We start from the raw sequence: 144,179 nt of genomic DNA, 5'->3' as shown, positions 1-144,179 counted from the left end.
TCTACTCAAAAAAGAGAAGAAGGGTATTGACGTGCAAGGGAGCGACGCTGGAATTTCAAAAAAGAGTGTAAAGCTACTTTCACATTCGAAGGACTACAATTGCGATGCCTCCTAAGAAAGTCCAAGGAGTAGCTGCAGGAGGGTCATCTCCCGATATCCATGTGGATATCTCACCCCAAACCCAGGTTTTTCCTTTTTAATTTTATATCGGTTTTAATTCAATCGTGCAAGATGAATTGTTAGGGATAAGATATATTTTATCCTAATTATTCATGACGAAGGAATTTAGTTTAATGGAACATGCAAAACAAATTAAGTATAAACATAGTTCTTCTTCAAATAGCATTATGCATTGAAACGAGTTATGAGCAAGATTATTTACCTACTAAAGTAGTATACTTCGGTTAAGCCTAGAAGGTATAAAACTGCATCTTGCACTATTAACCCCTATTCTTTTTACAACGAATCATCATGGAAGATGCGAATCATGAAAGGTTTCTTACGATGCTTAAACTCTAGGAAGTTATCATTGCTAACTGCATAACTTAGCAAGGGAAAGATTGCTTATTTGGCATGAGTTTTGTTCGCAAGGAAAAAGGAAGATTAATTGAATTTACCTTACCTCAAATCGATAAAGTTTAGGATTGAAAAATCAATTGACACATAGATAACAAATCATGCGGAGGTGATCTCGATATTACCTTCTAAAGTTAACCAAATTAATATAGACTTAGAAATACCTATGCTGCAAAATATTCACTAGGAATGAATTAAAATCCAAGAAACGTTTATACCTTAAATACTTTCCCACATTCCCTGAGTGTAGAGTCTCGAAATTGTAAACATAAAAGAAACTAGGGTTTGTCCCTGAGTTTCTTAAAAGAAAATAATAAAGCTAGGAAACCCTAGGTCTGACAAACGTCAGCTTAAAGAAACTGAAACGGATTGTTTCGTAACCCCATTATCGCATAGTACGATGCAGGACTTGCGCGGCAAGTACGAAGTCATATGGTCTTGTGATTGATTCACAAGAAGAAAGGCTAAATTCTCGCAACAAGGATGGCAGATCCTTACGCAAGTTATCTTGCAAAAAGTATGTATACTTTGATATCCTTCTAAGTAAGGGAGGTTAAAAACTGGAAACTGAAGTATCCAATGAACTATAGGGTTTGACCAAGTTGGGTTAATAGGGTACGCCCTAACCCAGAATATAAGGGAACTTGCCAAGTTGCAAGACACCCTGGAATGAGTGCTGGATGCATTCGAAAGGAAGGATTCCCTCCTTAGCAGTTTGCCAACAACAAAAATCGATCAATGGAAATGTTTGTGCTTGCTAGAGATTTTAGAGCATTGTTTGACCAATGAATTACAAAATAAATAAGTACCTATACTTTAGGTTGAAGGCCTGAAGGTGAGAGGCAGCTTCAATTACCCCCAACTGTCTGCCTGACCCTAACCAAGGGGTTTGTTGACCGCGCCGGGAACGTGGACCGAACCCGCCGTGAGAGGTCTCTCTGTTGAGCAATACTTGGAGCAGGAGGACGCTTGGGTGCTAGGGGGGGCTCTGGCCGTAAATCCCTCGTCTTTGATTTTTAACAATTAGATGTTCTTGGCCAAATTGGAGTATTTGATTCTAGGAATCTGACCATCTGATCCCATCTGCCCAAAATCATAGTGCAGCTCAAATTTGATTCATTTTGGGCTTGATTCCCAACCCCCAAGGTCCCACAAGCTGTAGATACAATCTATGACACATAAAAAACTAAGGTAGATCACCATCAGGAGTTATATGCACTCGAATCATGTGAATCGATGCGACTTCTACTCACTTGGTCTCCTACAACATCTTGTTAGCTCTCTCTCTCTCTCTCTCAAACCTATAAGTGAAAATGAGCTCTCTCTCTCTTCCTTAAGGTGTTAAATGCCCTTTCCAGCACTCCTTCAATGCCCCTTTCTCTTTATTTCTAAATTCCTACTAATTAGTGGACATAATGTGGAAAATAGAAGAAAATCCCTGAAAATGCATTGTCTTGTAGCAATATGCATGGTGGAGTAAGGCAGATGCAACAATATGGGGAAGAGACTCTAGAATTTATTCCTCGAAGTCATTACACAAGAAATCATTGGGCCAGGGCTACCACCAAAATGGTAGTGAAAGTAGAGGAATGTGAAACTCATTGTGTTGCTTTACTTGACCATGGGTCTGCGATAAATGACATTGAGCATGAATTGTATGAAAATGGTACATGGCCTATAGACACTGATCATGGTTGGCATATGAGGGCTGCAAATAATTCATCGGGAGAGCTTTATGCTGCATGTCCTAATGTAAAAGTGATGATTGGTGATGTACAAGAAGAGCAACACTTCTTTGGGCAAGATAATTTCTCATATGTAGTGATTTTGGGACAGCCCTATATTACAAGAGTGTGCATGGAAACAAAGGTGCTTGATGATGGTTCTGCTTATGCAAGAGTCAGAAGCAAGGATGGGAGAAAAGCACTCTAATTTCTTACTGTTTGTGTTAATCATCCTAGAAATCAAGATACGCTTCAAGAGTATCCTTTCACTCCAAATGCAAGGGAATCCAAAGACCTAGATATTCATTAAGCACTATTGTAATGCGGGGCTACAGTAGTGCTATTCAAAGGATGTACTCGCCTCTTGATGGAATGAAGCATATATTTACTATTGATTATTCTCAATTTAGAGCAAATAGTTCATGAAACGGGCTACTAAGGAACTAAGAACATTGGGGCTGTTAAACTGAAAATGAAGGCATTTCAGGCATCTTTTATGGGCTGAATATTAATGAAACTATGACTGAAATTTCAACAACTATACATGCAAAAAATGAGGCTAAAAACAGAGTGTTTTCAGTATGTTCTTTGGACATGTATGATGTTATAGCATTGTTTGCCAGCCAGCAGCAGGATGGATTACAATGGGATGAAGCACTTGTGGAGACAAGGTATAAGATAGTTGACAAAAATGTAAAACTAATTGCTTTGCCACATCCACCAGAAAGTGAGGGTTTGTATGAAAAAGTGTCAAGGCATCCAAGCTTACGAGATCCTAAAGATATAGGTTATCAGTTTACATTTGAAACATTAGAGAAATTGAAAGTTCGTGCAGAAGGGTTTCTTTTGCCAATTAAGAGAGACTGTTTTATGCAGATGTTGGCTAGGCATGGAAATGCATTTACATTTCAGCCAAGTGAAATAGGTTGTGTGGATCCAAATGTTGTCTCTCCTATGGTAATATCTACTATGCCACATGTACCATGGAACTTGAGGCCTATTCTAGTGCCTAAAGCTTACCTTCCAAATCTGATGGATTTACTAAATGAAAAGATTCGCATGAAGATCTTGGAGCCTTCTTCAGCCCCATACTCAAATCGTTGGTTTACTGTGCCAAAAAAGAATGGGGATTTGAGATTTATTCAAGACATGCAATGGGTCAATAAAGTGACCATAAGAAATGTGGGTGCAGGTCCTGTGGTTGATAAATTTACAGAGGCTTTTACAGGTAGAGCGATCTATTATTTGGCTAATATTTACTTGGGGTATGATCACTTTCAGCTTTCAATTGAAAGCAGGGATATCACAACCATGAAGACTTCCTTGGGGTTAATTCGGATGTGTTCTCTTCTGCATGGTGCAATGAACTCAGTGGCACACATGACAAATGCTATGTATAGCATACTCAAGGATTTTATACCACAATTGACAATGCCTTTCTTGGATGATGTTCCAATCAAAGGGTGCACAGTGGATAAAAAGAATGAAGAGATGGATGCTCATGGATGCATACGGTTTTTTGCATACCATATTGTGGATTGTGAGAGGATTTAGATGTGTCTAGAAGAGGTGCATTTAACTCTTTCTAGACAAAAGTTTGTCTTTGGAGTTGAAGAGGTTTTGATTGTTGGGCATATGTGTGGGCCGTATGGGCAAAGATCATCATGAGCAAAAATAGATGGGATTGATAGAATGTAAGATGTACTCACGAATGTATCAAAGTCGTGGAGATTCTTAAGTGCATGTGTGTTCTATTTGATATGGATTCCTCACTTTGCACATGTAGCCAATGCTCTATATCAACTTCTAAGGAAAGTTCAAAGATTTCATTGGAAAAGGAAGCATCAGAAAGCAATGAAGAAATTAAAGCATCTCTTCAAATCTACTCCTACATTGAGAAAGGTTGACTATTCACATGGAAAGCCTATCATTATTACTGTTGATACAAGCCCAATCAGGATTGGATGGGCAATTAGGAAAAATGATGAGGAAGGGAAAAGATATGCATTATGCTTTGGTGCTAAAGTATTGATTGAACAACAAAGAAGGAATCCACAAGTAAAAAGAGAATTATGGGGAATTGTGACAGCCCTTAAATGTGATAAGGAGTATTTTATGCATGCTTGTGTAGTCATTGAGACTAACTGTTTTCTCGTATGGGGTATGATTACTAGTTGTGCAATCCCATACATTGCTATGCTCCGCTAGATTGCATACATCAAATATTTGAACCCTGAATTTTAGCATATTGGAGGAAGAGATAACCCAGTGCAAACATGTTATCTCGAGCACGCTATGAGAATGAAGATGGGATGATGTATGAGAAGGAAGAAGATGACTTTCTTGCAACTAAAAATGATGTTGCAAGAGTGAATTTAGCAATGCAAGGTGTTTCTACAGGATTAACAGAAGCTTGGAAAACAAAGAGAAGACACTTTAGATTTTTGCATCTTGTGTAGAAGTGTTTTTGGAAGACAAATATGTAGGAGAGTGGTTGAGAATTGGTCAATACCTCAGTACGTTAACAAAGAGAGATGAATGGTCAGATGAGAAGCTTAAGAAGATCAAGAGGAAAGCCTATGGATTTTTCTTAAAAGATGGATAGTTATGGAAATATGCTAAAAAGAAACAAGGTATGCCATTGTGAGTTTTTGGTGATAGAGCTTCATAAGTAAATGTTATGCAAGAATTTCATGAAAGGTTGTGGGCTGGTCATAGAGGTGTTTGGGGTACTTTTGCAAAGATCAAAGAAAGATATTGGTGGCAGGGTATACATAAGGATATTTCTCACTTTGTGGAAACATGTACAACATGTCAAGTGTATTCATTTGCTTTGACACATCAGGATGGATTGCAACCCACATACCCATTGTCTCTTCATTTTAAGTGGGTGGTGGACTTAGTCACGATGCCTACATGTCTGGAAAATGAGGTATCTTATACTTGCTCATGAAGACTTGACTAATTAAGTGGAAGGGAGAGCTCCACGTACTAAGACAACAAATGCTATGTGTACTTTTCTCTTAGAAGAAATATTTTGTCAGTATGGCCATGTGCGACCTTCAAGATGGAACTACATGCATACATCAATTGAGTGTGATTGCTAATTGGTTGAGATGGTTGATGATTTTTCTAGGTTTCATGGTAGTTAGACCGAGGATCCCCAACATTTTTAAGATAAAATGGAGCTATCTTGTTTGATTCAAAGAGTAATAGATCTTGAGGATAAGCATGAGATACTTAGGTATCAAGTGCAGAGACTAGCACGCAATTGGATTGTTGAATTAAAAGAAACCTGAGTTGTAGAAGACCCTCGTCAAAATTGTACTATGAGACCATTAGGACTTCCTTTTTGTTTACATTTCAAAAGAATGAGAGAAAAATTGAGCTTTTGAAAATGATTGAATCTTGTGTATAAAAAGAGGATTAGTGTGTTGAGGAGTTTGGTACAGAGTTTGAAAGGTTGTGGGAATGATGGAGTTTGACATTGAAAGAAGGTTTAAAAGCTCCAGGTATGTTGAAGATTTTCTATTTTTTAAATGGATTAAAATCAAAGAGCCAAAGAGTGAAACTAGAAATCACGAACCGTAAATCTTTTGAGGAAGCAATGAGTATAACAAAGTATCAGGAGAGGAAAATCAAGAGAAAATAAGAATTAGGTTTGACCTTTGCGTTTGAGGATCCACACGAGAGGTTGAGCTCAATGAGAGTTGAAAGAAAATTCTTTGAGGAGCAAATAGTTAGTTATGCCTATCCCGAGAGAGGTCCTATTATCTATATAAGAGGGATGAGTTTACTTGTGAGAAATCAATCAAAGTTTGTGAGAAGAAAATTTCTAGGGAGATTGAGGAGAAAAAGGCTTGTTTGACTAAGAATAATTGGAAAGAATAATCTAGGAATGTGAGCTCTTATCCATTGACCATAGATGATTCTAGTAGAGCAACTATCGAGTCATAGGATAAGGAGGGATTTACTGATACTGCTTTGGAGCATGAGGGCTATGAGGGTGAGTTTTTGATAGATAGAGATAAGTTGGAGATGGAGTTGAGTCCTAGGGGATATAGAAAGAGATAAGAAAGCTTGGAGAGTTGAGGCAGGATGAGAGCCATGATAGTTTTGATTGTTTTGAGGATGAAAGAAGTGACGATAGTCTTGATATCCTAGGGATTAGTGAAGAGAGGAGTGACAACTTTGAGTGTGAGATTGTTTTCCTTGATAGTAGTGAGAGCATTGATAGACCTAAGTGCTTGAGAGATTAAGATAGTGTTAAGGATGATTTTTTGAGAGTTTTAGCGGACCATGAGGAGGAGGGCTTGGAAATTTGAATATTTGATGATAAAATTAAGGATTTGGATTTGTTGCCTAATAAAGTTGATGCGATTGAGTGTGATAGTGAGCATATAACCTTTTCTTGACAAGTTTGAGGTGTTACATAGGTTGACAATGAGGAGCTGGATGTTGTAAGTCATGCAACATGAAGGGAAGGTACATCTTTTGAATCCTAAAACTCATATACTACACAAGGAAAATAGGGACACAAGCACACAGTAGACATTGCTTTAGGCACATTGCAAGGGTATCTACATGACGTTGGAAAAATGCCCTTAATTGCAACATCTATCCTACTACATGGCATGAGGCCCACTGTCATACCGCTATGCAGACACAATGTGAAAAATCTTGAAGTGCATCATCATGTGGCTTTTTTATTAATCTATAGAGTCAATGTCATATTAGTGATTAGTGTTAGTGTCCATAGCACGGATTGTTTAAAATACGAGACTTTTGGATAATTTTAGTGTATTTCTAATATTTTGGATACAATTTCTTATAAATATCTGAAAAATGTATAAAAGACTTCTAGAATAGGGTGACATGCAAGAAAGCAAGTTGCTTTTCGGCTAGTTTTGTATAGTGTCATAAAAAAAGAAGGGCTCTTGAATCCACATTCATTTGGGCGTGATCATAGTCTTTAAATAGCAAACAACAGTCTAGAGATGGGAGCTGAGAAGATGGAGCGGGAAAATTTTGGGCATTTGTCAAGTATCTTGAGGTTTTACCCCCCTTTCGGAGTCAACAACACCATTAGATTTTCTATCTACGCAGTAGAGAGAAAGCTAGCATTTGGTGTGCATTTTTTATATAGCAAGAAGCTCTAGAGATCTAATGCTTGGATATTGCTTTCGAGTAGTAGTAGGCATTGTCTAGATAACCTAAGAACCATTTTTCTTGGAGTCTATCCATTAAAAAAATAGCTTATGATTGCCATAATCATCAAGAATACATAGGACTGAAGTGTATTTGAAGGTCAATACAAGGATTTTGTTTAACTTCTTAGGTTCTATCAGTACTGTAGTGCTTTGAATCATTGAGCTTTGTCTTTATATTGTGTAAAAGCTAAATTGGCAAAAGATCTTATGATTCATTCATGATGTATGGACATATCTTGAAGAGAACTTGATTTCCAATATTCTTGGGATTCATTTGAATCTCTTACCTATTTCTTTTCTTTTCTTCTATCTCATACTCTCTACCTCCTTCTCTCTCTAATTCCCAAGGAATATCACATTTCGACTAAAACCCATTCGACATTGGTGAGCCCAACGTGAAAGGTTTTTGGAAGAAAAGGTAGGATGAAAGAACCTTCAAGAAAGCAGAAGTTCTTGTGTTGTTTTATAGCAATTAGTGTAGAATATGAGTATGCTTATGCAAGTATAACAACAATAATAGGTAATGCAGGCTTCTATTCAAACAAAAACTATTGTGATGAATGCTCTACAAGAAGTAGGGCGTGAGATGAATTTTTTTAATAGGAATGTATCTAAAATATTTGCATACCTATACTCAAAAGATAGATCTCTTTGGGGTGGCTCGACTTGCATATGGAGCTAGTATTTTGTATGGGTCACTGTACATGAATTAAAATCCTGAGTTACTAAACTGTACATGCAAAATGTTGACTGGGTAGCTTGCAAGAATACATTCGTGGAAGAATTTAACATTGAAGACACCAGTTTGATTACTTGCAAGACTTTCCAAGAATGGATTCTAAAACGAAATAAGGATCTTGTGGTTATTATAGAGTTATCATGAGAATTTGAAAGCTGGTTACATCTTGCAAAATATTAGGCTCTTGCAAGTCAAAAAATTGAATTATTTCTCCTACAAGGGGAAAATCTTGAGCTTCAAAATAAACTTGATGATTTATAAGAGAATTAGACTATAGAGAGAGGGCCTAAAATAGAGTGACGGTGTGTTAAGGATGCTATTAATTCACTGGTGAAAAAGCATAGAAGAAGAAAAAGATTGCATGTATCTATCTTGCCCACTGTTATGGGCAAAACATTTGATGTATCCAGTAAGACACCTACTTCTATGGCTAACCCTATGGTTTCACATTTTGTTCCCACTATTAGGAAAGATGTATAAGATAAATTAGTAAAAGGCATGCGAGACCATTAGTTGAAGGTTGAAAATTGGATGAGAAAGGACAAGAGGAAAGGGGACGGGTAGTAGTCCCTAAACTAGGGAAAAGATGTATGTAGTGTGATACTTTGCATCATGAAAGAAAGGATTGTGCTACCTATCAAGCAGCCTTGGTATGACAGCTCATCTTTTGGAAAGATAGCAAGTTCTATGCATAAGAAATAAAATTTCCTCTTGCTTTGAATTTTGGAAAGGGAGGTTTGCAAAAGTTATTGGAAGACTTGGTTGTTTGTAATGCTTATGTAGTTGTACATGCTACTACTTTTAGTCTACAATTGGATGGAATGTCTGGCTAAGTAATGGTCTGTCTAAAGGTTGCAATGGGCACATGCTTTGCATGTAGCTGAAAAGAGAAAAGCTACAGATAGTGAAATCTGTCATGTAGGGCAAGACATTCATGACATAACTGGCTAGAAATCACAGCTAGATGCATATTCAGTGTATGTATATTTAGCAAAAGTGCAAAACAAGGATGTACTTATGGAAGAGAAACAAAAGAGAGATAAAGATAATGTATGGATATCTAAGAGAGTGACAAGAAGAAGTATGGATATGCCTAAAGTTACAAATCAACTACCTCCGGAGTATGTTATGGAAGAGGTTGGGTAGGAGCAAAAATAGAATAGCAAACATGAGGGAAAAAAGAACGACAAACAGCTAGGTTACAAGCTACACTTTGATATTGAGGTAGCTATGGATGCCTTGGAAGATTATGTAGTGGAGGATTTAGCCATTGCATATGCAGATTTTCTTAATGCATCTGAAGAGGTTTATGAAGCTCATGTTTTACTTGATGCATGGACGCAGAGAGAGATAGGTAACTTGATCAATGCAAATGATTTATAGGATGTAGTTATCATTTTTGAGACAATTCATGAGCTCAAGCATATGCCTTTAGAGGATGTTAGATGTGATGCTTCACAAATGGAGAGTGTTTTGGATGCTTTTTAGAGGCCTTGATAGGCAATTCAAAGATGCTTCAAGATATGCACTGCTTCACTATTTTCGACGATGGTCAATATGTGTTGTATGCAAGTGAGGCTCACTTTATGTTTGATGTGGTACACAATTGTCAGTATAAGAAAATTTACATGTGCTAGACTTTGAAAGAGTAAGCATATTGCTACATATTTGTTGATGGGTGCATTGAAACCTGTATATGGAGATTCATTAGCCTCTAGTATATGATGCACACCCAAGGCCTGATGATCCTAGAGTGGATGCTTGGCATGGTGTTAGAGTTGTGCAAACGCTAATCATTTGGATCTATGATCAAGGGGGATGCCTTCTTATGTACATGATGAGTGACAAGTTGACATTATGGGTATTTGACCCAACTGGTGTATTGATGGCACATACTGGAGGATGTGCAGGTTTAGAGGGGGTGGATGCCGTTCCACTTCATAGACACAATGTCAAAAACCCTTGAGTGAACCATCATGTTTCTTTCTTGTTAATCTAGAAATTCAATGTTATATTAGTGATTAGTGTTGGTGCCCATAGTATGGACGGTTCAAAAATACAAGTTTTTTAAATAATTTTTGTATTTTTTATATTTGTATACTATTTCTTGTAAATATTCTAAAAATGTGTAGAAAACTTCTAGAATAGGGTGACATGCAAAAAATCAAGTTGCTTTTTAGCCAGTTTTGGACAATCTCATTAAAAAATAATGGTTCCTAAATTTACACCGGGCACCATCACTGTTTTTAAGAAGCAACAATGCTCCCAATGGGAGGAGTGATCCTGGAAAATTTTTATCCTTTTGGAGACAACGGAACCATTAGATTTTCCATTTGAGTAGTAGCAAAGAAGCTAGTATTTCGAGTGCATTTTTTATATAACATGTAGCTCTAGGAGATCTAATGATTGGACATTGCTTCCGAGTAGTAGTAGGCATTGTCTAGATAACCCAAGAACCATTTGTCTTGGAGCTTAGCTATGAAGCAATTAGCTTATGACTATTCTAATCATCAAGAATACATAGGGCTGAAGTGTATTTGAATTTTCATATACAAGGATTCCGTTTACTTCTCAAGTTCAATTAGTATAGAGTGCATCGAATCATTTACCTTTGACTTTATATTGTGCAAAGGATTTGGTAGACTTGACATAAGATTTTATGATTAATTCATGATGTATGGACATGTCCTAAAGAGAGCTTGATTTATAGCATTCTTTGAATTCATTTGAATCTCCTACCTATTATTTTTGTTCTCCTCTATCTTGTATCCTCTACTTCCTTCTCTCTCTCATCCCTGGTGGATACAACCTTTTGACTAAAACCTCTCCAACAGAACTAGAGCTATATCTAGTAACTCTAGTTGCACATGCATGAGATAACCACATTTTTCTATCCAATCATCTTCTTTGCACAACACTTTGGAAACTCTATCACATGTTAGAAACTTTGGGATTGAGAGGGAAGGGAGGTAAGGTGAGTTGAGGGTCATGTATGACTACCCCAACTATGAGATTGGTCTTAGTCCCTTACTCTCACTCTTTAGAAACTCTGAAATTATTCTCTATACCTTGAGATTGAAAGGTAGAAAGGGTGAGAAAGAATGAGATCACAAGTGGAAGGAATAAGGAAGAGCTATGGAGGTTGGAGTAAGAAGAGAGAGCACGACCATATGTGGAAACTCCAATAGTTAGAGTGTGTGACTTCCATTATTCTATTGGTATACTAAAGAATAGAGAATAGAGTGATAGTAATGGGCTACCATCATATTCATTGTATATGTGTGCGGGCAATAAGTATAAGATAAATATAAGCTAGTAGGTATATGTAGGCTTTAACCTACAACAACCTTAGAGCTTTTGACCAGACCAAACTTTATTGACAAGATGAGAAGCTTGTTTCTTGAATCTCATGGAAGAAAGGGGGAGGACCCTCAAAGGTTCTTAGAGAAGCTAGAACTAGGGTGTATCATTCAAAGTCTTGTATAACCAACTGTGAAGCTCCAAATTTTAAAGTTCCAACTTTTGAAAGAAGTTAGAAAGTGATTAGAAACCTATGAGAGGCAGTTAAGCTAAAGAAACCCTCTAGTCCAGCTAGAGTATGAAGCCACAAAGCAAGCTTTTCTAGACCATTTGCAAGAGATTGATACCCCACAAGAATTGTGGAAAAAGATAGAACTATGTTATAGGAAACAAGACCAGACCATGGAGTCATTTGCCCTAAATTTTGAGAGATTGTGGAACCATTAGAGAAATGCCTTGGGAGATGGGGAGAGAGCACAAACCATGCTTAAGGTAAAGCACTTTGTGGACAAGATTCAAGGGGATGTGAGGAAAAAATTGGAAGTTAAGGAACTAGACACTTTCAGAGAGGTAGTAAGAATAGTAATATAGAAGGAAAGGCAGATTAAGAAGTATAAAAAGAGAGATCATTATAGGCCTATAGAAGAGAGACCAATAGTAGAACCTAGAGAACCTATCGTAGAAGGAAATGGCCAACAATATCAAGTCATGACTAGGCAGGGAGTTCAACTAGTTGTTAAAGTTGAAGGTCAATTAGCTACTCAAATGCAAAACATGAGGCTAGCTACTTTGAAAGATAGAAAATGGAAAAGAGGAGTTGCAACACCTACTAGTCAAGAAATGCAAGGAGAAATCCTAAAGGGAAATGCTAGAGTGTTTGTGAGAAGACTTCCAACTTGTTTCAATTGCATTTAGTTGATGTATGCATGTAGTTCCATCCTGAAGGTCCACAAAAAAGCAGTCCTAATGGTCTCACAGTACAATTTTTATCAGGGTCTTCTACAACTCAGGTATCTTTTAATTCAACAATCCAATTATGTGTGAGTCTCTGCACTTGATACCTTAGTATCTGATGCTTATCCTCAAGATCTGTTACTCTTTGAATCAAACAACATAGCTCCATTTTATCTTAAAATATTTGGGGATCCTCGGTCTAACTACCATGAAGCCTAGAAAAATCATCAACCATCTCAACTAATTAGCAATCACAAGCAATCAACACTAGGTCTCACTCAAGTTGACAGCATACATCAATTGCGTGAGCATTTCATTGTCTTAGGAGCACAAGGGTCAAGAAGGTACCCATACAATGGGCAATAGTGTGAATAATGGGCTTCTTATATATCATCATGCCTAGATATAGTGAGAGGGTGTTGAGGTGACTGTAGACTTGTATCTTATCAACTAAGGGGTGAGGACAGAGATTCTATTTCATGTTTATGGCTCTCGTTCTTATGTGGTGGTACATATATAATGTAATGTTTTATGTTTTTTTAATGCATTTATGAGGTCAGATAGGCTATGCTTCAGGAGGGTCAAGAATTGGGTCCACAAAGAACATATTAAGCACTATAGGAGGCTGCCATAATTTGGCCTTTCTCATTGAGAGGTTTTACCATGTAATGCCATGATCATTGCTCATTGTTGCATATTATTACCATGTCAATCTGAGAAATCAAAGATCAGAAGTTGATCCACTACTAGGCCAAATATTTCCTGCTTACTTTTGAGTTGTTTAAGTACTAGTGAGCTGCATAACCTATGGCAATCATTTTATAAGCTTCTCCCTCTTAGCAATTGGCAAGAAGTCATCATTAAGAATGAGTGCAGACCTTAAGCTTTGCAGATCTATCATGCATGGCATGAAAATCTACAAGAAGCATTTGGATACCAAGCCAATTAGGAGAGTAGCATAGATCTTCAAGGGTAGATAGGGGCTCTGTTTATGACAGCTTATAGGATGCATCCTCTACAACTATAGGAGGCAACATAAGAAAAGAAAGATATCCAATGGAAGCAAAAATTGGGGGTTCTCAAAAGTCTTATTGCCTCGGAAAATTTTCACAAACATTAGGTTTAAAAATTCTAATTAACAACACCTAAGATCATGTGTATAGCAATGAATCTGTGTACTACAGCAAGTCTATGAGCATTCATATGAGAAAGGCTTTGTATACATCAACCAAAAACCTTGTGGGTAGCTGCAAAGGAATCACATGTCTAGATATCTTGTTTAAAGGTCACTAGGTATTGCCACTAGCAATGAGAGGTCAAAATGTGTAACGTGTTCACTAGTATAATCCACGACACGTCTTAGCAGTCCATCGGAAAGGATGTCTAGAAAGCTCTGCCGCGCACTCCCATGGAATGTTACGGGGTTTGCGATCTAGGGCTTTCCGCGTCTGCCATGTAACGGAAGTATTCTAGCCGTTCCCACTTAGGATCGACTGGAATTTGGGTTTTCCTGATTGGTCATTTCCTAACAGCAACTAGCGTCAGACCTAAGCAAACTACTTTACACAGAAACGCCAGGTCCGAACCGAATTCACGCTGCACTTGGTTCAAAGAGAATGGGAAATGAGAGGGATGCAAAGCTCAACCTCTCTACCATAAGGCATAGTCCCATTCCGTTCCCCTAAAACATCGTAAATCGATTAAGACATAACTCTAGGTCAAAGCTTTTGTTGTTCAATTAAACTAAATTCCTTCTTCGTAAATAACTAGGACAAAATATGTCTTATCCCTAACAATTCATCTTGCATGATTGAATTAAAAACCGATATAAAACCAAGAAGGAAAAACCTGGTTTTGGGGTGAGATATCCACATGGATACCGGGAGATGACCCTCCCGCAGCTACTCCTTGGACTTTCTTAGGCGGTATTGCACTTGTAATCCTTCGAACGTGAAGGAAACTTTTGCTCTCCTTTTTGGACGGCTGCTTCGAAGTAATCCTCCATGGATTTAATCCAAATTTCAGCATCAGCCTAGAGGAATCTGCCTCTCCCGTCAAACTCGATTGGCTTAATCTTCTTAAGAAGGAACTTCTTCTCCTGGATCACAACAGTACTTGATGTAGGAGGCGAATTTGGAACCTGTACCTGGGGTTGTGCCTGAATAAAGGTTTCATTAATGTTATTATATGATAATCGACGTTAGCTTATATTACATCTTTAATTTAGCTATATCGTAAACAATGTAGCTACTTAACTTTTTGTCAACTCTTATGCACAGCCATACATTGATAAAAAGAAGTCTTTATTTGTATTTACATGGGTATAGCCCTTTTGAATACAACGTTTCATGTGATGATAAGCCAATTATTACATTTATTTTGGGGAGAACAACATTGTATTGCATTTATCTACAAGAACTGGGTAATAGTAGGGTTTTGGGTCATGGATCTTCAGGAATCGATAGGTCATTGGAAGTTCAGGATATCCTTTCCATTGGAATCCATACTTCACATCGCAGCCCAACAGTTTACTCCTGTCGGCGGGGATAACACGAGTTACTTCCTCATATACATATGAGTTCATCTCAACCCTCCGACCTTGAATATGTAAAGTCGAATTTACGTGAGCTTCCACAAAAACGAATAGCTTCACGACTTTCAGGTCTTCCAACCACTTGATCCTCTTTAGGTTGGTGTGTAGATAAGTAAACCGATGGGCGGCTATATATTAGATTCCTGAAGCACCCATCCATCTTTGTTCCATGTATAAAGGTGATGGATTATAGATCTGCTCCAGGATGTTCATCATCCCAATTCTTTGTCTATAAAGCGGAGAATGCATTGCAGTCATAAACATGACCCGAAATACCAAAAACTTGTTCCACGCTTCGTAATTCTGCAAGACAACATTAAAGGTAAGGAAATGTTTAGACAGGAACAATTGCTTTACTTCATTTCTTTGAGATCTCATAAAAACAATTCCGTTGTTGGTCGACTCTGATACCAACTGTAACGTGTCCACTAGTATCATCTAGGACACGTCTTAGTAGTCCATCGGAAAGGATGTCTAGAAAGCTCTGCCCGGCACTCCCATGGAATGTTACGGGGTTTGCAATTTAGGGATTTCCGCATCTGCCACGTAGCGGAAGTATTTAAGCCGTTCCCACTTAGGATCGACCGGAATTTTGGTTTTCCTGATTGGTCATTTCCTAACATCAACTAGCATCAGACCTAACCAAACTACTTTACGCAAAAACGCCAAGTCCGAAGCGGATTCACGCTGCACTTGGTTCAAAGAGAATGGGAAACGAGAGGGATGCAAAGCTCAACCTCTCTGCCCCATAAGGCATAGTCCCATTCCATTCCCCTAAAACAGCGTAAATCGGTTAAGACATAACTCTAGGTCAACACTTTTGTTGTTCAATTAAGCTAAATTCCTTCTTCGTAAATAACTAGGACAAAATATATCTTATCCCTAACAATTCATCTTGCATGATTGAATTAAAAACCGATATAAAACCAAGAAGCAAAAACCTGGTTTGGGGTGAGATATCCACATGGATACCGGGAGATGACCCTCCCGCAGCTACTCCTTGGACTTTCTTAGGCGGCATCACAGTTGTAATACTTCGAACGTGAAGGCAACTTTTACTCTCCTTTTCGGAATTCCACCGTCTCTCTTTCGAGGCAAGGAGCCGTTTAAAGGATTGACCACGAGAAGGGGTAATAAGACCTTTAAGGTCTTAACTTCTTTGGAAGGGAAGGGTTTATAAAGCCTAAAAGGAAAAAGGCCTTATAGGGATTCATACGTGGTGAAAATGGTGTGTGTGAGTGGGGTTTCAAAAAATATATGAAGGCCTTGGGAGATCTTTGGGCTTGGGGTAAAAGGTATAGGAAGGGGGATTTTTGGAGAAGTTTTGGGACACGGAGTAGTAAAGGCTTTAAGGGATTTTAACCCGGGTGAAAGGGGAAAGGTGAAGGATAAAGGCTTATAGCACGGGGGAGGGAAAAGGGTGTGTAAGGAAAAAGGGGACACTGGGGTTAAAAAGGGGCTCAGGGGGGTGTGTTAAAAGGAATATGGGGGGGGTGAAACACGGGCTCACAAGAAGGGACTTATAACTTTAAGCATGGGGGGGGAATTTGTGGTTTATGAGGCCAAGGGGAGTGGGGGTTTAATGGCCCCACGGGAAGGGTTAAGGGTTTAAGATGGGGGGGGGTGAAAGGATACTAAGGGAATAAAATTAGGAGGGGGGGTGAAAGGATAAAAGGGATATGAGGGGGGGTGAAAGGGTAAAAGGGATATGAGGGGGGTGAAAGGTAATAAGGCTATAGGAGGGGGGGCTTAAGGAGCCCCCCCCTTAGAAGCTTCAAGAAGCTTCTGAGGGTTTGAAAGCCCACGTGGGGAGAGGGGGGTGGAGTCACTTCGAGAGGCGAATATATGATGGCGGCAGCGGCAGCAGAGCTGGCGGTTGGCGACAGTGCGGCTCCTCCTCAGCAGTGGTGGCGTTTCGTCACCCTCCTTCTTCTACACAAGGTACAGTCGGCGCAGCATGACGAACCTTCACTCCACCTCCCTCATGATACGGCAGCCTCCTCGGTCATTCTCCCCTCCCTCCTGTAGCTTGGGGCCCTCCCTAATTATATAGGGGAGGGGAGGGAATCCTCCCCCTCAACGTGTCGATGGGCATGCCACTGGAGCTGCCAGCGAGGAGCTTGCTGGCTCCTCTATCCCCTTCCAGCACGATGCACCGCTGCAAGGAAAAATAAATAATAAATTTTTGATATATATTACAAAATGTCTCTATTTTAGAAGGAAAGAAACAGCTACAAATATGTAGACAACATTAATAGTGAAGGAGTAGACTTCTAGAGCAGAAATTACAGGTTGGGATGTGGTAAGGTGTAGGAGAGATCATGCCATGCTGTCCTAGGGAAGATTGAAAGTTCAATGCGGCAATAATAGTAAAATTGCAGGTCTATATGCAACTCTAGACCTACTTAGGTGTTGTAGATCATGGTGAGGCAGAGAGAATGTAGTGTTCAAGACAAAACTTTTTTAGTGGATTCAATCACAATTCTATTGCTATCGATACAACATTGTGAAAAAATCATGATTAGTTTACTTAACATGATATATTAGTGTGGTAATGGTTAGTATTAATGGTTCCAACTAATTTTCTCGTATAGGAAATTTGTACTATATCTATGGTATCAACTAGTTTTCTTATCTAGGAATATTTTACTAGATCATCAACTAGGAATTTTAAAATTTTTCTATATAGAAATATTTTACTAGATCACTAACTTGTAAAGTGTTCCACTTTTACTAGTTGAGACATTTTCTAGATACTTTGTTAAGTATCTAGAAAATCTCACTTTTCTTACTATATGGAAAAGTGTTTAAAGTTCCTTGTGTTAGTTGCTGCTAACTTTTATATTGTAACGCATAGTCAACTCCATGAATAATTAAATGATCACTTGCCGGCCCTGAGCCCTTTATCCTTGTTCCTCACATTTTTTAAGTCACACATAGGTAAATATTTCCATGACCGTACCGGTATTTGTCATGCAACCACCACTACTTAGTTATACTATTGTTAAAAAACCTAGGCTGCATCAACGTGTCGACAAGCAATCTTCACCTACGCACAGATTGGTAGACCATGTTGAGATTGTGGCACTGATTACGTATGTGTGCCCTTTAGGATGGAACTCTATGTACTAATGTGTAATGCATAACTAGAGGCGTACATTCCCAAGCATAACATTTTGTACATTTACATCTAGCATTCTCACTATAATGAAATCCTTTTGCAATCTTATAAGAAGTAGTGTGATCTCCCTAAGAAAGACAAGAGTAAAGTTTTGAGATTTGACCTTTCAAAATTGATCTCCATTCATGACATTGTAACATAAGTGACCACGTCTTAGTTTAACTATCACTAATTTTGTTATCAATATGATGTGTTTTAGATGTCACTTTCATGATGTCCATGATGAAGTTATGGGAACAAGGGGAAGTAGTGACTCAACCTTCACAATAATTATCTACCATGAACACTAAGAATATCCACAACCAAACTTCAAATACATTTCATGAACTCAGACTTCCACTTTAGCACTTAATAGCACTTGGCAATGTGACTCCAGATACTTAGAATCTAGGCATGAAAAGCCAAAATCTCTAAATAACTATGTCAAGCAAAATTTCTAAATAACTATGACAATTTATAAGGCTCTCTTTATCCCATTGAGTTTACAACACAATTTGATAGGTCTTTTTATAGGATTTTGATATTCAGGTCATAAGATAAAAGCCTAAGAATCCAAAATAGAAAAAAGCATTTATTTCTTGTGTTTCATTTCCTCTACCTCAATGTGTGTTTAAAAAAAATGTATGATTGCAATATCTACTACCAAGTTGGCCTCAAGCTCCATATAGATTCTCCTTCAAGTCACATAGGTCCCCACATACGCTATCAAAGTTAATAGCTTATCCATAGAGCCACATAGAAAGCCTCACATGGTCCATCCTCCTATCATTTTCACTACAATATCCATGTAGAAGTCACTGGTATAGTTAACATTGGCTTGAGGATAGTCCCAAGTTGTTGGCATCATCATTTTCTACACATCAAATTTTCTATGGGCCTAAGTTAGGAAGTCATAACCCCCTTCCTAAGAATGATGCAAAAGAATAAAGATAGTGTCTTTTCAAAGCCAAGCAAAAATATAAATTGTCATTGACCAATTTGAATAGAAGTCACTATTGTCATCCCAATTAGTCTCCCCTGGCAATTTTTAACACTTTGTATGATACTTGTGTGCCTACAGGTTGAAGACTTGGCATAAGACTTAAGACCCTCCCTACTTCAATGAGTTTAGATCATAATGTGAGAAGTCCTTCTATGGATTCTAAGGCATTTTTATATAATTCTACCACTCTAAGGAATATAGAAAACCTAAAAACTCATATAGGTTTTAATATTAAGTTCCGAGGATAAAAACCTAAGAGAGCTCAAAAGAAAAAAATGTGTGTTTCCTTTCCTCTACCATGATGTGTGTTTCAAATAAATGTATGGTTGCAATAATCTCCTATCACATTAGCCTCATGGTTTGTGTAGATTCTACTTTGTCAAGCCATATGGACTCCAAGGTACATTATCAAAGTCAACATCTTATCAAAAAAGCAACATAAAAAACTTTACACTCCCGAGAGTGCATCTTGCCATCATTATCCCTATAATATCCATGTAGAATCCATTGCCACACTTGAGGTTGGGTTGAGGATAGATCCACGTACATAAATACAAAAACTTGTACACACATATCAATCTTCCTATCTCCATCTAGGATTTGGAATGGTTGAGTTGGCACACATTGGCTTTCATTCATAATCAAAAAATTGGTATAAATATGTTTGAATCTACACAAGTTTGACAAATCATAGGAGGTAAGAAAATTAACATTTTTGCATCTATAAAATAGATTTAAAGAACAAGAATATAAAATTACTAAGCGTGTAGTAAACAAGTATCAAGTTAGTGCCACTAAGTCCTCTATACTTGAAACATAGCAAGGAGATCTCATGTTCAATATGGCTAATATATATATGTATAATACTTCTAGTACAAAAGTACCATGTCAATAGTACCAAGTTCTTATTATCATGAATAAACACATAGCCTAAAGCCACTCCTTGGATTCGATTCTCTCACTATTCTGAATCCCCTCCTTGAGCTAGTTTCTATACATGTCCAAAGAAACATCCAACTATCCTTGTGTTGTGAAAGAGTGCACCTCTTGCCCTCGTGCTCCTCTAATGCCATTGCATCCATATCATGTGTACCATGTTTCTCTTGCAATATTTATAATTACATTGTCATGAATTTTTGTAAAAACTTAAAACCCCTAGTGTTGCATCCCATAGGTAGGAATTTGCATGCTTGATTGGTTGCATGATAGTTGATCTTGTTGTGTTCTTATCTTATTTTTTTGTGTTTTCTTAGATTAGGATTATTTTTTACATTCTTTTTTATTTGTTGAGATTTAGAACTTGATTGTCTTAGTTGAGATTGGTGTTTTTTTGGAGAGATCAAAGATGGATTTTGTCTCTAGCTACTAGACATATTTTTGAGTGAGGTATACTTTTTGCCGATATCTTTACATATGGACCTGATTTTCTTAATTACTTCCATATCTTGATTCACTTTACACTTTTTGGATGCATTGCACTCAAGGGTCATCTCCTTATTTTCTTTAATTACTTCCATGCCATGGGTTGGGTTAATGTAGTCTTTTGTACCATTGTTGAGCACTAGCGTGGTATGATACCTACTATAGCTATATGTCGTAAATCTTAGATGTGCAGGCACTTGAGAGAACGCCCTTTATTGTTCATGCACTATTCATTACACACAAGAGATTGGGATACTCATCATGAATTTAGGAACCTCAAGATGAGTGAGAAAGATGGTTGGGTGAGTTTGAGGGTCATGTAGGACTACTTCAATTGTGAGATGGGTTAATTTTTTATCAACATCATGAGGACCACTATTTTCCTAAGTGCTTGTGAGATTTGGGTAGATGGAGCAAAGTAAAACAATTCTTTTTTCCACTAAGTGATGAGAGGTGAGGATAAGGAATTTAATTTTATGATGGGACAATGTTTACATTTTACATGATACATTGGCACTTGTAGACAAGCTAGGCATAAATCCTTTCGGTGCATTCATCTTTTTGTGTATTGCATTGATTGTGTGATTGCATGACATGTATTTCAAATTTGCACTTTTTCTCAAATCATGAGTGTTTAACCATTGAGTCCATCTACAAGCATGTTTTGGGGTTAGGACACTTTGCATTGAACAAAGACTGGTACACAAACAAAATTTATTTTCTTTACAATACATGAGGGTGTTTAAGCTTTTCTTGAAGAAGGTACATCAAAAGACAATATTTCATGCATTGAGCCCTAGGATTTGTGCTTGGACTTTATTTAGAACTTTTTATACTTCCTCAATCTAGGGTTCCTTCAATAGATAGCATTTGTTTTGTTTCAGTTTTCCTTGCCTTTGAGAATAAGGGGAGCCATTGGTTACATGATCTCATAGATCTTACTAGCATGCTTTAATGGTATTGTTTAGATTTATCTTAAGAGAGGAGGATAAAGATCATTTGCATGGTCACAAGTTGGTTTTACAAGGAGAGAGTACATGTTAGTACACTTCAGTTTTTTGGGATTACCCACATTACCTATTTTGATTAGTTATTAGTGTGGCTTGTTTTGGAAATTAAATCAAGGGGTAGTGTATGGCAACAAGTAGAGAAAAGGCATTACTTCACATTAGAAACAGAGGTATGAATGAGGAGTGGTTGTTTTACCAGTGATTAGATGTTTGAGCTAGACTTATTTTTGTCTTGGATGGCCGTGTGATTGGTTATGGCACCAGCTTCTTTGCGATGTAAACAACAATTCTCATCAGTAAGAAATTTCCTCCTTCAATTATATGAATGAGACAAATAGCTTTATTTGGATTTGATATTGATTTCTTTAAAAATTAATGTATTGATTGGGTTTTTTTTGCTTTAAAATTTTGTTCAGAGCAGCTTGAAGTTTCAAAATAGATGAAAGATTGGCTGTTATAATGTATACTTTGGACCTTCAAAGAGAGCATGTGATTTTGATGATGACTAAGTTGTTTGCTTTGGTGTTTAACTTAAGCTATATGAGGCACTATTTTTTTGTTGTCCTAAGGATTTAGAATGCATTTGAGAAAAAATCAAATTCAAGATATGTATTTTCTAGTTGTTATTTCTCTACATTGTGCAGACTTGAAGCTGGAAGAGGCATTGTTATTGTTTGATAGATTGGGTTTGTTGGTGTTTGGTCATGTGTTGTTGGAGTTTCAAATCGAGTTTAGCACTTAGACAAAGTCATACATCCTGATTGGCACTCCTTGTCATCTTGTCTTCATGTTGTGTGAGAGGATTATCCTTGATCAATGCTCATGTAACATATTTTTTGGTGCCCCCTTTGGGGAGTCTCAAAATTCACTTTTTCATGGCTATTTGATTTGAGTTAGACCTAGTGTTCATTGCTCATGATTGCTAATTGGTTGAGATGGCTGATGATTTTTCTAAGTTTCATGGTAGTTAGACTAAGGAACCCCAAAGATTGTAAAATAAAATGGAGCTATTGTGTTTGATCCAAAGAGTGACAGACTGTGAGGATAAGCTTCAAATACTTAGGTATCAAGTGTAGAGACTAGTGTGTGATTGGATTGTTGAATTAGAGAGAAACTTGAATTGTAGAAAAACCTCACATAAATTGTACTATGAGACCACTAGGATTTCCTTTTTATTTAGATTTCAAAAGAATGAGAGAAAAACTCAAATTTTGAATATGATTGAAGCTTGTGTGCAAAAGGAGGATTAGTGTGTTGAGGAGTTTGCTAGGGAGTTAGAAAGGTTGTGGGAATGATGAAGTTTGACATTGAAATAAGGTTTTAAAGCCCCAGGTATGTTGAAGATTTTGTATTTTGTAAATGGATTAAAATTAAAGGATCAAAGAGTGAAACTAGAGATTAGGAATCCTAAAATTTTTGAGGAAGTGGTGAGTATAACAAAGTATCAGGAGAAGAAAAGAAAGAGGAGAAAAGAACTAGAATTGATATTGGGGTTTGAGGAACCATAGGAGAGATTGAGTTTAGTGAGAATTGAGATAAAAGTCTTTGAGGAGAAGAGTGTTAGTTATGCCTATCATGAGAGAGGTTTGTCCTATTATCAATAGACAAGGGATGGGTTTACTTGTGAGGAATCAATCAAAGTTTGCGAGAAGAAAACTTCTAAGGAGGTTGAGGAGAAAAATGCTTATTTGACTAAGATTAATTGGAGTGAATAATCTAGGAGTGTGAGCTCTTATCCATTGAACATAGATGATTCTAGTGGAGCAACTATTGAGTCACATGATAAGGAGGGATTTACTGATACCACTTTGGGGCATAAGGGCTATGAGGGTGAGTTTTTGATAGAAAAAGATGAGCTGGAGATGGAGTTGAATTCTAGGGGAGATAGGAAGAGATAAAAAATCTTGGAGAGTTGGGGCAAGATGAGAACCAATACAATTTTGATTATTTTGATGATCAAAGGAGTGACAACAGTCTTGATAGCCTTGGGAGTAGTGAAGAGAGTAGTGACAAGTTTGAGTGTGAGATGTTTTTCCTTCATACTAGTGAGAGCATTGATAGACCTAAGTATTTGAGAGATGAAGAGTGTTAAGGATTTTTTGAAATGTTTAGATGACCATGAGGAGGAGGGCTTGGAAATTGGAAGATTTGATGATAAAGTTAAGGATTTGGATTTTTTTCTTTAAGAAGTTGATGTGATTGAGTGTGATAGTGAGCTTATAACATTTTCTTGTCAAGTTTGAGGTATTGTATAGATTGATAATGAGTAGCTTGGATATTGTTAGTCAGGGCAACATGAAGGGAAGGTATATATTTTGAATCCCAAAACTCATGTACTAAACAAGGGATAAGTGGGACACAAGCACACACTACACATTACTTTAGGCACATCGCAAGCGTCTCTTATATCTCTTCATATTATTTACCTCCATGCCATTCAAAAAATGCACTTAATTGCATCATCTATCTCAATTCATAGCATGAGGCTTGTTTTCTTGGTGCTATGGAGACACAATGTGAAAAACCCTGGAATGCATCATCATGTGGCTTTCTTATTACTCTAGAGAGTCAATGTCATATTAGTGATTAGTATTAGTGTCCATAGTATCGATGGTTCAAAAATACGAGATTTTTGGACAATTTTAGTCTATTTTGGATATTATTTTTTGTAGATATCCTAAAAAGGTGTAAAAAACTTCTAGAATAAGGTGACATGCAATAAAGAAATTTACTTTTAAGCCAATTTTGGACAATCTCATAAGAAAAAAAGGGCTCCCAAATTTTTATTGGGCACGATTGTAGTTTTCAAGCACTAAACAACACTTCAGATAATGGGAGGAGAGGGGAAGGAGTGACACAGAAGGATTTTGACCACGTGTTAGGTATGCTAGGGTTTTACACCCCTTTTAGAGCCAACGAAACCATAATATTTGGCATTTGAGCAACAAAGAAGAAGCTAGCGTTTGGTGTGCATTTTTGCTATGACAAGGATCTACATGAGATTTAATGCTTGGAGTCCTAGTTGTTTTAGCTCGTAGAACTCATTCATTTTTTGCGTACGATATGCAGGTGGCAAATATCTTCCCTGCACGGCTTTCTTCAACTTCTCCTAGGTAACGGACCCCTCTGAAGTCCCTTGATCCCTGCACCATTGCTTCCACCAAAGTCTGGCTTCGCTAGTGAGTTTTAACTTGGCGAGCATGGCCTGATTGGTAGGTGCAGTACTAGCTGCTTCAAAGTAATCCTCCATGGATTCAATCCAAATTTCAGCATCAGCCTGGACGAATCTGCCTCTCCCGTCAAACTCGGGTGGCTTTATCTGCTTGAGGAGGAACTTCTTCTCCTGGGTCACAACAGTACTTGATGTAGGAGGTGAATTTGGAACCTGTACCTGGGGTTGTGCCTTGATAAAAGTTTTCTTAACGTTATTATATGATAATCGACGTTAGCTTATCTTTCATTTCTAGTTCAGCTATCTCGTAAACAATGTAGCTACTTAACTTTTTTAAAACATCTCTTATGCACAGCCAGACATTGATAAAAGAAGTCTTTATTTGTATTTACATGGGCATAGCCTTATCATTACATTCAGTTTGGGGAGAACAACGTTGTATTGCATTTGTCTACAGGAATTGTGTAATAGTAGGGTTTTGGGTCATGGATCTTTAGGAATCGATAATTCATTGGAAGTTCAGGATACCCTTTCCGTTGGAATCCATACTTCTCATGGCGGCCCAACACTTTAATTCTGTCGGCTGGGATTACATGGGTTACTTCCTCATATACATATGAGTTCATTTCAACCCTCCGACCTTGAATATGTAAAGTCGAATTTACGTGAGCTTCCACAAAAATGAACAGCTTCACGACTTTCAAGTCTTCCAACCACTTGATCCTCTTTAGATTGGTCTGTAGATAAGCAAACCGGTGGGTAGCTATATAGTAGATTCCTGAAGACCCCGTCCATCTTCGTTCTATGTATAAAGGTGATGGATTATAAATCTGCTCTAGGATGTTCATCATCCCAATTCTTTGTCTATAAAGCGGAGAATGCATTGCAGTCATAAACATGACCCGAAACACCAAAAACTTGTTCCACGCTTCATAGTTCTGCAAGACAGCATTGAAGATGAGAAAATGTTTGGACAGCAACAATTTCTTTACTTTATTTTATTGAGATCTCATAAAAACAATTCCGTTGTTGGTCGGCTTTGATAGCAACTATAACGTGTCCCCTAGTATCATCCAAGACACGTCTTAGCAGTCCATCGAAAAGGATGTCTAGAAAGCTCCGCCCGGCACTCCCGTGGAATGTTACGGGTTTTGCGATCTAGGTCTTTCTGCATCTACTACGTAGCGGAAGTATCCTGGCCGTTCCCACTTAGGATCGACCGGAATTAGGGTTTTCCTGATGGGTCATTAGCTAACAGCAACTAGTGTCAGACCCGAGCAAACTACTTTACGCAGAAACGCCAGGTCCGAAGCGGATTCACGCTGCACTTGGTTCAAGGAGAATGGGAAACGAGAGGGATGCAAAGCTCAACCTCTCTGCCATAAGGCATAGTCCCATTGCATTCCCCTAAAACAGCGTAAATCGGGTAAGATGTAACTTTAGGTCATCGTTCTCGTTATTTGTTTTGATGATGATGATCATTCCGCTGTTCTTCGAGATTTTTGAGAAAAGTTCACGGCTAACCAGGACCACCCAACCGTAGGATGGACCCATGGCCCATCCTTCGCACTTTCCTCGGTTTGTTTTAGTTATGTAATTACCTAACACGTTAATTTGACATATAACAATCAGCTTCTTTAATTAACCTTGTTAAGCACTGGTTCCTTCACATAATCTTATCACGCGACATAGAAAAACAATATCAAGCAAGTTCTTTTAACATTTCATCATTTTATCTTTGAAATACAAGGAGTTCGGCCCGTAGGCTTGTCCATAATCTGCCCGAAGGCTATCCAGTAATCTCCAGGGATCACTATTCCAAGCTTCCGCCCGTCAACTAGTATGCGGGCCTCGAGATCCAATCCCGAGTCACGTTAGCCTCTTGTGCAGGACCCGGAAGGCGAGGGATTTACAGCCAGAGCCCCCCCTGGCACCCAAGCGTCCTCTGCTCTAAGTAGAACTCAACAGAGAGACCTCTCGCGGCGGGTACGGTCCACATTCTCGGCGCGGTCAACAACCCCCTTGGTTAGGGTCAGGCAGGCAGTCGGGGGTAACTGAAGCTGCCTTTCCCTTCAGGCCTTTAACCTGAAGTATAGGTACTCATTTAATTTGTAATTCATAGTTCAAATAGAGCTCTAAAATCTCTAGCAAGCACAAACATTTCCGTTAATCAACCGAGTTGTTTGGCAAACTGCTAAGGAAGTGTTCTTTCCTTTTTGAGTGTATCGGCACTCGTTCCCAAGGTATCTTGTAACTTGGCAAGATCTCTTACATTCCAGTGTAGGGCATACCCAACTTGGTTAACCCTAAGGTGCCTTAGATATGCTAGTTTCTGGTTTACAACTTTCCTTATTTAGAAGGATATCCAAATATACGTCTTTTTGCAAGATAACCTGCGTACGGATCTGCCATCCTTGATGAGGGTTTTTTTACCCTTCTTTTACCCCTTTCTCCTTGTGAATCAATCACAAGACTAAATGACTTCATACTTGTTGCGCAAGTCCTGCGATGGAATAATCTGTTTAGATTCTTTAAGTTGACGTATGTCAGGCCTAGGGTTTCTTCTTTTAAGAACCTTAGGGACAAACCCTAGTTCCTTATCTTTACGATTTGATTGTCCCTACAGTAAGGAAAGTAGTCAAGTGTTTAGGGTATGAATGTTTCAATGTTTAGATTGGTTTAGTTATCTTTTGGAAGGTAATATTAATCGTCTCGTCACGGTTTTTCTATCCCTGTGACAATTTACTTCCCAGTCAATACAGTTTAATTTAACTTCCGTTTTCCTTAAAGATGAGCTCGTGCCAACTAACAACACTTGCCTTGCTAAGATGTGCAAATATTCAAGATAACTTCCTAGTAATTTGAGCATCAAAAGAAACCTTTCATGAATTTAACCATTTACAATGATTCGTTGCGAAAGGAATAAGACTAATGGTGCAAGATATAATTTCTACACCTTAGGATTTAACTAAAATATACTACTATAGTAAATGGTCAATCTTGCTCGTAATTTATAATGCTTGATGCAATTTGAAGAAAGCTAAGTTCTATACATTGTTATTCATAAGCTAAACTCCTTCGTTACAAATAACTCAAACAAATATATCCTATCCTTAACAATTTTTCTTTGCATGATCGACCTAAAACCGAATTAAAGCCAAGAAGAAAAACCTGGTTTTGGGGTGAGATATCCACATGGATACCGAGGGATGACCCTTCCGTAGCTACACCTTGGACTTTCTTCGGCGGCATCATAGTTCGAATGTGAGATAGCCTTTTTTTCTTTCGTCTGGAATTCCACCGTCTCTTTGGATCCAAAAAAAGTTTATGGGGGAGTGTGGTTTTTGCAACCACGGAACCCTTGTAGGATTTTGACTTGGGGTAGAAGGAATAGAAAGCACTTATTCATAGAAAGCACTTATTCTCCTTCCTTCCCTTTCTTTTATCTTTTTCCCACTCTTCCTCCTTCACTCCTTCTTTTCACTCCCTCTACCTTCCCTCCCTCTCCTTCACTCCCACTCTTTTCTCTCACGGCTACTTTTCCCCTACGGGATATCATATGAGGCCATGATGATGAATTGGATTTTTAGGACATGGGGGTGTGTGGACACCGGCTTGATTGATAAAACTAAGAACACAAAGCTCAACTAAGAGAGCACATGCACAAAAAGATCTAAAAAGTGAATGAAGGAATCAATGAAAGAGAATGAAAGTCTTCAAGGTAGCGTATGGACAAAGTAGCCTATGGGTGTGACTTGAATAGCCTAAAGAGCTAAGAGGGGGGAAAGAAACAAGGGCTTGGGGGGGAAACAAGGGGACTTAGGGGGGATTAAACCCGGGGGGTGGAAAACAAGGGGTTTTGAAGGTTAAACACGGGGGAGGGGGTATAGCATCCACTTAGAAGAGCTTATGGAAGCCCACAAGAAGGGGGGCTTCCTAAGGGGGCTTTAGAAGCTTCCCAAGAAGCTTCTAAAGTCTTCTGGGCTCGTGATTTTGACACGTGGAGAAAGAAGATGGTTTGGCGATGCTAGTTGGCGGCCAGTTTTTTTCCCTCTCGCTTCACGGCGGTCTTCGACCTGTCAAGTCGGCTTCGGATGTTGGCGGAGGTGCAGCAGATCCAGCCTTCGGCTCCTCACCTCCACGGCCTCTCGAAATCTAATCTTCATGACTCACCTTCAACCTTGTAGCTCCTCTCCTCCACACAGCACTACACGACTTTCTCCCTCCCTCTAAACAATGGCATCACCTAACGGCACAACGGCGGCAGCAGCCTTTTTTTTTCTTTTCTTCCTTCCTCAGGTCTGTTATTTAAATAGTGGAGGGGAGGGGGATCTTCCCTCCCCTGCGTGTCGACACGCATGTCCCCCTCCCTCCATAAGGCTCCAACAAGGAGCTTAGTAGCTCCTACTATTTCCCTCCCCCTCCAGCTCGTCAGTTGGCTGGAGGGATAAGGGGGGGAATAAAAAAAATTTCATTTATCCCATTTTTCATATTCATTTGAGACAGGTTCACGCGTGTGCTTTTATAAGCGAATCGAGATATTACATTCTCTCCCCCTTGGAGGAATCAAGATGTCATCATCTCGAGATAAACTGGGGATATTGATGGTTGAGAGAGCTTTCATCTATCCAAGTGGCATCCTCTTCGGGATAATCTTTCCACTGGACGAGGAATTCTCTCAGGGTTCTAGATCTTAACTCTCTTTCCCTAACATCTAAGATCCTATTTGGCCTTAGTTCAAGGACTCTTTGACTAGGCATTACAATTTGTTGGTCATCAAGTACATGATTAGGATTGGGTACATATTTTTTCAATAGGCTGATATGGAATACATTATGAACCTTTAGGTTCTTAGGGAGTTGCAATCTATAAGCATTGGGTCCTAGGCATTTGAGGATTTTATATGGCCCACAATGCCTTGGACTTAGCTTCTTTCATTCTCCTACAGATAGAGAACTCTTTTTAGGGTGTACTCGAATGAAGACCCTGTCTCCTTCTTCGAAGACTCTATCTTGACTTTTCAAATCTGCGTATGCCTTTTGCCTATCCTTGGCCGCTTGTATGTCTTGTCTTATTGACATTATTTGATCATCCATGTCCTCCAACATTTGTCTTGAAGCTTCAACTCTTAGGGTTGGATCAGAAAAGTTTAGGGGACTTCGACAATCATGACCATACAATGCCTGGAAAGGGGTCATTTGAATGCTCTGCTGGTAAGAAGCATTGTAGGCAAATTCAACTAATGGGAAGTATTGAATCCACCTCTTCGGCTCTCGACAGCAGTATGCCCTAAGCATATCCTCAATGATTTGATTTACTCGCTCTGTTTGGCCATCCGTTTGGGGATGGTAGGCGGTGCTAAAACAGAGTTGAGTCCCAATAGCTTCAAAGATAGCTCTCCAGAAGTGTGATGTGAAGAGAGAATCTCGATCGCTAATGATTCTTCGAGGTAACCCATGTAGCTTGAATATCTACTTGATAAAAAATCTTGCAATGTCGGAGGCTTTATAGTTTTTCTTTACTGGAATCAAGTGTGCAACCTTGGTAAGCATGTCAATCACAACCATAATGGAATTGTATCCTCCTTGGACTTGGGGTAAGCCCACAACAAAATCCATACTGATGAATTCCCATTTCATTTGGGGAATGTCAAGCGGTTGCAGTTTCCCTGGCAGCATGACATGTTCGGCTTTGATACGTTGTCAAGACAAACATTCAGTGACATACTTGAGAACGTCACCTTTAAGCCTCTCCCAATGGTAGCTCTTCCTAACTGCATTAAGAGTTTTAGCATAGCTAGGATGTCCTGCGAAAGGAGAATCATGAGCTTCCCATAATATCTTCTACTTAAGTGACTGGCATGTTGGTATACATAGCCTTGTTATGTAGTAGACAAGTCCATTATCAATGGAAAATTCCTGATACTTAGCTTGCAACTTCTCATTCTGCTCCTTGGTAGATATTTCCTTTATCATTGTTTGGTAGGCCAAATCATGGCATGATTCCTCTCTAGCTAGTTCAAGTATAGGGTTGTTTGGCATAGATACTTTTGTAGCCAGAGATCTGGCCGTTGATGGATTTTGCAAGATTAGAGAATTTAGGAAAGCCTTGCAACTGAGTGCATCGGCAACTACATTCTCTTTCCATGGTCGGTACTTGATTTCAAAATCATATTCCTCCAATACTTCAATCCACCGATGTTGTCTCATGTTGAGCTCGTTTTGGATAAAAATCCATCTGAGACTCTTATGATCGGTTACTAGAGTAAACTTGTTACCCAACATGTAGTGTCTCCAAAGCTTTAGAGCATGGATGACAGCTAGTAATTCCAGATCATGCGTGGCATAATTCTTTTCATGGCTTTTCAATTTCCTTGAAGAGTATGCTACTGGATGACCTTCCTGCATAAGTACACACCCCAAGGCAAGAATGCTAGCATCAGTTACTACCTCGAACTCCTTATTGAGGTCAGGAAGTTTTAGAATAGGTGCTAATACCAAACTTTGCTTCAATTTGTCGAAGCTATTTTGTTCGGAAGTTGACCATGTAATGGAAGTCTGCTTCTTTAGTAAGTCTGTAAGAGGTGCTGCAATCAAAGCATAGTTTTTGATGAAGACCCTATACCATCCTGTTAATCCAAGAAAGCTACGTATCTCTTTGACGGATACTGATATTGGCCATTCAAGCACATCTCTGACTTTGACTTGGTCTACTAATATTCCTTCTGATGATACTATGAATCCCAAATATTTAATCTGACGCTTGAAGAATGCACACTTCTTCATTTTTGCATACAGCTTATGAGACCTCATTGTCTCAAGGACAATCCGAAGTTGAGGTTCATGATCTTCTTCCTGTTTGGAATAGACTAAAGTGTCATCGAAGAAGACAAGCACGAAATCATCAAGATATGGTCTAAAAATATCCTGCATTAATCTATTGAAGGTGGCAGGTGCATTTGTAAGCCCGAATGACATAACCAAGAACTCAAAGTGCCCATATCTTGTATTGAAGGCCGTTTTTGGAATATCTTCTTCCTTGATCCTTATCTGATAGTAACCTGACCTGAGATCAATCTTGGAGAAGATCTTTGCACCTTAAAGACGATCAAGAAGCTCATCTATTCTAGGAATAGGATACTTGTTCTTGACTGTTGATTGATTCAACCCTCGATAATCAATACATAGTCGAAGTGTCCCATCTTTCTTTTTCTGGAATAGTACTGGAGCTCCCCATGGTGAGTTGCTAGGCCGGATGTAACCCTGATCCAACAGTTGCTTGAGCTGTTCCTTCAACTCAATTGCTTCTGGTATGGACATTCTATAAGGTCTCTTTGCAATTGGTGCAGCTCCAGGCACTAGCCTAATCTCATGATCTACTTCTCTTGGAGGCGAAAGTTCAATCAATTCCTCAGGGAATACGTCAGCATATTCCTTTAGCCAAGAAGGTCCTTCATGAGACTCTTGCTTTTGATCTAACTTGTTGAGTTTGATCAGGTAAACGGGTAATCCTTTTCTGACTCCTTTTATGATCCGAGATACTTTGGCTAATTGGATTCTTGGCACTCCTGCCTCACCTTGAGTTGTGACAAATTTCCTTTCAGAGTTTCGAAAGGAAACTTGACCCTTTTCACAATGAATGTGGGCGTCATTAGGCTTAAGCCAATCCATCCTGAGTAGACACTTATGGATACCTAAATTCATGACTCTGAATTTGACTAAAGTCTTCTTTCCTCCCAGAAAGAATTCCACCTTAGCAGTTTGCCTGGTACAAGTTACCTCACGACCGTTTCCCAATTCCACAAGTAGGGTAGGTGCTTCTACTGTGGCTATTCCTAATCTTTTTGGACATGCTGGTGAGATAAAGGAATGTGTACTGCCACAATCAATCAAGGTTTTGAAACCTTTACCTTGATAGTCCAACGGTGTCTGAATCACTGAGAACTGGCGATTCGGCCCTTTCTTGTGTAAAGTGGAATGAATTGTCGCTCTTTCGAATTCAGCTTCCATAGTCGGATCTTCCTCTTCTTCTTCTTCGCATCTTTGCCTATTGGCAATGCAAGCGGTTCTTTGTCTTCTACGGGTGGAAGCTCCTTGACCACGGCCTGCACCTTGGAAAGGCGTTTGACGATGTCCTCCGTTGAGCTTGGGACATTGCCTCTTGAAGTGACCGGCTTCATTACAGTGGAAACATCGGAGGTTTCGGCCATTACTTTAAGTAGGAACAAAGTTGTTGACATTATTTGTCCTTGCTTTCTTCCTTTGCCCCGGATTGTGACCTTGAACTCTCTTCACTTGAGGTCTGAATGCTCCTCTGTTCGAGTCACTATAGGACCAAGTTTTGTTACCCCTTGGTCTAGCTTGCACCTCCTGAATTATAGGCGCCGCTCGAATGAGTGCATCCTGTAGATCTGATGGACGCATAGATTCGAGACAGGTACTTACGGGTGGATTTAAGCCCGCACAAAATTTGGACACTTGCTGCGTCATGTCCATCTGTGGCGCATACTTTAAGAGAGACGAATTTAGAGTAGTATGCGTCAAGAGTGAGTCCTAGCTGTTTTAGCTCGTAGAACTCATTCATTTTTTGTGTACGATATGCAAGTGGCAAATATCTTCCCTACACGGCTTTCTTCAACTTCTCCCAGGTAACGGACCCCTCTGAAGTCCCTTGATCCCTGCACCATTGCTTCCACCAAAGTCTGGCTTCGCCGGTGAGTTTTAACTTGGCGAGCATGGCCTGATTGGTAGGTGCAGTACCAGCTGCTTCAAAGTAAACCTCCATGGCTTCAATCCAAATTTCAGCATAAGCCTGGACGAATCTGCCTCTCCCGTCAAACTCGGGTGGCTTTATCTGCTTGAGGAGGAACTTCTTCTCCTGGGTCACAACAGTACTTGATGTAGGAGGTGAATTTGGAACCTGTACCTGGGGTTGTGCCTCGATAAAAGTTTTCTTAACGTTATTATATGATAATCGACGTTAGCTTATCTTTCATTTCTAGTTCAGCTATCTCGTAAACAATGTAGCTACTTAACTTTTTTTAAACATCTCTTATGCACAGCCAAATATTGATAAAAGAAGTCTTTATTTGTATTTACATGGGCATAGCCTTATCATTACATTCAGTTTGGGGAGAACAACGTTGTATTGCATTTGTCTACAGGAACTGTGTAATAGTAGGGTTTTGGGTCATGGATCTTTAGGAATCGATAATTCATTGGAAGTTCAGGATACCCTTTCTGTTGGAATCCATACCTCTCATGGCGGCCCAACACTTTAATTCTGTCGGCTGGGATTACACGGGTTACTTCCTCATATACATATGAGTTCATTTCAACCCTCCGACCTTGAATATGTAAAGTCGAATTTACATGAGCTTCCACAAAAATGAACAGCTTCACGACTTTCAAGTCTTCCAACCACTTGATCCTCTTTAGGTTGGTTTGTAGATAAGAAAACCAGTGGGCAGCTATATAGTAGATTCCTGAAGACCCCGTCCATCTTCGTTCTATGTATAAAGGTGATGGATTATAAATATGCTCCAGGATGTTCATCATCCCAATTCTTTGTCTATAAAGCGGAGAATGCATTGCAGTCATAAACATGACCCGAAACACCAAAAACTTGTTCCACGCTTCATAGTTCTGCAAGACAGCATTGAAGATGAGAAAATGTTTGGACAACAACAATTTCTTTACTTCATTTTATTGAGATCTCATAAAAACAATTCAGTTGTTGTTCGGCTCTCATACCAACTGTAACGTGTCCCCTAGTATCATCCAAGACACGTCTTAGCAGTCCATCGGAAAGGATGTCTAGAAAGCTTCGCCCGGCACTCCCGTGGAATGTTACGGGTTTTGTGATCTAGGTCTTTCCGCGTCTGCCACATAGCGGAAGTATCCTGGCCGTTCCCACTTAGGATCGACTGGAATTAGGGTTTTCCTGATGGGTCATTAGCTAACAGCAACTAGCGTCAGACCCGAGCGAACTACTTTACGCAGAAACGCCAAGTCCGAAGCGGATTCACGTTGCACTTGGTTCAAGGAGAATGGGAAACGAGAGGGATGCAAAGCTCAACCTCTCTGCCATAAGGCATAGTCCCATTCCGTTCCCCTAAAACATCGTAAATCGGGTAAGGCGTAACTTTAGGTCATCGTTCTCGTTATTTATTTTGATGATGATGATCATTCCGCTGTTCTTCGAGATTTTTGAGAAAAGTTCTCGGCTAACCGGGACCACCCAACCGTAGGACGGACCCATGGCCCATCCTCCGCACTTTCCTCGGTTTGTTTTAGTTATGTAATTATCTAACACATTAATTTGACATATAACAATCAGCTTCTTTAATTAACCTTGTTAAGCACTGGTTCCTTCACGTAATCTTATCACGTGACATAGAAAAACAATATCAAGCAAGTTTTTTTAACATTTCATCATTTTATCTTTGAAATACAAGGAGTTCCGCCCGTAGGCTTGTCCATAATCTTCCCGAAGGCTATCCAGTAATCTCCAGGGATCACTATTCCAAGCTTCCGCCCGTCAACTAGTATGCGGGCCTCGAGATCCAATCCTGAGTCACATTAGCCTCTTGTGCAGGACCCGGAAGGTGAGGGATTTACGGCCAGAGCCCCCCCTGGCACCCAAGCGTCCTCCTGCTCCAAGTAGAACTCAACGGAGAGACCTCTCGCGGCGGGTTCGGTCCACGTTCCCGGCGCGGTCAACAACCCCCTTGGTTAGGGTCAGGCAAGCAGTCGGGGGTAACTGAAGCTGCCTTTCCCTTTAGGCCTTTAACCTGGAGTATAGGTACTCATTTAATTTATAATTCATAGTTCAAATAGAGCCCTAAAATCTCTAGCAAGCACAAACATTTCCGTTAATCAACCGAGTTGTTTGGCAAACTGCTAAGGAAGTGTTCTTTCCTTTTTGAGTGTATCGGCGCTCGTTCCCAAGGTATCTTGTAACTTGGCAAGATCTCTTACATTCCGGTGTAGGGCATACCCAACTTGGTTAACCCTAAGGTGCCTTAGATATGCTAGTTTCTGGTTTACAACTTTCCTTATTTAGAAGGATATCCAAAAATACGTCTTTTTGCAAGATAACCTGCGTACGGATCTGCCGTCCTTGATGAGGGTTTTTTTACCCTTCTTTTACCCCTTTCTCCTTGTGAATCAATCACAAGACTAAATGACTTCATACTTGTTGCGCAAGTCCTGCGATGGAATAATCTGTTTAGATTCTTTAAGTTGACGTATGTCAGGCCTAGGGTTTCTTCTTTTAAGAACCTTAGGGACAAACCCTAGTTCCTTATCTTTACGATTTGATTGTCCCTACAGTAAGGAAAGTAGTCAAGTGTTTAGGGTATGAATGTTTCAATGTTTAGATTGGTTCAGTTATCTTTTGGAAGGTAATATTAATCGTCTCGTCACGGTTTTTCTATCCTTGTGACAATTTACTTCCCAGTCAATACAGTTTAATTTAACTTCCGTTTTCCTTAAAGATGAGCTCATGCCAACTAACAACACTTGCCTTGCTAAGATGTGCAAATATTCAAGATAACTTCCTAGTAATTTGAGCATCAAAAGAAACCTTTCATGAATTTAACCATTTACAACAATTCGTTGCGAAAGGAATAAGACTAATGGTGCAAGATATAATTTCTACACCTTAGGATTTAACTAAAATATACTACTATAGTAAATGGTCAATCTTGCTCGTAATTTATAATGCTTGATGCAATTTGAAGAAAGCTAAGTTCTATACATTGTTATTCATAAGCTAAACTCCTCCGTTACAAATAACTCAAACAAATATATCCTATTCTTAACAATTTTTCTTTGCATGATCGACCTAAAACCGAATTAAAGCCAAGAAGAAAAACCTGGTTTTGGGGTGAGATATCCACATGGATACCGAGGGATGACCCTTCCGCAGCTACACCTTGGACTTTCTTCGGCGGCATCATAGTTCGAATGTGAGATAGCCTTTTTTTCTTTCATCTGGAATTCCACCGTCTCTTTGGATCCAAAAAAAGTTTATGGGGGAGTGTGGTTTTTGCAACCACGGAACCCTTGTAGGATTTTGACTTGGGGTAGAAGGAATAGAAAGCACTTATTCGTAGAAAGCACTTATTCTCCTTCCTTCCCTTTCTTTTATCTTTTTCCCACTCTTCCTCCTTCACTCCTTCTTGTCACTCCCTCTACCTTCCCTCCCTCTCCTTCACTCCCACTCTTTTCTCTTTTTTTTTCCCCTAAAGGATATCATACGAGGCCATGATGATGAATTGTATTTTTAGGACATGGGGGGGTGTGGACACCGGCTTGTTTGATAAAACTAAGAACACAAAGCTCAACTAAGAGAGCACATGCACAAAAGGATCTAAAAAGTGAATGAAGGAATCAATGAAAGAGAATGAAAGTCTTCAAGGTAGCCTAAGGACAAAGTAGCCTATGGGTGTGACTTGAATAGCCTAAAGAGCTAAGAGGGGGGAAAGAAACAAGGGCTTAGGGGGGGAATTAAAACCGGGGGGGGGGAACAAGGGGGCTTAGGGGGGATTAAACCCGGGGGGGGGAACAAGGGGTTTTGAAGGTTAAATACGGGGGAGGGGGTATAGCATCCACTTAGAAGAGCTTATGGAAGCCGACAAGAAGGGGGGCTTCCTAAGGGGGCTTTAGAAGCTTCCCAAGAAGCTTCTAAAGTCTTATGGGCTCGTGATTTTGACACGTGGAGGAAGAAGATGGTTTGGCGATGCTAGTTGGCGGTCAGTTTTTTTTTCCTCTCGCTTCACGGCAGTCTTCGACCTGTCAAGTCGGCTTCGGATGTTGGCAGATGCACAGCAGATCCAGCCTTCAGCTCCTCACCTCCACGGCCTCTCGAAATCTAATCTTCACGACTCACCTTCAACCTTGCAGCTCCTCTCCTCCACACAGCACTACACGACTTTCTCCCTCCCTCTAAACAATGGCATCACCTAACGGCACAGCGGTGGCAGCAGCCTTTTTTTTTTCTTTTCTTCCTTCCTCAGGTCCGTTATTTAAATAGTGGAGGGGAGGGGGATCTTCCCTCCCCTGCGTGTCGACACACATGTCCCCCCTCCCTCCATAAGGCTCCAACAAGGAGCTTAATAGCTCCTACTATTTCCCTCCCCCTCCAGCTCGTCAATCGGCTGGAGGGATAAGGGGGGGAATAAAAAAAATTTCATTTATCCCATTTTTCATATTCATTTGAGACAGGTTCACGCGTGTGCTTTTATAAGCGAATTGGGATATTACATCCCCTGCATAAACCATATGTTTCGCACGTCTAGCATGGCAAGCTTGACAACGTGGCATGTGCAAAATAGGTCCACGGATGGAGTTCAACGAATATCAGCGGATTCGCGCGCATGGAGCCACATTGACTCTACCTTCCCAGGCTTTGCACAAGAGCCAAGGAATCTTCAGCTCGGTCTCGCCATGGATGGTGTGAACCCATTCGGTCTGCACTCGACTTCTTACAATGTGTGGCCTATAGTGCTTGTCAACTACAACATCCCTCCATGGCTTTCTACGAAGAAAGGACATCTCATCCTTAGCTTGCTCGTCCCGGGCCGCTACAAAGTAAAAAATATGGACGTGCATCTTTGTCCATTAGTCGATGAGCTTAAGATTTTGTGGAAGGAGGGGGTAACTGTGCAAGATATGAGCAGGCGCGATGGTCGGCGGCGGTCAGTCAACATTCGAGCCATTCTCATGTGGACGATGCATGAATTTCCAGGATTGGGAGAGTGCTTAGGTGAGCAGACCTCCGTTCTCGTTGGTAACATCTGTATTTTATTTCATTCAATCAAGTATTCACTAGGTCGTGGCTCGCCTTACAGGTCTGGTTACCTCAGGTTATCATGCATGTCCATTATGTGGGCCACAGTTAGACTCCCGAAGGCCACGAACCATGAAGAAGATAGTATATCAAGGACACGCCGCTTTCTTGCCGGAGGATCATGAACTCAGGGAAGGTTTTCTTGGATGACCTCCAACATGTATGAATGCTGCAAGCTGGTACGAGCTGAAAATGGTAAACCCGGAATCACATCCAAATGGAATGCGACGGTTCTCAGTTTTCTACAAGTTGCCATATTGAACCCACTTACAGGTCAACCACTTGTTGGATCCCATGCATATTTTCAAGAATGTGGGCAGCTTGCTATGGTACCACATCACAGGAAAGAGAGACACTATAGGGTCACGAATGGATTTGAAGGAGGTAGGTAAGATGGAGGCGCTTTGGCCGCAGTCGAGTGCTGAAGGGGGAGTGCCGCTTCCTCACGCTCCTTGGGTTTTGTCCACCAAAGAAGAGCGCATTGTGAAGCAAGTAATCAAGTCTATCCGCACTCCGACGGGTATGATGCGTTTTCTCAGGTCCGCATTTTCTAAAGATGACCAATTGTCGAGGCTAAAATCCCATGATTGGCATAAGATATGTCAGGTTTGTGAACAGAATGGATTATAATTAGTGTGGGCAATTTGCAATTTAAAAAGTGGCCATCATTCATAATGCTTTCTCATTTGTGGCAGTTTGTCCTACCGATCGCGATCGTAGGATGCCTTACTCTAGAAATTCACCGAGCCATTTACAAGTTGTCGACTTTGGTGCAATGGATCTCACAGAAAGAGATTAAGACGTCTTCTATTGAATCCGCGAGGCGGGGAGCAATGGAGACGGTCTGTCTCTTTGAGAAATACCTTCCCACTAGCATGCTCACGATACAAGTTCACCTTCTTGTGCATCTTGTGGACGAAGTGGAGATTATTGGACCTATCCATACGCGATGGATGTTCTTCCTGGAGCACTTCATGAAAACCCTGAAAATCTTTGTGCAACAACGAGCTCGTCCAGAAGGTAGCATGGTGGAAGGTTGGTTGGTGTCAGAGGCATTAGTGCATATCTCACAATGGCTACCAACAATGGAACCAGACAATGAAATGCTATGGACGCTGAAGGATGATGATAGACTGACTGGAGATGTGGTGGTTGGAAATGGGGTAGAAAAAAGAATGGATGCCTCAATGGAAGAGAAGGTGAATCGCTTTTGTATGTTGCACCCTGCCTCCATGAAGACGTGGCTCGCCAAGTACCAAATTGCAAGGCAAGATCGAGAGGAAGCGCGTGCTGAATTCCGACGCAGTACACGTCATCGACCGATTCGATATCCCGAAGGCATGGAGGAGATGCCACGGTTTATGTCAACACGATGGTTGCATGGAGCCTTGACCGCAGCATCCAGCGAAGGGACAGAGGTCTCAATGGAGGAGTAGGAGTTCTCGAGGGGATGTAGTCCAAAGGTGATGAGGGGTTTAGAATATGTCGTATCTAAATTTTATAAGCGACATCTAATTTGAGTGTTTCAATGTACAATACAAAATATATAGTGCAGTGTGGTCGTGCAGACGGCATTTTCGCGTGGAGCGTATTGACAAAATGCGCTCCACAATGGACTGTGGTATCATGACAAGGTTTGAGCAAGAGATTCAACAACGAGCAACAGATCCGAATACGGTTGTGGATGAGATGGAGTATTTTGGGAACTTGCAAAGTATTATTACGGTGGATTACTGTAGCTTCTCCATGATACTATTCGATGTGCAGTGGTTCAAAGTGGTACTTGGAGGAGCTCACTAATACATAGAAAGGATATCACTAATACATAGCGACAGTAACAATCATGAAAGGATATCACTAATACATAGAAAATTTCTACATAGATCAGGCGACTAAAAACTAAAGGTGTGTGAGCTCCAAGGATCCAAGGGCGAGCTACAAATCCTCGTCTCTCGAAAGCTTGTCCCGCCGCAAAGGAGCATCGAACGGATTCTGTAGAAAAAGAAACAACATATCAATCCACCATACAATAATGCATTCAAATATCTCATGGTAACTACGGACAAGAAAGATGAGTGACTTACAGGGCCGCCGCGTCTATACAATCGATCGATCAATGCATTGAGACCGTGCCTCTCTGCATATCGAGTCTCAAGGCCTTGCGGATCGCGATTTGTAATGGAGTGCTGCAAAGAAAACAAAATGCTAACTGTTAGAAACATGATTGTCAGTACAAAGAATATTTAAAAAAAACAAATAAGCAAAACAAAAGAGAAACTTGCAAACTCCTCCAAATATGTCCTGTGGCTGCCACTCCCAAGATGATGCACCACTCCGGCCTTGAGTCGTGCCCTCGCCGCCTCCTGCTGCTGACTCCAACGTCCTCGAGAATCTGTAGCCTCCTTTCTCAGTCGGCACCAATCGTCTGCATCTAACCGCTCGGGCTTTACAGCCCCACTCTTGATTGCCTTGCGTGCGTCGGATTGTCTATGTGACATGTATGCACGCATGCAATCCATCATCCAGCCCGTAGAGAATCTATCTACTGCGGCTGGCACCGGAAACTCCTCGTGCAAGGATGCTACTATGTAGTCCTTACTCCCCTCCGGTATGTTCTTCCAATGATCGAGGATGTTATGCCGAAAAACTTGTTGGCACAACTCCCTCATGCGAGCCATCACCCTCCTCCCCTCATCATTCATGATAACCGCTCCTGACCTACTATCAACTAGGTATCCAAAACCCCTAGGAGCCTACCTAAGATGGGTCCTCTCCCATCTCCGTCCATGCTCCTGGGCATATCCAGGAGACCCCTGTACATCCGGTGTACTGACGGGGGTACCCTCTCTCGGACTGCCACTCAAAGGGGTGCCACCAAAAGAGGTGCCACCTGCTGATGGCTGCGCAAAAGCCAGAGTAACTGGAGTAGACGTCCCCATAGGTGTGACAAATCCTGGAGGTGACGCAGCTCTACCTGAACGACGAGATGGAGACACCACGTCCGTGTCTCCACAGCAGCACCCCCTGATCCCGATGCAGTCCTTCCCTCTAGCCCAAGTTGTGAGCGTCGAGATCGTCTGCTCGAAACTGAAGCATCTGATCGCGCTGAAGCAGATCTAGCAGAGTGCCGTGACAAAGAATGAGACAGCTCCTGGTCTGCCATCTCTCTGAATCTCGCGAGCTGATCTAGAGACATGCGTACCATCATGTCCTGAAACTCCTCATCGCTCATCCCTCGACTCATCCTGAAAATGTCACCTGCACAGATAAAAAATGGTGTTAGAATAATCAATTTAAACTATACGAAGCATAGTAATATAAATCATTTTTGAAAAATCCCTCTTAAAATGCATATCTTATATACCTTTATGGAAGATCTAAACAACGAATTGAGTAATACAATTCTCCAAGAATGAAATATTCTATGGTCCCATGTTAATCTCCTGACACAACTCTGCATACACTGGAAGGTCGATAGACATGTTACCACAAAAGAACGAGTCTGCCTCGTTCTCAAAAAATTCTTGGACTTCTGTATTTCCATCATTGTTAGCCGATACGGGCTCCAAACTTGCAGTGGCCTCCACCCCTTATAATATTGACCCCTCTATTTGCATATTTTCTTTATCTTTGCCTAGAACATCGCTTAGATCATATACTCTCGCACTTTGAGGAGTTGAAGGTATAACATACCACCATCGAGGTTGTCGGGGGTTTGGATAGAAGATTACCTGTTCACAAACACGTACAAAGCGAGTTCAAATTATTGTCACATAAACCATGTCGTATTACAATTAGCAAGCAAATGACTCTTTGCACCTGTTCACAATGGACCGGCAACACAGGTGTCGCGCAAATCCGTCCATTTTTTTTCGAAATCTATTTTGAGAAATCCAGATGGACCTCGTCGAACTGTTGCTCCAGCTCCTCCAAGTACCACTGCACATCGAATAGTATCATGGAGAAGCTACGGTAATCCATCGTAATAATACTTTGCAAGTTCCCAAAATACTCCATCTCATTCACAACCGTGTTCGGATCCGTTGCTCGTCGCCGGCTCTGTTGCTCAAACCTTGCCATGACACCACAGTCCATTGTGGAGCACATTTTGTCAATACGCTCCACGCAAAAATGCCGTCCGCGCGACCACGTTGCACTATATATTTTGTACTGCACATTTGAAACACTCAAATTAGATGTAGCAAGCAAATTTAGATACGACACATTCTAAACCCCTCACCTTTGGACTACATCCCCTCGAGAACTCCCACTCCTCCATTGAGACCTCTGTCCCTTCGTTGGATGCTGCGGTCAAGGCTCCATGCAACCATCGTGTTGACATAAACTGCGGCATCTCCTCCATGCCTTCGGGATATCGAATCGGTCAGTGATGTGTAGTGCGTCGGAATTCAGCACGCGCTTCCTCTCGATCTTGCCTTGCAATCTCGTACTTGGCGAGCCACGTCTCCATTGAGGCATGGTGCAACATACAAAAGCGATTCACCTTCTCTTCCATTGAGGCATCCATTCTTTTTTCTACCCCATTTCCAACCACCACATCTCCAGTCAGTTTATCATCGTTCTTCAGCGTCCATAGCATTTCATTGTCTAGTTCCACCATTGGTAGCCATTGTGAGATATGCACTAACGCCTCTGACACCAACCAACCTTCCGCCATGCTACATTTTGGACGAGCTCGTTTTCGCACAAAGCCTTTCAGGGTTTTCATGAAGCGCTCCAGGAAGAACATCCATCGCATATGGACAGGTCCAGCAATCTCCACTTCGTCCACAAGATGCACAAGAAGGTGAACTTGTATCGTGAGCATGCTAGTGGGCAGGCATTTCTCAAAGAGACAGACCGTCTCTACTACTCCCCGCCTTGCGGATTCAATAGAGGATGTCTTAATCTCTTTCTGTGAGATCCATTGCACCAAAGTTGACAACTTGTAAATGGCCCCGCGAATTTCTGGAGTAAGGCATCCTACGATCGCGATTGGTAGGACAAACTGCCACAAATGAGAAAGCATTATGAATAATGGCCACTTTTCAAATTGCAAAATGTCCACGCTAATTACAATCCATTCTGTTCACAAACCTGACATATCTTATGCCAATCATGGGATTTTAGCCCAGACAATTGGTCATCTTTAGAAAATGTGGATCTGAGAGAATGCATCATACCCATCGGAGTGCGGATAAACTTGATTACTTGCTTCACAATGCGCTCTTCTTTGGTAGACAAAACCCAGGGAGCGCGAGGAAGCTACACCCCCCTTCAGCACTCGACTGCGGCCAAAGCGCCTCCATCTTACCTACCTCCTTCAAATCCATTCGTGACCCTATAGTGTCTCTCTTTCCTATGATGTGATCCCATAGCAAGCTGCCCACATTCTTGAAAATATGCATGGGATCCAACAAGTGGTTGACCTGTAAGTGGGTCCAATATGGCAACTCGTAGAAAATTGAGAACCGTCGCATTCCATTTGGATGTGATTTCGGGTTTACCATTTTCAGCTCATACCAGCTTGCAGCGTTCATACGTGTTGGAGGTCGTCCAAGAAAACCTTCCCTCAGTTCATGATCCTCCGGCAAGAAAGCGGCGTGTCCTTGATATACCATCTTCTTCATGGTTCGTGACCTTCCGGAGTCTAATTGTGGCCCACACAATGGACATGCATGATAACCTGAGGTAACCAGATCTGTAAGGCGAGCCACGACCTGGTTAATACTTGATTGAATGAAATAAAATATAGATATTACCAGCGAGAACGGAGGTCTCCTCACCTGAGCACTCTCCCAATCCTGGAAAGTCATGCATCGTCCACATGAGAATGGCTCGAATGTTGGCTGACCGCCGACCATCGTGCCTGCTCATATCTTGCACAGTGACCCCCTCCTCCCACAAAATCTTAAGCTCATCGACTAATGGACGAAGATACACGTCCATATTTTTTACTTTGTAGCGGCCTGGGACGAGCAAGCTAAGGACGAAATGTCCTTTCTTCGTAGAAAGCCATGGAGGGATGTGTTAGTTGACAAGCACTATAGGCCACACACTGTAAGAAGTCGAGCGCAGACCGAATGGGTTCACACCATCCATGGCGAGACCGAGCCGAAGATTCCTTGGCTCTCGCGCAAAGCCTGGGAAGGTACAGTCAATGTGGCTCCATGCACGCGAATCCGCTGATATTCGTGGAACTCCATCCGTGGACCTATTCTGCACATGCCAGTTGTCAAGCTTGCCATGCCAGACGTGCAAAACATGTGGTTTATGCAGGGGATGAGCAAAAAGTGTCTGAGAATTTTTTGAGGGATGGTTTGCCGTTGCAAGTCCTGTCAATGCCTGTGAGCACCACACTTTGGACATGTCTCCATAGTCTCGTATTCATCTCAAAACAGTATGTAGTCGTTGATAAATGCTTGGATGTTATTGTAGTCCATGCCAAGCTTCCGTAAAACATGTCATACATCATCATGAGACTTAGGCATGGTATTTGCAGGTGGTAATATATGATATTTCAATAACTTGAAAAAAATCATAAAACACCTTGAAAAAGCACAAATGTTTGCAATAATACTGTAAAAAAAAAAATTCAATGAAGCCTATGTGCAAGGTACCTGAATAACTCAGTCAGACTCGTATCGCTCCAACCGTATTTTGCTTGCACACGTAAGAGTGCAAGCAATGTCTTCAACCGAGATACTCGACACCCATCATATAATGGTATGGATGCTTCCTCTCTAACCGGGTCAGATGTCTCAACATCCATGGGAATCAATGCATCGATCATTGCCTCCATCTCAGGCTCCAAGATTGTAGGTGGGTCGGGAAGGTTGTCTGTCTCCTCTGGCATTGATAGTATAGATGGGCCTTGCGAGTGGTGGATTGGCTCCTGCAATCCATCCATCGCACGTCCACGAACTCTTCTAATTGGTCGCAAAGGGTGCACTCCCCCTTGGGTCGAGACATCACCCCCCTGGATAGAAAATTTGCCAACAAGACCCAATCTTATTGTGTATGGTTTTCAATTAGCTTGCGAGTACAATGCATGATTAATATTAACTTCAAACAATTGGCGTTTTCGTCTAATTGCCAACTTGCATTGAGAGCAAGGACATGGGACACGCTGATTAAGATACGTCTCGCGGTCTTGAACAATAAGACCTTCTTCGTTTTCCATCTTATCTACATTACAACAAACGAGGCTTAAATGGATAGCTTTATGGAGATGTACGTCAAGTTGCAAGTTGTAAAATTCTGCGAGGAGAAAATAAATCGCACTTTTGGAAAAAAAAATATTAATTCCCCCCTTATCCCTCCAGTCGACTGACGAGCTGGAGGGGGAGGGGTATAGAAGGAGACACTAGGCTCCTTGGTGGAGCCTGTGGAGGGAGGGAGGACATGCGTGTCGACACACACAAAGTGAAGATTCCCCTCCCTCTACTATATAAAGCGTGAGGACACGGAGCCGTGAGGAAGATAAGGCTGCCGTGCTGCATGCCAGACTGAGGGAGGCTTCGTTGCTACCGGAGATCATCGTGGTGGGAGAATGGTGGTCACCGCTTGTCCAAACCGTCAGCCGCCGAGCTAGATTACGCTGCCAGCACCGCTTGTCACTACTCCACGACCAGTTGCTGTTGACGCCGGCCCTCGTAATCCATTAAGTGGTTTTTTTCCTCCACGTGGCTGCCCACAGAAGCTTCTTGAGAAGCTTCTAAGGGGGGGGGGGTCATCTAAGCCCCCCTTCCTATACCCTTCCCTTAAAATCTTATTACCCTTCCCCCTCCCGGGTTTTAAAATCCCCCCCTAAGCCCCCTTGTTCTCCCCCCTCCCGGGGTTTTAAATTCTCGCCCCCCTAAGCCCCTTGTTTTCCCCCCTCCCGGGTTTTTAAACCCCCCGTAAGGCCTTGTTCCCCCCCCCTCCCGGTATAATCCCCCCCCTAAGCCTTGTTCTTTTCCCCTCCGGATTTTTCTTTAGACTATTCAAGTCACACCCATCAGCCTATTTTGTCCTTAGGCTACCTTGCAGACTTCTATTTTCTTGCATAAATTCCTTCACTCACTTTTTAAATCTTTTTGTGCAAGTGCTCTCGTATAGCTGAGCTTTGTGTTCTTAGTCTTATCAAACAAGCCGGCGTCCACACACTCCCATGTCCTAAAAATCCAAGTCATCATTATGGCCTCATATGGTATCCCGTAAGGAAGAAATAGCCGTGAGATAAAAGATAGGGAGGGAAGTAGAGGGAGTGAAAAGAGGAAGTGAAGGAGGAAGAGTGGGAAAAAGGTAAAAGATAAGGAAGGAGAAGACGGTGGAATTCCAAGAAGAAAAAGGAAAAGGCGATCTCACATTCAAACTACGATGCCGCCGAAGAAATTCCAAGGTGTAGCTGCGGGAGGGTCATCTCCCGGTATCCATGTGGATATCTCACCTCAAAGCCGGGTTTTTCTTCTTGGTGTTAATTCGGTTTTAAGTCAATCATGCAAAGAAAAATTGTTAAGGAAAGATATATTTGTTCGAGTTATTTTTAACGAAGGAGTTAGCTTATGAATGACAATGTATACAAATTAGCTTTTTTCAAATTGCATCAAGCATTATAAAATTATAGGCAAGATTATCCATTTACTATAGTAATATATTCCTAAAATGAAGAAATTATATCTTGCACCATTAGTCTTATTCCTTTCGCAACGAATCATGGTAAAATGGCTAAATTCATGAAAGGTTTCTTTCGATGCTCAAATTACTAGGGAGTTATGTTTGCTAGTTGCACATCTTAGCAAGGCAACTATTGTTATTTGGCATGAGTTCATCTTTAAAGAAAAAGGAAGTTAAATGTTAGGAATTAACAAGTATAAAAATTAGATATACGAACTCATTTGGAAATAAAACGTAATGGGGAATTGCTGGATGACACTCTATTAATACTTTTCCCCTGCTATTTGAGGACTTGGGACTAATAAAGTGTGTATACACCAATTTCTCAGCTAGGCCTTTGTCCCAAGGAGTATCGTCTCTCTTTGTATCATCTTGGCATTATGCTATATGCCAAATTAAACTGTATTGATTGGGAAAGTTAATTGTCACAAAGATAGTAAAATCGTGACAAGATGAGTAAGATTACCTTCCAAAAGCTAACCGAACCAATCTTTCCAAAAGCTAACCGAACCAATCTAAACATAGAAACATTCATACCCTAAACACTTGACTACTTTCCTTACCGTAAGGACAATAATTTCATAAAGATAAGAAACTAGGGTTTGTCCCTAAATGAAGAAACCCTAGGCCTACTTAAGAAATCTAAACAGATTATTCCAACGCAGGACTTGCACAACATGTATGAAATCATTTTGTGATTGATTCACAAGGAGAAAAGGGAAAAACCCTCATCAAGGACGGCAGATCCTTACGCAAGTTATCTTGCAAAAAGACATATTTTTGGGTATCCTTCTAAATAAGGAAAGGTGTAAACCAGAAACTAGCATATCTAAGGTACCTTAGGGTTAACCAAGTTGGGTATACCCTACACCCGAATATAAGGGATCTTGCCAAGTTACAAGACATCTTGAGAACAACTGCTGATACACTAAAAAAGGAAAGAACACTTCCTTAGCAGTTTGCCATACAACTGGGTTGATTAATGAAAATGTTTGTGCTTGCTAGAGATTTTAGGGCTCTGTTTGAATTATGAATTACAAATTAAACAAGTACCTATACTTCAGGTTAAGGGCCTGAAGGGAGAGGCAGCTTCAGTTACCCTCGACTGCCTGCCTGACCCTAACCAAGGGGATTGTTGACCGCGCCGGGAACGTGGACTAAACCCGTAGAGAGATCTCTCCGTTGAGTTCTACTTGGAGCAGGAGGATGCTTGGGTGCCAGGGGGGCTCTGGCCGTAAATCCCTCGCCTTCCGGGTCTTGCACAAGAGGCTAACGTGACTCGGGATTGGATCTCGAGGCCCGCATACTAGTTGACGGGCGGAAGCTTGGAATAGTGATCCCTGGAGATTATTGGTTAGCCTTCGGGTGGATTATGGAAAAGCCTACGGGCGGAACTCCTTGTATTTCAAAGATAAAATGATGAAATGTTAAAAGAACTTGCTTGATGTTGTTTTTTTATGTCTCGTGATAAGATTACGTGAAGGAACCAGTGCTTAACAAGGTTAATTAAAGAAGCTGATTGTTATATGTCAAATTAATGTGTTAGATAATTACATAACTAAAACAAACCGAGGAAAGTGCGGAGGATGGGCCATGGGTCCTTCCTACGGTTGGGTGGTCCCGGTTAGCCGGGAACTTTTCTCAAAAATCTCGAAGAACAGCGGAATGATGATCATCATCAAAAAGGAATAACAAGAACGATGACCTAGAGTTACGTCTTACCCGATCTACGCTGTTTTAGGGGAACGGAATGAGACTATGCCTTATGGCAGAGAGGTTGAGCTTTGCATCCCTCTCGTTTCCCATTCTCCTTGAACCAAGTGCAGCGTGAATCCGCTTCGGACCTGGCGTTTCTGCGTAAAGTAGTTCGCTCGGGTCTGACGCTAGTTGTTGTTAGCCAATGACCCATTAGGAAAACCCTAATTCCTATCGATCCTAAGTGGGAATGGCCAGGATACTTCCGCTAGGTGGTACATGCGGGAAAAACTAGATCGTAAAACCCGTAACATTCCATGGGAGTGCCGGGCAGAGCTTTCTAGACATCCTTTCTGATGGACTGCTAAGACATGTCCTTGATGATACTAGGGGACACGTTACAGTTGGTATAAGAGCCGACCAACAAAGGAACTGTTTTTATGAGATCTCAATGAAATGAAATAAAGAAATTGTTGCTGTCCAAACATTTCCTCATCTTCAATGCTGTCTTGCAGAACTATGAAGCGTGGAACAAGTTTTTGGTGTTTCGGGTCATGTTCATGACTGCAATGCATTCTCCGCTTTATAGACAAAGAATTGGGATGATGAACACCTTGGAGCAGATTTATAATCCATCACCTTTATACATTGAACGAAGATGGACGGGGTCTTCAGGAATCTACTACATAGCTGCCCACTGGTTCGCTTATCTACAGACCAACCTAAAGAGGATCAAGTGGTTGGAAGACTTGAAAGTCGTAAAGCTGTTCATTTTTGTGGAAGCTCACGTAAATTCAACTTTACATATTCAAGGTCGGAGGGTTGAAATGAACTCATATGTATATGAGGAAGTAACCCGTGTAATCCCAGCCGACAGGATTAAAGTGTTGGGCCGCCATGAGAAGTATGGATTCCAACGAAAAGGGTATCCCGAACTTCCAATGAATTATCGATTCCTAAAGATCCATGACCCAAAACCCTACTATTACACAGTCCCTGTAGACAAATGCAATACAACATTGTTCTCCCCAAACTAAATGTAATGATTGGATTATCATCACACGAGACGTTGTATAAGGTTACGTCCATGTAAATATAAATAAAGATTTCTTTTATCAATATTTGGCTGTGCATCAGAGTTGTTAAAAAGTTAATTAGCTTCATTATTTACGAGATAGCTGAACTAAAGATAAGCTAACGTCAATTATCATATAATAACGTTAAGAAAACTTTTATCCAGGCACAACCCTAGGTACGGGTTCCAAATTCGCCCCCTACATCAAGTACTGCTGTGACCCAGGATAAAAAGTTCCTCCTCAAGCAGATAAAGCCACCCGAGTTTGACGGGAGAGGCAGACTCGTCCAGTCTGATGCTGAAATTTGGATTGAATCTATGGAGGATTACTTTGAAGCAGCTGGTGCTGCACCTACCAATCAGGCCATCCTCACCAAGTTAAAACTCACCGGCGAAGCCAGACTTTGGTGGAAACAATGGTGCAGGGATCAAGGGACTTCAGAGGGGTCCGTTACCTGGGAGAAGTTAAAGAAAGCCATGCAGGGGAGATATTTGCTACCTGCATATCGTACACAGAAAATGAATGAGTTTTACGAGCTAAAACAGCTAGGACTCACTCTGGACGCATACTACTCTAAATTCGTCTCACTTTTAAAGTATGCGCCACAGATGGATATAACGCATCAAGTGTCCAAATTTTGCACACGCTTAAATCCAACTGTAAATACCCGTCTTGAATCTACGCGTCCATCAGATCTGCAGGATGCACTAATTCGAGCGGTGCCTATAATTCAGGAGGTGCAAGCTAGACCAAGGGGTAACAAAACTTGGTCCTATAGTGACCCGAACAGAGGAGCATTTAGACCTCAAGTGAAGAGAGTTCAAGGTCACAATCAGGGACAAAGGAAGAAAGCAAGGACAAATAACGTCAACAACTTTGTTCCTAATCAAAATGGCCGAAACCTCCGATGTTTCCACTGCAACGAACTCCGTCACTTCAAGAGGCAATGTCCCAAGCTCAGCGGGGACATCGTCAAACACCTTTCCAAGGTGCAGGCCGCGGTCAAGGAGCCGCCACCCGTGGAAGAGGAAGAACTCCCTGCATTGCCAATAGGCAAAGATGCGAAGAAGAAGAAGAGGAAGATCCGACTATGGAAGCAGAATTCGAAAGAGCGACAGTCCATGCCGCTTTACACAAGAAAGGGCCGAATCGCCAGTTCTCGGTGATTCAAACACCGTCGAACTATCAAGGTAAAGGTTTCAAAACCATGATTGATTGTGGCAGTACACATTCCTTTATCTCACCAGCATGTGCAAAAAGATTAGGAATAGCCACAGTAGAAGCACCTACCCTGCTTGTGGAATTCGCAAACGGTCATGAGGTAGCTTGTACCAAGCAAACTGCTAAGGAGAAATTCTTTCTGGGAGGAAAGAAAACCTTAGTCAAATTCAAAGTCATGAATTTAGGTATCCATGAGTGTCTACTCGGGATGGATTGGCTTAAGCCTAATGACGCCCACATCCACTGTGGAAAGGGTCAAGTTTCCTTTCGAAACTCTGAAAGGGAGTTTGTCACAACTCAAGGTGAGGCACGAGTGCCAAGAATCCAATTAGCCAAAGTATCTCGGATCATAAAAGGAGTCAGAAAAGGATTACCCGTTTACCTGATCAAACTCAACAAGTTAGATCAAAAGCAAGAGTCTCATGAAGGACCTTCTTGGCTAAAGGAATACACTGACGTATTCCCTGAGGAATTGATTGAACTTCCACCTCCAAGAGAAGTAGATCATGAAATTAGGCTAGTGCCTGGAGCTGCACCAGTTGCAAAGAGACCTTATAGAATGTCCATACCTGAAGCAATTGAGTTGAAGGAACAGCTTAAGCAACTGTTGGATCACGGTTACATCCGGCCTAGCAACTAACCGTGGGGAGCTCCAGTACTATTCCAGAAAAAGAAAGATGGAACACTTCGACTATGTATTGATTACCGAGGGTTGAATCAATCAACAGTCAAGAACAAGTATCCTATTCCTAGAATTGATGAGCTTCTCGATCGTCTTCAAGGTGCAAATATCTTCTCCAAGATTGATCTCAGGTTAAGTTATTATCAAATAAGGATCAAGGAAGAAGATATTCCAAAAACGGCCTTCAATACAAGATATGGGTACTTTGAGTTCTTGGTTATGTCATTCGGGCTTACAAATGCACCTGCCACCTTCAATAGATTAATGCAGGATATTTTTAGACCATATCTTGATGATTTCGTGCTTGTCTTCTTCGATGACACTTTAGTCTATTCTAAACAGGAAGAAGATCATGAACCTCAACTTCGGATTGTCCTTGAGACAATGAGGTCCCATAAGCTGTATGCAAAAATGAAGAAGTGTGCATTCTTCAAACGTCAGATTGAATATCTGGGATTCATAGTATCATCAGAAGGAATATCAGTAGACCCAGCTAAAGTCAGAGATGTGCTTGAATGGCCAATACCAGTATCCGTCAAAGAAATACATAGCTTTAATCTTGGCTTGACAGGATGGTATAGGGTCTTTATCAAAAACTATGCTTTGATTGCAGCACCTCTTACAGACTTACTAAAAAAGTAGACTTCTATTACATGGTCAACTCCCGAACAAAATAGCTTCGATAAATTGAAGCAAAGTTTGGTATCAGCACCTATTCTAAAACTTCCTGACCTCAATAAGGAGTTCGAGGTAGTAACTGATGCTAGCATTCTTGCCTTGGGGTGTGTACTTATGCAGGAAGGTCATCCAGTAGCATACTCTTCAAGGAAATTGAAGAGTCATGAAAAGAATTATGCCACACATGATCTGGAATTACTAGCTGTCATCCATGCTCTAAAGCTTTGGAGACACTACCTGTTGGGTAACAAGTTTACTCTAGTAACCGATCATAAGAGTCTCAAATGGATTTTTACCCAGAACGAGCTCAACATGAGGCAACATCGGTGGATTGAAGTATTGGAGGAATATGATTTTGAAATCAAGTACCGACCAGGGAAAGAGAATGTAGTTGCCAATGCACTCAGTCGCAAGGCATTCCTAAATTCCCTAATCTTGCAGAATCCATCAATGGCTAGATCTTTGGCTACAAAGGTATCTATGCCAAACAACCCTATACTTAAACTAGCTAGAGAGGAAGCATACCATGATTTGGCCTACCAAATAATGATAAACGAAATATCTACCAAAGAGCAGAATCAGAAGTTGCAAGCTAAGTATCAGGAATTTTCCATTAATAATGGACTTGTCTACTACAGAACAGGGCTGTGTATACCAGCAAGCCAGTCACTTAAGCAGAAGATATTATGGGAAGCTCATGATTCCCCTTTCGTCGGACATCCTGGCTATGCAAAAACTCTTAATGCAGTTAGGAAGAGTTAACATTGGGAGAGGCTTAAAGGTGGCGTTCTCAAATATGTCACTGAATGTTTGTCTTGCCAATGTATCAAGGCCGAACATGTCATGATGCGAGGGAAACTGCAACCGCTTGACATTCCCCAAATGAAATGGGAATCCATCAGTAAGGATTTTGTTGTGGGCCTACCCCAAGTCCAAGGAGGATACAATTCCATTATGGTTGTGGTTGACATGCTTACCAAGGTTGCACACCTGATTCCAGTAAAGACAAACTATAAAGCCTCCGACATTGCAAGATTGTTTATCAAGGAGATATTCAAGCTACATGGGTTACCTAAAAGAATCATTAGCGATCGAGATTCTCTCTTCACATCACACTTTTGGAGAGCTATCTTTGAAGCCATTGGGACTCAACTCTGTTTTAGCACCGCCTACCATCCTCAAACGGATGGACAAACAGAGCGAGTGAATCAAATCATTGAGGATATGCTTAGGGCATACTGCTGTCGAGAGCCGAAGAGGTGGATTCAATACTTGCCATTAGTTGAATTTGCCTACAATGCTTCTTACCAGCAGAGCATTCAAATGACCCCTTTCCAGGCATTGTATGGTCATGATTGTCGAAGTCCCCTAAACTTTTCTGACCCAACCCTAAGAGTTGAAGTTTCAAGACAAATGTTGGAGGACATGGATAATCAAATAAGGTCAATAAGACAAGACATACAAGCAGCCAAGGATAGACAAAAGGCATATGCAGATTTGAAACGTCAAGAAAGAGACTTCGAAGAAGGAGACATGGTCTTCATTCGGGTACGCCCTAAAAAGAGTTCTCTATCCCTAGGAGAATGCAAGAAGATAAGTCCAAGGTATTGTGAGCCGTATAAAATCCTCAAATGCCTAGGACCCAATGCTTATAGATTGCAACTCCCTGAGAACCTAAAGGTTCACAATGTATTCCATATCAGCCTATTGAAAAAATATGTACCCAATCCTAATCATGTACTTGATGACAAAAAAATTGTAATGCCTAGTCAAGAAGTCCTTGAACTAAGGCCACAAAGGATCTTAGATGTTAGGGAAAGACAGTTAAGATCTAGAACCTTGAAAGAATGCCTTGTCCAGTGGAAAGATTATCCCGAAGAGAATGCCACTTGGGTAGATGAAGGCACTCTCAACCATCAATATCCCCAGTTTATCTCGAGATGAGGGCATCTCCATTCCTCCAAGGGGGAGAGAATGTAAAATTCTGCGTGGAGAAAATAAATCAGACTTTTGGAAAAAAAAATTAATTTATCCCCCCCTTATCCCTCCAGCCGACTGACGAGCTGGAGGGGGAGGGGAATAGAAGGAGACACTAGGCTCCTTGGTGGAGCCTGTGGAGGGAGGGAGGACATGCGTGTCGACACGCACGAAGTGAAGATCCCCCTCCCTCTACTATATAAAGCATGAGGAGGTGGAGCCGTGAGGAAGGTAAGGCTGCCGTGCTGCATGCCAGACTGAGGGAGGCTTCGTTGCTACCGCAGATCGTCGTGGTGGGAGAATGGTGGTCACCGCCTATCCAAACCGTCAGCCACCGAGCTAGATTACGCCGCCAGCGCCACTTGTCACTATGCCACGACCAGTTGCTGTTGACGCCGGCCCTCGTAATCCATTAAGTGGTTTTTTTTTCTCCACGTGGCTGCCCACAGAAGCTTCTTGAGAAGCTTCTAAGGGGAGGGGGGTCATCTAAGCCCCCCTTCCTATACCCTTCCCTTAAAATCTTATTACCCTTCCCCCTCCCGGGTTTTAAAATCCCCCCCCTAAGCCCCCTTGTTCTCCCCCCTCCCGGGATTTTTAATTCCCCCCCCCTAAGCCCCTTGTTTTCCCCCCTCCCGGGTTTTTAAACCCCCCGTAAGGCCTTGTTTTCCCCCCCCTCCCGGTATAATCCCCCCCCTAAGCCTTGTTCTTTTCCCCTCCGGATTTTTCTTTAGACTATTCAAGTCACACCCATCAGCCTATTTTGTCCTTAGGCTACCTTGTAGACTTCCATTTTCTTGCATAAATTCCTTCACTCACTTTTTAAATCTTTTTGTGCAAGTGCTCTCGTATAGCTGAGCTTTGTGTTCTTAGTCTTATCAAACAAGCCGATGTCCACACACTCCCATGTCCTAAAAATCCAAGTCATCATCATGGCCTCGTATGGTATCCCGAAAGGAAGAAATAGCCGTGAGATAAAAGATAGGGAGGGAAGTAGAGGGAGTGAAAAGAGGGAGTGAAGGAGGAAGAGTGGGAAAAAGGTAAAAGATAAGGAAGGAGAAGACGGTGGAATTCCAAGAAGAAAAAGGAAAAGGCGATCTCACATTCGAACTACGATGCCGCCAAAGAAAGTCCAAGGTGTAGTTGCGGGAGGGTCATCTCCTGGTATCCATGTGGATATCTCACCTCAAAGCCAGGTTTTTCTTCTTGGTGTTAATTCGGTTTTAAGTCAATCATGCAAAGAAAAATTGTTAAGGAAAGATATATTTGTTCGAGTTATTTTTAACGAAGGAGTTAGCTTATGAATGTCAATGTATACAAATTAGCTTTCTTCAAATTGCATCAAGCATTATAAAATTATAGGCAAAATTATCCATTTACTATAGTAATATATTCCTTAAATGAAGAAATTATATCTTGCACCATTAGTCTTATTCCTTTCGCAACGAATCATGGTAAAATGGCTAAATTCATGAAAGGTTTCTTTCGATGCTCAAATTACTAGGGAGTAATCTTTGCTAGTTGCACATCTTAGCAAGGCAACTGTTGTTATTTGGTATGAGTTCATCTTTAAAGAAAAAGGAAGTTAAATATTAGGAATTAACAAGTATAAAAATTAGATATACGAACTCATTTGGAAAGAAAATGTAATGGGGAATTGCTGGATGACACTCTATTAATACTTTTCCCCTGCTATTTGAGGACTTGGGACTAATAAAGTGTGTATACACCAATTTCTCAACTAGGCCTTTGTCCCAAGGAGTATCGTCGCTCTTTGTATCATCTTGGCATTATGCTATATGCCAAATTAAACTGTATTGATTGGGAAAGTTAATTGTCACAAAGATAGTAAAATCGTGACAAGACGAGTAAGATTACCTTCCAAAAGCTAACCGAACCAATCTAAACATAGAAACATTCATACCCTAAACACTTGACTACTTTCCTTACCGTAAGGACAATAATTTCATAAAGATAAGAAACTAGGGTTTGTCCCTAAATAAAGAAACCCTAGGCCTGACATAGGTCAGCTTAAGGAATCTAAACAGATTATTCCAACGCAGGACTTGCGCAACATGTATGAAATCATTTTGTGATTGATTCACAAGGAGAAAAGGGAAAAACCCTCATCAGGGACGGCAGATCCTTACGCAAGTTATCTTGCAAAAAGACGTATTTTTGGGTATCCTTCTAAATAAGGAAAGATGTAAACCAGAAACTAGCATATCTAAGGTACCTTAGGGTTAACCAAGTTGGGTATACCCTACACCCGAATATAAGGGATCTTGCCAAGTTACAAGACATCTTGAGAACGACTGCTGATACACTCAAAAAAGGAAAGAACACTTCCTTAGCAATTTGCCATACAACTGGGTTGATTAATGGAAATGTTTGTGCTTGCTAGAGATTTTAGGGCTCTGTTTGAATTATGAATTACAAATTAAACAAGTACCTATACTTCAGGTTAAAGGCCTGAAGGGAGAGGCAGCTTCAGTTACCCCCGACTGCCTGCCTGACCCTAACCAAGGGGGTTGTTGACTGCACCGGGAGCGTGGACCAAACACACCGCGAGAGGTCTCTCCGTTGAGTCCTACTTGGAGCAGGAGGACGCTTGGGTTCCAGGGGGGGCTCTGGCCATAAATCCCTCGCCTTCCGGGTCCTGCACAAGAGGCTAACGTGACTCGGGATTGGATCTCGAGGTCCGCATACTAGTTGACGGGCGGAAGCTTGGAATAGTGATCCCTGGAGATTACTGGTTAGCCTTCGGGCGGATTATGGAAAAGCCTACGGGCGGAACTCCTTGTATTTCAAAGATAAAATGATGAAATGTTAAAAGAACTTGCTTGATGTTGTTTTTTTATGTCTCGTGATAAGATTACGTAAAGGAACCAGTGCTTAACAAGGTTAATTAAAGAAGCTGATTGTTATATGTCAAATTAATGTGTTAGATAATTACATAACTAAAACAAACCGAGGAAAGTGCGGAGGATGGGCCATGGGTCCGTCCTACAGTTGGGTGGTTCCGGCTAGCCGAGAACTTTTCTCAAAAATCTCGAAGAACAGCGGAATGATGATCATCATCAAAAATAAATAACGAGAACGATGACCTAGAGTTACGTCTTACCCGATCTACGCTGTTTTAGGGGAACGGAATGGGACTATGCCTTATGGCAAAGAGGTTGAGCTTTGCATCCCTCTCGTTTCGCATTCTCCTTGAACCAAGTGCAGCATGAATCCGCTTCGGACCTGGCGTTTCTGCGTAAAGTAGTTCGCTCGGGTCTGACGCTAGTTGCTGTTAGCCAATGATCCATTAGGAAAACCCTAATTCCGGTCGATCCTAAGTGGGAACGGCCAGGATACTTCCGCTATGTGGCAGACGCGGGAAGAACTAGATCGCAAAACCTGTAACATTCCATGGGAGTGCCGGGCGGAGCTTTTTAGACATCCTTTCCGATGGACTGCTAAGACATGTCCTGGATGATACTAGGGGATACATTACACAAGTTGACCATAAATCTTCCATTGTACGTCAAGTTACATAGTAGTTGAGAGATTTATGGAGATGTACGTCAAGTTACATAGTAGTTGAGAGATTTTCCAATGTTATATCTCGGCCTTGTATCATGCTCAAGGATTTGTTTGTCCTGGTAGATAATTTTTCGTTAATGTAAAAAACTACACTAGAAGGCTTTGAGTATAAGTAATCCATTTTGAGCATCATTGAGGATCTCTTAGTCTAATAATAAATCAGTCTCAACAAAAAGCATCTTAGAAATGTGGTTTTTTTGTCCTAGGATCGTGTATTAAAATTAATGCCATCTATGAAATTTATCAACTATAGTAATAAAATTTATTTCAATCAATTCTACTCATAGTCGTAAGACCTGAGAGAAAATATCCTATACTCAATTTAAGGGATTCTTCTTCTATAACAATACTTTTGGGTTCATTTTGATGAAGTACTGTAATGACCATTAGCTAGGGTATCATTTTCTTTTAGTCCTTCCGTTGACTAGTTGGCATGATTTCTAATTTGTTATGCCTATAAAGTTAATACAAAAACAATGAATTATGCATATCACAATTAGATCCCCTACTTGGACATTATGAAGAACATGACCAATTTTAAGCCATCTTAAAGAGTCACCAATGTACGTGGCCCATGGCAAAGCACATTGCATACCATTATCGATAAGTCTATTATCTTAAATTTCCTTCCCCTCCCTCTCCCTCTCTTTCTCTCCCTCTCTCTCCCTCTCTCTCTCTTTTTCTCTTTCTCTCTTTCTCTCTCATTTCCTCTCCTAAACAAGCAAAAAAGAAAGTGATTCAAACATTAAACAAGCAAGAGGGAGAGTGAGAGAGAGAATGCACTCTCCCTCCCTCTCCCTCTCCTTCTCTTTCTCTCCCTCTCTCATTTCCTTCCCCTCCCTCTTTCTCTCCCTCTCTTTCTCTCCCTCTCTATCTCTCTTTCTCTCTCATTTCCTAAACAAGCATAAAAATAAAGTGATTTAAACATTAAACAAGCAAAAGGGAGAGAGAGAGAGAGACAATGCACTCTCCCTCTCTTTCTCTTTCTCTCCCTCTCTCATTTCCTTCCCCTCCCTCTCCCTCTCCCTCTCTTTCTCTCTCTCTCTTTCTCTCTCATTTCCTCTCCTAAACAAGCAAAAAATAAAGTGATTTAAACATTAAACAAGTAAAAGGGAGAGGGAGAGAGAGAATGCACTCTCCCTCCCTCTCCCTCTCTTTCTCTTTCTCTCCCTCTCTCATTTCCTCCCCCTCCCTCTCCCTCTCCCTCTCTTTCTCTTTCTCTTTCTCTTTCTCTTTCTCTTTCTCCCTCTCCCTCTCCCTCTCCCTCTCTCTCTTACTCTCTCGTTTCCTCTCCTAAACAAGCAAAAAAGAAAGTGATTTAAACATTAAACAAGAAAAAGGGAGAGGGAGAGAGAGAATGCACTCTCCCTCTCCCTCTCTCTCCCTCTCCCTCTCTTTCTCTTTCATTTCCTCTCTTAAACAAGCAAAAGAGAGTGATTTAAACCTTGAACAAGCAAAAGAAAGAGAGAGGGAGACTCACCGATGAGATATGGCGAGCATGGGGCGGCTCCTCTTTGCGATGAAGGCTCCTCCTCTCCTTCGCTAACAACGGCGGCGGCGGCGGCAACGGCAAGTCTTCTTCCTCTCCTTCTCTCACGATGGTCGCTCTCTCCCTCGCTCTCGCTCTCAAAACTCACAATGCAGCAAACTCGAAATGAAAACCGCGCTCGGTTTCAGCCGCGTTTTTTCCCTGTGGCCCGTCGCTAATTGCATCGCAAATAGCGACGCCGCTATCCATCATCGCTAATCGGCGTCGCTACTAGCTCAAATCCGTGTAGTGTTTTTAGAAAACTTGAGGCCATTCCATCAATCTTTCTAATTCCTCTACTTTTTCTCTTCATCTTCTCCAATCAATATGTTTTATTAATTTTCTTTAAGATTCAAAATTAAGTATTATTTGAGATTTTTGGGGTAAAAGGCCTCTGGGCCTGCCCATGTACACTGTGACCGCCCATTCTTTATTCATATATAATATGATAGTGCAATAAGGCTGTCAATTTACTTGGACAACACCTACATTGTGTGTGCTCTTCTCTCACGCATCTTCCTCTTCTCCTTCTCTACTGCCATTGCATCCCCCTTCAACTGGTATTAGAGCTTTGGATCAGAGCTTGATCATGGAGCTTGGTCCGGCATTACTTCAGCCCAGATTGAAGACCTAGAGCTTGGAGCTTCAATGTCAGCCATGGCTTCTTCTCCCCGAGGTAAGATTTCATCTCCCGCCTCTCCCCTACCCTCATAGGCTTTGCAGGTGTTCCTTGTCTTTATCGGGCACCTTGTATGCCCCCATTTGCCCCCTTATCCTCAGCATAACCAGTATTCCCCACAGGAGCAACTCAAATTTTTTGTGCCTATTTCAAAATCTGGCTTAAAAATCCCATTTTTCCTCCTATCTCAGGCATCCAAAACCCGATTTAGGCAATATAAGAGTCTAACTTGGGGTTTTTGCACGCTTCGTATGCAATGGTGATGTCAACTCTGCCAAATTTTGATCATAGAATTTTCTATAACAGATCTGAGTTGATTTATAACAAGAAAATGTCATGCTCTTAGCTTATGTGATGCTCTTGAGACTTGGTATTTGATGCCCAAATGCTTTGCGGATGTTTGCCGAATGTTTTGAGATGCTTTGGGACTTGGTTTGAGCTTCCATACCTTGATTTATGCAGGGATCTACTAATCTACTACTATACTTTGTTTACGGAGCAAGGTTTTATCAGGGAGGACTTATGCATAATGATTTTTGTTGACATTCGAGTGTCCTATTGTTGGATGTATTGATGCTTGGTCATCATGGTTTATACCCCGATATGCTATTTGAGAGCTATTGAGCCTTGACTTGGATGCGTACACTTTGTTATTGGTTGGGATTTATGCTACCTTGGTTAACAGGTTATTTTATCTCCAGTTTGGTTATGCGGACACTTTGTTGTTTATTGGAATTTATGCTACCTTGATTAACAAGTTATTTTATCTCCAGTTTGGTTATGCCTATGGTCTACAGGTGCTCCCAACTACTTGGGATGATATGCTGATGTATTTGGATAATGCCACTTTGATTTTTATGCTCTCGGATGCTTCTTAAGCAAAGAGTAAAGCTCCATTCTTGGTTCACTGTCATTTTCTTTGCAACTCGCATGTCATGCTTGACAAGGTTTATACCTCGTGCTACCCATTATGGGATTGATGTCTGATGTGGATGCTTTTTGGTTTGGCTGCAATATGGCAGATGTTTGGGCTTGAATCAACTTGCATTTGAGAATTTTGTGGAGCAGTTTGCATTTGGTTGGCTTATCACTTATATAGCTTGGATGCTATTTGGCCCTTAATGCCCCAATTATGGATCTTTGATTTACTTAGATGCAGATACATGTTTGAGCAGTGCTTGCTCCATTTTCTTTGAAGTTGGTTATTGAGCTTTCATTGCTCATTGATGCTTGGTTCTTTGCGGGTTAATCCTTGATCTGTGGACTTCTTGACAATGCTTAGGTTTAGCTATTATGGCTTTGTTGCATGTGTGTTGCCTAGCTTCTATGCTAGTTGGGTTGCTTTTGCCCAAGTTAGAGAGTAGTTGCTCTTGATGCTTACCCATCTATACACATGGTCTACTATTGTATACCTTACTTAGCCACTTGTATGGATGATGTTGTACATGTGTTTGGGCTTCTCTTGGAGCTTGACTCTTATAAAATGCTTTGCCAATTATCGGTCTTTACTCGACTTGGATATTCCTAGGTGGCATGATGTACTGCAGAGCTATGCGTATGCGTATGGTTATGGGCTGATTTCATAGCTAAATACCATATGCTCTTATGAGAGATGTCTTATGATTTACCATACTATGGTTGGTTATGTCATGCAGTTGGCTACGACTCTTTTTCATGTGGGACCTTTTGTATCCTTGGTTGATGCCTTTATGTCCTCCCATCTGTTGAGGTTTCATGAGCCTTTGCAGCATGCTTCTACCACTGATGTCCTAATATATGACTATCTTTATGAGCAAGTTCCCTCCGTTGGGACAACCCTCGACTCCTTTAGCTCCATGGATGCTATGGATAGCCCTATTCATGATGACTTGGATTCCTCGTCGTCTTCTACATGTTTTTCGGTTATAGATGCTGTATGCTTTTATTTTGGAAAGCTTGGGCATGTTAAAAGAAAATGTTTTAGATGGATTAGAGAGCAGCATAGATAGAGACAAACTCGACATGAGCAAAGAGTCATCGATGTAGCAGGTATTACCACTATTTCTAGTGGTGAGGTACATGCAGTTACCCATGATGATGCAGTTGAGCGTGTCCTCCTATCATCTAGTTTCCATATAGCTTACTTGCTCAATGATCAGGCCCATCCCTTTAATTGGCTTTTCAACTCTATGGCATCTTGTCATGTTAATTTCCGTGCTCAACATAATCACCAATTTTAATTCCTAAATCATGAACTTATTGTGTACCATTGTATATAGTACCTAAGAATGTTGCCTTGATGCGATAATGAGTTGAAACAATATGTAAATTCAACTCTTTTACCAATTTTGCAAAAATAAAATCATGTATGCTCCCAACATCATGCAAAACAATCTTTTATTTACCATGCACAAGACATTTCATTGTTAATAATAAATGAGGATTTGGCATACCTGGTAAAGTATCTAAAGTAGTATCAATATCATCATTGTCTTTTACGAAATTGGGAATTTCTTCATGGTCTTCATCTTAGTCGCTCCCAAGTAGTTGATGTGAACGATCGGCTTTTTGGATTGACAATTCATTGTTAGGTGTCCACGTTGGTGGCACTTGTAGCAGACTATAGGCTTGGCTTTTGAAACATTATTGGTAATGGCTGGAAGTTTTGGTATATTGGGATTTGGTTGGAAAGATAGCTTAGGATTTAAATTTTTGTTTGATGGTAAAGGAGAGGTTCGTGTCCAGGATTTACGGAAAGAGGATGAAAAAAAGCAATTTTGATTGAATCCTCGAAAGTTAGAATTGTATTGCTTTGTATCAAAGTTATCGTTAGTTGAAAATTATTGTGGTCACTTCTCTCGTCTAGAATTTTGTCTTCAGCATCATTGGCCAAAGATATTGCATACTCAAGAGTCGTTGACTTGAAGATGTTCAACTCCATATAGAACTGACCAAGCAAACCAGACATAAACTTGCACTTGTGCATCGCCTCAGGTATATCTTCAAGCATTCGAAGTTTCAGTAAGGCATTCTAGAAATGCTCAATGTATTGCGAAATAGGCTCATGATCTCTTTGCTGCAAAAGATCCCACTATTTGATTGCTTTTTCGTAGAAATGAAGTGGAAGAAAATTCTTCAAAATTTTCTTTTGAAAAGCCTCCCAAGTAGCAGGACAATCAATACTCTTACGGAAAATAGTCCACCATAACGATGCTTTGTCTACTAAATGGTTAGTGATACACTTGAGTTTGTCTTTTTCGACATACTATTCTTTATGGAAATAATCATCAGATTGACTAATAAAAGAAAGAACAATCTTTTCATCACGTAGCCCATCAAAAGTACAAAATTTAAAATTTATTTTACTTATCTTGGCTTCTTTCTTGATAGATTGTGTTTCAAGTGTTGCATCGATCATTCATCGTACAACATCTTCGGGATGCGGTCAACCTTGATGGAGAGTAGATGGTTGAAGAGTAGCGAGTTGATCTTGCAAAGTTTGACGTGCTATTTGTTCATGTTGAAGTTGCATCATAATTAGGTCATCGGTGGTTCCGGTAAATCACCTTTGGCCATCAAATCTTTTATATTTTGATCGGACATCCTGCAAAATTTCAAACAACCTCACACACTCAAAATCTTGTTAGCAGGACGAGCATAGCTTAAAGTTGGGTTTACAAGGCTTGCTTCTTTTTCTTTTTAATGGCTTTTTGCAATCTTTCTTCTCTTTACGAGTACGGAAATGGATGAAGTCCTTCTTCCAACAAGTACTTCATTCGTGTAGAGACTGCATATAGCAATCCGTTTGCTGAAAATTGTCTCTATCACATCATATGTATGAGCAAAGGCTTGCTAAAGTTATAGAGTAGATCCGGGGTTGGTTCAATGTGAACAACTACTCTGGAAATGTTTAAGATGGAAATTTTTGAATCTTTAGAAAGCTTAGAACATTTAAGTTTTTAAAAATCTTGACTTTCAGAGAATTAAACGTGACAGGATGGGGTCACCTTCTTGACGATGTTGACGGCAACAAGTACGTCCTCCAACCCCGCCGATGCTAAGTTTTAGAAAGATTTAAGCTTTTTACAAAGCTTATGAAGCTTTATAATCTCCAAACGAATGAAAATTGACTTCTCTTGTTCTCTGAGAAAAACGTCTTGATGAATGAGCTTGGAAAGTGTTCCTTCATTGCCAGAGTGTGGTCCTTCATGATCCAACAACACAGCAGGGTGTTCTTCACCGCCAAGAATATGCTGGTATTGATGGTTCTTCGCAAGACTGACTATAGAGCATGTTCTTTCCAAGAGCTTTTCTTTTGTGTGAGATGGTGAGCGATTGGAAGCCCTTGATCTTAGCTTTTCTCTGATACCACTGGTGTGCAAATCGGATGCTGAATGTGTACATAGCGAGCGCCGGAAGGTCCTCAAGAACAAAGAACTCTACTTCAGCTCAAAAAGAAAGTAAGAAGATTTGCATGACATGAGGCAGAAAGACAAATTAGGTACAATCTCCCACCATACCTTGTGTGAGCGCTTCACAAGGCATGTATTTATAAATTTATTCATCCCAAAGCTAAAAAATAACCTACTTTTACGATAAGCATGCTTTATGAAACCAGAGACAAAATTTGGCAAGGGGATGGAAAAGATTATCAGATTTTAGGAAGAAAAAATACTCAATTTGCTCCAAATATTGAAGATCACTTGTTAAGAAAAATACAAAACATGAGGTTTGGAGCTTTGAGAGGTAGATCTTTAGGAAGAGATAATGGGGAACTGATGCGACAAACTAATCAAGAAAATATGAGAGATGAAAGAGGAGAAAATGGAAGAGGATATTTCAAAATATCAATGATGATTTGTTATTCATGTGGAGAGATAGGTCACACAAGTACAAACTATCCATATCCACCTAAAGTAGGAGGAGATATGTATCGTTTGCCCCAAAGTACTCATAATAGAGAAAACCATTATGGTATAGATATAAAAGACCAAACTTCCTCTCAAATACAAAAAGCTACGAGAAGAAGAAGAAGAGAGTGATAGCACTGAAGAACATGAAAGTGAGAATGAAAGTTTAGAGAGTGACTCAGATCCAGAGGTTTCATCAATAATAATTAAGAAAAAGAAGAAAAAAATTGAAACATTATTAGATAACAAAGAGAAGTCAATAACGTCTATCATATCATTAATAGTTTCAAAAGTATCCAAAAACAATGAGAAAAATAGTTTTCATCTTTATCTAAATAAGAATGACTTTTGTTATTACTAAATGATGAAGAATTTTCATTAAAAGAAGAATTTTCATAGGAAATCTTTGAAGGGGATGCATGTGGTATCCGGATAACTGCAACCATAGAATCTCCCACATGAGAGACATGTACTCGGTAATGAGGACCAACTCTAGAACCTCTGGTCAAAACCAAGCAACTAGGACAGATCTTCCATGACCTATCCTAAAGAGAAGCAGAGTAACCTGCATCATGCAATTGACTAATAGAAATCAAGCTCTTACTGAGCATTAGAACATGTAGAACATCCCTAAGCATAAGAAAAGTCCCATTAGGCAAAGCTAGGTGTATGTCCCTGTACCAACAATAGCATAAGTCTGCTCAAGGCCCAGATCAATACATCCATCAACCTCCCTGTAAGAACAGAACCATGCTCTATGAGGGGTAATATGACAAGATGCCATATAGTCCAAAAGCCAAGCTCTAGGTCTTCAATCTAGGCTGAAGTAATTTCGGGCCAAGCTCCACGATCAAGCTTTGATCCAAAGCTCTGATACCAGTTGAAGGGGATGCAATGGCAATGGAGAAGGAGAAGAGGAAGATGCAGAAGAGAAGAGCACACAAAATGTAGGTGCTATCCAACTGAATTGACAACCTTATTGTACTATCATATTATATACGAATAAAGAATGGGTGGTCACAGTTCACACGGGTAGGCCCGGAGGCCTTTTACCCCAACAACTTGCCAATAAAAGGACAATGTGGCTGGGGAGTGAAAACAAAGAAAAGAAAAGAAAAAACGACAAGGTGAGAAATCATGACACCTCACCAAATGCCTAATCGAAAAGTGAGCTATGTAAGAAGTTTCGGGAACCTCTACAGAAGAATATTCAAACATCCCTGAGTCCATGACATCAAGGAGATAAGCGATCCCACAGCTCCATACAATTGAGAAATCCAAGAATGCTTCTCATGAAGCAAGCACGACTCATCAGTGTATGGCTATAAAGCATCAAAGTTGCACATAGCATCACCGTGGCACATACAAGACAATGGAGAGTAGTCAAACTCTCCAGAGTCAATCACTAAAAGAGAGCCATTATCTCGAACACTTGTTCAACGAGGTCTCAAGACTACATGTGGCCTCAACCAAGGAAAAGACTATGGTTGGCTATCGAGCCTGAAAAACTACAAGAAAATGGCTCTCATGAGTCTGCAAGGGGTCTAGCAACTGACCACCAACATCATGACCTTGACTGCTATGCATAGCTACGTCATGTGGGCCAATAAGTGTCTCATTTTTAGCATAAACAGCTTACTGTAGTAGCTGCTGTAAAATCAGCCATAAAGCATACTAAATGCTCATCAAGAGGCCTAAGAGGTGTCTGCATCTCATAGAAGATGACATGACGGATGCATATGACTTGCTGGGCATCCAAATCCCATAATCTGTAGGCCTTAAAGTCACCATCTCCATAACCAAGGAGGATACATCTACGTGATATAGGCTCATGTGGCATATGTACAGATTCCTGGCAGCCAAATATCCTCAAGTAATCATAGGAGGGCTACATGCCACTCCATGCCTTTGTGGGGTGTAATACGATCCAAGGTCAAGCATGGTGTCTTGTTAACCAAATAGACTGCCGTCATAAGGGCATCAACCCAAAAGCCATAAGACAACACAATTGTGGTAAGCATAGAAGCAACCTTTTCTTGTAAGGTCAAGCACATGCCATGAGAAATCCCATAATATAGTTGGCATAAGAAATCAATGCCATACTGCTGACAAGAGGTCCGAAAGCTGGGAGAGAGAGCATGACTCTCATAATCCATCTGCAAGCACCTAGGCCTGCTATGAGCAGAATCCATAAACCTGTCAAGCATAGCTGCAACATCCTTAATTTGCACCAAGGGAAAAGCTCCAACATGGTGGGTAGCATGATCAACAAATGTCACAAAGTACAATGCTCCACCAAGTGACTGGGAAGCATAGGTCCATATGCTGCACAATGGACAAGATGTAGAGGAGTATGCCTCGTACGATTGCCATAAGCTAAGGGGGGACTCTACAAAGACCAAGATTACAATCAAGGTAAGCATCAAGATCTGTAAGTGATATAGGAGGCAATAATGAGTCTGAATGAGACAAGATCTTCATCTCTTTGCCGTGCATACGGCCTAGGTGATAATGCCATAGCAATGCATGTGGTATCTGGATAACTGCAACCATAGAATCTCCCACATGAAAGACATGCACCGGGTAATGAGAACCAACTCTAGAACCTTTGGCCAAAACCAAGCAACCACGACAAATCTTCCATGACCTATCCTGAAGAGAAATAGCGTAATCTGCATCATGCAACTGATTGGACAGAAATCAAGCTCTTAGTGAGCATGGAAATATGCAGAACATCCCAGAGCACAAGAGAAGTCCCATTAGGCAAAGCTAGGTGTATGTCCCCTATACCAACAATAGCATAAGTCTACTCAAGGCCTAGATCAATGCATCCATCAAACTTCATGTAAGAAAAGAGCCATGCTCTATGAGACACAATTTTTCGCATATGATGGTAGGAGGCATATTCCACGTGGATTTCATGAGACTATGGTGGACTTCGTGAGTTTTTTACTCCATAGTGGATTCCGTGAGGTTTTGCACTGGATTCCATAAAACTATATTTATTTGTAGGGACTCATACACATGGTGGATTCCTTGTGCGAGAAGTTGACGGGGATGCCTGTCCTTTTCAGGCGTCATGTTAATTTAATGTGTATGTGGGTGACTCCATGGCGAGTGATTCCGCAAAATACATATTTAAATTAATGGACGTTTATGAGTTTAGAGTGCACTTGTATTAAATTAAGGTTAGGATAAAGTTCCAACCTATTTATTTATTCTGTATAGTTGAAGACTGCTAGAGGTATTCACTTTTGTCAATTTAATTTTATTATTTTCTAACAATTGTGAATTCCATTAAATAGATTTTCCACTATATACATGCAACCAGCTATAAGCATTGTTGGCCTGCACCCAAACTTCTGTGTTGTCCATGGTGCTACAAATATTGATACCAATCTTGCTATGTATAGTGAAGACATGAAAGCTTGCAAAAATTTGTAGCTAAATTTGCAATAGTTGCTCTCATAAGCTTCTTGTTTCATCTCATAAACAGATGAAGAAGTAGATGAGGAAACAATCCGTGGATGCCACTCCACCCGGTATGCCAATGTAGGAGCCAAACATGAAGCTAGCACTTTCAACCATGATGCATGATGTGACAACATAAAATGTTGCCTTATCAAATAAGACCATGCTGTTCACCTTCTCCTTCTATTTTCCTTTGCTCCATTTCTTCTTTTTGCTTGTCACCTCCCCTGCTTTTCGTAGGCTTGGACTGTGTTGTTGCAGCTTTGTCTTTCTTGGACGCCATCACCACGTCCTCTCTCTCTGATCTCTCTCTCTCTCTCTCTCTCTCTCGCATAGCACTTTTATCATCTTATGAGCTCGATGAATGTTTGACATTCATATTTTGAAGATAATAGAAGGGCTTTTCATTTCCACAAAATCTAGCTAGACAATCACAGCCTTTTAAATGGAATTTGCATTGTACACATAATCTTATTTACTTCTTTTTTTGACCTATCAAAACACCACTTGGACTTTTAGTTGTGCAAGCACTTTGGAAAGTTGGCTGACCATTGAAGACATTAGCTCCAAGATTCACGTGAATGTAGCATATGTGAGAAGCCTTTTTGACTAAAGATTGATCAATGACATATTTGAGTGTAGCATCTTCTAGCCATGGTATTTCAATAGCCTCAAAAGATTCTTAAAGGTACATCACAATGTTGGTCTTTTTTAGTAGGTTGGACAAATTAAGCATCACGAGTGTCTTAAAGGCTTGTGAAGGAGTGTAGCCCCTTGAAATGTCATGAGATTCGGTTTATAAATCCTTCCTAATGTTGTCCTTGAATGAGTGACCACAAATTACATCTCTTTCTTTCTCCTGTAGTCCAATCTTTTCCCTGACATGAGAATAGTTTATATCAACAATGCCTATACTGTGAATACTTATCATTAATACTTCCTTCAACTTTTCTCCTTCATAAGCTCCAATATGGTGGACAAACCCTTGGAGTCTTCAAGATGAACATTCTCTTCATATGAACCTGTTTTTCCATGCAATGTGCCCTAACAAAAATATGCTTTGGAATAGAACTTCATGCTTATCCACTCATAATTCAAGATCAAATGCAATGTTGAATCCATGATATGCAACCAATCAAAGGATGTCCACAAAAAAATTATGAATGCATTGAAGAGAATGTGCCTAGCCTAACTACATGTGCTCGTGCCTCACACACAATGAAAAAAAAAAACCTAATGGTGTTGACTAATGAGATCGAATTGTTGGCAAAAAACTCCGCTCTTAGGTTCAGAGTGGTGGACACGCAATGTAACGACAACATGAGGCTGATGTGGTAGACGATCAGGCCATACATTGAGTCAAAATACATATCAAAATTGTTGATGATCACAGTCATCCATTGAGTTAAAACACACATCAAAGTGTAGGAAAGGAAACAACCACTTTTTCTTGCTTAAGCTCTTAGGATTAAATCATTTGAACTTACCTTTAAAGACTTATGAGTTTTGGCATTTCCCATGTTCTTTAAAGCACTTATAAAAGTGTATAAGAAGGCCCTATAAGGCTATCCATAGGCCCATAACATGACATCGTAAACTCATTGAGATAAGGGGAGTCTCAACTCTTGTTCTAGCGCTACTCAAAGATTGTGGGCTTGTCTACATTTAGATTCTTAGTACCTAGAGCAAGAGTGTCAAAGAGCGCCAAGTGCTACGAGAGTAGAAGTTTGAGTTCATGAACGAAATGTAAAGGTTAGTTGTAGATATTCTCAATGTTCATGGGATAGCATTGTTGTGAAGGCCCATTCAATGCTTTCATATCCCCATATCATGATGAAGGACATCATGAAAGTGACATGTAAAACACATCTAGTTAATAATGAACTTAATGATATTGAAACTTAGGTTTCGTGACCTAAGAAACAATGTCATGAATCGAGATAAACTCTAGCAAGTCAAGCTTGTTTGAAGAACTTTTACTCCTCTCTTTAATCCATGTGGAGCCACATCACTTCCAATGAGTTTCTAACGGAGGGACCTCATTCCATTGACAGATCCACAATGATTTCATATTGAAAACCACCATATAGGATCATACGCCCTAGTTGCGTATTACACGTAGATGCGGTTAGAGTTGCATCCTCACGTGAGCGCATGGATTCATGCCACAAGCTCAGGAACAGTGTTTACCAATCTTAATAGCGCAAGATCGCCCTTTCACATGCGTGTGCAGCGTTTACCACTCTGAGTAGCGCAAGATCGCCCTTTCACGTAAGTAGAACTAAGTAGGTAGATGATTGCATGAGATATAGACATAGGCATAGAAATGTTCTACGTATATATGCCTTGCCGAATGCAAGGAACAAAGACGAACTGAGTGGCAAATGATCGCTTTATCACTACTCAAATGATCTGTAACAATATGAACCTGCAGCAGCTAATCCTGTAGAATTAATAGTCTGTAATGCTAGCCAGTGCTATAATGTATCAATTATGCCATGATTTTTAAGAACTGGAAGTAATATCTGCAGCGACGTTGAAGTACTGCCACAGCCTCGGGTCATCTAAAGCTTCCAGTACTTCAAGCAGGTGCCGACCAGCGTTCAATAGCAGGGCCGGCGCAGCGGACGATATCATACTTGGTGGAAAGTCAGCTGCGATTAATTCTGATTCTTGGATCTCTTGGAGTTCTTGTAGGAGAGTGATCCGCTGATCATGCTCTGAGGGAGACATATTATTATTATTATTATTATTATTGCGCAGCTCTTCCAGGTCTAGCTCGTGGAGACCTGCAGAGTGGGCAGGAGGGCCGTCGTAGCATCCACTCGTACAGGCAGCCTCCACAGAAGCTGTGTCGGCAAGGAGTTACCTCACAATCGTCTCTGGATACAACGCTCAAGCAGATAGCACACGTTACATTCTCGACGTTACCGTCCTCATCAATCGACGCGGAGCTCTCCATGGACTGGGATTCTGTAGGGTTGCGCGCTGAAGTACTGTACTGGACTGAGGACTTATTATTTATTTTTAAGGAAGGTCCATACTCACCTTCTTTTCCTTTGCTTTCCTCGTCAGCTTATTAATGTACACGACTTCTGGTGGCTGTGGCCTTCACTCGTAGTTCTAAGCTGACCCTAATTAACTAACCTGATATACCATTTTCTAAGCTGGATTAATTACTGTGATAACAAGTCACGTTGGCATCTACATTATAGACACGTACTTGTCTTTAATCACAATGAGTGTTTTACCACGTTTGCCCACTAATAGCACTATAGAGAATCCAATTTAATATAGTCATCTTACAACCCAATACTTTTGCAGCATGCATTTATTACATCATACAAAAACCAAGTGAGTAGGAGTAGTCTAGATGTTTCAATATCATGAGTAACATTATGAGAGAGTTTAACTACGTGACACATAAGCCACCATATAGCCCAAGGCCCCAATGGCAACCTGATGCTCACAATCTACAAAACTAAAGGCCAAGCACAACCATTCCTCTAATTTTGCCAAACATTTGACATCTTTGGGAGGTGGATCAAGAAATTCGGAACCTCCATTTTTGGTGGTAGCCATATGTTACATTCAAATCACCCTCAACTTACATCATACACGTAGACACATCTTTAAGGATTGGTGTATTCGAAAGTGGTTAGAGGATGTACTCTTGCAATCCTATCTTACAAACACTATTTCCCTTTGTTTATAAATCAACATATGCACCTTAGGATTAGAAGTGAAAGGGACACAATATCTTCTACAAATTGTGACACTTACACAATTGTCATTTATAGTGATATTTGTGATTTCTTATCACCCTTGGATTCACTAGAATGTTGTATTACACATTATGGGACCACTTTACCTTTTGCTAGAATTTAGAACTTTGCAAGAACATAGGATCTAATGGTATTATTCCCCTTCAACTTATTCTTATTCTTACCAAAATCTATATTGGCTCTTGACTTCCTTTTCTTATTTCCTAGTATCATCATCATCTTGGCCACATGATTCATTCTTGGCATAGCCTAGTGCAGAATTATTGTCGTTCTCAAAAGTGGCATTACCTGAGTTGGAATCATTACCTAGTAAAAGGGCCTCCATTCCTCCTACTCTCAAAGTAGTTGATTACTAACATTTTTAAAAACCAACTTGAACTAGAGTATATTGTTAGGTTGGATACACACGTGCTTATTGAGTGGTGGCAATGCTATGTGGGTGTAATATTTCTGTTAAAAATATTATAAAGGCCATGTAAAGTCTCGGGAAAATGACAAGGTTGCATTGTGGTTTGGGACGGATTAGTCTAATCTAATACACTCTCCACTGAGCCCAAATGAGACATAGCTTAACGAAACCGCGTATTTCTCATAAGAACCTCCTCTTGGGAGGAGGATAAGGGATAAATATTGGATTTAATGCAAAAAAATTTATTACCTTCCCCAAGTCGAAGCGTGGCTGAGGGAAGGGGATGGTGCTAAAATGGGAGAGTGTAGAGGTGGAGGGGAGGGATCACATGCAGGATCCACGTGGGAGAGGGAGGCCCTACCCCCCTCTTCCCATAAATACCTCCTCTTCTAAAGACGACGAAGGGAGGAAAGGCGTGATACTGATAGACCGTGAGGGAGAGTAGAAGACTGCGACAACTAGCGTCGTGTGGATGACGAATTGCTGTGCCGCGCCGACGGTAACGTGTGTGGAGGAAAGAGGGGGGAGTAACGGGATGCCCTACTGTGCCGTGGAGGGAAGGGAGGGAGAAGCCGCTGTGCTGCAGGAGGTTTATGCCGAGCTGTTGAGGAAGAAAGGGCTGTCGTGGAGCACCGCTGGGCTATGTACTCGACCACACGGCAACGCCACTGCCGCCGAATCCGCCACTTAGACCAGCTCTGCTAGCGCTGCAATCCTTATCCCCGCCGACTCCCTTCGTCATCCCCCCATTTCGTGTTTTTTTTCTTTTTCTTTTTCTTTTTCTTCTTCTTTGACCACGTGCCTTTAGGGGGGAAAACAGAAGCTTCCTAAGTTTTGGAAGCTTCTTAAAGAAGCAAGGCCTAAGACCTTGTACACACGGGACCATTCCGGGAGGGGGGTTAAAAGCCCTCCCTTAAAACCTATTTTTCCACAGGCCTAAATCCCACAGTTTCATTTGCAAGAGGCTTTCCTCAAATAGGCTTCAAAACCCATAAGCCATTCGTAAGATCTTTTCCCTCAAGTACAATTCGTAAGGTCCTTTTCGCAAAAACCCCATGCCTAAATCTACAAGTCCCTTCTGGTGTTAAAACCCCGTGTTTCACCCCCTCATATTCTTTTTTGACACACCCCCTAAGCCCTTTTTGAACCCGTGTTCCCTTTTTCCCTTCCCCATGCTATAAGCCTTCAACCGTTACTTTTACCCCTTTTTCACCCCGAGTTAAAATCCCTAAAACCTTTACTACTTCGTGTCCCAAAAAAAAACCTACTAAAAATCCCCCTTCCTATACCTTTTACCCCAAGCCTAAAGTTCTCCCAAGGGCTTTCATAGATGGTTGTGAAGCCACATTCACACATAGCCTTTTTCACTGTGATTTTATCCTATAGACCCTTTTTCTCTTAAGCTTTATAAACCTTTCCCTCTCCGAAGAAGTTAAGATTTTAGAGGTCTTATTATCCCTTCTTGTGGTCAACCTTTTGAACGACTCCTTGCCTCGAAATAGAGATGGTGGAAATCCGGAAGAAAGAGTAAAAACTGCCTTCACATTCGAACTGCGATGCCGCCTAAGGAAGTCCAAGGAGTAGCTGCGGGAGGGTCATCTCTTGGTATTCATGTGGATATCTCACCCCAAAAATAAGTTTTTTTTCTTCTTGGTTTTATATCATTTAAGTCAACCATGCAAAGATGAGTTGTTTAGGATAGGATATATTTTTTTGAGTTATTTTCAATGAAGGAGTTTAGTTTAATTGAACAAATGATAATGTATAGAACATAGTTTCCTTCGAATAGCATCATGCATTAAAACAAATTACGAGCAAGATTATCTGCCTATTGTAGTAGTATATTTCGGCTAAATCTTGAAGGTATAAAAACCGCATCTTGCACCATTAGCCCCTATTCCTTTTTGCAACAAATCATCGTAGAAGATGAAATTCATGAAAGGTTTCTTACGTTGCTGAATTCTAGGAAGTTATCATTGCTAATTGCATATCTTAGCAAGCAAAAGATTGTTATTTGGCATGAGTTTCGTTGCAAGGAAAAATGAAGATTAATTGAATTTACCTAACCTCAAAGCATTAAAGTTTAGGACTGAAAAATCAACTGTCATAAGGATAACAAATCGTGCCAAGGTGATCTCAATATTATCTTCTAAAAGATAACCTAATTAATGTAAACTTGGAAATACCTATGCTGCAAAATATGCCTTGGGAAGGACTTAAAGACCAAGAAACATTTATACCTTAAACACTGGACTATCTTCCCTGATTGTAGGGTCAATAATTTTCCAAATGTAAAAGAACTAGGGTTTGTCCCTGAAGTCCTTAAAAAAGAGACCCTAGGTCCGACAAACATCAGCTTAAAGAAACTAAAACAGATTATTTCATTGTATATTACAATGCAGGACTTGCGCAGCAAGTACGATGTCATATAGTCTTGTGATTGATTCACAAGAAGAAAGGTTAAATACCTTCAACAAGGATGGCGAATCCTTATGCAAGTTGTCTTGCAAAAGGATATATTCTTTGATATCCTTCTAAATAAGGAAAGTTAAAAAACTGGAAACTAAAGTATCCGATGAAATTTAGGGTTAACCAAGATGGGTTAATAAGGAAGGCCCTAACTCGGAATATAAAGGATCTTGCCAAGTTGCAAGACACCTTGGAACGAGTGCTGATGCATTCGAAAGGAAAGAATCATTCCTTAGTAGTTTGCCAAACAACAAGGTCGATTAATGGAAATGTTTGTGCTTGCTAGAGATTTTAGAGCACTCTTTGATTTATGAATTACAAATTAAATGAATACCTATACTTCAGGTTGAAGACCTGAAGGGAGAGGCAGTTTCAGTTACCCCCGACTGCCTGCTTGACCCTAACCAAGGGGGTTGTTGACCACGCCGGGAACGTGGACCGAACCTGACACGAGAGGTCTCTCCGTTGAGCTCTACTTGGAGCGCTCTACTTGAAGCACGAGGACGCTTGGGTGCCAGGGGGGGCTCTGGCTGTAAATCCCTCGCCTTCCGGGTCCTGCACAAGAGGCCAACGTGACTCAGGATTGGATCTCGAGACCTGCATACTAGTCTACGAGCGGAAGCTTGGAATAGTGATCCCTGTGGATTACTGCATAGCCTTCGGGCGGATTATGGACAAGCCTACAGGCGGAACTCCTTGTATTTCAAAGATAAAAATGATGATATGTTAATAAATAACTTGTTTGATATTGTTTGTCTATGTCACGTGATAAGATTACGTGAAGGAACCAATGCTTAATGGATTAATTAAAGAAGCTGATTGTTACATGTCAAATTAATGTGTTAGGTAATTACATAACTAAAAAAAACCGAGGAAAGTGCGGAGGATGGGCCATAGGTCCATCCTACGGTTGGGTGGTCCCGGTTAGCCGGGAACTTTTCTTAAAAACTCGAAGAACAGCGGAACGATCGTCAAAGAATATGAATAACGAAAGCGATGACCTAGAGTTATGTTTTAACTGATTTACGCTGTTTTAGGGGAACGGAATGGGAGAGGTTGAGCTTTGCATCCCTCTCGTTTCCCATTCTCCTTGAACCAAGTGCAGCGTAAATCCGCTTCGAATCTGGCGTTTCTGCGTAAAGTAGTCCGCTTGGGTCCGACGCTAGTTGCTGTTAGATAATGACCAATCAGGATAACCCTAATTCCGGTCGATCCTAAGTGGGAACAGCTAGGATACTTCCACTACGTAGCAGACGCGCGAAGACCTAGATGGCAAATCCCATAACATTCCATGGGAGTGCCAGGCAGAGCTTTCTAGACATCCTTTCCAATGGACTACTAAGACGTGTCCTGGATGATACTAGTGGACACGTTACACTTGGTATCAGAGCCGACCAATAACGGAATTGCTTTTATAAAATCTCAATAAAATGAAGTAAAGAAATTGTTGCTGTCCAAACATTTCCTTACCTTCAATGCTGTCTTGCAGAATTACGAATCGTGGAACAAGTTTTTGGTATTTCGGGTCATGTTTATGACTGCAATGCATTCTTCGCTTTATAGACAAAGAATTGGGATGATGAACATCGTGGAGCAGATTTATAATCCATCACCTTTATACATAGAACGAAGATGGACAGGGTCTTTAGGAATCTACTATATAGCCGCCCACCGGTTTGCTTATCTACAGACCAACCTAAAGACGATCAAGTGGTTGGAAGACTTGAAAGTTGTGAAGCTGTTCGTTTTTGTGGAAGCTCACGTAAATTTGACTTTACATATCCGAGGTCGGAGGGTTGAGATGAACTCATATGTATATGCGGAAGTAACCCGTGTAATCCCAGCCGATAGGATTAAAGTGTTGGGCCGCCATGAGAAGTATGGATTCCAACGGAAAGGATATCCTGAACTTCCAATGACTTATCGATTCTTGAAGATCCATGACCCAAAACCCTACTATTACACAGTTCCTATAGATAAATGCAATACAACGTTGTTCTCCCCAAACTAAATGTAACAATTGACTTATCATCACAGGGAACATTGTATTCGAAAGGGCTATGCCCATGTAAATACAAATTAAGTCTTATTTTTATCAATGTTTGGCTGTGCATAAGAGTTGATAAAAAGTTAAGTAGCAACATTGTTTACAAGATAGCTGAATTAAAGATAAGCTAACATTCATTATCATATAATAACATTAAGGAAACCTTTATTCAGGCACAACCCCAGGTACAGGCTCCAAATTTGCCTCCTACATCAAGTACTGCTATGATCCAGGAGAAGAAGTTCTTCCTCAAGCAGATAAAGCCACTCGAGTTTGACGGGAGAGGCAGATTCGCCGTCCAGGCTGATGCTGAAATTTGGATTGAATCCATGGAGGATTACTTCGAAGCAGTCGGTACTGCAACCACCAATCAAGCTATGCTCGCTAAGTTAAAGCTCACCGGCAAAGCCAGACTTTGGTGGAAGGAATGGTGCAGGGATCAAGGGATCGCAGAGAGATCCGTTACCTGGGAGAAGCTGAAGAAAGCCGTGCAGGGAAGATACTTACTACCTGCATATCGCACACAGAAAATGAACGAGTTCTATGAGCTAAAATAGCTAAGACTCACTCTTGACGCATACTACTCTAAATTCGTTTCACTTTTAAAGTATGCACCATAGATGGACATGACGCAACACGTGTCCAAAATTTGTGCAGGCTTAAATCCACCAATAAATACCCGTCTCGAATCTATGCGTCCATCAGATCTTCAGGATGCACTCATTCAAGCGACGCCTATAATTCAGGAGGTGCAAGCTAGACCAAGGGGTAACAAAACTTGGTCTTATAGTGACCCGAACAGAGGAGCATTCAGACCTCAAACAAAGAGAGTTCAAGGTCATAATCAGGGACAAAGTAAGAAAGCAAGGACAAATAATGTCAACAACTTTGTTTCTACTCAAAGTAATGGCCGAAACCTCCATTGTTTCCACTGCAACGAACCCAGTCACTTCAAGAGGCAATGTCCTAAGCTCAGCGGAGGACATCGCCAAGCGCCTTTCCAAGGAGCAGGCCGTGGTCAAGGAGCCACTACCTGAGGAAGAGGAAGAACCGCCTGCATTGCCAATAGGCAGAGATGCGAAGAAGAAGAAGAGGAAGATCCGACCATGGAAGCAGAATTCGAAAGAGCGACAGTCCATGCCGCTTTACACAAGAAGGGGCTGAATTGCCAGTTCTTGGTGATTCAGACACCGTCAGACTATCAAGGTAAAGGTTTCAAAACCTTGATTGATTGTGGTAGTACACATTCCTTTATCTCACCAGCATGTGCAAAAAGATTAGGAATAGCCACAATAGAAGCACCTACCCTGCTTGTGGAATTGGCAAATGGTCGTGAGGTAAATTGTATCAGGTAAACTGCTAAGGTGGAATTCTTTCTGGGAGAAAAGAAGACTTCAGTTAAATTCAGAGTTATGAATCTAGGTATCCATGAGTGTCTACTCGGAATGGATTGGCTTGAACCCAACGATGCCCACATTCACTATGGAAAGGGTCAAGTTTCCTTTCGAAACTCTGAAAGGGAATTTGTCACAACTCAAGGTGAGGCAGGAGTGCCAAGAATCGAATTGGCCAAAGTATCTCGGATCATAAAAGGATTCAGAAAAGGATTACCTGTTTACTTGATCAAACTCAACAAGTTAGATCAAAAGCAAGAGTCTCATGAAGGACCTTCTTGGCTAAAGGAATACACTGACGTATTCCCTGAAGAATTGACCAAACTTCCACCTCAAAGAGAAGTAGATCATGAGATTAGGTTAGTTCCTGGAGCTGCACCAATTGCAAAGAGACCTTATAGAATGTCCATACCAGAAGCAATTGAACTGAAGGAACAACTCAAGCAACTCTTAGATCAGGGCTGCATCAGGCCTAGCAATTCACCATGGGAAGCTCCAGTACTATTTCAGAAAAAGAAAGATGGGACACTTCGACTATGTATTGATTACCGAGGGTTGAACCAATCAACAGTCAAAAACAAGTATCCCATTCCTAGAATAGATGAGCTTCTTGATCGTCTTCAGGGTGAAAAGATATTTTCCAAGATTGATATCAGGTCAGGTTACTATTAGATAAGGATCAAGGAAGAAGATATCCCAAAGACGTCCTTCAATACAAGATATGGGCACTTTGAGTTCCTGGTTATGTCATTCGGGCTTACGAATGCACCTCCCACCTTCAATAGATTAATGCAGTATATATTTAGACCATATCTTGGTGATTTCGTGCTTGTCTTCTTCGATGACACTTTAGTCTATTCTAAACATGAAGAAGATCATGAACCTCAACTTTGGATTGTCCTTGAGACAATGAGGTCACATAAGCTGTATGCAAAAATGAAGAAGTGTGCATTCTTTAAGCGTCAGATTGAATATCTGGGATTCATAGTATCATCAGAAGGAATATCAGTAGACCTAGCCAAGGTCAGATTTGTGCTTGAATGGCCAATACCAGTATCCGTCAAAGAGATACGTAGCTTTCTCGGATTGACAGGATGGTATAGGGTCTTCATAAAAAACCATGCTTTGATTGCAGCACCTCTTACAAACTTACTAAAGAAGCAGACTTCCATTACATGGTCAACTTCTGAACAAAATAGCTTCGACAGATCGAAGCAAAGTTTTGTATCAACACCTATTCTAAAACTTTCTGACCTCAATACGGAGTTCAAGGTAGTAGCATTCTTGCCTTGGGGTGTGTACTTATGCAAGAAGGTCATCCAGTAGCATAATCTTCAAGGAAATTGAAGAGCCATGAAAAGAATTATGCTATGCATGATCAGGAATTACTAACTGTCATCCATGCTCTAAAACTTTGTAGACACTACTTGTTGGGTAACAAGTTTACTCTAGTAACCGACTATAAGAGTCTCAAATGGATCTTTACCCAGAACGAGCTCAACATGAGGCAACGTCAGTGGATTGAAGTGTTGGAGGAATATGATTTTGAAATCAAGTACCGACCAGGGAAGGAGAATGTAGTTGTCGATGCACTTAGTCGCAAGGCATTTCTAAATTCCCTAATCTTGCAGAATCCATCAATGGCCAGATCTCTAGCTACAAAAGTATCTATGCCAAACAATCCTATACTTGAATTAGCTAGAGAGGAAGCATGCCATGATTTGGCCTACCAAGAAATGCTAAATGAGATTTCTACCAAGGAGCAGAATCAAAAGTTGCAAGCTAAATATCATGAATTTTCCATTGATAATGGACTTGTCTACAACAGAATAAGGCTATGTATACCAGCAAGCCAGTCACTTAAGCAGAAGATAATGTGGGAAGCTCATGATTCTCCTTTCGCAGGACATCTTGGCTATGCTAAGACTCTTAATGTAGTTAGAAAGAGCTACCATTGGGAGAGGCTCAAGGGTGACATTCTCAAATATGTCAGTGAGTGTTTGTCTTGCCAACATATCCAAGCCGAACATGTCATGATGCCAGGGAAACTGCAACCGCTTGACATCCCCCAAATGAAATGGGAATTCATCAGTATGGATTTTGTTAGAGGCTTACCCCAAGTCCAGGGAGGATACAACTCTATCATGGTTGTGGTTGACATGCTTACCAAGGTTGCACACCTGATTCCAATAAAGACAAACTATAAAGCCTTCGACATTGCAAGATTGTTTATCAAGGAGATATTCAAGCTACAATGTTTACCCAGAAGAATCATTAGTGATCGAGATTCTCTCTTCACATCACACTTCTAGAGAGCTATCTTTGAAGCTATTGGGACTCAACTCTGTTTTAGCACCGCCTACCATCCCCAAACGGATGGCCAAACAGAGCGAGTAAATCAAGTCATCGAGGATATGCTTAGGGCATACTGCTCTCGAGAACCCAAGAAGTGGATTCAATACTTGCCTTTGGTAGAATTTGCCTACAATGCTTCTTACCAGCAAAGCATTCAGATGACCCCTTTCCAAGCATTATATGGTCATGATTGTCGCAGTCCTCTAAACTTTTCCTATCCAACCCTAAGGGTTGAAGCGTCAAGGCAGATGTTGGAAGAGATGGATGATCAAATAAAGACAATAAGACAGGACATCCAAGCGGCCAAGGATAGACAGAAGGCATACGTGGATTTGAAGCGTTAATTGCATTGTAGTGAGTATTTCTATCTACATGTTTGTTTATTTGTCTCTCTATATGTTTGTCTGTCTGTCTGTCTCTCTCTCTCTCTCCTGCATCCAGGAGGGATCACCTGCTATTAGCAACTTCGACGACTGCCACTACATCCCAGGATAGTATATCTCCCTACATCTGTTACATATACACATCGCACCACTTTATCACAGCCGACAGTTGTTCCCCTATCACAGCTGACATTTGTTTCCCTTTTGTAGCCATTATCTGGAGTACCAGAGCTACATACGCACATACATATACATGACACTTATCACACTCACAGCACCCTATTTTCAGTTTCCAGTTTTTAGCTTTTCATTTAGCACTTTTATTTTGGATAGCTGGACCTCATCAGTTGTATCACAGTTTGTCTCATAGGCCAGTTTTGGTCTTTAGAAGACGTTAATATAACTTTCTTTCTTTCTTTCTTTCTCTCTCTTTGCATATGTTGCACAACAAAGTTACGCGTCTATCAGCGCGTGTACATTGCACTCTAGACGCGCTCCTACACGCGCCACGTCCATACAACTCAATAAAACCTCAAAGGAGGTGTGGTTGTTTAACACGAGCGCGTCTACAGGCGTGTCTACTCTATGGATCAGATGCGCTCTTACATGCGCCAGGTCCACAAAACTCAAAAAAACCTAGGAGGTTTTATGGATCTTCAACACTTGCACGTCTACAAGCACGTCTACTCAGTATATCAGACGCGCTTGTAGACGCGAATTAGCAGTGAAGCACAAAATTAAACTAGGAAAAGAAAGCGACAACTAACATACCCAAAGCTAAGAAGGAACCAAAATACAACTCAGAGTAAACGTAGAGAGAGAGAGAGAGAGAGAGAGAGAGAGAGAGAGAGAGAGAGAGAGAGAGAGAGAGAGAGAGAGAGAAGAGAAGGACTCACCTTGAATATTTGTTGTGATGGGCAGCGGCACAACTACAAACTCCTTCTTCGCCTTCATCTCCTTGCTCTTTGGTTGTTCTCCTCGTCGCAACAAACATACCAAAAGCTAAGAAGGTAGCAAAATACAACTCAAAGCAAAGATAGAGAGAGAAAGAGAGAGAGGGGGAGGGAGGGAGGGAGGGAGGGAGGGAGGGAGGGAGGGATGTCAAGATTGTGGGAGAGAAGGAAGGAGTCTCACTTGTAGCTTTCTTGCTTGCACAATGGGGGAATACACACAAGGGTGGAGGCTGAAAACAGTTTTCCTCTTCTTAGTTGTGGAAGCCAAAAGAACTCTAATACAAAGAAATAGAAGAACCCTATATATGGGTCTCAAACCAAACTCAACTAACTAAGGTGGCATACTAACTGAGCCACGAACTAGAGTAGATAAGGATAGCTATCATGTAGCTATTATTCAGGGGCGGTGTACCAACCGCATCTGCAATTGACAAGTCGGTGACATAAATACACAACGGTCACCCTGGCGTATCACGAGTGGAGCTCGATATCTCAACACTCCCCCTCGAGCTCAATCCCAATTCCTTCACACCAAGCAGGTCTCTGAACTTGCGCAGCTTCTCTGCGCCCAATGCCTTCGTAAATATGTCAGCTACCTGATCCTCTGTATTGACATAAACTAGATCAATAAGACCTAGTAAAACCCTCTCTTGCACATAGTGATAATGCACCTCAATGTGCTTTGTTCTAGCATGATAGACTGGGTTATTTGCCAAGTGTATACTACTCATGTTGTCACAATAAATGACAACTGGCCCATCTGTAGACTGATGCATATCATAAAGTAGCTTATGCAACCAAGCTACCTCACATGCAGCCATTGCTGCACCCCTGTACTCAGCCTCTGTGCTTGACAAGGCAACTGTAGGCTGTTTCTTGCTGCTCCAAGTGACTGCAGCACTCCCAAAAGAGAACACATATCCACTGGTAGATCGTCTATCAGAAATACTACCAGCCCAATCAGCATCAGTGTATCCATGCAGCTGTATCTGAACCCGAGTCTCATAAAATAGTCCATACTGCAATGTGGACTTCACATACCTGAGTATGCGTCTAGCCGCATCCAAATGCGGTTTCCTTGGAGCCTGCATAAACTGACTTACCAATCCAACAGCATAGCTCAAATCTGGCCTGGTAATAGTCATATAAATCAAACTCCCTACTATGCGTCTGTACATAGTAGGGTCTTCCAGAAGCTCACCTGCATCTGCGCTCAGCTTCACATTCTGCTCCAAAGGAACTCAAATAGGCTTACAGCCTGTCATCCCATATTTGGACAGCATGTCTAATCCATACTGCCTCTGCAAGAGCTGTATCCCACTTGGTGATCTAATCACCTCAATGCCCAAGAAATAACACAGCTCTCCCAAATCCTTCATCTCAAACTTCTGCTTCAATATCATTTTCACATGAAGGATATCTTCATCACTGTCACCTGTCATAATCAAATCATCAACATAAATGACAAGTAGCATAATACCTTTCTCTGTTTTTCTCACATAAAGTGAGAAATCTGCCTTGGAAATCTGAAAGCCAATAGTGACAAGATACTGTCCTATCTTGTCAGACCATGCTCTAGGTGCTTGCTTCAAGCCATACAAGGCTTTCTTCAACCTGCAACCAAACTCAGGATGAACATCATGCACATAACCTGGTGGCTGCTCCATATAGACCTCTTCTTGCAAGTCACCATGCAAGAAGGCATTCTTTACGTCCATCTGATGTAAAGACCATTCCTTTGATGCAGCCATAGCAATGACTGCTCTTACGGTTGCCATCCTTGCAACCGGACTGAATGTTTCTTCATAGTCAATGCCATATGTTTGTGCATACCCCTTGACTACTAATCTTGCCTTGTATCTGTTCACAGAACCATCTGCATTGTGCTTCACCTTATAAACCCACTTACAGCCAATTGCATTCTTACCTTTAGGCAAAGGTACCAATTCCCATGTAGCATTTGCTTCCAAGGCATCCATTTCTTCATCCATGGCTTTCTCCCATTTTTCTTTTCCCATGGCTTGCTCAAAAGAAGTGGGTTCTGGTTCCTGTATCACCTTGACCATATATGCATAGTGAATGGCTGTAAATCCATCATATTTCAGCCTATCCACAGGATACCTAACTCTGGTAGACCTGCGCAAAGTGGGTTCACTCCCAGGTGCTCTCAAAACATCCCTGGTCTTCCTTACTCCAGGTGTAACAATAGAAGGAATACCCAACTCATCATCAATGCTCTGTTCTGAGCCACTGGATTCACCATCCACATAAGAGTGACCTGCATTCACATCAAACATGGGCTGATCTACCTTCTCTTTTCCTTTTCGTGATACCTGCATACCACTATTTGCGCTGCCTTCAGAAGATTCTCCTGATCTCAATCTTCCTGTCCATGGCAAAGAATGCGAACCACTACTAGAGGACGCTCCAGGTCCACTAATATTTTGTGACTGCTGCTGTGAATTCTGTGCAGCATTATCATTTTGTGCATCTACATCATCAATCACATTTACTGGTTTATACCAGCTACTCATCTCATCAAAAACAACATCTCTGCTCACTGTAAACTTACGAGTAGAAGGGTTATAGCATCTATACCCTTTTTGCTGCAGAGAGTAACCAATAAAGATGCACTTCTCAGCTTTTGGATCCAACTTGGATCTCAACTCATCTGGCACATGTACATAGGCAATGCAACCAAAAATTTTCAAATGAGAAATATCTGGTTTCCTACCAGTATACCTCTCCTCTGGAGTCATTCCATGTATTGCTGCAGTGGGAGTCCTGTTCATTATGTAGACTGCTGTAGCAACTGCTTCAGGCCAATAAAAATCTGGCAGGTCTTTTTCATTAAGCATGGCACGAGATACCTCTCCAATATGCCTATTTTTTCTTTCTGCAATTCCATTTTGCTGTGGGGTATGACTGCATGAATATTACTGCTTTATGCCATGCTCCTGCAGGAATCTTGCAAACTCATTTGAGAGGTACTCTCCCCCTCCATCTGACCTTAGGCATTTTACTTGCAGGCCTGTTTCTTTTTCAACCATAGCTTTAAGAGTTTTGAAATGCCCAAAAACTTCACTTTTCTTTTTCATAAAATACACCCAACTTTTCTGCTATAGTCATCAATAAAACTTACAAAATAATAACAGCCTCCAAGAGATGGAGCTTTAGTAGTCCACACATCAGAGTGGATTAATTCCAATGGCTTCTTACTCTCTTGAACATGTCTAGGAAATGGTTTCCTTGCCTGTTTTCCAAAATGACAGGCTTCACATACCTTATGCATTTCTGCAACCTTGAATTTAGGCAATCCTGCAACAATGTTTTGGGCCTGCATTGATTTAAGTCGCTGTACATTAACATGACCAATGCGTTTATGCCAGATATCAATATCTGCAACTACACCGGTCCCATGTGCAAATATTTCTGCACTCAATTCAGACATGTCTGCATCCAATGTAAACATTCTGCCCTTCTTCTTTCCTTTTGCTATCAAGCGACCTTTATTTTTCATATCCTCAACAAAGCATCCATGAGGATTAAATCTGACCTGCAAGCCCTGCTCAACCATTTGACCAACAGAAACCAGATTCTTGGTGATATTCGGGACATGAAATACATCAGACATGTATTTCTTTTTCCCATCCTGCATAGACAAGGGAATTTTTCCAATCTGCACAATAGGATGTGCAGTATCATCACAAGTCTCCACAAATCCTGGTTTTTCCATTTTCCTTGCATCCTCCATCCATTCTGCATGACCTGTCATGTGGTTTGATGCACCTGAGTCAACATACCATACATCGTTGCTTTCTTCTGCACTTGTCACAGAATTGTTCATGTGCTGCACCATGAACAAATGCTCATTTCTGTCATCACCCTGTCTACTAGAAGATGCATAATTCCCTTGTTGCAGTTTTCCATTCATGATGTCATTCTGCTTTTTATAGCAGTCTTTAGCCATATGACCCATTTTACCACAGTAGTAACATTCAACATTACTGTTTGCATTTTGGCCTCTCTGCCATCCACCACGACCTCTTTGGCTCCCCCTGTCTCTAGAGTTACCACGTCCTCCTCCATAGGACTGGTTTTCTTGAGTTTGCTGCATATTCTGATTTCTACCACGGCCTTCAAATCGGCCTCCTCTACCTCTGCCTCGACCTCTTCCAGCATTTGAGTAGAAGACAGCTTCTTTTGAAGTTCCTCCTAAAGAAGATGCACCACCATTTCTTTGCTCCTCAGAAATTAGAAGAGCAATCAACTCCTCAAAATCAGGAAATCTTTCACGAACTGAAATGGATGTCCGAAACTGCGCATAATCCTTTCCTAGACCATTCAAGGTCACAGAAACTAAATCATCATCTTCCACTGGCGACCCAATGGAAGCAAGTGCATCTGCAATCTTCTTCACCTTCATGTGGTAGTCATTGATGCTCATATTTTCTCTTTGCACATTGTGCAACTCTTGCTTGAGCTGCATTTTCCTGGCTTGTGTATTTGTGCTATACATCTTTGACAGAGTATCCCATGCCTCCTTTGGCGTACTTGCATCCTGAATATGCACAATCATAGAGTCTGAAATGCTGATAGACAGCCAGTACATAACTTTCCTGGCTCTCTCATGCCATGCTTTAAATGCCTGCATTTGCTGTTGATTGGGAACATCAGGAAGAACTGGTTCTTCTTCATTTCCTGCAACAAATTCCCAATATCCTTTTCCCATAAGGAAATTCGTCATCCTAAACTTCCATGCCTGGAAGTTGTTCTTGTCAAGCTTTTCAGTGACAATCTGTGAAAGAGAATCAGATGCCATTATAGAATACTGCAAAAAATTCTGTCACTGCAAAAAACACAGCTTCACCCTCACAAGGGAAAATCTGCAAAACTGGCGAAAGTGGTATTTGACCACACAGTCACTTCCTAGTGACGATTTTGCATAAACAGGAACCAATGATGATTCTGAAACTCCCAATGTCTCTGCGCACAAGCATACGATGCAATTTCTATAGTAACTTTTCACCGACCTGTAGAACAGTGGTCGCACAGCATAAAACAGGGTCTTTTCCTGAGTGCGTGCAGAAAACTTCCGCCTTCAAAACAGGCCCCGAAATGGCCTCAAATCAAAAAAACAAGGTCGCCAAGGGCTAAAGCCCTGCCCCGCAGCATATAGTGCCCTCTTGCTTCACCGCAAAGGGCGTCTCAACCTGAGACAATCCACTCCTGCAATTTCCGGCTGTGCTACCTGCAGGGATCTGCTCCCAAAACAGAAAATGAAAGCAACACTGCTCCTCTTACCAGACCACCGCGAGCTTGGCTTGCTTTCTTGAGCTCCTTACCACGAACAAGGCTCTGATACCATGTCAAGATTGTGGGAGAGAAGGAATGAGTCTCACTTGTAGCTTTCTTGCTTGCACAATGGGGGAATACACACAAGGGTGGAGGCTGAAAACAGTTTTCCTCTTCTTAGTTGTGGAAGCCAAAAGAACTCTAATACAAAGAAATAGAAGAACCCTATATATGGGTCTCAAACCAAACTCAACTAACTAAGGTGGCATACTAACTGAGCCACGAACTAGAGTAGATAAGGATAGCTATCATGTAGCTATTATTCAGGGGCGGTGTACCAACCGCATCTGCAACTGACAAGTCGGTGACATAAATACACAACGGTCACCCTGGCGTATCACGAGTGGAGCTCGATATCTCAACAAGGGAGAGGGAGGGAGAGAGAGAGTGTGTGTGAGTGAGAGTGAGTGAGAGAGACAAGAAGAAGGACTCACCTTGAATCGGTGTTGTGATGGGCGGCGACATGGCTACAAACTCCTTCTTCTCCTCCCTCTCCTTTCTCTTTGCCTCTTGCTTCCTCCTCTCTTTACCCTTTCTTCTTTTCCTCTTCCTTTCTCCTCTCTTTGTGTCATGCACCTGTAAAAAAAACCCCAAAAGAAACGCAAGATGGGACTACTTTGAAAAGAATGACACACCAACAATATTTTTCAACTTTTTCTAAAATTATAGTGCGCATCTGTGCGCAAATCTGAAAGCGCGTCTATAAGCGCGTGTATATAGAGCATGAATTGCATCTATATACACACACTTATCGACGCGCTTATATACGCACAGTTAAACGCACCTGACTATGCGCGTGTACTAAGCACGTCTATAATTGTTGTTTGTTGTAGTGTTTTGGTATTCTATATACTATTTGGACTAATATCTTTCATAAGATCATGAAATGATTTTTTCATATCCAGTCTTGCACTCACCATTTGGATCCAAACCATCCAAGTAGAAATGCATAGACAAGTTTTGAATATTGCAAAAACATATTAGAAGTGGTTGTATTTAATACACTTAGAACCTATAATTTTATGGTTTGGTTTCTCTTAGAATATTTACTTGATAGCTTTTTAGCTTTTGGCATTATCTTAATTACATTTCAGGGGTCGTAAAAGGACTTGGTTTCAAAATTTTAGAGCATAAAGTAGCTCTTAACTTGCTCTTGAAGCCTAAGATTGACAACTTTCTTGAAGCTTTAACTGCTTCCTTGTAGTACTTGCATTGAGCACAAGCCAATCAGATTTGTGCTTAGACAACAAAGACAAGGAATGTATCTATATTCCTTTGTGACCTATTTCCACATGCTCAGGACATTGGATTTGTGCTTGGACACCAAAGAGAAAGAATATATGTCTACATGCTTACTGCAAACAAAAATAAGGTTCAAAAGAAAATCAATCACAAAAGGTTCCTAGTATGTTGCCTGTTTTTCTCATCTTGAGAATAAGTAGATATAATCATTAGTTGTCCCGGTAAAGATTGTCGTTAAGATAGTAAGGTCTCAAAAAGATGCTACTATATATAGGTTTTAGGATTCTGAGAGCTACTCTCGTGCACTATTATATGTTAAAAGATGTGGATCTAGAGCATGACACGAGCTATCGTGGATGAAAGATGAAGACTAAACTCATAATGACATGGACAAGTAGACACAACTGTTACACAAGTGAATTAGATTCCAAGATGGAAGCTTGGACTCATAATCACAATCTTGTCTAAGATCAAGAATGACAAGACACTTAACTGAAAGTACAAAGAATCATGACATTGTATTCATTCCATATGAAAGTGATAGTCAAGTACAATGCTTTATAGAATTTGGGTTGTTCCACTCTCCTCACTGTGCATATGGGATACAGTACAACTATATATCATTTGTCTATTTCTCAACACCCCCCTCAAAAGATGAGTCTCTACCCTTGCTAGCTTTTGCCCCCCTTGCATGTGCACATGAACGAGGAGACTAGCTCTTTGGCCGCCTAGTCAAGTTAAGGCTTGAAACTTTACATCTTGGTAGGGTTTTTACGTCCACTATAGGAAACAAATTCCTTAGAACAACCTGTTAGAGTTGTTGATAGTAGTGGAAGTATCTTTTTCTTCTTCTTCATTCATGAATTGACCTTGGTGTTGATTACATAGACCCAAGTCTCATTTTTTACTAATTTCATGAGCTAAAGTGGATCATTTTCAAAAGTTTTTTAATGCAAATGTAGCTCTCTTCAAGCTCTACAAAAACCCTATGAACTTGAGCATGACTGCGTGGCGTACTGGTCGCTCTATGACGTGGATTTCCTACTTATGTTTTTTTCACCTATTTCATGTTTTTTGACAATGCCTGGTCTTATAGAGCATAGTGTTGGCTTCTAATGTGATGGGAGGAAGCAACTTTAGTCCAGAAAAAACTCTTTAGAACATAGCAAGTGAATTTATACTCTGTAGATGGAGATCAAGAAGCTCAATTAGAGGTAGATAAAGATTTGGGCTATATATGTCAGACATAGAAGAGAGCCTGAGAAAATTGGTAATGCTAAGCTTGTGGAAGAGCAATGCTGATGTTTCAAGTGATACAAAGAAGCTTCAATAGCAATGGAACCTTCTCCAAAAGGAAGCTTGGTTAAATTGGGTGGGTAGAGAGAGATATGAGAGGTTTAAGCAGGCAGGGTATTGTTAGGTATGGTGGCTGCCACAAGGTTAAGTGGAGAAGAAGGAGTAGGAGATGAGGTCATGGACTTGTCCTGAGCTAAATTGAACTCAATCTAAGCTAGATGAGAGAAAAATGAAGCTGTGCCATACTTAGCTGTGCACTAATACCATGTTAAAAGATGTGGATCTAGAGCATGACACAAGCTATGGTGGATGAAAGATGAAGACCAAACTTATAATGACATGGACAAGTAGAGAAAACTGTTACACAAGTGAATTAGGTTCCAAGATGGAAGCTTGGACCCATAAACACAATCTTGTGTAAGATCCACAATGATAAGACACTAAAATGAAAGTACAAAGCATCATGACATTGTATTCATTCCATATGAAAGTGAAAGTCAAGTACAAGGCTTTATAGAATTTGGGTTGTTCCACTCTCCTCACTGTCCATATGGGATTCAGGACAGCTATACACCATTTTTCTATTTCTCAACATTATAGAGTATCCTTTTCAATTGGAAGAAGTTTCACCAACAGGTTGTGGGTATGAGATAACAAGACAATCTGTAGCTTATCAATTGCATGTGGCAAAGAAAACCTACCAAACTTTGATGCCTTTCTCAATAAAAATTCAAGAGAGTGGGATGCATAAGGTGAAAAATCATTTGCTTAGTGTAAAATACCTTGAGGATAAGCTTACGCAATTAGATAGCATACAATGACTCGTATCTTACTAACCTTCCACATAGCATTGCCATCACTCGACTAGCAATTGTGCAACTCCAACCTAACAATATACTCTAGTTCAAGTTGGTTTTTAAAAATGTTAGTTTTCAATTACTTTGGGAGTATGAGGAATGTAGGCCCTTTTACTAGGCAATGATTCCAACTCAGATGATGCCACTTTTGAGGATGACAATAATTCTGCACTAGGCTATGCCAAGAATGAATCATTTGACCAAGTTGATGATGATAGTAGGAAATAAGAAAAGGAAGCCAAGAGCCAAGATAGATTTTGGTAAAAATAAGAATAAGTTGAAGGGAAATAATACCATTAGATCCTATGTTCTTGCAAAGTTCTAAATTCTAGCACAAGGTAAAGCGGTCCGATAATGTGTAATACCACATTCTACTCAATCCAAGGGTGATAAGAAATCACAAATATCACTATAAATGACAATTGTGTAAGTGTCACAATTTGTAGAAGATACTGTGTCCCTTTCACTTCTAATCCCAAGGTGTGATGTTGATTTATAAACAAAAGGAAATAGTGTTTGTAAGATAGGATTGCAAGAGTACATCCTCTGACCAGTTTTGAATGCACCAATCCTAAAAGGTGTGTCTATGTGTATGATGTAAGTTAAGGGTGATTTGAATGTTACATATGGCTACCACAAAAATGGAGGTTCCAAATTTCTTAATTCACCTCCCAAAGACGTTAAATGTTTGGCAAAACTAGAGGAATGTCTGTGCTTTGCCTTTAGTTTTGCAGATTGTGAGCATCGGGTTACCATTGGGGCCTTGGGCTATATGGTGGCTTATGTGTCACGTAGTTAAACTCTCTTATAATGTTACTCATGATATTGAAACATCTAGACTACTACTCACTTGGTATTTTGTATGATGCAATAAATGCATGCTGCAAAAGTATGGGGTTGTAACATAACTATATTAAGTTGGATTCTCTACAGTGCTATTAGTGGGCAAACCTGGTAAAACACTCATTGTGAGTGAAGACAAGTACGTGTCTATAATGTAGATGCCAACGTGACTTGGTATCCCAGCAATTAATTCAGCTTAGAAAATGGTATATCCGGTTAGTTAATTAGGGTCGGCTTAGAACTATGAGTGATGGGGCGGCCACAGCCATTAGAAGTCGTGTACATAAAGTAAGCTGATGAGGAAAGCAAAGGAAAAGGAGGCGAGTCCGGACCTTCCTTAAAAATAAATAATAAGTCCTCAGTCCAGTACAGTACTTCAGCGCGCGACCCTACAGAATCCCAGTCCATGGAGAGCTCAGCGTCGATTGATGACGACGGTAACGTCGAGAATGTAATGTGTGCTATCTGCTTGAGCGGTGTATCGAGAGACGATTGCGAGGTAACTCCTTGCCGACACAGCTTCTGCAGAGGCTGCCTGTACGAATGGATGCTACGACGGCCCTCGTGCCCACTCTGCAGGTCTCCACTACAGCAGCACTGCTACTACAATGCAATTATGTTGATATCGGGACGGGACCACGAGCTAGACCTAGAAGAGCTGCGCAATAATAATAATAATAATATGTCACCCTCAGAGCATGATCAGCGGATCACTCTCCTACAAGAACTCCAAGAGATCCAAGAATCAGAATTAATCGCAGCTGACTTTCCACCGATTATGATATCGTCCGCTGCGCTGGCCCTGCTCTTGAACACTGGTCGGAACCTGCTTGAAGTACTGGAAGCGTTAGATGACCCGAGGCTGTGGCAGTACTTCAACGTCGCTGCAGATATTACTTCCAGTTCTTAAAACTCATGGCATAATTGATACATTGTAGCACTGGCTAGCATTACAGTCTATTAATTCTGCAGGATTAGCTGCTGCAGCTTCATATTGTTACAGATCATTTGAGTAGTGATAAAGCGATCATTTGCCACTTAGCTCGTCTTTGTTCCTTGCATTCGGCAAGGCATATATACGTAGAACATTTCTATGCCTATGTCTATATCTCATGCAGTCACCTACCTACTTAGTTCTACTTTTAGAACACGCACGCTGCATACTTACGTGAAAGGGCGATCTTGCGCTACTCAGATTGGTAAACGTTGTTCCTGAGCTTGTGGCATGAATCCATGCGCGCACGTGAGGATGCAGCTCGGACTGCATCTATGTGTAATGCGCAACTAGGGCGTACGATCCTATATGGTGGTTTTCAAGATGAAATCATTGTGGATCTCTCAATGGAATGAGGTCCCTCCGTTAGAATCTCATTAGAAGTGATATGGCGTCATTAGAAGTGATATGGCGCCACATAGAAAGAGAGGAGTAAAAGTTCTATAAACAAGCTTGACTTGCTAAAGTTTATCTGAATTCATGACATTGTTTCTTGGGTCACAAAACCTAAGTTTCAATATCATTAAGTTCATTATTAACTAGATGTGTTTTACATGTCACTTTCATGATGTCCATCATCATGATATGGGATATGAAAGCATTGAATGGGCCTTCACAACAATGCTCTGCCATGAACATTGAGAATATCTACAACTAACCTTTGGATTTCTTTCATGAACTCACACTACAACAAAAAGGCTCTATAGACGTGCTTGTAGACGCAATATTTGAACTGTGTTAAAAAATGTTGGGCGCTTTTATTACCACGCCTACTGCTGCGTCTAAAATTTCGCGTCTAAAAGCACGCTTATAGTGTGAGTTACATGCCCATATAGACGCGTGTATTGAAGCGCTATGTAAATATATAATCATATTTATAAAAAAGTAGATATATTCATATTGTGTATCTATACACGCGTGTATCCACGCGTCTAAAAAAATGTTTACTCTGCAAGTTTTTTACGAGAATAGACGTGATTTATCCTGCAATTTAGACGTGCTGATAGACATGCAAAACAGAGGTGTGAAAAAAACCAACAAGCCACATGCTCTCTGGTTTTTTTTCCCCTATCAACATCAAATTGTATGCTTAGGGAAAACAGAGAAAGATTATTTCGAAGATTTTTGTACTGAAAACAAAACAATGTATGTAGAACACGAAATTTCATATATATAGATGAAACGTTTTTACATGATGAGTTCTAGTATTTGCGACCTCAAGCATGGTTATGGTCGCAAGCACTAGCTGAAAGTAATACATATAAAAAATGAAAACTACAAGCCAAGGGGAGGCATGCATGCATGGGGCTCCTCTACATCTCCTCATAAGAGGCATCATCATCGCTACCACCACCGCTGCCTATGCCGCTGCCATTGCCGCTAGCGCTATTGCTAGTTCCCCCTTCACTATCCTCGACTGCATCAGGGTTCGCCTACACAAAGGATTAAGGTATATAAATACCAATACAAACAATAAATTAGAGTTACCTATACTTTTCATGTAAAAAATGAAACATACCTCTTCTGATTGTGGAATCCTCATGGCACGATTATATTGCTCCTCCGTGATGAGTCCCTCCTCGTAGAAATGCTGCCAAGTGAATGCCCGGTTATGACCTCGATGGTAGCCTACCTCTCTAGGAGTAGGCATCCTACTAACGATTTGATACTACAAAACAATTTGAACATACTACGTATTAGAACACACTATGTAATGAAGTGAAACAAATTACAAAATTTAATTTTTTTTAAAAATCAAATAATACTTACAAACTCAGTCTTCCATGACTCCCTGCCACCCGATCCATAATGCGACAATCCCACAGTTGCCATCTGGATTTGTCGCGCCTCTGCATACTGGCGACTTGTCATTTTCTCTGCTACTCTCTTCTTGGACTCTTTCTACTCCCTGCGGTGGCAATTGGGTGGTTGGCCATATCCAAGGCAGCCCTGCTCTTGTCTCTGTAGTGACTCCTTGGCGCGCGTCATAAGGTGAGACCTCTTGTTATGAAGCGTGTCTCTCACCTTTGACCGTCCCCAATCATCTGAGAATCGTGAATTCTAGAGATTAGGGTACCTTCTATGTACTGCCCACAGCACCTCTTGCCACAAACCATTTTTTGGTGCTTGAAGGGAATCATGCAATCTATGTATGTGGCATGCACGACACTCCTCAAGTAGGCTATCACTTCCCTCCCCTCAGAGTCATGCAAGATACTACCAACATCAGTGAGTAGTACATTTGTGGAGGCTCGCCTCTCTCATTTCTCGGTGAGGGTGATCGAGAGCCACCTCCTAGGCAACCCCCACAAAGCCCTTGACCTCCTCGTCCTCCCGCACGACTCTCCCTCCTCTCTCGACGGGCACTGCCCTCTACCTCACTCGATGCATGTGCTTCTGCAGATGCACGTGCTTCGGTCGATCCATGTACTTCAGTTGATCCCTGTGCATCAGCTAATCTTTGTGTATGCATAGTGCCTGGAGTACTTGTTAGTAGAGGTGTGCCAAGGTTTGGTGTTTGTGCAGTAGTGCTAGGCAAAGATGTGATAGGCGTCCCAGACATCACGCTGAAAACCTCCTTTGCAGTGGGAGAGCGACGAAGATAATTGGTCATCTCCCCCATGAATTGCTCCTTGTTTGGAAAACCTCCTAAAAAGCTACTAACATGTATCTCTAGAAAACTCTGCTAAGGTGTTGTTCATGTGTTCTAACTCAAGATCAGTGCTGGAAGATCCAGGATTCCACATCTACACAAGAAAAATCATATTACCCTGTGCAGATAAAATATATTACATGCTGCATCTATATCTACATCTTTGTGTGCATCTGTCAGCGCGTCTATTTTTGCGTCTATACTTGGGTATACACTATCACCTGCACGAGCTAACAAACGCGTACAGTCGGACTATTTTTTTCAAACTTGGTTAAAAAACGCACAAAAAAACCTCCATAGATGATAGTCTATAGCATGTAAAGAGAGAGAGAGAGACAAACAGATAGAGAAAGCAAACAACATTGAGAGAGAGAATAAGAAAACACCTTCTTTGCTTGTTCCGATGGGTGGCGGCTAGGTTGCAAGCTCTTTGTCCTCCTTCTCCCTTCCCTTGATAAGTTGCTTGAATCTTCTTCTCTTCCTTGGTATTTGGCTCTTGTTCTCTACTCTTTGGCTCTTCCTTCCTCCTGTCCTCTTTTTATTCTTATTTCCTTCCCTCATTGCCTTCATGAAGTGATAGATAGACATGATTAGTGATGTCGAGCTCGAACTGCAGAAAACGTGCAAAAAACCGCAGGAAAGCATTGGTTTGAAAATAAATCCACAAATTTTTTATAAATTTTTTTATATTTGTGTAGCACGTCTGTAAGCGCGTGTATATGCGCAGATAATACTTATTACACGCGCTGACAAACGCGTAGTAACAATTAAACTGATTAGATGCTAGCTTTTGGTTGTTTTTGGATCAACGTGACATGACTTTCCTAGTCTTTCAATATCAAAATGTTTGCCTCCATGTTATAAGTATCAATGCACGCATTTAGGGAATATGACATATATACCAAATGAAATCACATTTGTGATCCTTATGATCTAGGTGTAATTATGTCGTATATACATCCAATCATTCCCTATACATGCATACAAATATACATCCAATCATGCCCTATACATGCATACATGCCACATAGATGATTAGATGCACGCAAGGCAATCAAGACTGGCACCTTAAAGTTGGAGTGGTTTGATAGAGAGAATTGGTGAAGACTCAAGGAGGAGGCTATGAAGAATCATATAAATCTTTATGCATCAAAATAAAACAATTCTAGAGCTATGATCCAAACTATGAACATGCATAAATTGAGGCACAAACTTCTTGTTGATATAAACTATGATCACAATCTTGAAGCTTAAAAAGTTTTAAATGTAATTGAAACACCTTCATAGCTTGAACTAGACTATGTTCATAGCTTGAACTAGACTATGTTCATACACAAAGTTATTCTTGATTTTGAAGACTAATCATCGTGGTCATGACTAACAAACAACACAATTTAAAATCATGTAATTTTTCATGTAGTCTTACTTGGTGGTCATGCTTAGAGAATGCAAGGGGTGCTTGCTAATGACCTAACATTGAACTTTAGAGCTTAAGAAATTTTAAACACACGTAATTGAAATGATTTCACACTTTTTACATAGACATGATTGTGATTGTGCAAAAATGTGTCATTGATTTAAGCTAAGATCTTGATCTACATTGCTATTCATACAATTTCATTTATGTTGGGTTGGCCAATCTGCTTGATTAATGCAAGATATGCTTGATATGATGTTTTTGATTGAGAATACTGGTGAAATATATAGAAAATCTTGAGATAAGAGATGGTACACTAGCAAATCAATTGACCTATGTGGTGACATATATAATAAAGCTTGAGGATAAGAGATAATACATTGGCAAGTCAATTGGCACATATGTGGTGACTTACTAGACCATCCCACTTGCAATTGCATGCAAGTATCAATAGGTGGATAAAGCACAAATGGTTTTTAGCTAGAGAGAGATAATGCAATGAAGGTGTATACGAAAGAGATAGAGAAAGGCATATTATCCATCAATCAATCAAAGATATGTACATGAAGTGACTTGATATAGTAATTAGAGTATCGTCATTTTGATGATGCTCCATTGACTTTTGCAAGTTCCCATAACCTTGAAGTAGATAGCCAACCACATTGTCCATGGAAGGAAAACTTGACCTCATCAAATTAACCAAGTTAATTTACTTATACATTTCATAGATAAGAGATTTGTAGTTGGCTTGTTGGTATTGCAAAGTATCCTTACAGTGATCTATTTTAGTCACCAACAAGTGGACACACTAGCTAAAGATGATGAAAATATGACATGTGCACATTGGCTACATGTGGTCCACCTTATCTAAAATTATATGTGAGCTATAAGTGCACCTTGACATGATTGGAATAGCTTGCACATGCACAAGCCAACTGATTTACATCAATCTACTCATGCTATGAATTGGCATGCATGTCTTGCTTTTTCTTTGATTGTATTGATTGTGATGTATACTCCTTGAGAATACAGAGAATCAAGGGACTACCCTAAAAAGTGAGGATACTCCCTTGAATCACCGATTAAGCTTTGATCTATAAGTTTATGCATGGCTAGGTTAAGTGCACAACAAATGAGACATGTGAGTGTATTGATCAGTTCTCTCTCTCTATATATATATATATATATATATATATATATATATATTTATATATTTATATTGCACATGCACAAGTTAACCTTTGATCTATAAGTTTTAGCCATGGCTAGGTTAAGTGCACAACATATGTGTGATGTGCATGTACCGATCACTTCTCTCTCTCTCTCTATTGCACATGCACAAGTCAATTTATTTGCATCATTCTACTTACGCTATGAATTGTATGCATGCCTTGCTTTTTCTTTGATTGTATTGATTATGTTGTATATTTGTTGAGACTAATGAGAGTCAAGGGACTACCCTAAAAAGTTTGGATACTCTCTTAAACCACCAATTAACCTTTGATCTATAAGTTTATGCATGGCTAGGTTAAGTGCACAACAGATGCAACATGTGTATATATCGATCACTTCTCTCCCTCTCTCTCTCTCTCTCTCTCTCTCTCTCTCTCTCTCTCTCTCTTTCTCTCTCTGTGTCTCTCCCTCCCTCCCTCCCTCCCTCCCTCCCTCTCTCTCTCTCTCTATATATATATATATATATTGCACATGCATAAGTCAACCTTTGATCTATAAGTTAGGCATGGCTAGGTTAAGTTGTAACGTGTCCTCTTAGTGTCATCCAGGACATGTCTTAGCAGTCCATCAGAAAGGATGTCTAGAAATTTCCGCCCGGCACTCCCATGGAATGTTATGGGATTTGCGATCTAGGTCTTCCCACGTCTGCCACGTAGCGGAAGTATCCTGGCCGTTCCCACTTAGGATCGACCAGAATTAGGGTTTTCCTGATTGTTCATTAACTAACAGCAACTAGCATCGGACCCAAGCAAACTACTTTACGCAGAAACGCCAGGTCAGAAGCAGATTCACGCTACACTTGGTTCAAGGAGAATGGGAAACGAGAGGGATGCAAAGCTCAACCTCTCTGCCATAAGGCATAGTCCCATTTCGTTCCCCTAAAATAGCGTAAATTGGGTAAGGCATAACTCTAGGTCATCGCTTTCGTTATTCATTTTGATAATCATCTCGCTGTTCTTCGAGATTTTTTAGAAAAGTTCCCGGCTAACCGGGACCACCCAACCATAGGACGGACCCATGGCCCATCCTCCGCACTTTCCTCGGTTTGTTTTTAGTTATGTAATTATCTAACACATTGATTTGACATATAACAATCAGCTTCTTTAATTAATCCATTAAGCACTCGTTCTTATCACATGACATAGAAAAACAATATCAAGCAAGTTCTTTATTAACATTTCATCATTTTATCTTTGAAATACAATGAGTTCCGCCCATAGGCTTGTCCATAATCCGCCCGAAGGCTATCCAGTAATCCGCAGGGATCACTATTCCAAGCTTCCACCCGTAAACTAGTACGTAGGCCTTGAGATCCAATCCGGAGTCACGTTAGCCTCTTGCGCAGGACCCGAAAGGTGAGGGATTTATGGCCAGAGCCCCCCCTAGCACCCAAGCGTTCTCCTGCTCCAAGTAGAGCTCAACGGAGAGACCTCTTGTGGTTCCCGGCGCGGTCAACAACCCCCTTGGTTAGGGTTAGGTAGGCAGTCGGGGGTAACTGAAACTGCCTGTCCCTTCAGGCCTTTAACCTGAAGTATAGGTATTCATTTAATTTGTAATTCATAATTCAAATAGTACTAAAAAAAATCTCTAGCAAGCTCACACATTTCCATTAAAATCGACCGTGTTGTTTGGCAAACAGTTAAGGAATTATTCTTTCCTTTTGAGTGTATCAGCACTCGTTCCCAAGGTGTCTTGTAACTTGGCGGGATCCTTTATAGTCCGGGTTAGGGCGTACCTTATTAACCCAACTTGTTCAACCCTAAAGTTCATTAGATACTTTAGTTTCCGGATTATAACTTTCCTTATTTAGAAGGATATTCACGAATACGTCCTTTTGCAAGATAACTTATGTAAGGATCTGCCATCCTTGTTGAGGTTATTTACCCTTTCGTCTTGTGAACCAGTCACAAGACTACATGACTTCATACTTGCTACGCAAGTCTTGCGTTGAAATAATCCGTTTAAGTTTCTTTAAGCTGACGTATGTTGAAACTAGGGTTTCTTTTTAAGAACCTCAGGGACAAACCCTAGTTCCTTATCTTTACGAATTTATTGACCCTACAATAAGGAAAGTAGTCAAGTGCTTAAGATATAAATGTTTATTTGGTCTTTAAATCATTTCCAAGGCATATTTTTCTCTTCAGCATGGTATTTCTAAGTTTAGATTGGTTTGGTTATCTTTTGGAAGGTAATATTGATCGCCTTGTCAAGGTTTTGCTATCCTTGTGACAATTGACTTTCCAGTCGATGCAGTTCAATTTAATATTCATTTTTCCTTGCAGACGAAATCATGCCAAATAACAATCATTTCCTTTGCTAAGATGTGCAATTAGCAATGATAACTTCCTAGTAATTTGAGCAACGAAAGAAACCTTTCATGAATTTAATCATTTACAATGATTCGTTGCAAAAAGGAATAGGACTAGTGGTGCAAGATACAATTTCTACACTCTCAAGATTTAACTGAAATATACTACTATAGATAATCTTGCTCGTAATTCGTTATAATGCATGATGCTATTCGAAGGAAACTATGTTCTATACATTATCATTTATAAGCTACACTCCTTCATTATAAATAACTCGGACAATTATATCCTCTCCCTAACAATTTCTCTTTGCATGATTGAATTAAAACCGATTTAAAGCCAAGAAAAAAAACCTAGTTTTGGGGTGAGATATTCACATGGATACCGGGAGATGACCCTCCCGTAACTACTCCTTGGACTTTCTTAGGCGGCATCGTAGTTCAAATGTGAAGGTAGCTTTTACTCTTTCTTCTGGATTTCCATCGACTCTCTTTCGAGGCAAGGTGCCGTTTGAATGGTTGATCACGAGAAGGAATGATAGGACCTTTAGATTCTTAGATTCTTCAGAAAGGGAAAGATTTACAAAGCCTAAGAAGGCACTATAAGAAAAACGAGGCATAGACGCGCATGTTAGATGCGCAAAGTTGGGCACGTCTATCACAACGTCTATCGACGCGTCTATACATGCGTGTAAATAGACGTGATTTTTGCATCTATATATCCGTGCAAATAGACACGCTTATACACGCAAAAATAGACGCACACGTCAAAATTCAAATCATACTTAAATCATTTCTTTTCAAACTACACCTTTCCTTTCCTACGTTTTTAGCGGTTCTAAAACTTGAGTTTAGCCGACATGCAGTCTCTTCATGCCTCACCTAGTATTTTCATGCCTCACCTCCTTATGACTCACCTCTTCTTTCATTTCAAACACACAAGAATGGAAAAAGAAAAGCCAAGGAGAGGAAGAAAGAGAGAACAAGAGAGAGGAGAACAAGAAGAAGCAGCAAGCAAGGAAGCAAGCATCAAGGGAGGATAACTTACCAAGAAGAGGAAGAAGAAGAAGGAAGAAGCGCTACCACCCGCCGCACCAAACACCGAAGGTGAGTCTCTCTCTCTCTCTCTCTCTTTCTTTCTCTCTTCCTCTCTCTGCTCTGTCTGTGCATTTAGGATTTGTGATTTCATTATGTATTGCATTTTGTAAATCAATAATGGCGATCGCCTGGCAAAATCACCCGACAAAGCGCGTTTGATAGAGCGTCTACATCGCAGTGTAGACACAGATATAGACGCGGAAAATGTTTCTCTAGGGGTGCATCTTTCAGCGCGTGTGCTTTGCATTGTACACGTGCTGACAGACGCTCAGAGAGACGCAGGTATAGACGCGTACAAAGACGCAAGTATAGACGATGTATGTAATATGTTTTATCTACACAGGATAATATGATTTTTTTTGTGTAGATGTGGAATCCTAGATCCTCCAGCACCCCATTCAACAAGGAGCAATTCATGGGGGAGATGACCAATTATCTTGGTCACCCTCCCACTGCAGATGAGGTTTTTAGTGTGATGTCTGGGATACCTATCACATCTTTGCCTACACAGGAATCAGCTGAGGTACATGGATCGGTCGAAGCACATACATCTGTAGAGGCACATGTATCGAGTGAGGTAGAGGATAGTGCACGTCGAGGGAGGAGGGAGAGTGGTGCGGGAGGACGAGAAGGTCGAGGGCTTTGTGGGGGTTGCCTAGGTGGTGGCTCTCGATCACCCTCACCGGAAAATGAGAGAGGTGAGCCTCCACAAATGTACTACTCTATCACTGCGTTGGTGGTATCTTGCATGACTTCGAGGGGAGGGAAGTGATAGCCTACTTGAGGAGTGCCGTGCATGCCACATACAAAGATTGCATGATTCCCTTCAAGCACCAAAAAAATGGTTTGTTGGAAGAGGTGCTGTGTGCAGTACATAAAAGGTATCCTAATCCCAAGAATTCATGATTCTCAGATGATTGGGGACGGTCAAAGGTGAGAGACGCGCTTCATAACAAGAGGTCTCACCTTATGATGCGCGCCAAGGAGTCATTGCGGAGACAAGAGCAGGGGTGCCCTGGATATGGCCAACCACCCAATTGCTACCGCAAGGAGTGGAAAGAGGCCAAGAAGAGAGCAACGGAGAAAATGACAAGTCGCTAGCATGCAGAGGCGCGACGTATCCAGATGGCAACCATGGAATTGTCGCATTATGGATCGGGTAGCAGGGAGTCATGGGAGGCTGAGTTTGTAAGTATTATTTGATTCCTTTTTTTAAATTAAATTTTGTAATTTGTTTCACTTCATTATGTAGTGTGTTTTAATACATTGTATGTTCAAATTGTTTTGTAGTTCCATATCGTTGGTAGGATGCCTACTCCTAGAGAGGTAGGCTACCATCAAGGTCATAACCGGGTGTCCACTTGGCATCATTTCTATGAGGAGGGACTCATCACGGAGGAGCAATATAATCGCGCCATGAGGATTTCACCACTAAAAGAGGTATTTTTTATTTTTTACATGAAAACTATAGATCAATATGATTTATTGTTTGTAATGGTATTTAAATACTTTAATCCTTTGTGTAGGCGAACCCTGATGCAGTTGAGGATAGCGAAGGGGGACTAGCAGTAGCGGTGGCGGCAACGGCAGTGGCACAAGCAGCGGTGGTGGTAGCGATGATGATGCCTCTTCTGAGGAGATATAGAGGAGCCCCATGCATGCATGCCTCCCCTTGGCTTGTAATTTTCATTTTTGATATGTATTACTTTCAGCTAGTGCTTGTGACCATGAGGTCACAAGTACTAGAACTCATAATGTAAAAACGTTTCATCTATATATATGAAATTTCGTGTGCTCCATACATTGTTTTGTTTTCAATATCCAATCCTCGAAATAATCTTTCTCTGTTTTCCCTAAGTATACAATTTGATGTTGATGGGGGCAAAGCCACATGCTCTCTGGTTTTTTTTTATACCTCTGTTTTGTGCGTCTATCACCGCGTCTAAATTGCAGGATAAATGCGTGTCTATTATCGTCAAAAACTTTCAGTGTAAACGCAGTTATAGACATGTAAATAATTGTGTGTATAGACGCACAATATGAATACATCCACTTTTTTATAAATATGATTATATATTTACGTAGCGCGTTTATATCTGCGTCTATAGGCCCGTTTACATGTGCATCTACTTCTCCCTATAAGCGCGCTTTTAGACGCGATTTTGTAGACGCGAAAATAGACGCGTTAATAAACGCACCCGACTTTTTTTTTTCACAATTCAAATATTGTGTCTACAAGCCCGTCTATGGAGCCTTTTTGTTGTAGTGAGGCCCTATAGGGTCTATACTTGGCAAAACGTTTATGGGTGAGTGTGGTTTTGCAACCACATGAACCCTTGGAGAACTTTGGGCTTGGGGTAAAAGGTATAGAAGGCACTTATTCTCTTTCCTTGCACTTCCTCTACTTTTTTCTTCTCCTTCCCTACTCCTCCTCCTTCACTCCTCATTTTTTCCTCCCTTTTTACCCTTCTACCTCCCTCTATTCCTTCTCTACTCTTTCTCTTTTACTCCTTTCTTAGTCTTCTTTATCTTTTCCCACCCTCTACTTCTCTCACACTACTCATTTCTCCTTCACTCCTCTCTACTTCCCTTCTTTATCTTTTTCCACCCTCTACTTTTTTCACACCACTGTTTTCTTCTTCTCTCCTCTCTAGTTCCCTTCCTTATCTTTTCCTCACGGGACAATATTCGAGGCCCATGATGATGGTTTGGATTTGGGGTCCAGGGGGGGAAAAAGAAAGAAGTAATGGGGACACGGGGGATTTACAAAAAAGCTTAGGGGGTTGTGAAAAAAAAAAGAGTTATGGGAGGGGGGTGAAAAGTTTAAAAGGGATATAAGGGGGGTGAAAGGGGGCTTAATTAGCCCCCCCTTAGGAAGCTTCCTAGAGAAGCTTCACTGATGTGGGGGGGATAGCCAGCCGTCCATCGGCTACGAGGGCGACAGCCGTGGCGGTGGCTCAACAGCCCTTCTACGGCCTTCGGCAGTAACACAAGGCCTCCTCCTCTTCTCACAGCACGTCGACGGCAGCAACTTAGTATCCTCCCTCCTCCTTCTTCTTTCAACTACGGCCCTCTCCTCTTTATATAGGGGAGGGGAGGGAATCCTCCCCCCCTTGCCTGTCAGTATGCATGGAGAGGGTCGTGAGAAAGCTCCAGCGGGAGCTTGCTGGCCCCCCCTCCCCTCTATTCCCTATCGATCCCTGTAGCTCTCGCGGCGTCACGGCACAACACATGCGCCGCCATGAAGGTGCTAAAATTTTTTTCCCTTTTATTTATTTAATATATTACATTCTCTCTCCCTTATAAGAACCAATATGTCCTCATCTCGAGATAAACTGGGGATATTGATGGTTGAGAGTGCCTTCATCTACCCAAGTGGCATCCTCCTCGGGATAATCTTTCCACTGGACGAGATATTCTCTCAAGGTTTTGGATCTTAACTGTCTCTCCCTAACATCTAAGATCTTATCTGGGCTTAGTTCAAGGATTCCTTGACTAGGCATTACAATTTGTTGGTCATCGAGTACATGGTTAGGGTTGGGTACATATCTTTTCAATAGGCTGATATGGAATACATTGTGAACCTTTAGGTTCTCAGGGAGTTGCAATCTATAAGCATTGGGTCCTAGGCATTTGAGGATTTTGTACGGCTCAGAATACCTTGGACTTAGCTTCTTGCAATCTCCTAGGGATAGAGAACTCTTTTTAGGGCGTACACGAATGAAGACCATGTCTCCTTCTTCGAAGACTCTATCTTTACGCTTCAAATCTGCGTATGCCTTTTGTCTATCCTTGGCTGCTTGTATGTCTTGTCTTATTGACCTTATTTGATTATCCATGTCCTCCAACATTTGTCTTGAAACTTCAACTCTTAGGGTTGGGTCAGAAAAGTTTAGGGGACTTCGACAATCATGACCATACAATGCCTGGAAAGGGGTCATTTGAATGCTCTGCTGGTAAGAAGCATTGTAGGCAAATTCAACTAATGGCAAGTATTGAATCCACCTCTTCGGCTCTCGACAGTAGTATGCCCTAAGCATATCCTCAATGATTTGATTCACTCGCTCTGTTTGTCCATCCGTTTGAGGATGGTAGGCGGTGCTAAAACAGAGTTGAGTCCCAATGGCTTCAAAGATAGCTCTCCAAAAGTGTGATGTGAAGAGAGAATCACGATCACTAATGATTCGTCTGGGTAGCCCATGTAGCTTGAATATCTCCTTGATAAACAACCTTGCAATGTCTGAGGCTTTATAGTTTGTCTTTACTGGAATAAGATGTGCAACCTTAGTAAGCATGTCAACCACAACCATGATGGAGTGGTATCCTCCTTGAACTTGGGATAGGCCAACAACAAAGTCCATGAATTCCCATTTCATTTGGGGAATATCGAGTGGTTGTAACTTTCTTGGCATTTTGACATGCTCGGCTTTGATATGTTGACAAGACAAACACTCGGTGACATATTTGAGAACGTCACCTTTAAGCCTCTCCCAATAGTAGCTCTTCCTAACTGCATTGAGAGTCTTGGCATAGCCAGGATGTCCTGAGAAAGGGGAATCATGAGCTTCCCACAATATCTTCTACTTAAATGATTGGCTTTCCGGTATACAAAACCTCCTTCTATAGTAGACAAGTCCACTATTGATAGATAATTCATGATACTTAGCCTGTAGCTTTTGGTCCTGGTCCTTGATAGGGATCTCCCTTAGCATCTTTTGATAGGATGGATCATGGCATGCTTCCTCTCTAGCTAGCTCAAGTATTGGGTTGTTTGGCATGGACACCTTTATGGCTAGAGATCTAGCTGTTGATGGATTTTGCAAGATTAGAGAATTAAGGAATGCCTTGCGACGACTGAGTGCATCGACAACTACATTCTCCTTTCCTGATCAGAATTTGATTTCAAAATCATACTCCTCCAGCAATTCAATCCATCGACTTTGCCTCATGTTAAGCTCGTTCTGGGTAAAGATCCACTTGAGACTTTTATGATCAGTCACTAGAGTAGACTTGTTACCCAATAGGTAGTGTCTCCAAAGATTTAGAGCATGGATGACAGCTAACAGTTCTAGATCATGGGTAGCATAATTCTTCTCATGGCTCTTCAGTTTCCTTGAAGAGTATGCTACAGGATGACCTTCTTGCATGAGCACACATCCTAAGGAAAGCGCGCTAGCATCAGTTACTACCTCTAACTCCTTACTGAGGTGTGGAAGTTTTAGGATAGGTGTTGATACCAAACTTTGCTTTAATCTATCAAAGCTGGTTTGTTCGGCAGTTGACCATGCAATGGATGCTTGCTTCTTCAATAAGTCCGTTAGAGGTGCTACAATCAAATCATAGTTTTTGATGAAGACCCTATACCATCCTGTCAATCCAAGAAAACTGTGTATTTCTTTGACAGTTGTTGGTATTGGCCATTCTAGAACATCTCTGACTTTGGCCAAATCCACTGAGATTCCTTCCGTTGATACGATGAATCCTATATATTCAATCTGACGCTTGAAGAATGCACACTTCTTCATCTTAGCATAGAGCTTATGTGCTCTCATTGTCTCAAGGACAATCCGAAGTTGGGGTTCATGATCTTCCTCCTATTTGGAATAGACTAAAGTGTCGTCAAAGAAGATGAGCATGAAGTCATCAAGATATGGCCTAAATATATCCTGCATTAACTTGTTGAAGGTGGCAGGCGCATTTGTGAGCCCAAATGACATAACTAGGAACTCAAAGTGTCCATATCTTGTGTTGAATGCCATCTTTGGGATGTCTTCATCCTTGATCCTTATCTAATAGTAACCAGACCTGAGATCAATCTTGGAAAAGATTTTCGCACCTGAAGACGATCAAGAAGCTCATCTATTCTAGAAATAGGGTACTTGTTCTTGACAGTTGATTGATTCAGTCCTCTATAATCAATACACAGTCAAAGCGTTCCATTTTTTTTTTCCGGAATAGTACTAGAGCTCCCCATGGTGAACTGCTAGGATAGATGTAGCCCTGATCTAGCAATTTCTTGATTTGTTCCTTCAGCTCAATTGCTTCCAAGATGGACATTCTGTAAGGTCTCTTTGCAATTGGCCCAACTCCTAGTACTAGCTTGATCTCATGATCCACTTCTCTTTGAGGTGGGAGTTCTATCAACTCTTTAGGAAATACGTCTGCGTATTCCTTTAGCCATGAAGGTTCTTCACTAGACTCCTGCTTCTGATCTAACTTATTGAGCTTAATTAAGTAGATAGGTAGTCCCTTTCTGACTCCCTTTATAATCCAAGATGCTTTGGCCAATTGAATTTTTGGCTTTCTAGCCTCGCCTTGAGTTGTGACCAATTCCCCTTCAAATTTTTGAAAGGAAACTTGGACCTTTCCACAATGAATGTGGGCGTCATTAGGTTTAAGCCAATCCATTGCGAGTAGACGCTCATGGATACCTAAGTTCATGACTCTGAATTTGACCGAAGTCATCTTTCCTCCCAAAAAGAATTCCACCTTAGCAGTTTTTCTGGTACAAGTGACCTCACGACCATTTGCTAATTCCAGAAGCAAGGTAGGTGCTTCTACTGTGGCTATTCCTAATCTTCTTGCACAAGCTGGTGAGATAAAGGAATGTGTACTACCACAATCAATCAAGGTCTTGAAACCTTTACCTTGATAATCCAATGGTGTCTAAATCACCGAAAACTGGCGATTCGGCCCTTTCTTGTGAAGAGCGGCATGGACTCTCGCCCTTTCAAACATTGCTTCCATGGGTGGATCTTATTCTTCCATCATTTCCCTGTTGGCAATGTAGACAGTTTATCATCTGCCTCGGGTAGCAGCTCCCTGGCCATAGCAAGTTCCTTCGAAAGATGCTTGGCAATGTCCTTCTCCAATCTTGGGACATTGCCTTTTGAAATGACCAGGCTCGTTGCAGTGGAAACAATGGAGGTTTTGGCCATTGCTTTGGGTAGGGACAAAGTTGTTGACATTATTAGTCATTGCTTTTTTTCTTTGTCCCCAATTTTGACCTTGAACTCTCTTTATTTGAGGCCTATATGCTCCTCTGTTCAGGTCATTATAAGACCAAGTTTTGTTACTTCTTGGCCTAGCTTGCACCTCCTAAATTATAGGCGCAGCTCGAATGAGTGCGTCTTGAAGATTTGATGGGTGCATAGATTCAAGATGGGTATTCACTGGTGGATTTAAACCAGCACAAAATTTTGACACCTGCTGTGTCATGTCCATCTGTGGCACATACTTAAGGAGTGAGACAAATTTAGAGTAGTATGTGTCAAGAGTGAGTCCCAATTGTTTCAGCTCGTAGAGCTCATTCATTTTCTGCATGCGATACGTAGGTGGTAAGTATCTTCCTTGCACGGCTTTCTTTAGCTTTTCCCAGGTAGTAGATCCTTCCGTGGTCTCTTGATCTTTGCAGCATTGCTTCCACCAAAGCCGGGCTTCGCTAGGGAGCTTCAGCTTGGCGAGCATAGCCTGATTGGCGAGTGCAGTACCGGCTACTTCAAAGTAATCCTCCATAGACTCTATCCAAATTTCAGCATTTGTGTGGACAATCCTACCTTTTTTGTCAAATTCGGACAGCTGAATCTGCTTGAGAAGAAACTTCTTCTCATGGATTATAGCAGTACTTGATATAGGAGGCGAACTGGGAATCTGTACCTGGGGTTGTGCCTGGATAAAGGATTCTTAACATTATAACTCGCTAATCATTATGATTTATAATTCATACCCAATTCAACTATCAACCAAGAATCCTAGCCACTTAACTTTTTTTCAATTCTCATGGACAAAAGAGACATTGATAAAAAGAAGTCTTATTGCATTTATATGGGTCTAACCCTTTCAGAGTACAATATTTCTTGAGATGATAGGGTAATTGTTTACATTTAGTTTAGGGAGAATAATATTTTATTACATTTATCTACGGGAATTGGATAATAGTATGGTTTCAGGTCATGGATCTTCAGGAATTGGTAAGTCATCGGAATATTAGGGTATCCTTTCCTTTGAAACCCATTCTTCTCATAGCGCCCCAATACCTTGATCCTGTCGACGGGGATTACACGGGTTACTTCCTCATATACATAGGAGTTCAACTCAACCCTCCGACCTTGAATATGTAAAGTTGAGTTTACATGAGCCTCCACAAAAATGAACAGCTTCACGATCTTCAGGTCTTCCAACCACTTGATCCTCTTTAGGTTGGTTTGAAGATATGGAAACCGGTGGGCAGCTATGTAGTAGATTCCTGAGTCACCCTTCCATCTTCGTTCCACGTACAAAGGCAATGGATTAAAAATATGATCTTGGATGTTCATCATCTCAACCCTTTGTTGATAATCCGGGGAATGCATCACGGTCATAAACATGACTCGAAACACTAAGAACCTGTTCCAAGCTTCGTAATTCTACAAGACAGCATCAAAAGTAAGGAAATGTTCGAAACAACAATATCTTCTTTACTTCTTCTTATTAAGATTTCTTAAAAATAAATCCTTCGTTGGTTCGCTCTGATACCAATTGTAACGTGTCCACCTATTCCCTTCAGGACACGTCTTAGCATTCCATCGGAAAGGAGGTCTAGAAAGCTCCACCCAGCACTCCCCTGGAATGTCACAGGGTTCGCGATCTAGGACTTTCCATTTCTGCCACGTAGCAGAAGTATTGTGGCCGTTCCCACTTAGGACCGACCTGAATCAAGTTTTTCCCTAATGGTCATTTCCTAAATGGCAACTAGCGTCGAACCTCGAGCGAACTACTTTACCCAGAAACGCCAAGGCCAAAGCAAATTCATGCTGCACTTAGTTCAAGGAGAATGGGAAACAAAAGGGATGCAAAGCTCGACCTCTCCGTTCCGTTCCCCTAGAACAAAAGGAGAGAGAGAGGTTGTAATATTACAACCTCTCTCCATAAGGCATAGCCCCATTTCGTTCCCCTAGAACAGTGTAAACTGGGATTATTATAACCTAGAGTCTAGGTCAGCGCCTTTGCTATTCATTTCCTTTGAGACGATCTTCTTGCTGTCCATTATGATTGAGAAAAGTTCTCGGCGAACTGAGACCACCCATCCGTAGGATGGACCCATGGCCACATCCAGCGCACTTTCCTCAAGTTGATTAATTTATCTAATTATCTACCACATTTAGTTGGACATGCATCAAGCAACTTCCTTAATTAGCCCGTTAGGCACCGGTTCCTTCACGTAATCTTAGCACTTGACATAGAAAAACAGTGAAAAACAAGTTCCTTTTCAACAGTTTATCATATTTATCTTTGGAATACATTTATAAAGTCCAGCCCTTAGGCTTATCATAATCTGTCCAAAGGCTATCTAGTGATCCACAGGGATTACTAATCCAAGATTCTGTCCGTAGACTAGGATCGAGGCCTCAAGATCCAATCCAGAGTCATGTTGGCCTCTTGTGTAGGGCCCGGAAGGCGAGGGATTTACGGCCAGAGCCCCCCTTGGCACCCATACGTCCTCCTGCTCCAAGTAGTGCTCAAGGGAGAGACCTCTCGCGGCGGGTTCGGTCCACCTTCCGGGCTCGGCTAACAATCCCCTTGGTTAGGGTCATGTAGACATTCAGGGGTAACTGAGGCAGCCTCTCCCTTCCGGCCGTCAACCAAAATCATTAGATATATTTTCATCCTTTAATTCCTTGAGCAAACAAAGCAAATAGTGCTCTTTAAATTGTTACAGGCATAACCATTTCCAGTGGTCATTAATTTGGCCAACTGCTAAGGAGTCAAACATTCTCTCTGAATGCATCCAGCATTCAATCCTCCAGGATCAATTGCGACTCGGCAAGATCCCCAAGGGTTTGTTTGTTAACCCTTATGTCTTTGGGTTGGGGCCGTACCCTATTAACCCAACTTAACCAATACCTTAAGTTCTATTAATAGAAAATATATTGCTCCAAATTATTGATTGGTCCTTTGCTTCCAAGCAAATATCTAATCCCCTTATCTTGGTCACTTTTCCCAAGAAAGCTGCTATATCAAGATGACTATTTATCCTCTTTCAAGATAAACTTGCACAAGAATCTGCCAAACTCATTTGACTATTTATCCTCTTTCAAGATAAACTTGCGCAAGAATCTTCCAAACTCATTTCGAGTTATTGGCCATTTTCTTTTGATCAAACCACAATATCATGCAACTCTGCAACTTGTTGCACAAGTGTCGCATCTAATCCATTGAACTATTTTACCCATCGAACCGTGTCTTCTAATCACGGAATCATGATTAGATAGCAAACACGGTTAGGATGTCTTCATATCCAATCCGTTCCTGATTGCACTAGGCCTACATTGTCGATCCTAGGGTTCCAATTCAAACCGAGTTTCATCGTTTTAGAAATCCTTAGGGTAAAATCCCTATATCGTTTCTCGCAAGTATGTCCTATTGTCCCTACATTTCGTGAATGTGGGCAGGTCTTTAGGGTATGAGAGTTTTAGCTTGGCAAGAAGATCGTCGACTAGGTCAGGTCCTCAACGTGCTAAACCCTAGTTAGCACTTGGGATATGTTGCATCGATTTAACCATTCTTAAGGGATTCCTTCGCGGTTTAGGTGTTTAGGGTAAACCAATTTACTTGTCTATTCTTGAAGATATTTACGATACCATTCTCATAATCACATGATTCATTGCCTACGTATGATTAGATTTATAAACCCTAACTTTTTTGGTTAAGATCAAAGCATATGCTAAGCTGCAGCATAATTTATATTGATCCTTCTAGAACATGCATTCAAGATTCATGCTACTAAGCTTTAGGGTTTTATGTTTAAAACAAACCATGCAGCCTTTTCTAACTACTATGCAATTGAACGAGATTTATGCCAATTGCCTAGAGTTTAATCTACTTCATGCAGCCCTAGAATCATTTCCTTGCCTTGCAAATTAATCCTACGGTTGTTAGCAACCTTCTTTAATGAATGATTGTGAAGAAAGAGATGTCTAACAATGCGACATGTGATTTAATCTTTCCATGCATAATCGAAGTGTACTACAATAATTTCGCCTTTGAAATGATGGTCATTAGTTAAATCGAATTCATTACTTTGCAATGCATCAAAACAATTTGCTAAGAATGCATAGACGTCTTATGTTCTTCTTTCATTCATTTCTTTGAGAAATACAAATGACCAATTCTTCAATTGTTAGTTATTTCCCTTAAGATAGCCAATATTCCTCAATCGTAAAAAGTGCATCCTACTTCCGTGAATTAACCATGCATAATTGCAATATTACGATGTAAATCAAAAATAGGAAAAAAACCTGGACTTGTGGATTTGGTGAAATGTCCACATGAATGTTAGGAGATGATACTCCTGCGGTTGCGCCTTATGCCTTTTAAGGGGCCATCGTGTGTGCGACCTTCTTGCCTTGGCCGCGCAGACTTATGATCTTGGCCTGTCTCCCTTCCACACGCAATGCCCTTTGAGAATCGGCTTCCTTGACCGATGCTCCGTCTTGTGGAATTGGGCTTTGGAAGACCTTATAGGCTTCCTCCTCAAAGCGTAAGAGGGGAAAGAAATTTGGGCTTTCGGAGGGTTCAAAAGGGAAGGGCCTTTTAATTCGGTTAGAAAAATAGGCTTGTCGGAGTTGCAATAGGAAAGATGGTTTTTGAATCCGGTGGTTAGAGTGAACTTAAGGAGAACCAACGGAAAAGAGGGTTTAAAACCTACTAATATGGTTTGTGTAGGATTGCAATGGGAGGCTTTAAAAGGAAACGGGGTTAAAAGCCTTGTGGAAATGCTATGGAAAGGGGCTTAAAAACCCAGCTAGTGTGAGCTTTATGGGGGGGGATGCAAGGGGGGGAAATGGCTTAATTCGCGAGGATGCAAGGAAAAAGGGTTTTGAAGAAATCGGGGCTAAATGGCCCAAAAGGGACTTGTATGGAAAATTCCATGAGACGGGGTGCTTAAATCCTGGGGGGGGGTTATTATAAAACCTTGCATGGGAAGGGGCTTATGAAAGCCCACAGGAAGGGGGCTTTAAAAGGCTTTAGAGAACTTGTGGGGGAAAATCCATGGGAAGGTGGTTTAAATGAACTTGGGTGGAACCCCACAGGAAGGGGGGCTTGGAGGAGGCCCTTAGAAGCTTTCAAGAAGCTTCCAGGAAGCTCCTAGGGCATGGTGAAACCATGTGGTAGAGTAAGGCGCGCGAATTTGCAGGTGGCGATGTCCGGCTTCAGCCGACGGCTTCACAGTCCAAGCAGCAGCTCTCTTCTGTCATGCTCACGACCCCCTCAGCTCCCCTTCACACACGATCGCGGCACCTGCATAGATGTACTTCACGACTCCCTCCTCACACACAATTTCCTCAACTTTCCTCCCTCCCTCTCCTCACGATGAGGGCGGCCCGTACTTCGTCTTCCTCATGACTATCTCCTTTCTGTCAGCCTTACCACACCCTCTTCTTCCTTTCCTACTCCCCTTCCTCCACAAGGGTTTATATAGTTGAAGGGAGGGGGAGAGCTCCCTCCCACGTGGAGCCCCACCTGCCTATCCTCCCCTCCACCTCTCTAATTCCATTTCATTCCATCACCTTTCCTCAGCCACGCTTCGGCTAGGTGATGGTAATAAAAAAATTTGCAATAATTATAACATTATCCTCTTGACCTCCTCCCAAGAGGAGGTTCACATGTAGATATGCGATTTCTTTAAACCTTAGTCTCGATTTTTTCCAGTGGAGGGTCATGTTGTGTACAACATAAATATCGCACCGTCCGTATCTTCAATGTCGGAATTGTCGTTGCATGAATCTCACGCGGCCTCGTAATATTGTTCAACAGAAATATTACAAACGCGCACAGTCGGACTATTTTTTTCAAACTTGGTTAAAAAACGCACAAAAAAACCTCCATAGATGACAGTCTATAGCATGTAAAGAGAGAGAGAGAGACAAACAGATAGAGAAAGCAAACAACGTTGAGAGAGAGAATAAGAAAACACCTTTGCTTGTTCCGATGGGTGGCGGCTAGGTTGCAAGCTCTTTGTCCTCCTTCTCCCTTCCCTTGATAAGTTGCTTGAATCTTCTTCTCTTCCTTGCTATTTGGCTCTTGTTCTCTACTCTTTGGCTCTTCCTTCCTCCTGTCCTCTTTTTATTCTTATTTCCTTCCCTCATTGCCTTCATGAAGTTGTAGATAGACATGATTAGTGATGTCGAGCGCGAACTGCAGAAAACGTGCAGAAAACCGCAGGAAAGCATTGGTTTGAAAATAAATCCACAATTTTTTTATAAAAATTTTTATATTTGTGTAGCACGTCTGTAAGCGCGTGTATATGCGCAGATAATACTTATTACACGCGCTGACAAACGCGTAGTAACAATTAAACTGATTAGATGCTAGCTTTTGGTTGTTTTTGGATCAACGTGACATGACTTTCCTAGTCTTTCAATATCAAAATGTTTGCCTCCATGTTATAAGTATCAATGCATGCATTTAGGGAATATGACATATATACCAAATGAAATCACATTTGTGATCCTTATGATCTAGGTGTAATTATGTCGTATATACATCCAATCATTCCCTATACATGCATACAAATATACATCCAATCGTGCCCTATACATGCATACATGCCACATAGATGATTAGATGCACGCAAGGCAATCAAGACTGGCACCTTAAAGTTGGAGTGGTTTGATAGAGAGAATTGGTGAAGACTCAAGGAGGAGGCTATGAAGAATCATATAAATCTTTATGCATCAAAATAAAACAATTCTAGAGCTATGATCCAAACTATGAACATGCATAAATTGAGGCACAAACTTCTTGTTGATATAAACTATGATCACAATCTTGAAGCTTAAAAAGTTTTAAATGTAATTGAAACACCTTCATAGCTTGAACTAGACTATGTTCATAGCTTGAACTAGACTATGTTCATACACAAAGTTATTCTTGATTTTGAAGACTAATCATCGTGGTCATGACTGACAAACAACACAATTTAAAATCATGTAATTTTTCATGTAGTCTTACTTGGTGGTCATGCTTAGAGAATGCAAGGGGTGCTTGCTAATGACCTAACATTGAACTTTAGAGCTTAAGAAATTTTAAACACACGTAATTGAAATGATTTCACACTTTTTACATAGACATGATTGTGATTGTGCAAAAAGGTGTCATTGATTTAAGCTAAGATCTTGATCTACATTGCTATTCATACAATTTCATTTATGTTGGGTTGGCCAATCTGCTTGATTAATGCAAGATATGCTTGATATGCTGTTTTTGATTGAGAATACTGGTGAAATATATAGAAAATCTTGAGATAAGAGATGGTACACTAGCAAATCAATTGACCTATGTGGTGACATATATAATAAAGCTTGAGGATAAGAGATAATACATTGGCAAGTCAATTGGCACATATGTGGTGACTTACTAGACCATCCCACTTGCAATTGCATGCAAGTATCAATAGGTGGATAAAGCACAAATGGTTTTTAGCTAGAGAGAGATAATGCAATGAAGGTGTATACGAAAGAGATAGAGAAAGGCATATTATCCATCAATCAATCAAAGATATGTACATGAAGTGACTTGATATAGTAATTAGAGTATCGTCATTTTGATGATGCTCCATTGACTTTTGCAAGTTCCCATAACCTTGAAGTAGATAGCCAACCACATTGTCCATGGAAGGAAAACTTGACCTCATCAAATTAACCAAGTTAATTTACTTATACATTTCATAGATAAGAGATTTGTAGTTGGCTTGTTGGTATTGCAAAGTATACTTACAGTGATCTATTTTAGTCACCAACAAGTGGACACACTAGCTAAAGATGATGAAAATATGACATGTGCACATTGGCTACATGTGGTCCACCTTATCTAAAATTATATGTGAGCTATAAGTGCACCTTGACATGATTGGAATAGCTTGCACATGCACAAGCCAACTGATTTACATCAATCTACTCATGCTATGAATTGGCATGCATGTCTTGCTTTTTCTTTGATTGTATTGATTGTGATATATACTCCTTGAGAATAAAGAGAATCAAGGGACTACCCTAAAAAGTGAGGATACTCCCTTGAATCACCGATTAAGCTTTGATCTATAAGTTTATGCATGGCTAGGTTAAGTGCACAACAAATGAGACATGCGAGTGTATTGATCAGTTCTCTCTCTCTCTATATATATATATATATTTATATATATTTATATATTTATATTGCACATGCACAAGTTAACCTTTGATCTATAAGTTTTAGCCATGGCTAGGTTAAGTGTACAACATATGTGTGATGTGCATGTACCAATCACTTCTCTCTCTCTCTCTATTGCACATGCACAAGTCAATTTATTTGCATCATTCTACTTACGCTATGAATTGTATGCATGCCTTGCTTTTTCTTTGATTGTATTGATTGTGTTGTATATTTGTTGAGACTAATGAGAGTCAAGGGACTACCCTAAAAAGTTTGGATACTCTCTTAAACCACCAATTAACCTTTGATCTATAAGTTTATGCATGGCTTGGTTAAGTGCACAACAGATGCAACATGTGTATATATCGATCACTTCTCTCCCTCTCTCTCTCTCTCTCTCTCTCTCTCTCTCTCTCTCTTTCTCTCTCTGTGTCTCTCCCTCCCTCCCTCCCTCCCTCCCTCCCTCCCTCTCTCTCTCTCTCTATATATATATATATATTGCACATGCATAAGTCAACCTTTGATCTATAAGTTAGGCATGGCTAGGTTAAGTTGTAACGTGTCCTCTTAGTGTCATCCAGGACATGTCTTAGCAGTCCATCGGAAAGGATGTCTAGAAATTTCCGCCCGGCACTCCCATGGAATGTTACGGGATTTGCGATCTAGGTCTTCCCACGTCTGCCACGTAGCGGAAGTATCCTGGCCGTTCCCACTTAGGATCGACCAGAATTAGGGTTTTCCTGATTGGTCATTAACTAACAGCAACTAGCATCGGACCCAAGCAAACTACTTTACGCAGAAACGCCAGGTCAGAAGCAGATTCACGCTACACTTGGTTCAAGGAGAATGGGAAATGAGAGGGATGCAAAGCTCAACCTCTCTGCCATAAGGCATAGTCCCATTTCGTTCCCCTAAAATAGAGTAAATTGGGTAAGGCATAACTCTAGGTCATCGCTTTCGTTATTCATTTTGATAATCATCTCGCTGTTCTTCGAGTTTTTTTAGAAAAGTTCCCGGCTAACCGGGACCACCCAACCGTAGGACGGACCCATGGCCCATCCTCCGCACTTTCCTCGGTTTGTTTTTAGTTATGTAATTATCTAACACATTGATTTGACATATAACAATCAGCTTCTTTAATTAATCCATTAAGCACTCGTTCCTTCACGTAATCTTATCACGTGACATAGAAAAACAATATCAAGCAAGTTCTTTATTAACATTTCATCATTTTATCTTTGAAATACAATGAGTTCCGCCCATAGGCTTGTCCATAATCCGCCCGAAGGCTATCCAGTAATCCGCAGGGATCACTATTCCAAGCTTCCACCCGTAAACTAGTATGTAGGCCTTGAGATCCAATCCGGAGTCACGTTAGCCTCTTGCGCAGGACCCGGAAGGCGAGGGATTTATGGCCAGAGCCCCCCCTGGCACCCAAGCATTCTCCAGCTCCAAGTAGAGCTCAACGGAGAGACCTCTTGTGGTTCCCGGCACGGTCAACAACCCCCTTGGTTAGGGTTAGGTAGGCAGTCGGGGGTAACTGAAACTGCCTCTCCCTTCAGGCCTTTAACCTGAAGTATAGGTATTCATTTAATTTGTAATTCATAATTCAAACAGTACTAAAAAAAATCTCTAGCAAGCTCACACATTTCCATTAAAATCGACCGTGTTGTTTGGCAAACTGTTAAGGAATTATTCTTTCCTTTTGAGTGTATCAGCACTCGTTCCCAAGGTGTCTTGTAACTTGGCGGGATCCTTTATAGTCCGGGTTAGGGCGTACCTTATTAACCCAACTTGTTCAACCCTAAAGTTCATTAGATACTTTAGTTTCCGGTTTATAACTTTCCTTATTTAGAAGGATATTCACGAATACGTCCTTTTGCAAGATAACTTATGTAAGGATCTGCCATCCTTGTTGAGGTTATTTACCCTTTCGTCTTGTGAACCAGTCACAAGACTACATGACTTCATACTTGCTACGCAAGTCTTGCGTTGAAATAATCCGTTTAAGTTTCTTTAAGCTGACGTATGTTGAAACTAGGGTTTCTTTTTAAGAACCTCAGGGACAAACCCTAGTTCCTTATCTTTACGAATTTATTGACCCTACAATAAGGAAAGTAGTCAAGTGCTTAAGATATAAATGTTTCTTTGGTCTTTAAATCATTTCCAAGGCATATTTTTCTCTTCAGCATGGTATTTCTAAGTTTAGATTGGTTTGGTTATCTTTTGGAAGGTAATATTGATCGCCTTGTCAAGGTTTTGTTGTCCTTGTGACAATTGACTTTCCAGTCGATGCAGTTCAATTTAATATTCATTTTTCCTTGCAGACGAACTCATGCCAAATAACAATCATTTCCTTTGCTAAGATGTGCAATTAGCAATGATAACTTCCTAGTAATTTGAGCAACGAAAGAAACCTTTCATGAATTTAATCATTTACAATGATTCGTTGCAAAAAGGAATAGGACTAATGGTGCAAGATACAATTTCTACACTCTCAAGATTTAACTGAAATATACTACTATAGATAATCTTGCTCGTAATTCGTTATAATGCATGATGCTATTCGAAGGAAACTATGTTCTATACATTATCATTTATAAGCTACACTCCTTCATTATAAATAACTCGGACAATTATATCCTCTCCCTAACAATTTCTCTTTGCATGATTGAATTAAAACCGATTTAAAGCCAATTAAAAAAACCTAGTTTTGGGGTGAGATATCCACATGGATACCGGGAGATGACCCTCCCGTAACTACTCCTTGGACTTTCTTAGGCGGCATCGCAGTTCAAATGTGAAGGTAGCTTTTACTCTTTCTTCTGGATTTCCATCGACTCTCTTTCGAGGCAAGGTGCCATTTGAATGGTTGATCACGAGAAGGAATGATAGGACCTTTAGATTCTTAGATTCTTCAGAAAGGGAAAGATTTACAAAGCCTAAGAAGGCACTATAACAAAAACGAGGCATAGACGCGCATGTTAGACGCGCAAAGTTGGGCACGTCTATCACAGCGTCTATCGACGCGTCTATACATGCGTGTAAATAGACATGATTTTTGCGTCTATATATCCGCGCAAATAGACGTGCTTATACACGCAAAAATAGACGCGCACGTCAAAATTCAAATCATACTTAAATCATTTCTTTTCAAACTACACCTTTCCTTTCCTACGTTTTTAGCGGTTCTAAAACTTGAGTTTAGCCGACATGCAGTCTCTTCATGCCTCACCTAGTCTTTTCATGCCTCACCTCCTTATGACTCACCTCTTCTTTCATTTCAAACACACAAGAATGGAAAAAGAAAAGCCAAGGAGAGGAAGAAAGAGAGAACAAGAGAGAGGAGAACAAGAAGAAGCAGCAAGCAAGGAAGCAAGCATCAAGGGAGGATAACATACCAAGAAGAGGAAGAAGAAGAAGGAAGAAGTGCTACCACCCGCCGCACCAAACACCCAAGGTGAGTCTCTCTCTCTCTCTCTCTCTCTCTCTTTCTTTCTCTCTTCCTCTCTCTGCTCTGTCTGTGCATTTAGGATTTGTGATTTCATTATGTATTGCATTTTGTAAATGAATAATGGCGATCGCCTGGCAAAATCATCCGACAAAGCGCGTTTGATAGAGCGTCTACATCGCAGTGTAGACACAGATATAGACGCGAAAAATGTTTCTCTAGGGGCGCATCTTTCAGCGCGTGTGCTTTGCATTGTACACGTGCTGACAGACGCTCAGACAGACGCAGGTATAGACGCGTACAAAGACGCAGGTATAGACGCTGTATGTAATATGTTTTATCTACACAGGGTAATATGATTTTTTTTTGTGTATATGTGGAATCCCAGATCCTCCAGCACCCCATTCAACAAGGAGCAATTCATGGGGGAGATGACCAATTATCTTGGTCACTCTCCCACTGCAGATGAGGTTTTTAGTGTGATGTCTGGGATACCTATCACATCTTTGCCTACACAGGGATCAGCTGAGGTACATGGATCGGTCGAAGCACATACATCTGCAGAGGCACATGTATCGAGTGAGGTAGAGGATAGTGCACGTCGAGGGAGGAGGGAGAGTGGTGCGGGAGGACGAGAAGGTCGAGGGCTTTGTGGGGGTTGCCTAGGTGGTGGCTCTCGATCACCCTCACCGAAAAATGAGAGAGGTGAGCCTCCACAAATGTACTACTCTATCACTGACGTTGGTGGTATCTTGCATGACTTCGAGGGGAGGGAAGTGATAGCCTACTTGAGGAGTGTCGTGCATGCCACATACAAAGATTGCATGATTCCCTTCAAGCACCAAAAAAATGGTTTGTTGGAAGAGGTGCTGCGTGCAGTACATAAAAGGTACCCTAATCCCGAGAATTCATGATTCTCAGATGATTGGGGACGGTCAAAGGTGAGAGACGCGCTTCATAACAAGAGGTCTCACCTTATGATGCGTGCCAAGGAGTCATTGCGGAGACAAGAGCAGGGGTGCCCTGGATATGGCCAACCACCCAATTGCTACCGCAAGGAGTGGAAAGAGGCCAAGAAGAGAGCAACGGAGAAAATGACAAGTCGCTAGCATGCAGAGGCGCGACGTATCCAGATGGCAACCATGGAATTGTCGCATTATGGATCGGGTGGCAGGGAGTCATGGGAGGCTGAGTTTGTAAGTATTATTTGATTCCTTTTTTTAAATTAAATTTTCTAATTTGTTTCACTTCATTATGTAGTGTGTTTTAATACATTGTATGTTCAAATTGTTTTGTAGTTCCATATCGTTGGTAGGATGCCTACTCCTAGAGAGGTAGGCTACCATCAAGGTCATAACCGGGCGTCCACTTGGCATCATTTCTACGAGGAGGGACTCATCACGGAGGAGCAATATAATCGCGCCATGAGGATTTCACCACTAAAAGAGGTATTTTTTATTTTTTACATGAAAACTATAGATCAATATGATTTATTGTTTGTAATGGTATTTAAATACTTTAATCCTTTGTGTAGGCGAACCCTGATGCAGTTGAGGATAGCGAAGGGGGACTAGCAGTAGCGGTGGCGGCAACGGCAGTGGCACAAGTAGCAGTGGTGGTAGCGATGATGATGCCTCTTCTGAGGAGATATAGAGGAGCCCCATGCATGCATGCCTCCCCTTGGCTTGTAATTTTCATTTTTGATATGTATTACTTTCAGCTAGTGCTTGTGACCATGAGGTCACAAGCACTAGAACTCATAATGTAAAAACGTTTCATCTATATATATGAAATTTCGTGTGCTCCATACATTGTTTTGTTTTCAATATCCAATCCTCGAAATAATCTTTCTCTGTTTTCCCTAAGTATACAATTTGATGTTGATGGGGGCAAAGCCACATGCTCTCTGGTTTTTTTTTATACCTCTGTTTTGTGTGTCTATCACCGCGTCTAAATTGCAGGATAAATGCGCGTCTATTATGGTCAAAAACTTTCAGTGTAAACGCAGTTATAGACACGTAAATAATTGTGTGTATAGACGCACAATATGAATACATCCACTTTTTTATAAATATGATTATATATTTACGTAGCGCGTTTATATCTACGTCTATAGGCCCGTTTACATGTGCGTCTACTTCTCCCTATAAGCGCGCTTTTAGACGCGATTTTGTAGACGCGAAAATAGACGCGTTAATAAACGCACCCGACTTTTTTTTTCACAATTCAAATATTGTGTCTACAAGCCCGTCTATGGAGCCTTTTTGTTGTAGTGAGGCCCTATAGGGTCTATACTTGGCAAAACGTTTATGGGTGAGTGTGGTTTTGCAACCACATGAACCCTTGGAGAACTTTGGGCTTGGGGTAAAAGGTATAGAAGGCACTTATTCTCTTTCCTTGCACTTCCTCTACTTTTTTCTTCTCCTTCCCTACTCCTCCTCCTTCACTCCTCTTTTTTTCCTCCCTTTTTACCCTTCTACCTCCCTCTATTCCTTCTCTACTCTTTCTCTTTTACTCCTTTCTTAGTCTTCTTTATCTTTTCCCACCCTCTACTTCTCTCACACTACTCATTTCTCCTTCACTCCTCTCTACTTCCCTTCTTTATCTTTTTCCACCCTCTACTTTTTTCACACCACTATTTTCTTCTTCTCTCCTCTCTAGTTCCCTTCCTTATCTTTTCCTCACGGGACAATATTCGAGGCCCATGATGATGGTTTGGATTTGGGGTCCAGGGGGGGAAAAAGAAAGAAGTAATGGGGACACGGGGGATTTACAAAAAAGCTTAGGGGGTTGTGAAAAAAAAAGAGTTATGGGAGGGGGGGTGAAAAGTTTAAAAGGGATATAAGGGGGGTGAAAGGGGGCTTAATTAGCCCCCCCTTAGGAAGCTTCCTAGAGAAGCTTCACTGATGTGGGGGGGATAGCCAGCCGTCCGTCGGCTACGAGGGCGACAGCCGTGGCGGTGGCTCAACAGCCCTTCTACGGCCTTCGGCAGCAACACGAGACCTCCTCCTCTTCTCACAGCACGTCGACGGCAGCAACTTAGTATCCTCCCTCCTCCTTCTTCTTTCAACTACGGCCCTCTCCTCTTTATATAGGGGAGGGGAGGGAATCCTCCCCCCCTTGCCTGTCAGTATGCATGGAGAGGGTCGTGAGAAAGCTCCAGCGGGAGCTTGCTGGCCCCCCCCCCTCTATTCCCTATCGATCCCTGTAGCTCTCGCGGCGTCACGGCACAGCACATGCGCCGCTATGAAGGTGCTAAAATTTTTTTCCCTTTTATTTATTTAATATATTACATTCTCTCTCCCTTATAAGAATCGATATGTCCTCATCTCGAGATAAACTGGGGATATTGATGGTTGAGAGTGCCTTCATCTACCCAAGTGGCATCCTCCTCTAGATAATCTTTCCACTGGACGAGATATTCTCTCAAGGTTTTGGATCTTAACTGTCTCTCCCTAACATCTAAGATCTTATCTGGGCTTAGTTCAAGGATTCCTTGACTAGGCATTACAATTTGTTGGTCATCGAGTACATGGTTAGGGTTGGGTACATATCTTTTCAATAGGCTGATATGGAATACATTGTGAACCTTTAGGTTCTCAGGGAGTTGCAATCTATAAGCACTGGGTCCTAGGCATTTGAGGATTTTGTACGGCTCAGAATACCTTGGACTTAGCTTCTTGCAATCTCCTAGGGATAGAGAACTCTTTTTAGGGCGTACACGAATGAAGACCATGTCTCCTTCTTCGAAGACTCTATCTTTACGCTTCAAATCTGCGTATGCCTTTTGTCTATCCTTGGCTGCTTGTATGTCTTGTCTTATTGACCTTATTTGATTATCCATGTCCTCCAACATTTGTCTTGAAACTTCAACTCTTAGGGTTGGGTCAGAAAAGTTTAGGGGACTTCGACAATCATGACCATACAATGCCTGGAAAGGGGTCATTTGAATGCTCTGCTGGTAAGAAGCATTGTAGGCAAATTCAACTAATGGCAAGTATTGAATCCACCTCTTCGGCTCTCGACAGCAGTATGCCCTAAGCATATCCTCAATGATTTGATTCACTCGCTCTGTTTGTCCATCCGTTTGAGGATGGTAGGCGGTGCTAAAACAGAGTTGAGTCCCAATGGCTTCAAAGATAGCTCTCCAAAAGTGTGATGTGAAGAGAGAATCTCGATCGCTAATGATTCTTTTAGGTAACCCATGTAGCTTGAATATCTCCTTGATAAACAATCTTGCAATGTTGGAGGCTTTATAGTTTGTCTTCACTAGAATAAGGTGTGCAACCTTAGTAAGTATGTCAACCACAACCATGATGGAGTTATATCCTCCCTGGAAGCCTACAACAAAATCCATACTGATGAATTCCCATTTCATTTGAGGAATGTCAAGGGGTTGTAGTTTCCCTGGCATCATGACATGTTTGGCTTTGATACGTTGGCAAGACAAACACTCAGTGACATATTTGAGAATGTCACCTTTGAGCCTCTCCCAATGGTAGCTCTTCCTAACTGCATTAAGAGTCTTAGCATAGCCAGGATGTCCTGCGAAAGGGGAATCATGAGCTTCCCATATTATCTTTTGCTTAAGTGACTGGCTTGCTAGTATTCACAGCCTTGTTATGTAGTAGACAAGTCCATTATCAATGGAAAATTCCTGATACTTAGCTTGCAACTTTTGATTCTGCTCCTTGGTAGATGTTTCCTTTAGCATTGTTTGGTAGGCCAAATCATGGCATGCTTCCTCTCTAGCTAGTTCAAGTATAGGGTTGTTTGGCATAGATACTTTTGTAGCTAGAGATCTGGCCGTTGATGGGTTCTACAAGATTAGGGAATTTAGGAATGCCTTGCGACTGAGTGCATCAGCAACTACATTCTCCTTCCCTGGTCGGTACTTGATTTCAAAATCATATTCCTCCAACACTTCAATCCACCAACGTTGCCTCATGTTTAGCTCGTTCTGGGTAAAAATCCATTTGAGACTCTTATGATCGGTTACTAGAGTAAACTTATTACCCAACAGGTAGTGTCTCCAAAGCTTTAGGCCATGGATGACAGCTAGTAATTCTAGATCATGCATGGCATAATTCTTTTCATGACTCTTCAATTTCCTTGAAGAGTATGCTACTGGATGACCTTCCTGCATAAGTACACACCCCAAGGCAAGAATGCTAGCATCTGTTACTACCTCGAACTCCTTATTGAGGTCAGGAAGTTTTAGAATAGGTGCTGATACCAAACTTTTCTTCAATCTATCGAAGCTATTATGTTTGGAAGTTGACCATGTAATGGAAGTTTGGTTCTTTAGTAAGTCTGTAAAAGGTGCTGCAATCAAAGCATAGTTTTTTATGAAGACCCTATACCATCCTGTCAATCCAAGAAAGCTACATATTTCTCTGACAGATACTGGTGTTGGCCATTCAAGCATATCTCTGACCTTGGCTGGTTCTACTGATATTCCTTCTGATGATACTATGAATCCCAGATATTCAATCTGACGCTTGAATAATGCACACTTCTTCATTTTTGCATACAGCTTATGTGACCTCATTGTCTCAAGGACAATCCGAAGTTGAGATTCATGATCTTCTTCCTGTTTAGAATAGACTAAAGTGTCATCGAAGAAGACAAGCACGAAATCGTCAAGATATGGTCTAAAAATGTCATGCATTAATCTATTGAAGGTAGCAGGTGCATTCATAAGCTTGAATGACATAACCAGGAACTCAAAGTGCCCATATCTTGTATTGAAGGCCGCCTTTGGAATATCTTCTTCCTTGATCCTTATCTGATAGTAACCTGACCTGAGATCAATCTTGGAGAAGATCTTTGCACCCTGAAGACGATCAAGAAGCTCATCTATTCTAGGAATAGGATACTTGTTCTTGACTGTTGATTGATTCAACCCTCGGTTAAGATCAAAGCATATGCTAAGTTGTGGCAAAATTTCTATTGATCCTTCTAGAACATGCATTCAAGATTCATGCTACTAAGCTTTAGGGTTTTATGTTTAAAATGAACCATGAAGCCTTTTCTAACTACTATGCAATTGAACGAGATTTATGCCAATTGCCTAGAGTTTAATCTACTTCATGCAGCCGTAGAATCATTTCCTTGCCTTGCAAATTCGTACGGTTGTTAGCAACCTTCTTTAATGAATCATTGAGAAGAAAGAGATGTCTAACAATGCGACATGCAATTTAATCTTTCCATGCATAATTGAAGTGTACTACAATAATTTCGACTTTGAAATGATGGTCATTAGTTGATCTGAATTCATTACTTTGCAATGCATAAAAACAATTTGCTAAGAATGCATAGATGTCTTATGTTCTTCTTTCGTTTATTTCTTTGAGAAATACAAATGACCAATTCTTCAATTGTGAGTTATTTCCCTTAAGATAGCCAATGTTCCTCAATTGTAAAAAATGCATCCTACTTCCGTGAATTAACAATGTATAATTGCAATATTACGACGTAAATCAAAAAATAGGAAGAAAACCTGGACTTTTGGATTCGGTGAAATGTCCACATGAATGTTAGGAGATGATCATCCTGCGGTTGTGCCTTGTGCCTTTTTAGGGGCCATCGTGTATTCGATCTTCTTGCCTTGGCCGTAAACTTATGATCTTGGCCCGTCTCCCTTGCACGTGCAATTCCCTTTGAGAATCGGCTTCCTTGACCGATGCTCTGTCTTGTGGAATTGGGCTTTGGAAGACCTTATAGGCTTCCTTCTCAAAGCTTAAGAGGGGAAAGAAATTTGGGCTTTCGGAGGGTTCAGAAGGGAAGGGCCTTTTAATTCGGTTAGAAAAATAGGCTTGTGGGAGTTGCAATAGTAAAGATGGTTTTTGAATCCAGCGGTTAGAGTGAACTTAAGGAGAACCAACGAAAAAGAGGGTTTAAAACCTACTAACATGGCTTGTGTAGGAATGCAAAGGGAGGCTTTAAAAGGAAACGGGGTTAAAAGCCTTGTGGAAATGCTATGGAAAGGGGCTTAAAAACCCCGCTAGTGTGAGCTTTATGGGGGGAGGCAAGGGGGGGAAAGGGCTTAATTCCCGAGGATGCAAGGAAAAAGGGGTTTTGAAGAAATCAGGGGTAAATGGCCCAAAAGGGATTTGTATGGGAAATTCCACGGGAAGGGGTGCTTAAATCCCGGGGGGGGGGGAGGGGGGGTTTTATAAAAACCGCTTGGAAAGGGGCTTACGAAAGCCCACAGGAAGGGGGCTTTAGAGAACTTGTGGGGGAAAATCCATGGGAAGGGGGTTTAAATGGACTTGGGTGGAACCCCATGGGAAGGGAGGACTTGGAGGAGGCCCTTAGAAGCTTCCAGGAAGCTTTTGCGACATGGTGAAACCACGTGGTAGAGTAAGGCGGCTGCATTTGTAGCTGGCGATGTCTAGGCTTCAGCCAGTGGCTTCACGGCCAAGGCGGCAGCTCTCTTCTATCAGGATCACGACCCCCTCAACTCCCCTCCTCACACGATCGCGATAGCCTATCACAGATGTACTTCATGACTCCCTCCTCACACACAATTTCCTCAGCTTTCCTCCTTCCTTCTACTCACGATGACGATGGCCCGTACTTTCTCTTCCTCGCAACTATCTCTTTTCTATCAGCCTTACCACATCCTCTTCTTCCTTTCCTACTCCCCTTCCTCCACAGGGGTTTATATAGTTGAAGGGAGGGGAAGAGCGCCCTCCCACGTGGAGCCCCACATGCCTATCCTCCCCTCCACCTCTCTAATTCCATTTCGCTCCATCACCTTCCCTCAGCCACGCTTCGGTTGGGGGAAGGTAATAAAAAAGTTTGCAATAATTATAACATTATCCTCTTGACCTTCTCCCAAGAGGAGGTTCACATGTAGATATGCGGTTTCTTTAAACCTTAGTCTCAATTTTTGCCAGTGGAGGGTCATGTTGTGTACAACATAAAGATCGCACCGTTTGTATCTTCAATGTCGGAATTGTCGTTGCATGAATCTCATGCGACCTCATAATATTTTTCAACAGAAATATTACATTCTCTCCCCCTTAGAGGAATCGAGATGTCCTCATCTCGAGATAAATTGGGGATATTGATGCTTGAGAGTGCTTTCATCTATCCAAGTGGCATCCTCCTCAAGATAATCTTTCCACTAGACGAGGCATTCTCTCTCAAGGTTCTGGATCTTAGTTGTCTCTCCCTAACATCTAAGATCCTGTCAGGCTGTAGCTCAAGGACTCCTTGGCTAGGCATTATAACTTGTTGGTCATCAAGTACATGGCTAGGATTAGGTAGATACTTCTTCAATAGACTGATATGGAATATATTATGAACCTTTAGGTTCTCAGGGAGTTGTAGTCTATAAGCATTAGGTCCTAGGCACTTGAGATTCTTGTATGGTCCACAATACCTTGGACTTAGCTTATTGCAAACTCCTAAGGATAGGAAACTCTTGTTTCAGCATACGCGAATGAAGACCATATCTCCTTCCTCGAATATTCTTTCTTGACACTTCAAATCCGCGTATGCCTTCTGTCTATCCATCTCCTCCAACATCTGCCTTGAAGCTCCAACCCTCAAGGTTGGATCTAAGAAGTTTAGGAGACTTCGACAGTCATGACAATACAATGCTTGAAAAGGGGTCATCTGAATGCTTTGTTGGTAAGAAGCATTGTAGGCAAATTCAACCAAAGGCAAGTATTGAATCCACCTATTTGGTTCACGACAGCAGTGTGCCCTTAGCATATCCTCGATGACTTGATTTACTTGCTCCATTTGGCCATCAGTTTGGGGATGGTAAGTTGTGCTAAAATAGAGTGGAGTCCCAATGGCTTCAAAGATAGCTCTCCAAAAGTGTGATGTGAAGAGAGAATCACGATCACTAATGATTCGTCTGGGTAGCCCATGTAGCTTGAATATCTCCTTGATAAACAACCTTGCAATGTCTGAGGCTTTATAGTTTGTCTTTACTGGAATAAGATGTGCAACCTTAGTAAGCATGTCAACCACAACCATGATGGAGTGGTATCCTCCTTGAACTTGGGATAGGCCAACAACAAAGTCCATGAATTCCCATTTCATTTGGGGAATATCGAGTGGTTGTAACTTTCTTGGCATTTTGACATGCTCGGCTTTGATATGTTGACAAGACAAACACTCGGTGACATATTTGAGAACGTCACCTTTAAGCCTCTCCCAATAGTAGCTCTTCCTAACTGCATTGAGAGTCTTGGCATAGCCAGGATGTCCTGAGAAAGGGGAATCATGAGCTTCCCACAATATCTTCTACTTAAATGACTGGCTTTCCGGTATACAAAACCTCCTTCTATAGTAGACAAGTCCACTATTGATAGATAATTCATGATACTTAGCCTGTAGCTTTTGGTCCTGGTCCTTGATAGGGATCTCCCTTAGCATCTTTTGATAGGATAGATCATGGCATGCTTCCTCTCTAGCTAGCTCAAGTATTGGGTTGTTTGGCATGGACACCTTTATGGCTAGAGATCTAGCTGTTCATGGATTTTACAAGATTAGAGAATTAAGGAATGCCTTGCGACGACTGAGTGCATCGACAACTACATTCTCCTTTCCTGATCAGAATTTGATTTCAAAATCATACTCCTCCAGCAATTCAATCCATCGACTTTGCCTCATGTTAAGCTCGTTCTGGGTAAAGATCCACTTGAGACTTTTATGATCAGTCACTAGAGTAGACTTGTTACCCAATAGGTAGTGTCTCCAAAGATTTAGAGCATGGATTACAGCTAACAGTTCTAGATCATGGGTAGCATGAAAAGAATATGGAAGAGAGTGAGAGAGTGTTTGAAGGAATGAATGTGTGGGATGGAATGAGGGAAGTCAATGCCATATTTATAGGCACAGACTGTCTCCAGTGGCGCCCACTGAAGTCTCTCGGGTGGTGCCCCGACTATCTCAGGTGGCCCCACAACACTAATAATGATCCAAATAAAGCCTTTTTGGGGATGTAAATGGAAACCAAAACAGGAATGAAGTAGGGGAAATGTATTGAATGACTTGGTTTCTCAACAATGGTGACCATGAAGATCCATCAAGGATTGGAACTCTCTAGTTTCCTTGAAGAGTATGCTACAGGATGACCTTCTTGCATGAGCACACATCCTAAGGAAAGCGCGCTAGCATCAGTTACTACCTCTAACTCCTTACTGAGGTGTGGAAGTTTTGGGATAGGTGTTGATACCAAACTTTGCTTTAATCTATCAAAGCTGGTTTGTTCGGCAGTTGACCGTGCAATGGATGCTTGCTTCTTCAATAAGTCCGTTAGAGGTGCTACAATCAAATCATAGTTTTTGATGAAGACCCTATACCATCCTGTCAATCCAAGAAAACTATGTATTTCTTTGATAGTTGTTGGTATTGGCCATTCTAGAACATCTCTGACTTTGGCCAAATCCACTGAGATTCCTTCCGTTGATACGATGAATCCTATATATTCAATCTGACGCTTGAAGAATGCACACTTCTTCATCTTAGCATAGAGCTTATGTGCTCTCATTGTCTCAAGGACAATCCGAAGTTGGGGTTCATGATCTTCCTCCTATTTGGAATAGACTAAAGTGTCGTCAAAGAAGATGAGCATGAAGTCATCAAGATATGGCCTAAATATATCCTGCATTAACTTGTTGAAGGTGGCAGGCGCATTTGTGAGCCCAAATGACATAACTAGGAACTCAAAGTGTCCATATCTTGTGTTGAATGCCATCTTTGGGATGTCTTCATCCTTGATCCTTATCTAATAGTAACCAGACCTGAGATCAATCTTGGAAAAGATTTTCGCACCCTGAAGACGATCAAGAAGCTCATCTATTCTAGAAATAGGGTACTTGTTCTTGACAGTTGATTCATTCAGCCCTCTATACTCAATACACAGTCAAAGCGTTCCATTTTTTTTTTCCGGAACAGTACTAGAGCTCCCCATGGTGAACTGCTAGGATAGACGTAGCCCTGATCTAGCAATTTCTTGAGTTGTTCCTTCAGCTTAATTGCTTCCAAGATGGACATTCTGTAAGGTCTCTTTGCAATTGGCCCAACTCCTAGTACTAGCTTGATCTCATGATCCACTTCTCTTTGAGGTGGGAGTTCTATCAACTCTTTAGGAAATACGTCTGCGTATTCCTTTAGCCATGAAGGTTCTTCACTAGACTCCTGCTTCTGATCTAACTTATTGAGCTTAATTAAGTAGATAGGTAGTCCCTTTCTGACTCCCTTTATAATCCAAGATGCTTTGGCCAATTGAATTTTTGGCTTTCTAGCCTCGCCTTGAGTTGTGACCAATTCCCCTTCAAATTTTCGAAAGGTAACTTGGACCTTTCCACAATGAATGTGGGCGTCATTAGGTTTAAGCCAATCCATTGCGAGTAGACGCTCATGGATACCTAAGTTCATGACTCTGAATTTGACCGAAGTCATCTTTCCTCCCAAAAAGAATTCCACCTTAGCAGTTTTTCTGGTACAAGTGACCTCACGACCATTTGCTAATTCCAGAAGCAAGGTAGGTGCTTCTACTGTGGCTATTCCTAATCTTCTTGCACAGGCTGGTGAGATAAAGGAATGTGTACTGCCACAATCAATCAAGGTCTTGAAACCTTTACCTTGATAATCCAATGGTGTCTAAATCACCGAAAACTGGCAATTCGGCCCTTTCTTGTGAAGAGCGGCATGGACTCTCGCCCTTTCAAACACTGCTTCCATGGGTGGATCTTATTCTTTCATCATTTCCCTGTTGGCAATGCAGACAGTTTATCATCTGCCTCGGGTAGCAGCTCCCTGGCCACAGCAAGTTCCTTCGAAAGATGCTTGGCAATGTCCTTCTCCAATCTTGGGACATTGCCTTTTGAAATGACCAGGCTCGTTGCAGTGGAAACAATGGAGGTTTTGGCCATTGCTTTGGGTAGGGACAAAGTTGTTGACATTATTAGTCATTGCTTTTTTTCTTTGTCCCCGATTTTGACCTTGAACTCTCTTTATTTGAGGCCTATATGCTCCTCTGTTCGGGTCATTATAAGACCAAGTTTTGTTACTTCTTGGCCTAGCTTGCACCTCCTAAATTATAGGCGCAGCTCGAATGAGTGCGTCTTGAAGATTTGATGGGTGCATAGATTCAAGATGGGTATTCACTGGTGGATTTAAACCAGCACAAAATTTTGACACCTACTGTGTCATGTCCATCTGTGGCACATACTTAAGGAGTGAGACAAATTTAGAGTAGTATGTGTCAAGAGTGAGTCCCAGTTGTTTCAGCTCGTAGAGCTCATTCATTTTCTGCATGCGATACGTAGGTGGTAAGTATCTTCCTTGCACGGCTTTCTTTAGCTTTTCCCAGGTAGTAGATCCTTCCGTGGTCTCTTGATCTTTGCAGCATTGCTTCCACCAAAGTCGGGCTTCGCTAGGGAGCTTCAGCTTGGCAAGGATAGCCTGATTGGCGAGTGCAGTACCGGCTACTTCAAAGTAATCCTCCATAGACTCTATCCAAATTTCAGCATTCGTGTGGACAATCCTACCTTTTTTGTCAAATTCGGACAGCTGAATCTGCTTGAGAAGAAACTTCTTCTCATGGATTATAGCAGTACTTGATATAGGAGGCAAACTGGGAATCTGTACCTGGGGTTGTGCCTGGATAAAGGATTCTTAACATTATAACTCGCTAATCATTATGATTTATAATTCATACCCAATTCAGCTATCAACCAAGAATCCTAGCCACTTAACTTTTTTTCAATTCTCATGGACAAAAGAGACATTGATAAAAAGAATTCTTATTGCATTTATATGGGTCTAACCCTTTCAGAGTACAATATTTCTTGAGATGATAGGGTAATTGTTTACATTTAGTTTAGGGAGAATAATATTTTATTACATTTATCTACGGGAATTGGATAATAGTATGGTTTCAGGTCATGGATCTTCAGGAATTGGTAAGTCATCGGAATATTAGGGTATCCTTTCCTTTGAAACCCATTCTTCTCATAGCGCCCCAATACCTTGATCCTGTCGACGGGGATTACACGGGTCACTTCCTCATATACATAGGAGTTCAACTCAACCCTCCGACCTTGAATATGTAAAGTTGAGTTTACATGAGCCTCCACAAAAATGAACAGCTTCACGATCTTCAGGTCTTCCAACCACTTGATCCTCTTTAGGTTGGTTTGAAGATATGCAAACCGGTAGGCAGCTATGTAGTAGATTCCTGAGTCACCCTTCCATCTTCGTTCCACGTACAAAGGCAATGGATTAAAAATATAATCTTGGATGTTCATGTAACGTGTCCACTAGAATCATCCCGGACACGTCTTAGCAGTCCATCGGGAAGGATGTCTAGAAGGCTCCGCCCGGCACTCCCATGGAATGTTACGGGACTTGCGATCTAGGTCTTCCCGCGTCTGCCACGTAGCGGAAGTATCCTGGCCGTTCCCACTTAGGACCGACCTGAATTTGGGTTTTCCTGTTTGGTCATTAGCTAGCAACAACTAGCGTCAGACCCGAGCGAACTACTTTACGCAGAAACGCCAGGTCTGAAGCGGATTCATGCTGCACTTGGTTCAAGGAGAATGGGAAACGAGAGGGATGCAAGGCTCGACCTCTCTGCCAAAAAGGCATAGTCCCATTCCGTTCCCCTAAAACAGCGTGAATCGGGTAATCGGTAATTCCAAGTCATCGTTCTCATTACTTGTTTCGGTGATGTTGATCATCCTTCTGTTCGTCGAAGACTTTGAGAAAAGTTCCCGGCTAACCGGGACCACCCATCCATAGGACAGACCCATGGTCCATCCTCCGCACTTTCCTCGGTTTGTTTTAGTTATGTAATTACCTACCACATTAGTTTGACATATACAAACAGCTTCCTTGATTAACCCTGTTAAGCACTGGTTCCTTCACGTAATCTTATCACAGGACATAAAGAAAACAATGTCAAACAACTCCTTTATTATCATTATATCCTTTTATCTTTGAAATACAAGGAGTACCCGCCCGTAGTCGTATTCATAATCCGCCCGAAGGCTATCCAGTAATCCACCAGGGATCACTAATCCAAGTTTCCGCCCGTAGACTAGTATGCGGGCCTCGAGATCCAATCCCGAGTCACGTTAGTCTCTTGTGCAGGGCCGGGAAGGCGAGGGATTTACGGCCAGAGCCCCCTCTGGCACCCAAGCGTCCTCCTGCTCCAAGTAGAACTCAACGGAGAGACCTCTCACGGCGGGTTCGGTCCACGTTCCCGGCGCGGTTAACAACCCCCTTGGTTAGGGTCAGGCAGGCAGTCGGGGGTAACTGAAGCTGCCTCTCAGGCACCAACCTGAAGCTTTAGATATATTTTCATCCTTTAGTTCATTGAGCAAACAATGCAAACAGTCCTTTCTAAACTGTTACAAGCACAATCAATTTCAATGGTCGTTTAGCTGGCAAATTGTTAAGGAGTGACTCCTTTTCTCTGAATGCAACCCGCATTCGATCCGGAATCAATTGCAACTTGGCAAGATTCCTATCATTCTTGGGTTAGGGTCATACCCTACCAATACTTTAGGTCTTGTTGTGGTAGATTCCAGCGACCATGTCGCTTTAGTTTATTGTCTGGTCATTTGCTTCAAGACAAACACCTAACCTTTCTTTTTCCTTGGCAGTTATCCCCCAAGTGAGTAACAGGATGATTACCCATCCTCTTGTAAGTTAAATTCTTTCAATAACTTGCCAACCTCATTTCGAGAGATGATAAAACTCTCTGGTAGGCAAATCTCAAGTCTATACAAAGTTGCAGCTTTTTGCACATGTATTGCATCTAATTCCACGGGATCATTCCATTGCTTAGTGTTTTCCATTCACGGAATTTACCCCAGCCGAGTAACGGGGTTTTAGGGTATCCTCTAAGTCATTCCTAATTAGGTTGGTCCATGGTTCTAGAAATATGCAACTCCGTCGGAGTTTCGTCATGATCCTTAGGATAAAACCTTAGATCATTCCATGCATGAACATCCCATTGCTTCGACATTTTGTGAACGTGTGTAGGATCTTTAGAATCACGGTTTTTGTCTAAAGCTAGGTCAAATTGCACTAAACCCTAGTTAACACTTAGGATTCCTATCATATCGACTCAATCATGTCCATACGAATCCTTGTGGTTTAGATTACTTAGTCAATTCAATTATGCTTGTCTTGCGACAAGGATGGTCCTTCTCAAGGGTGATAATCTAAATCTAATGGGGAGCAATAGATACAATTCCACCAACACGCGTAAACATGTGATTTATTGCCTTTACGCATCACATGGCCCATGATAACTTTATCTTTCTTTGGTGCACAATAATCTGGCTACTAACCTTGCCTAGGACCTACTAGGTCTTACATCAATAGTCGTACCTACAACCTTGTTGTCTACACTTTGGCATCTTATGCTTTGACTCCTAATTGCGGCTCTTAATGAATGACATTTTTCACTTGACGACTACGCAATACACAACATTCTCCTAGCTACGAAGTAGTCAATGGAACTCATACAAAACTAGTGTTAATTTATTCCATCTTACAAGCTATTTGCAAGTCCATACGTTCACTTTAGTGCTCTATTATTTCTTTCCGGATGATACCTTAAGGTGCTAACCTTTTCCTATGAAATCATTACGAGAAGTATGTTGCCTAATGTGCGGCACACGCTTATTTCTACCATGTCTAGGACGGAAGATAATGTACTTATAAATTCCATTTCTTTGCCTAAGTTTAGACTCATTACCTTGATAAGGTACCAGAACTACATGCAACTAGCCTTCTACTCGTTCAAATTCACGACATATTTCAATCTTACCTAATATTTCAGGAGATGCTTTGTCCCATGTATTTCTTTCCAATTTCCGTATGCATTAAAATTAAACGTAAAAATGCAATTGCCTTTATGAGCTAAGCGTGCCTAATCTTTTCCTTATGCGGAAATAACTTGAAAGAACCTGGACTTGTGGAGTCGGGGAGATGTCCACTTGTACATTCGGAGATGAGCCTCCCGCGTTCGCACCTTGTGATCTTTTGGGGGCCATCGTAGGCGTAGATTCGGTTTCTGAATTCGCTTTTGTCGTCTACGGGTTGTCTTGCCTTGACATGCAACCTTCCGACCTTTGCCTTTCCTCGTAGGCGGAAGATTTCTTTACGGGATGTCGCTTGCGGTAAAAGGGCTTTGAAGACTTATTGCGGAAAGCCTTTTCCGTCGGTCTAGTGGGGGTCCTTACGGCTTCACCTTCCCCTCTTCAAAGTCCCGAGGAGGGGGTATTAATGGACCTTTGGGGAGATGTCGTGGGAAAGGGGGTTAAGGAGGCCCCCCCCCCTTAGAAGCTTCTAAGAAGCTTCAGCTTCTTCACGACCACGTGGGGGAAGGGGGGATCGTGATCCACGTGGCGGGCGGACTGGGCGCAGACGACTGGTGGCTGGGCGGATCAGGGCGGCAGCGATGGCGGCTCGTGGCGTGGCTGGCGGACCAGCAGCTGGCGGACTGGCGACCTCCTCCTTCTCGGCGACCAGCACGGCGACCTCACCTCCCTCTCCTCTACGGTCGACTAGCTCTCTCTCTCCCACAGCTTCTCCCTTTCTCCCTCTCTCACAGGCCTCTCCTCTCTACACCCCCTTGATGGGGGGTGTTTATATAGGCATGGGGGTGGGGAAGAGGGCCTCCACACACGTGGAGGACTCTCCTCATGCAGTCCCTCACTTGGCCATCCCCCCTCCACACTCCCTCTCCTCCAGCCATGCATCGGCTGGGGGAAGGGATAATAGTAAAAAAAAATTTCCTTAATTTATCCTATTGCCCTTCCCAAGCGGTCGTTCCCTTGCGGTTATACGGTCTTCAACCCCAGCTTTTAATTATCGACGTGGAGACCTCGTGAATGGTATGGTTTAAGTTACTAATAACTTGCGAAGTAGGGAATACCTTTGCACAAGGTTTACACCGCGTGCGGACAGTTAATATTTACGGTACGGAGTGAGCGGAAATATTACATTCTCTCCCCCTTAGAAGAATCGAGATGTCCTCATCTCGAGATAAACTGGGGATATTGAAGATTGAGAGAGCTTCCATCCATCCAGGTAGCATCCTCTTCGGGTAATCTTTCCACTGGACGAGGCATTCTCTCAAGGTTCTAGATCTCAACTGTCTCTCCCTGACGTCTAAAATCTTTTCCGGCCTTAGTTCAAGGATTCCTTGACTAGGCATTACAATTTGTTGGTCATCAAGTACATGATTTGGGTTAGGTACATACTTCATTCTTCAATAGACTGTTATGGAATACATTATGAACCTTTTAGAATTTCAGAGAATTGTAGTCTATAAACATTAGGTCTTAAGCACTTGAGGATCTTGTATTGTCCACAATACCTTGGACTTAGCTTCCTGCAATCACCTAGAGATAAAGAACTCTTTTTCGGCCATACACGAATGAAGACCATGTCTCCTTCTCCGAAGACCCTCTCTTGGCGCTTCAAATCCGCATATGCCTTTTGTCTATCTTTGGCTGCTTGTATGTCTTGTCTTATTGACCTTATTTAGTCATCCATGTCCTCCAACATTTGTCTTGAAGCTTCCACCCTTAGGGTAGGATCTGAAAAATTTAGAGGACTTCGGCAATCATGACCATACAATGCCTGAAAGGGAGTCATTTGAATGCTCTGCTGGTAAGAAGCATTGTAAGCAAATTCTACTAACGGCAAGTATTGAATCCATCTCTTTGGCTCTCGACAGCAGTAAGCCCTAAGCATATCCTAAATGATTTGATTTACTCGCTCTGTTTGTCCATCTGTTTGGGGATGGTAGGCAGTGCTAAAACAGAGTTGGGTTCCAATAGCTTCAAAGATAGCTCTCCAGAAGTGAGAAGTGAAAAGAGAATCTCGATCGCTAATGATCCTTCTAGGTAACCCATGTAGCTTGAATATTTCTTTGATAAACACTCTTGCAATATCGGAAGCTTTATAGTTTGTCTTTACTAGAATCAGGTGTGCAACCTTAGTAAGCATGTCAACTACAACCATAATGGAGTTGTACCCTCCTTGGACTTGGGGTAAACCCACCACAAAATCCATACTGATGAATTCCCATTTCATTTGGGGAATGTCAAGTGGTTGCAATTTTCCTGGCATCATGACATGTTCAGCCTTGATACGTTGGCAAGACAAACATTCGGTGACATATTTGAGGACGTCACCTTTGAGCCTCTCCCAATGATAGCTCTTCCTGACTGCATTAAGAGTTTTTGCATAGCCGGGATGTCCTGCGAAAGGGGAGTCATGAGCTTCCCACAATATCTTTTGCTTAAGTGACTGGCTTGCTGGTATACATAGCCTTGTTCTATAGTAAATAAGTCCATTGTCAACAGAAAATTCATGATACTTGGCCTGTAGCTTCAAATTATGATCCTTGGTAGATATTTCTTTTATCATTGCTTGGTAGGCTAAGTCATGGTCGAAGCTATTTTGTTCGGGAGTAGTCCATGTAATGGGCGTTTGCTTCCTCAATAATTCTGTCAAAGGTGCTGCAATCAAGGCATAGTTTTTGATGAAGATCCTATACCATCCTGTCAAGCCAAGAAAACTACGTATCTCTTTGACAGATACTGGTATTGGCCATTCAAGCACATCTCTGACTTTGGCTGGATCTACTGATATCCCTTCTGATGATACTATGAATCCTAGATATTCAATCTGACGTTTGAAGAATGCATACTTCTTCATTTTTGCATACAGCTTATGAGACCTCATTGTCTCCAACACAATCCGTAGTTGAGGTTCATGATCTTCTTCCTGTTTAGAATAAACTAAAATGTCATCGAAGAAGACAAGCACGAAGTCATCAAGATATGGTCTAAAAATATCCTGCATTAATCTATTGAAGGTGGCAGGTGCATTTGTAAGCCCGAGTGACATAACCAAGAATTCAAAGTGCCCATATCTTGTATTGAAGGCCGTTTTTGGAATATCCTCATCCTTGATCCTGATTTGATAGTAACCTGACCTAAGATCAATTTTGGAGAAGATCTTTGCACCTTGAAGGCGATCGAGAAGCTCATCTATTCTAGGAATAGGATACTTATTCTTGACTGTTGATTGATTCAACCCACGGTAATCAATACATAGTCGAAGTGTCCCATCTTTCTTTTTCTGGAATAGGACTGGAGCTCCCCATGGTGAATTGCTAGGCCGGATGTAGCCTTGGTTTAATAATTGTTTGAGTTGTTCCTTCAATTCAATAGCTTCCGATATAGACATTCTATAAGGTCTCTTCGCAATTGGCGCAGCTCCTATTACTAGCTTGATCTCATGATCTACTTCTCTTTAAAGCGGGAGTTCTGTTAACTCTTCAGAACTACGTCCACGTACAGTCCATCAGCCAAGTGACCAATTTACTTTACTTCTTTATCAATATTCATAGTCAAGACAATCGGAAAAAAAAGTTTTATTCCATTCATATCAACATAGCCCTTTCATGGTTTAATTATTTCTTGGGCCGATGGAACAAGTTAATTAATTCGAGGAGAATAAGATATTATTGCATTCAGCTGCAGGAACTGAGTAGTAGTACGGATTGGGGTCATCGATTTTCAGGAATCGATAGTTCATTGGAAGATTAGGGTATCTCTTTCTTCGATATCCATTCTTTTCACGACGCCCCAAAACCTTGATTCGGTCGGCAGGGATTCTTTGAATCACTACCCCGTACACATACTTATTCTAGTTAACCCTTCGACCTCTGACCCGTAGGGTCGCGTTTGCGTGAGCCTCAATAAAGACGAACAGCTTTACGATCTTCAAATCCTCCATCCACTTGATTCTCTTCAAGTTAATTTGAAGGTACGCAGGTTGATAGGCAGTTATGTAATAGATCCCTGTAACACCCATCCATCTCCATTCCACGTACACAGGCGATGGATTGTAAATGCGGTCTAGGATGTTCATCATCTCAACCCTTTGTCGATAATTCGTGGAATGCATCGCGGTCATAAACATGACTCGGAACACTAAGAACCTGTTCCATGCTTTATAATTCTGCAATACAGCATTCAAAGTAAGGAAATGTTTGGGACACAACATTTGCTTTACTTCTTCTTATTAAAATTTCCTAAAAACAAGTCCTTTGTTGGTTCGCTCTGATACCAACTGTAACGTGTCCACTAGAATCATCCCGGACACGTCTTAGCAGTCCATCGGGAAGGATTTCTAGAAGGCTCCGCCCGGCACTCCCATGGAATGTTACGGGACTTGCGATCTAGGTCTTCCCGCGTCTGCCACGTAGCGGAAGTATCCTGGCCGTTCCCACTTAGGACCGACCTGAATTTGGGTTTTCCTGTTTGGTCATTAGCTAGCAACAACTAGCGTCAGACCCGAGCGAACTACTTTACGCAGAAACGCCAGGTCCGAAGCGGATTCATGCTGCACTTGGTTCAAGGAGAATGGGAAACGAGAGGGATGCAAGGCTCGACCTCTCTGCCAAAAAGGCATAGTCCCATTCCGTTCCCCTAAAACAGCGTGAATCGGGTAATCGGTAATTCCAAGTCATCGTTCTCATTACTTGTTTCGGTGATGTTGATCATCCTTCTGTTCGTCGAAGACTTTGAGAAAAGTTCCCGGCTAACCGGGACCACCCATCCATAGGACAGACCCCTGGTCCATCCTCCGCACTTTCCTCGGTTTGTTTTAGTTATGTAATTACCTACCACATTAGTTTGACATATACAAACAGCTTCCTTGATTAACCCTGTTAAGCACTGGTTCCTTCACGTAATCTTATCACAGGACATAAAGAAAACAATGTCAAACAACTCCTTTATTATCATTATATCCTTTTATCTTTGAAATACAAGGAGTACCCGCCCGTAGGCGTATTCATAATCCGCCCGAAGGCTATCCAGTAATCCACCAGGGATCACTAATCCAAGTTTCCGCCCGTAGACTAGTATGCGGGCCTCGAGATCCAATCCCGAGTCACGTTAGTCTCTTGTGCAGGGCCGGGAAGGCGAGGGATTTACGGCCAGAGCCCCCTCTGGCACCCAAGCGTCCTCCTGCTCCAAGTAGAACTCAACGGAGAGACCTCTCACGGCGGGTTCGGTCCACGTTCCCGGCGCGGTTAACAACCCCCTTGGTTAGGGTCAGGCAGGCAGTCAGGGGTAACTGAAGCTGCCTCTCAGGCACCAACCTGAAGCTTTAGATATATTTTCATCCTTTAGTTCATTGAGCAAACAATGCAAACAGTCCTTTCTAAACTGTTACAAGCACAATCAATTTCAATGGTCGTTTAGCTGGCAAACTGTTAAGGAGTGACTCCTTTTCTCTGAATGCAACCCGCATTCGATCCGGAATCAATTGCAACTTGGCAAGATTCCTATCATTCTTGGGTTAGGGTCATACCCTACCAATACTTTAGGGCTTGTTGTGGTAGATTCCAGCGACCATGTCGCTTTAGTTTATTGTCTGGTCATTTGCTTCAAGACAAACACCTAACCTTTCTTTTTCCTTGGCAGTTATCCCCCAAGTGAGTAACAGGATGATTACCCATCCTCTTGTAAGTTAAATTCTTTCAATAACTTGCCAACCTCATTTCGAGAGATGATAAAACTCTCTGGTGGGCAAATCTCAAGTCTATACAAAGTTGCAGCTTTTTGCACATGTATTGCATCTAATTCCACGGGATCATTCCATTGCTTAGTGTTTTCCGTTCACGGAATTTACCCCAGCCGAGTAACAGGGTTTTAGGGTATCCTCTAAGTCATTCCTAATTAGGTTGGTCCATGGTTCTAGAAATATGCAACTCCGTCGGAGTTTCGTCATGATCCTTAGGATAAAACCTTAGATCATTCCATGCATGAACATCCCATTGCTTCGACATTTTGTGAATGTGTGTAGGATCTTTAGAATCACGGTTTTTGTCTAAAGCTAGGTCAAATTGCACTAAACCCTAGTTAACACTTAGGATTCCTATCATATCGACTCAATCATGTCCATACGAATCCTTGTGGTTTAGATTACTTAGTCAATTCAATTATGCTTGTCTTGCGACAAGGATGGTCCTTCTCAAGGGTGATAATCTAAATCTAATGGGGAGCAATAGATACAATTCCACCAACACGCGTAAACATGTGATTTATTGCCTTTACGCATCACATGGCCCATGATAACTTTATCTTTCTTTGGTGCACGATAATCTGGCTACTAACCTTGCCTAGGACCTACTAGGTCTTACATCAATAGTCGTACCTACAACCTTGTTGTCTACACTTTGGCATCTTATGCTTTGACTCCTAATTGCGGCTCTTAATGAATGACATTTTTCACTTGACGACTACGCAATACACAACATTCTCCTAGCTACGAAGTAGTCAATGGAACTCATACAAAACTAGTGTTAATTTATTCCATCTTACAAGCTATTTGCAAGTCCATACGTTCACTTTAGTGCTCTATTATTTCTTTCCGGATGATACCTTAAGGTGCTAACCTTTTCCTATGAAATCATTACGAGAAGTATGTTGCCTAATGTGCGGCACACGCTTATTTCTACCATGTCTAGGACGGAAGATAATGTACTTATAAATTCCATTTCTTTGCCTAAGTTTAGACTCATTACCTTGATAAGGTACCAGAACTACATGCAACTAGCCTTCTACTCGTTCAAATTCACGACATATTTCAATCTTACCTAATGTTTCAGGAGATGCTTTGTCCCATGTATTTCTTTCCAATTTCCGTATGCATTAAAATTAAACGTAAAAATGCAATTGCCTTTATGAGCTAAGCGCGCCTAATCTTTTCCTTATGCGGAAATAACTTGAAAGAACCTGGACTTGTGGAGTCGGGGAGATGTCCACTTGTACATTCGGAGATGAGCCTCCCGCGTTCGCACCTTGTGATCTTTTGGGGGCCATCGTAGGCGTAGATTCGGTTTCTGAATTCGCTTTTGTCGTCTACGGGTTGTCTTGCCTTGACATGCAACCTTCCGACCTTTGCCTTTCCTCGTAGGCGGAAGATTTCTTTACGGGATGTCGCTTGCGGTAAAAGGGCTTTGAAGACTTATTGCGGAAAGCCTTTTCCGTCGGTCTAGTGGGGGTCCTTACGGCTTCACCTTCCCCTCTTCAAAGTCCCGAGGAGGGGGTATTAATGGACCTTTGGGGAGATGTCGTGGGAAAGGGGGTTAAGGAGGCCCCCCCCCCTTAGAAGCTTCTAAGAAGCTTCAGCTTCTTCACGACCACGTGGGGGAAGGGGGGATCGTGATCCACGTGGCGGGCGGACTGGGCGCAGACGACTGGTGGCTGGGCGGATCAGGGCGACAGCGATGGCGGCTCGTGGCGTGGCTGGCGGACCAGCAGCTGGCGGACTGGCGACCTCCTCCTTCTCGGCGACCAGCACGGCGACCTCACCTCCCTCTCCTCTACGGCCGACTAGCTCTCTCTCTCCCACAGCTTCTCCCTTTCTCCCTCTCTCACAGGCCTCTCCTCTCTACACCCCCTTGATGGGGGGTGTTTATATAGGCATGGGGGTGGGGAAGAGGGCCTCCACACACGTGGAGGACTCTCCTCATGCAGTCCCTCACTTGGCCATCCCCCCTCCACACTCCCTCTCCTCCAGCCATGCATC

This window comes from Lygodium microphyllum, chromosome 23 (assembly GCF_053477565.2).
Source record: "Lygodium microphyllum isolate KBCC chromosome 23, Lygodium_microphyllum_v1.1.10, whole genome shotgun sequence".
NCBI classification, from domain to species: domain Eukaryota; kingdom Viridiplantae; phylum Streptophyta; class Polypodiopsida; order Schizaeales; family Lygodiaceae; genus Lygodium; species Lygodium microphyllum.
The sequence above is the reverse complement of the archived record's forward strand: the minus strand, read 5'-3'. Positions refer to the sequence as shown.